Genomic DNA, 130,950 nt, shown 5'->3' with positions numbered 1-130,950 from the left:
GATATTTTATTTTGGATTTCTTTGCCAGAAAGGCTGACTGTTTCCCCATAAACATGTTGGCCATTTGCCTTTCTTCCTTTGTGAACCGTGTTTCTAGGCTGGGTGCAGGCCTTCCTGTAGGATATAGGGCAATGCTGGCTCAAGGACACAGTCAGCTTGGCTGAGACATTCCAGCTGCACCGCAGAGAGGGCTCCTTGGCACTGGGGCTCCTTCCCCCTGTTTTCCCGCAGGTGCCAGCCTGGTCTGAAGGCATCCCTGCCCACTTTGGCTTTCTCCCTCCCTCCCTCTGCAGGCACTTCTTCCAGTAGATATGCTGTACCTGTCATCTTGGCACGGAACTGTTACTCTTATACTGCCTTCAGGTATAGGTTGATCCAGGAGCTCAATCACTGCCTCAGGGTCTTAGCTCTTCCCAACCCAAGGTTCCAGTTTCCCTGGGGCTTGGCTGCCTTGTCCTTTAGGTTATTTCCCTGCAATGGCACAGTTTGCTCCAGGGTCACAGCTCACAGTCCCCCAAATCTGTTTTTCCTGGCCACTAAAGCAGAAGTCTCAGGTCAACTCTGACCAGATCTGATAGCTCAGCCAGTGTCCATCTGTGAGTTGACCATAGTCACCAGCACAATGCACCATCTAATTCACCTACCTGATGCCTGCCTGGTGCCAGGGTTGACCCAAGACTTCTTGCATGACCCAGTCATGCAAGTCCCTGGATGAGGCTGAATGAGGGGACGTCCTCCCAAACAGATACCATTTCCAGAAGAAGGGGTGATAGGTGAGTAGTGAAATCAGTGAGTCTCCAGTCAATCTCCAGTTGCCCCTGCTAAAGCTGCCTTGCTGAGCAGCCAGCGGGCCTTTTAAGATAGTTCCTGTTTTCACATGTAGTTTAAAAAGAAGACTGTGTTAAGAAAATGTGTGGTGTGGGTGTGTGTGCATGCAAGTACAAAGGAATATGATTCAGCCTTAAAAAAGGAAATCCTGCCATTTACAATAACATCAGTTCAGTTCAGTTCAGTTCAGTCGTGTCTGACACTTTGCAACCCCATGGACTGCAGCACGCCAGGATTCCCTGTCCATCCCCAACTCCCGGATCTTGCTCAAACTCATGTCCATCGAGTCGGTGATGCCATTCAACCATCTCATCCTCTGTCAACAACATGGACAGACTCAAGTAGCTAAGCCAGACCCAAAAAGACAAACACTGTAAGATCTCACTTACAGGTGGAATCTGTAAAAAGCTGAAAACATACAAGCCAAGAGCTGGACGGTTGCTGTCAGGGGCTTAGGTGGGGGAAACGGGGAGATGCCGGTCACAGGGTACACAGTTTCAGCTGCAAGATGGGATCTGATGTACAGCATGGAGACTACAGTTAACAATACTGCATTGTGTACTTGAGAGAGTTTGAGAGAGTAAATATTAATTATTCTCTTGGCATGTGTAGAATGGTACTGACGTGGGGTGATAGATGTGCTAATTAGCTTAATTGCGGGGACTGGTTCACATTGCTTACACACATCAAATCATCATACTGCATACCTTAAGTATCTACAATTCTTATTTGTCAATCATACCCCAATAAGCTGGGAAAGGAGCTTCCCCAGTGGCTCAGTGGGGAAGAATCCGCCTACCAATGCAGGAGGTACAAGAGACATTGGTTCAGTCCCTGGGTTGGGAAGAGCCCCTGGAGGAGGGCATGGCAACCCTCCTCCACTCCAGTATTCTTGCTTGGGAAATCCCATGGACAGAGGAGCCTGGCGGGCTACAGTCCACGGGGGTTGCAAAGAGTCAAACGTGACTGAAGCGACTGAGCATGCGCAGCACACAAGCTGGGAAAACGCCTTAGCTTACTGTGTGAGTATTCTGTGTCCATGTCCTTCAACTCTGCCCTGAGGTTGGAGCCGCAGGGCACGCCCCCAGGAGAGGGGCCCTTTTCCACAGGCCTGTTCCTCACTCCCGTGCCACTGTGAGTTCTCGAGCTTTCAGGCCACGAATGTCCAGGCTGAACAATCCCAGCCTCTCAGGGCTGTGGGTGGTGTGAGGCCACTGTCACTCACTCACCTGAGCCCCGTGCTGCCCTGAGAGCCTCGGCCCATGACAGCCGGCCTTGGCAACTGCATGGGTAACACACTGAGGCTGTCAGTGACCCACTGGTTTGCACTGGGGTGGCCCCCCGCAAAGGCTTCACACCTCCCTCTGCTTGGACAAGACCTCATGAAGTCTGGGTAGTGAATCCACTGGGAGCCGTGGGTCCCTGCAAACTGAGAACAGTGTATTTTCAAGTCAGCCTGGGTTATTAGAACCTTTAGAAGAACCCAGTAAGGGTGGGCTGGCCAGCTTACAGGTCTACTCTCCAGGCCTGAAAGTCGATGAGAATGAAAACTGTTTGATGAATATTTCTTCCTCTGACAGAAAGAACAGCATCCAGTAACAGCCTTTTCCAGCTGAAATGTTCTCTGTAAGCTTTGAGCTAATTCTACCTATAGCAGGAGGGAAATCAAAGATCTCCCTCTGGGAACGACGGTAATTTCATGTTCCTAATGCAAAGATGTCTGGTTCTCTTTGATGATGCGCAGACCCAGGTCACAGCACTTTCCAGCATGACAGCAGCAGGAACACAGGACAAAGGCCCTTTGTCGTGGTCTTCCCTGGGCCTCAGGGACTGGCTGGAGCCCCCACCTCCTTTATCCTGTCCTGGCAGCAGAGCAGCACCTTGAAATGTGCCCTCCAGGTAAGGGAGAGGTGGCAACCCTGGCCCTGCATAACCAAGACCCCTCACTCAGGATGTCTTGAGATTCAAGCTTGCCTCTAATGAGGCAGAGCCTGCTGGTGGGGGTGCAGACGTGGGTATGCATATAACGGGGTATAACTGCCCTCATGCCAATCTGGGCTGTGTGGCTCCCCCATCATGTGGCCTGGCTGATCACTTCATGTCTCTGAGCTTCAGTTTCCTTGTTTGAAAATTGAAAGTGAAAACACCCTTGCCAGCCTCGTTCCCAGGAGTTCCTGGGAAAGGACAGTCGAGCTGGAGCATGGGGGCACAGGGCAGGGTGTTGAGGAAACTGTGCCAGTTTCCATTTTACTGAAGGCGGTGATGGGGTAACGGCGAGAAGCAAGAGGATGGTAGGAATGTAGAGGAGGGCAAGTGTGCAGAAGGCGTGGGGCTGGGGGCAGACTGTATCCTGGAGGCACTAGGGAGCCATGGAGGCGTGTGAGGAAGAGAGGCGCCCTGGATGGAGCAGTGCTTTAGAGGGAATTCTCGTGCCACTACTGGTGATGGATGGCAGGAGGGACTGGGGTCAAGGGAACCGACTTAAAAGGTGATGAAGACCTGTGCCGTGTGGTCTGGTTGGGAAGGAAAGCAGGGTGTGGTAGGAATAAGGAATGACAAAGTGGGGACCCCCAAACCACAGGAAGGACAGAGACTAGGATGGACCACTTGCTTGGATGGACACAGGAAGCCAGGCATCTCCATATCATGAAGGTCTCTTCTATTCTGGTCTTGTATCTGCAGGCCTCTCTCCTAAGCTCCACAATATGGGAAGAAGATGCCAGCTTGGAACATTTGGACAGAAACGGAAGCGAGTGTGGATACAGTTTGTGGACTGTGTTGCAGAAAGATCTGAAAACAAGGCCAGAGGGGTGCCACACTGCAGAGCCGAGCAGGCAGACCAGTCCCCAGAGGAGACGGGGAAGGTGGGGCCATGGGGAACAGGAGGGAATGCAAGGAAGGTTGGTTCTCCAGCCAGAGAAGAGAGCTTCGGAGAAAGGCGAGTGCCCTGGTGTTGGTGCTGCCGAGAGGGGCTGGGCCAGAGTGGCTCCGACTGGACAAAGCCAGACTGGACATTTCCCCAGCTGTATGTTCAGTGGTGTCACATTGCCAGCTTGAAAGCAGCCACGACGGGAGAATTGACAGCATGGAAATTGGCAAACCTTGCACTTGGTCCTCCCCGCTGTGCTGCAGAGCCAATTGCTAAGCACTTACCAGCACAGTTCAAGAGAGCCATGAAGGAGGAGCTGAGAGGAGATCCCTGAGTCTGGCGAGTGTCTTCACGAAAAGCCTTCTGGTGGAAACATGGGGGCACTACCAAAGGGAGAACCAAGGATGTGCATCCAAGCAGGAGGTGAAGGCAGCTGCGCCAAGAAGCTCAGCTTCAGAGGGCAGAAGGGAGGCACAGGGATGCAGGAGGCCCTGGGGTCTCTCTACTTCACAGGGGCCAGACTCCAGGTCAGCATGGACCACAGGAGGGGCCCTGGCAGACAGAAGCAGGTGTGGGCAGAGCCAGGCCCATGCAAGGTGGGCATAGGTAGGAGGGGGTGGTGTCTTGTGGGCCCTGGCAGAGCCTGAAGCAGTGTTCCCACCTAAGTGAAGTTTCCCCTCCTCGACCAGCAGGACACTCAACTGGCTCTGAAGGCAAGGCCAACCAAGTTCATGCAGAGCTCCCCTCCTGCCTCTCTCACAACAAGGGCACCAAGCTGCCTGCAGCTTCTGGCCTTGGAATTCTCTGGGTATCCTGAGCAAAGTGAAGATGCTGGCTGCACGCAGCTCTGAGCAGAGGCCACGAGTGCTCAGGGCAGATCCAGGTTAGAAGTGCTGGGTTTGCAGGTGACAGTCACTAAAAGCTCCTTGCTCACAACCCAAGAATGGGAAGATGCATCACCCTTGTTCTCCAGTGAGGACGATAGATGCTCATGGGGGTTAATGAGTCAGGCAACCACAGAAGCTGTGCTTGTGGTAGATGATTGAGTGGTTCAGCCAGCCCCACACTGTGGAGCAGCTTGTTAGGTGTGTCAACTAGGAATGCAGGGCGGAAAGCCTGGCTAATAGTGGCTCAAGTCACAGCAGTTCATTTGTCTCACATAATAAGATTCCACAGGCAAGCAGCCCAGGCCTGGGGAGCTGCTTGGTGATGCTGTCAGGGACCGTCCTCCTTGATTTTTTCTGTTCTGCCTTCTTTAGTGGGTGTTGACCTTCATCCATATGCTTGTAGCTTCATGGTCACCAAATGGCTGCTGTTCCTCCAGGTATCACATTTGAGCTCCAGAAAGGACAACGGAAGGGGCAAGGGGAATATTGGTCAGATCAGTAGAATCAGTGCCTTTTAACTGAGAAGGAAATCCTTTCTACAAGCCACAGCCTGCAGACTTCTGCCTACACTCTAGGCCACAATTGGCTAATATGATCACCTGTCTTACTGCGTTCTTGCTTATAACAAGATAGCATAGACTGAGTAGCTTATAAACAGCAGACCCTTATTTCTCATAGTTCTGGGGACTGGAGGTCTAAGGTCAAGGCACTAGCATGGCTGGGTGAGGCCCCTCTCATGGGCCACAGACTGCTGATTTCTGGCTGTGCCCTCACCTGGTGGAAGGGGCAAGAGAACTCTCTGGGGTCTCTTTAATAAGGGCACTAACCTCAACCATGAGGGCTCCATCCTCATGATCTAAGCACCTCCCAAAGGCCAAATCTTCTAATAATACCATCACCTTTAGGGGTTAGGATTTCAACACATGAACTTTTGGGGAGACACAAGCATTCAGACCACAGACCATCATAGACTTATCAAGGGTTGCTTTCAACTAATCACGATTTACTTCTTGGTCTGAAATAGGTGCTTGTGGCCAAGAGGCATTTGCTGTTGCTCTTACATCAGGGGAGGAAAGGAGGTTGGGTAGCACTGACAGCATCTGCCTGGCTGAGACACCAGCCCAGGGTTTATGATGTTCGTCTCACCTACTCAGGTGGTACAGTTGCTAAAACCTAAACGCAATCAAGAGTCGTTCCCATTCAGATGAGACTCCTGGACCCACCAGAGGTCAGTCCTCCAAGCAGCTGACCTTGAGCCACATCCTTCCAACAGCTGGGAGATATGCAGCAAGAGACATTTCATCAGACTGGTTATGGAGAAGCCCCCTCCAGGTGTCCACAAAGAAATATTGTCTGTGTCCTTCCCTTGAACCTGCGTGGCAGAAGCAAAACTGTGTGACTTCTGAGGCTAGTTCACGAAAGACGGTGTGGCTGGCCCTCTCAGAAGTCTTGGTCTCAGGACCAGCCTCCATGTTGTGAGGAAGCCCAGGCCACACAGAGGGGCCAGTGTGAGAGGAGGGGCCAGCATGGGTGCTCAGGCAGTCCAGCCCAGATCCAGCCACCTACTGGCCACAACTACAGACATCTGAGCAAACGAACCTTCAGATGACCCCATTCCACTGCTTAATGCCAACAGGGGCCTCAGAGATGAGCCTATCCTGTGAGTCCTGCCTTGGTTGTAGACACACATGCTGAGAGACTGAATGCTGTGGATTTAAGCTGATGTTTGGTGGTGGTTTGAATACCCTGATGGAGTAACGATTCAACAGCCCAGGCCTCTGTGATGAAGGGACATCGTGAAGTTAGCATCATGGATCAGTAGGAAACAGGAGAGATTAGCCTTCAATATGGCAAAAGAAAGAATATATTTTAGGATACTTTACGGGCAGAAGAGGCAGCTGAGTGTAGAGTTTAAAAGTTGAAGCCAGATGGCCTGGGTTGAATCCCACCTCCATCTCTAATATCCGTGTGACTTTAGGCAGTTATGAAACCTCTCTGTGCCTCTATTTCCACATCTACAAAATGGGCATTATGGCACCTCCTTTTGTGGGTTGCATGAGAGTTAAGTGAGTGCCTTTTGTACAGTACTTGGACCAGCATCCGGCATGTGGTCAAACACTCTTTACGTGTTTGGTAAATAAATTAAGAGTCAGATACTGATAGTCTCCCAGATGATGTTTTTTTCTGTGTGATACCAGTGAGAAATAGACATTTGAACCTGCTGACAATTACTGTTGGGAAACAGATGATGCTATTCTGCTGGAGCAGTTGTGAAGCTGGGTCAGCTTCGGGACCCAAGAGACAGAGGAGATTCAGCTGTGAGGACACTCACAAATTCTATCACCCTTTTAGAATGCCTTGGGGAGAAAAGATAGCAGAAAAGAGTACCCAACATCTTTCATTCGGATTAACACTTCCTTGTTCCCCACCTCCCAGCAAAATCTTTCTCCACCTCCTTCCCCCTCTTTCTCTCCCTCTCCATCTCTCTCACACATCCCTCTGACCTCCCTCCCTTCCCCTTACATGCACCTTCCTGTCGTCCTGTGCTTCTTTCCTCTCTTGACCCAGTGAATCGTGGCCATTCTGCCCGGAGAAGGCAGGTGGTGGCCTGGCTTGCAGATCTCAAATCTCCCTGCCTCTCTTGCCCACTGGGAGCCTGTATCACCTGCCCGAGGACTGATGTGTCCATCTGTGTAGCTAATGGGCTGTGGGCCTACCAGCTGTCATGGGGAGGGCATCCAAGAGGGGATCTGTGCTAATGAATAGACTGCCAACATCTCTGTTGATTTTTTTTAAAGATTTTTTGATGCAGACCATTAAAAAAATAATTTTATTTATTTATAGCTGTGCTGGGTCTTTGCTGCTGCACAGGTGGCAGTGCACTGGCTTCTCACTGTGGTGGCTTCTCTTTTTGCAAAGCGTGGGCTCTGGGGCACACAGGCTTCAGTAGTTGCGGCACATGGGCTCAGTAGTGGCTCCCAGGCTCTAGAGCATGGGCTCAGCAGTTGTGGCATACGGACTTAGTTGCCCACGGCACATGGGATATTCTTGGATCAGGGATCGAGTCCGTGTCTCTTGCCTTAGCAGGTGGATTCTTTACCACTGAGCCACCTGGGAAGCCCTCTGCTGACTCTTTTAAGCTTCCTAGAGTCAAATCTAGTCAAGTCTCAGTCCGGAAGGCAGGACTGAAGTTGGAATCCCGGGGTATCATTAACTCCCCACTTCATCTCGGCATGAACTGGAGCTGTCGGGTGTTTCTGCAGCTCAGTGTTTGGAGGTCAATCACTCAGGGAGAACTTGGCCCGCACAACCTCTGCCCTCACCTCAGGCCACTGCCAGCTGAGAATCTCCACCGGGAGGAGCCACGATGATTCAGAAGCTCAAATTTCAATTCTCAGAGGATCTTGGCTCAGGAGCAGATGCCTGAGATCCAACCTCATCAATGAATCTGGTCTTAAGCAAAATTCACCACATATTTCTTTCCCACCTTCATCTTCTCTTCTATAAAATGGTTGCTTTAAATTTTAATTTGACAACAATCATGCATTGCTACCTTGGGGAGCTTGGTGATTGGGAGTGTGGCTGGAGGGGAGGTTGGAATAAAATCCGATTTTCTGGAAGGTTGCTGTGTGGATTGTGAGCGCCCTTTACCCAAATATCTCCAGATTGTCCTCTTCCAAGAGCACAGTAGAATTTCACTTCTATCCCAGCTGTTGGTGCTGGGTGGTCCACATGATGCTTTCTGGATGATACATTTTGAATGGAAATAGCTGGCGTCACTTTTAGACTGGGTGTTTAATGACCTCGTGAGGCCCTCCTGGGCCATCTTCTCCCCTCTGTACAGCTGTGGGCAATGCTCAAGGTGGCTACTCTCTGAAGACTGGGTCCTGAAGTGAGTAGTTAGCAGAACACCCCTGTTGATCCCCATAGATGTAAAGCATGTTTGAGAAATAGCCCTCCATTGTTTGAGCTGTTGAGATTTGGGCATTTGTTTCTACATCACCCAGCCTCTCCTGACTGATAACTTTAAGATAATAAAACACAGCATGCCATATTCTCAGGCTGAATCCTGAATAGGACCTGTCCTCTCCATGAGCCAGGAAAGAATCATCAATGAGTCCTGACTTTCAGTTTGTGGTCCACGAAAGGGCAAGACCCAACTCAGAGTGAATTCTGTTCAGACCCTAGTGTTATCTCAAGGTAGACCTCACAAGGGAGGCTGACTTCAAGGACATTAGAGGACCCAGCACACCCCTTCTGGGGGAGCCATTTCATGTTTCCATGTTTCCACCCTCTCGTGGTCTGCACCAGCATGATGTTCATGCTCCTCAAGGTTGCGACCACAAGACTCCCTTAGTCCCATGCATACCTTCCAATGTGGTATCTGAATACCAGTGAGGGTTTTCCCAGGCCAGCAAACCAGCACTCTGGTCTTGCAGCTTCTGAAGGGCTGGCATCTGAGGGAAACCTGGGAGGCCAGAGCTTTGTCAGAGGGAAAACAGTGGTGGTGGAAAGAAGGTGGAGTGCTTCTCCTTCCATGGTCCTGCCTCAGATCCACATTATTGGTAGCACAGCTCATAGTTAAAATATATTCAGTATATTTTACAAAATCAAGTGAATACCAGGTTGCTAGCCTACTAGATGCATTCTCCTCCCTGCATAGCAGCACCCCCCCAAATTTCCCAAGTCAGTGTGGTTATATTTCAAATGAAATGTCACCCAATATTAATGCATATTGGATGCATCATATCCTACTAAACCTTAGAATGCAGAAGAACGTATTTACATGGACAAAATTATGTTTCCTCCAGCAAAACCACTTTAACATTGCATTCAATAGACATACAATGAAAAGTGCTTCATTTTTTTTTTCTTGAGTGACAGTGGCTAATAAATTTGACTCTGGAGTCAAAATGTCAGGCCTTGAAGCCCGGATCCATGTTTTGCCCTTGATGTGACCTTGAGCAAGGCGTTTGCCTTCTCGATGCCTCAGTTTCCTCACAGTTTAATTAGATCATGCCAGCTTGTACTGTAATGCTATTGGTCTTAATCAGTTAATGGCCATAAAGGACCTAGAACAAGGCCTGGCAAAATCTTACCACTGCATAAATGTTTGTATTATTATTCCAAAAGCCATCCTTGTAAAATGGGGAGACATCCTAGAACTTGGCATTTTATAAACAGGAAAAATGCAATATTTCTTAAGGAGAGACAGGGGAATGGCTATTCATCAAAAACAGACCAGTGTTTATCTAACTTGCTGCATTGTGAGACTCTCCTGGAATGATGATGAAAACAGAATCCAGGTTCCTCGAAAAGGAAGTGATTTATTTGGTGAGCACCTTGTGGACAGCTGGCCTCAAGTCCCAGTGGCTATGTCCTTCCTGGTGATGGTCCTCTGAATTTCTTGGACTAATGTCCTGAGAAAGAAAGGAGAGTTTTGATGAGGGAGAGGAGCAAGGAATCTTTCAGCTCTCAAGAGAATCTACCCAGGGGCACAAAACCTCCAAGCTGGATAGACTGGTATGGCTGAAGTCTAGAAATGCATGTTTGCAAAAAGAACATTGAACTAAGAGCTGGGAGACCCCCAAAGTCCCCCTATACACTCATACATGGATACACACACACACGGACACATACATAGACACATGCCCATGGACATACACACAAATGCATACATGGACACACACATAAATGCACACACAGACAAATACACACATGTACACATGTGGATGCACACAAATGCACTAATGAACACATAAATGCACATACATGGACACACACAGGAGCACACACTCAAGTGCACACACAGAGACACACATGCATACATGTATACACACATGTGCATATGCACACACACACCAAGAGCTCCCTCAAGCCCAAAGGTCCTTATTCATCTCTTTGTAGTGAGCGACCAACAGAAACCAGCTCTTAATGAATGTTCCTGCCTTTATTCACTGAACAAATATTTACTGAGCACCAAGCATCAAGCACTGGGGAGAAAGTGTGAAGTAGATAGAGCCTCCTGCCTTCTCGGTGCTCAGGGTCCAAAGCTGGGTCTTTACTCTCTTGAACCCCGGCTGTCTCACCTATAAAACGCGGGTTTGAGGCTGTATTAGAGATTGACGTGGAGGCGGGGTCAGCCAGGTTTGCTGTTCCCTGAGGTCTGAGGACCGCGTCCTGGAGCACCGGATGCCCAAGAGCCTACGCCTCCCCCGTCCCGCAGTGGGTTTTGCGGTTCTGCCTGTGTGTCTCTGGGTACCACGGACTCTCAAGCCCTGGGCACCAGTTCTTGGACTCAGCTCTTCCCAGCCCTCTGCCCTGCAGAGAGGGAAGGGGAGGGAGGCCGGGGGTTGATTCAGTTTGAATGAGGGAAAGGTGAGACAAACCACCAAGGAGGCTTTGACCCTACTGTCCCCCTTCCTTCTCACAAAGAGCCTCCCCTCCCACCTACCCCTGCTCATCCACGCAGACTACACTGCCTTGACCAGACACTCACTCCCCAAGATCCTGCTTCCGCAGGTCAAGTTTGGGGAGGGGGCGTGTGGAGAGATTGTTCGCGCGCTCCGCCCCGCCGCACCCGCCGGGACGCCCTTGGACTGGGTCTCCTGAACGCGAGGCCCCGCCCCGCCCCACCCGGTTCTGGCGCCTAGGGCGCGAGCCAGACCTTGCGCCCCACCGGGTGGGGTGGGGTGGGGGTGGTCCCTGAGGGGGCGGTCCCGGAGGGACGGGCCTGCGGGGGCGGGCACGGGGCCCCGCGTGCATGCTGATGAGCTGGGCGGCCGCGTCACTCCGCACCGGCGCCGTGGCTGCGGGGCGGGCAGGAGCTGCACACCAGCCGAGTGCCTGCCGGCCCGCGCCTCCCTCGCTTCTCCGGGTCCCGAGGCCCTCCCCGCCGCCCCTGAGAGGGGGCCGCGCCCCTCTGAGGAGGATGCCGAGTGCCCCCTGCGCCCACGGCCCCGGGCAGCCCCTGCTGGTGGGGAACCCGGGAGGTAGAGGGGCGCGCTGAGAGGGCGCGGGTGGTGCTGAAGGGACAGCTCCCGGGCGCGGGCGGCAGAGCGCGCAGCTCTCCCGCAGCATCCGCCTGCAGCCCCTGCCTGCAGCTCCCGGCCCTCAGCCCCCCTCCTTCAGCACCCCAAGCCCGCAGCCCGCGGTGAGCTGGGCTGGCTCATGGTCCCCGAAGCAGCGGGCCAGGCGGAGGCTCCTGTGTCCACCGGGCCCACGGGGATGCCCCGTGGGTGAGGCAGCCCCCAGCTTCCAACCGCGTTCATGGCGGTGGCCAGGAAGATCAAAACTTTGCTGACGGTCAACATCCTGGTGTTCGTGGGCATCATCCTCTTCTCCGTGTACTGCCGCCTGCAGGACCGCTCAGAGGGGCTGGTGCAGATCGTTCGCAGTGCCGACCGCCGGGTGCGCAGCCGGCACGCCAAGGTGGGCGCGCTGGCTGAGCGCGAAGCCATCCTGCAGCGCCTTGACCACCTGGAGGAGGTAGTCTACAACCAGCTGAATGGTGAGCTGAGCCAGCGCCCCGCTCAGGACAAAGAGGCTGGGAGAGTGGGTGGGGGAAGAATTGTTTCCGGGCTTGGGACGCTGAACTGTGTCCCTGGCGCTACAACCTGCGAGGACCCCAGGGACCTGGTGGCCAACCAGGGCTAGGATCGATTTCCTGTTACTTGTGGAGTGAATCAGGTAGAAGGCAGATGGGAATACAGCCTCTGTGTAGCTGAGGATGCTGGTCTGAATGACTACGCATACACTTATGTGCCCAGAGGACACTTGAGTACCCCAACCCACCAGTACACATGAAGGGACTCCACCTTGTTCCCTGAGAAACTGAGAGAACTTCTAGAGGTTGTAGGACCTGTGTTAAGAGCAGGCAGTGCCCAGATCTAAGAGCAAGGGAGTCTGCCATGCTGCTTCAGGAGCTGTGGGGCATCAGGGCTAAGCCTGGACTCACTCCCCTCTCTTGAGGAAGAAGTGGAGAGAGGCAGGATGGCTATGCTGTCCTTCAGAGGTGTCCTTTAGATGTTGGTGGAGAAAAGTGGGCTTCCCTGGTGGCTCAGACAGTAAAGAATCTGCCTGCAATATAGGAGACCTGGGTTCAATCCCTGGGTCAGGAAGATCACCTGGAGAAGGGAATGGCAACCTACTCCAGTATTCTTGCCAGGAGAGTTCCATGGACAGAGGAGCCTGGTGGGCTACAATCCGTGGGGTTGCAAAGAGTTATGCCCCAACCACTGGAGCTGTTCAGTTCCCTATCCTGGGGATGCTCAGGGCTCAATCAACCAAGTGCTGTGGGTCAAGTATGAGGCTGTGAACCTGTGACTCATGGACAAATAGAGTCTAGGTCCTGGCAGGGGCTTGGCAGATATTAATTACCTAAATGGACCCTGAGCCATGGTGCTTGGGAACCTGGAGTCCTTGGAAGCTTCTACAGGAACTGGCTCCTGGAGGTGGGCTCCTTGTTTCATCCCAAGCGGATGTGAGTCACCCTGAGGGTCAGTGTGGGAGTCAAGGAGGGTCAGGGCCAATGTGGAGCTAGGTGGTGGGGGAAGAGGAGTACTTTTCCACATTGGGTTGCAGCAGAGCAGAATAAAGCAACTGCTGCTCCCTGGGCTTACTCTGTGCCAGTTGCAAGGAGGAAAGAGGAAAGTTTATGTTTACCCCATTAGTAGGTATTCCCCTTCTGTCCTGTGCTATTCTGGTTTCTGCACCAGCAGCCCCTGGCAATGCTCTTTAGGAAGAGTCAGTAACAGGATCCAGCAGGAGCTGTCTGGGAGCCAGCTTGCATAGACGGGGCCTGTTCCACACATCACTCAGTCCAATGTGGAGATCCTCTTGGGATTTCCTTCTGGATGCCCAGCTGGCCTTGGAGCAGCAGCTCTGAACCCGAGGCTTGGTTCCTGATGCCCGGGATACGAGAGCTGTCTGCAGCCATGCCCACCCTCTCTGGGAGAGTAGCGCATCCTCTGACTTCCCAAGTGCCTTCTCACCACCCCTGAGCTCCTGGGTTTTTGTCTGGAGGTAGTTCTGGTGGGTTGCTTGGCTTTTCTGATCTTCCCTATTCAGCTGAAACCACGAGGGGAGAAAAGTTTAGTTCAGCTGTCACTTGACCATTCCAGTGGTGATTCATCTCCAGGAAGGCAGTGTGCCCCGGTAATAGCACACAGCTTTATTGAAGTGTGTTTGCCAGGGTGTTATGGTCTGTTTTATGGGGAGAAGTGGAGGATTATATAAAAACATTGGCAGCACGTCGGGTTGTGTAACATCCTGATGGCCAGCTCAGTGCTGAGAGCCGTTCTCTCCCCTCCCCCACGTCAAGGTGAGAAGGAGCTGGGATTCTTGGAGGCAGGAAAAGCCAGGACCTTCAACCAACTGATGGGGGATGATGAAGTGTTTTGGGAAAGTGGAGTGTCATTCCCAGGCCCACCCCAGCCTCTCCCCCTCCCTTCTCCTGGCTTCTTCCTCCTCCCTCCTCTCTTCTCTCTTCCTACTCCTCTTCCCACCCCTTTCTCCTTTTTAAAATCCTTTCTCCCTCACCCCTTCACCAAATCTCTTCCTCCTATCAATTTTCCTCTCTTCTTTCTTTGCCCATCCCTTAGCCCAACTGTTCTGTCCCTCTCCAATCTCTGTTCTGTCTCTCCCACCAATCCCACTCTTTATCTTGCATACCCATCTCAGACCATGTGCCTAGCATAGCGCCTTACCCAGGGGTCATTCAGTATTTGTTTCTGGACATGACAAGAGAGCCCCAATCTAGCACTCAGCCTGGGTGGGTCCCTAAGGAGAGGACAGTGCAGGAATGGTTGACCTTTGTTCACAAGAAGCCCTTTGAGAACAGTGCTCACCCTTCAAACTGGCACAGATTCTTCTGTTAAAGGATTCTGAAAAACATCAAGGAGCGTGCTTCCCAGAGGAGGCAAGCCACAGCCTTTTACACTAGTGTCTATTGTGTTTTAGATCCAAGGAATAGGATATGGATTCCTAGGAGCTTCTACTTGATACGAATTCAGCTGAGTTTAGAAAGGAGAGGGAGAAACCCCAACAAAATTGATTTATTGCTTATATTTGCTTTGCCTTGACTGCTTCCTAGAAACACTTCTCCTGGCTTGAAGGAGCTGGTGGGGAGGAAAGATTGTCCCTGGGGAGCAGGGCCCAGAAGCAGAGCATCCTCCCCAATACCCCCCACAGCTTTTCTTTAGCTGGTCCAGTGCCCTTTACTTGAAATGTCTTGTTGACTCAGCAAAGACTTATTAATGGTGTGTGTAGATTCAAATTCACAGGACCTGGAGAAGGGTGGGGGTGGATTTTCTTTAAGGAAATTCAGTGTAGTCACATGCTGTATGTACATAAGAGTTTGCTTCTAAGTTTAGTGCTCAAGGCAAGAAAAAATGTTTATAGGCAAAAATTATCCTTCCAAATATCTTAAACTGCACATCAAGTACAGCATCCCTGGTTTCATGCCTGCAACTGGCACAGTGAGTCTTATGAAGGTGGAATTGGAGAACCTCTAAGCTCAGTGGGCTTCCCTGGTGGCTCAGGCAGTAAAGAGTCTGCTTGCAATTCAGATGGCCTGGATTCAATCCCTGGGTTGAGAAGATCCCTGGAAAAGGGAATGGCTACCCGCTCCAGTATTCTTGCCTGGAGAATTCTATGGACAGTGGAGCCTGGTGGGCTACAGTCCATAGGGTTGCAAAGAGTCAGACAGGACTGAGCAACCAACTTTCAATTTCACTTTAAGCTCAATGAGAAGGGAGGGGAAATCCCATTCAGTTGGTCATACGTTCAAGCCCTTCTGCCTTCTATGACCCCTTAGGAGCAGAGGCTGAATTCGAGCTGGGGATGGGAGGGGGAGGTTTCCATTTGGGTTGGTTGGCTGCTTTTTAAAATTCAGACAACATGCGTGTTAATTCCCTCTAACTTGACCCTCTAACCAGCCCAAGTCCCTCACAATCAGAGGTCAAAACCATGTATCCTCTGTACAGATGGAAAAGCTGAGGGCCGGCGAGACAGCAGGGTTTGCTCAAGGTTGTTTAGGAAGTTAGCTGTGGCGGCTGCTAGAAGCATACTTGCTTTAGAATGATCTACATTTCTTAATTTATCAAAAATTCAAGTTAAAATAACAGAAGGTCCAGTTGTGGTCTATCGGGTAATGGCCTTGTACATCTCAGGTGGGGCCCGCCTCCCACCAGCTGTGCCAACACCACTTCCCCTCCATTGGGAAGAGGTACTTGCTGGCCCTGCTCTCTCAAATTAAAGAAATTCACATAAGACTGGTACTGGGTTTTGCCATAATTGTGCATCACACCTGTTCTATTGTTCATCTGAGGGTGGGAATTTTTGTCTGTTTTATTCACAGTTCTAATGCCAAGGGTCTTGGGTGGTACCTTGCACACAGTTCATGCTCCAGAAATATTTGTTGGATGAGACAGTGAGTGGATCTTTCTCTAAACGATTGATTGTTTTTGTTTAGAATAAGTTTATGTAAAAAGACATTTGCAAATCACCACTGTACTCGTAAGCAGGAGGGGACTAGGCGAATGAATGTAATGAAAACAAAATCATGCTCTTTAATTCCAGCATGACAGGGCTGTCAGCAGAGGCTCTGAGCCAGAAACCTGCCCTCTCTTTGTTAGAAGGGAGATTCTCAAGTGTGGGGGATATATTGACATGAAACCAAGATTTTCTCCTTGAAGAAATCAGGGGATTGAGACAGGCTTTAAGAGGGGATAAGTCTCACGGTGTGAGTCAATGTTATTTAACGCTGTGTTCGTTTTCAGCCAACAACCCTGTCCCACGTGCTGGTCCTCCCGGGATTCTGACTGCACACTTTGGGAAGCCCGGGTCTGTAGCAGAGTATTGCTTAAGGGGATGTGATGGGGGGTGAAGTGGGTGGAAAGAGTGGGGAAGTGGCTGTCAGGTTGCCAAGGGGCACTTGTCTCCGAGGCTCCATCCACTGGAGGGGGCCCAGATCAGGAAGCTGAAATCCTAACAATAGTCTGAGCACCATGAGTGATGTTTTTGTTTTTTTAAGTCTTTATTGAATTTGTTACAATATTGCTTCTGTTTTTACCTTCTGCTTTTTTGGCCATGAGGTGTGGAGGGGGTTGTTTGACTTGAATCGCTTTTTCTGTTCTCCTCCATTGGATCTCAGCTCCCCCACCAGGGATTGAGCCCACAGCCCCTGCATTCAAAGTCTTCACTACTGAACTGACAGGGAAGTCCCCACCCTGAGTTTTAGTAATCGAAGAATTTTGGAGTTGAGACCAGGAGGTGCCTGGAGAGAGGCGAGAAGGAGGCAGATGGAGAGAATGCCAGGAGGTCACCCTGTGTTTGCCTTGGCCCCTCGGGCTGCAGGGGGAGCAAACCCCTCCGTGTGGAACTTTCCTGCACTGTGGTGGTTGCTTTGGTGGTAGGCAGGTGTCACAGCTGAGAAGCTGAATTTGGAGAGGTATCCAAACAGTCCCCACCTGGCGTGGGAATTCAAATATCACATGGGAGCACAAGCCATGTGAGGACAGCAAGTGCCTCAAACCTGGCATGGGGTGGATGCCCGATCAGTGCCCTTCCAGTGACCAAAGGATGAATGCCCCAGGTGGGTGGAGCCTGCAGAAGAGCCTGGTGGAGGGGGGCGGGGTGGGTGTCTGAGAGGGGCCTGGAAGGTTCCTGGGGACGGCGAGGGGCTGGCTGCCCCTCTGGACCACTCCTCACCTCTGTGGTATGCCTGTCCCAGTCTGCCCACTCCTGAGAGCCCGTGTGCATAGAAGGTGCTGACTTCTCAAGAAGGGTTTTCAAGCCCTTTGCTATGCACGAGCAGCTCCGTTTTGAAGATGCCTAAGATATTCCACTTGCAGGGCATGTGTGTTTCATCGGAAAGATTTCCCTAGTCATTGTGAATTTTAATTCTAGAAGTAGCTCCCCGCTGGTTCCTGGGCCCTTCCAGCTAGAGTTCATCAATCTCCTCCATCTTCCTTGAATCTGCTTTATGAGTTAAAACGTCCTGCATTGCTGATCCCAGCAGTCAAAGCCACCGTGGCCGGAGAAATAGTTGCCATTCGTTCAGGATTTAATCACGGGTCCTGGCAGGTCTTGCTTCAGAATGGCAGCAATTAATTGGTTGGCCACTTCCTCCCCCAACCCCCACCCCCACCCCAAGTCATTAATTGGCTGGCCTCTCCCCCTGCATCTGTCTCACATCCCCCACAGTTGTTGATTTACTACAGAAAGTGAAAAAATAGTTGGTGCTCCCAACCAGAGCCCAGGCTTTTGCACAACCACAGCCAGCGAGGGGGCTTTTGACACGAATGGCTTTTTCCATTCTCCTACATGGGAGCCGCCTGCAATTACATTTCACTCACCCTGAGAAGATTAACAGCATGTTGGTTTTGTTTTTTTTCCCCTTCTTTGCCTGTGCTCCTCTGCCTGCTGGTCTGCCTGTGACCCCATCCAACCACCCATATCAGAACAGCCGAAGCCACTTATGGTCACAGAGGTTAGCGCTGTGCAGTCCTGGGCCTTGGCATCTGGGGCGATGAGAGGTAGGGGTGCTTCACCCTGAGATAAACACCCCTCACGCAATTCCCCTGGGAGGAGCAGACCTCACTCTGGAGGGGCTGGCTCTATCCAGAGACTCTGCAGATCCAGCCGGGGCCCCACTTCTAGGAATAACTCAGGCCAACCGTGACCCTCACCTTGGGAGCCTGCCAGGGCTGAGTGATTGCATTTACAATTCAGCTCAGCAATTTGCATATTTCAGAGGTTCGGCACTATTTTCTGAAAGGACAGTTTATCCTTCGTTGGCTGATAACTTGACAAAAATAAGTCTCTATTCACTTCCATATCCCATGTCCTACTGGGGACATTACTGCCTGGGATCCAGCTCTTGGAACAGCTTTTCTGCTCTTTGGTCAGCTTTTCTGTTCTGCTCTCAAAAAGCACAGGTACCCTTGAAGGGAGGATAGCCAGGTGTCAAAAGAGGGATGGGGAGAGGCTGATTCATGGTGAGATGGGTCCTTGGAAACTGCTCTGCAGGCTGAAGCTTCTCATTTTCTGGAATGAAGGCAGTATCTTCTTTATCCTTATCATTCACCCCTCCTATGTTCCTGATGCTGAGTCAGGGTGTAGGAGCGAAGGAGATGCAGGTCCCTGCCTCTCAGGGCTGACGTCCTAGGAGGGAGGCAGGTGAGCAACGAGTGCTGTGAACAGGGCAACTCCAGACAGAAAGGAAGCCACCAAGAGGAAGAGTGATGGAGAGTGGGTGGGTGGGACGGGGTCTCACTTTAGATGGGGTGTGGCTTGAATAGCATTTCCCCAGATTCGTGTCCTCAGAATGTAACCCTGTTTGCAGACGTACGCAGATGAGGTTGTACTGGAGTAAGGTGGGCCCTGATCCAGTGATTTATAAGGACAATATTGTCCTTATGAGACCAAGAGGGACGCAGACATAGAAGATAGAAGGCAGAGACGGAGACTGGGGTGATGCGTCTACAAGCCAAGGACTCCGAGGATGCCAGCAACTCCAGAGGCTGGAATAGGCAGGAAGGACCCTTTCCTGGAGCCTCCAAAGGGAGTGTAACCATGATGCCCTGAGTTCTGACCACCAGAGGACCACAGTGGCTGTGTGTGCTGGGAGACTGACACCAAGGGTGGGTGGGGAGCTCCTCTATGATGATCGAACTCAGATGTGAGTGAGCTGTGAGGGGATCGGGGAAGGGCATCGGGGCAGGGGCCAGCCCCACGTGAGTGGTGCTGTGCTTCATCACTCAGTCCAACTCTTTGCGACCTCATGGATTATAGCCCGCCAGGCTCCTCTGTCCATGGGGATTCTCCAGGCAAGGACACTGGAGTGGGTTGCCATGCCCTCCTCCAGGGGATCTTCCCAACCTACGTGAGTGCTATGAAGGAGGAGAGTGGTGTGTGGCTATCAGGAGAACGCTTGGACTTCATCTGCGACCATGGAAGTCTGTGCCTCTGTCTAGCTGGTTGGATTTATAAAGCACATTTGAGATCTCACTCAGATCTGAGGGACCGAAATGACAGCAGTGACAACACACAGTCTCTCCAGCCACCTGAGGGACAGGACAGTCTTGATTCTGGCCTGCTCAGCCTGTGGCCTGCCTTGGGGTCCCTAGTCAGGGCTTCTCAACATGTTGCTGTTGACATCTGGGCCAGGTAATCTTTGCACACGGTGGTACGGTGCTGGTAAGCTGTTGAGCAGCATCTCTGGCCTCCACCCACTGGACACCAGCAGTTCTCTCTGCTCCCACCTCCAGCTGCGGCATGAGACATTGTCAAGTGTCCCCTGGGGGCCAGAAAACTCCCGTGGAGATCCCTGCCTTCTGTCTAGAACATAGGGGTTGACTGGCTGGGTTCATACCTGGCTCCACATCTCAGCAAGTCAGTCACCCCCCTCTAGTCTCAGTTTTCTCATCTGTAAAGTGGGGATGATGGAAACACCAACCTCAGCAGAACCTTGTAGAGGCAAAAAGAATTGGCTTGAGTGAAGGGGGTCATCCTTGTGTCCAGTGAGATGGCTAACCCATACTGATCAAAGTTCGGGATCCTGCTGGGCACAGGAAGAGTGCCATCCTGAAGGCTGTCCCCCATGCATCCTCTTTGACCTTGCTGACTATACCAAGACAGTCTCAATTCAATGGCAACGTGCCTCTTGCATGCTCTGAACTTGCCTATCTACCTTTAGAGCCACCCCCAGGCTCAGCATCCTTGGCTGGCTGTGTATCCAGCTAGACTTTAATAGCCAAATGCTGTTTCATTTTTTACTGATTAACATTTTGGGCAAAGGATAGAGGTCTCCTATCTTGCGTATCAATACCTCACTTATTTAAGAAGCAAATTCACTTAATTCAAAAGTGCATCAGTTTAAAGCAGGCTATTAAGTAACATGAATCGAGTGGTTTACAGAGACATGGATACTGCAGGAAGGCTGGAGGAAAGACCAGTGTGAGGTTGCTGTCATGGATGGCCCTCGAGGCTCCTTGCTGTAGCACCTGGTCTTAGAAAGTGGTCTCCCCTAGGGTTGTGGATTGATGGCCTCAGAATTGATGAAGGGAGATGCTGGACTCTGGATCTGTGCTCTTTCCAAGGCTTTCTGAAGCTCTGAGTCTGATAAAACATAAATAAAAATAAAATAACCCACTTGTGCAGATGTAGCCCTGACTCCTGGGTCTTGAGAAGGAGGCAGCAGCATTGAACACACCCCAGGCCACTCCCCAGCACCCCTCGCCCTGCCTCGCTTCGCGGGGGTGGTCCACCTTGGCAGGCAATCCTGCCATACACGTCTGGCCTGGCTCAGGCAGCGACCTTCGACCTTCCGGTCCTCCAGAGAGGGGCTTTGCTCAGAAGCCTCAGCTGTTGGGTTTTATTTTTAAGTAAATGAGCCCAAGTGCAATGGCTCTTAATATGCTGCCCCAGGCCTAGCAGTGTGCCAGAGAAATAAGATCTACAGGTGCCTGGCCTATGATGGGTCCTGGCCCCGGTAGCTGCTCCAGTAGCCTCCTGGATGGCTCCTCCCTGGGTTTTCCACCCTGGTTAGAAGTGAGGCTTGGCTTCAAGGCTAGAGGGGCAGTGTGTGCCCAGAGCCAGACACAGGGCTGGTACAGGGGGACAGTGGCTGGGACGAGGGGAAGTCCTAATTGTCCCAATTGTGTGTGGACTGACTTGCCAGACAGGACCTCCTGGAGGTTGAGAGGCTCAGGTCGCAGCTGGTTCATGAGCCTCTAAGTATATTTCTTTAAAAATGGAAGAAATCTCAACAGGAAGTTACCAAAATAGTCATATATTGTAGACATTTTTATGTAACGAGTTAATGCTTTTGACACTGGAGTGCAATGTAGTTGTGCTGTTCACAGAAAGATCATGGAATTTGTAGAAATACTGGTTCTTGCAGATGTCCTGGTCCGAGAACACAGCGTGTTTAGAGGTGTGTGATGAAAGCCTTCTTCTCAGGCTCCTGCAGGTCAAAGGCTGACACGGGTCTCCTGGGGAGGGTGCCCTGTGGAGGCTTTTCCTGCCTGTTTCCTTGCCTTTCCTGGGGTTCAGCACCCATATCCTGCATCCATATCTGGCCTCCATCTCCGAATCCAGCAGTGTTTCGCCTTTTTGTGCCATTCCCCCAAAGTCACATCCCAACCCCCACTCTCCTCTTCGCCTCCCTCTTCTACCTTTAAGCGTCCTTATGATCACAGGGGCCCACTGGATAATCCAGCTCAAATTCAGCTGATGAACACCTTTAATTTTCTCTGCCATGTTAACCTAACATATTCCCAGGTTCTGGGGGCTGGGATGTGAACAGCTTTGGGGTCCATGATTCTGCTGATCGCAGTGAGCAAACTGAACAGACTACTGAACATGAATACATGGTAGGGGGCAAAATAAGGCAGAAGGATGAAGTGTCAGGGGAGAGGCACTGGCATCTCCATCCAGTGTCCGGAGAAGGCCCCAAGAAGGGAGTGACTTTTAAGTGAAGTCTGAAAGTAAGGATGGGGATGTGACCTGCAGAGATCTGAAGGAGGGAGCTCCAGGCCCAGCAAGTGCAAGAGTCCTGAGGCACAGTGCATGCTGGAGGGTTGGCTAGAATATTGGTCAGGGAGTCCGTGCTGGAGACTCACACTGGGAGCTGTATGAGTGCTCCAGCTGCTTTAACCAGGTATCACACTTGGAGGGCTTAAACCACGGAAATTCATTGTCTCACAATTCTGAAGGCTTGAAAACCAAGATCAAGGTGCTGGCATGGCTGGTTTCTGATGAGGCCTCCCTCCTGGCTTGCGGACAGCTTCTTCTGTGTGCCTGAGCATTCCTGGTGTCTCTCCCTCTGTAAGGCCACAGTCCTATTAGTTTAGGGTCCCCCGGTGACCTCATTTAATCTTAATCACCCCCCTAAGGCCCCTCTCCAGATACAGTCACATTGAAGTTAGGTCTTCAACATACAACCTTTTTTTTAAAAAAGTATTTATTTATTTGACTGCATGGGGTCTTAGTTGTGACACGCAGGATCTTTTGTTGCAGTACACGGACTCTCCAGTTGGGGCACATGCGTTCCAGAGTGTGCAAGCTCAGTAGTTGTGCCATGCAGCCTTAGTTGCTCCTTGGTATGTGGGACCTTAGTTTCCTGATCAGGGATCAAACTTATGTCCCCTGCATTGCAAGGTGGATTCTTAACCACTGGACCACCAGGGAAGTCCCCTCAATGCACAGCTTTTAGAGGACATAGTTGAGCCCATAGCAGGAGTTACCCACATGCAGATGCTATCGAAACCCACATAGCTTTATGGTCTCACCCAGACCAGGGAGTGAGTGCAGGGGAAGAGACAGGTTGGCCGAGCTGGGACAGTCTACCAGGAGATGAGGAGTAGCCAGAAGAGAGGTGAGGCAGGCCAGTGTCTGATCCTGGGCATCAAGGGGACCAGCACCGCTGAGTACTTTGATGGGTCACACTCCATGAGCACTGAGGGCTGACTGCTGCTCCAAGGGTGGGGGTGACCTGGACAAAGGCAGCTTAGATGAGGGTTGGGGGTGAAGTTGGAAGCGGCAGACATGGGGCCTTTCTGCAAAGCACTGTGGATTTGGGGGCTGGATGACTATTGGTGGTTGGACCCCCATGCAACATGGGACATGGAGAAGTACTGTCAAATTTCCCCTGGGGGCATCTCCTCCCCCAATTGAGAACCAGTCCTGTGAAGGAGGATGAGATGAAGGTCTGTCCTGGAGAGGGAGATGGGGCAGACAGAGGGTGTTATTTCCAAGATAAGAATTAGCTGAGAGGGGAGGATTGGGTGCCAGAACCCATCCTGGAGCCCATGAGAGGGTGGCACCCCAGCTCAGGAGCTGGGGCCTGTCCAGCACCTCGGACAGCTCCTCCTGCTCCTGCTTCTGAGGTAGAGGGACAGTAAGTGAGCTAGCCAGGTGGGGTGGAAGCTGGGGTACTCTCTTTTTTTCCATTTTCTCAGAGAGGCAGCAAATAAAGTTATCAGTTGAGGTTTCGATCCTGAGCTGGAAAGATCCCCTGGAGAAGGGCATGGCAACCCACTCCAGTATTCTTGCTTGGAGAATCCCATGGACAAAAGAGCCTGGCGGACTCTGGTCCATAGGGTCGCAAAGAGTCGGACACGACTGAAGTGGCTTAGCACACATGTACTATTAAATGGGTTTTTAAAAAGAAAGCATATGTCTGGTTTTGTATTACCTACATCCTATTTCAGAATAGGGGCCACTACAGATGTGTGTTGTGAATAGGAACACTGAGTTGGTGGGGCTGAGAACCCCTGGTCTGTAAGGTGGGACCCCCTCACAGGGCAGGTAGGAGCCTGGGAGAGGCTGCTAAAGGCCTAAGGGGCTGCAAGGGCCTGGGCAGAGAGGGGCCTTGTCACCTCCCAGCCGCGAGGGGAGCTGATCTCCTCCCCCCATTCCCCTCAAGAGTGGTGCATACCCAGGCCTTTTCTGGAGAGCAGGGGGAAAGTTTAGGAAAGATCCGTCTGGCTCCAAAGGCAGTGGGCACTGGCGGGGGGCTGCCTGGCCCGCTGTGCCTCCTCCGGGATTCTCATCTTGGACGCCCCTTCCTCTCTGGCACTGCCACCCCCACCGTCCTTCGCCTCCACCCTGTAGATGTTGCCACCTCTTGGAGAGCATTCTCAGGTGAAGGGCTGCTCTCCTTCCCACACCCTGAGCCCTGCTTCCCAGCCTTCACGTTTCTGGGGGAGACCCCAGGACAAAGGTTGCTCACAGCTCCAGAGTTGAGTCCCAGCCATTGGTTGGCATCATTCTGAGATGTTTCGCACTCACCTGATGGTAACAATAACCAAGGTGGATGCACCATGCTATGCGCTCGAGGTCTGTGACCATGTTTGGTGCTCACAACAGCCTGTGCAGGAGATAATCTATCTTCAATTCGCTGATGCGACCATGGCCAAGCAAGGTCAGCCCCCACTGGCAGCAGTGGGACTGGGACCCAGGCACACTGGTGCCAGGGTCCCTGCCCTGCCCTGCCTCCCCGACGATGAGCTGGAAGACATCAACTTAGTGAGCTCGGTGGTGAGGACTGATACCTCCTGCTCGAGCAAAAAGGACTACTTTTACTTTTAACAGAATAGTTAAGTCAAATCGGTTCTATGTGCAGCCCCCATCTGAAACCCAGCAAGCTTCAATTTTATTCCAGAGAAAGACAATAACGGAAAGTGCCTGGGACTATTTTCACACTATTTGAGCATATTGTGGAAAATGTGTTAATATTCTGTGTGCTTGAGCACTTTGCAGTGGACACAGGGAAGCAAACAAGCTTATATCTTCCTTGATGGGGGCAGAGCCTTGCAGCTGCAATGTGACTGCGGAGTCAAAACACCCAGGTGAGCAGCCCTGCTCCCTGCAGCCTTGTGCAGGTTCCTTCACAGCCTTGCTCAGTTTCCTCACCTGTACAATGGGATGAAATAGTAATTATCTCTTGGTTTTATTCTAAGAAGTAAGTGGAGGAAGCATGTAAGCTCGTGGGGGTAATGCCTGGCATGTGGTTCTGGCTCAGATGACCTGGTTCAGCACCAGCTCTGGTTTCTGCTTGTCCACAGTTTCTCTGACCTCCCCTCATCCAACTCCACCAGGCCTGTGATTCTGTTTCTTATGCAGCCCCACCCCTGCAGAAAAACATAATGCTCCAAGATGTCCACGGGAGGTTGAAGAAGGGGAATCAGGGAGATAGCTTAATCCAATTAATACTTTACTCACAGAACACGATCTGCTGTGCAGAGCACAGGAGGGTGTGCCCAAAGCTCGGAGGTTGGGTGGGTGCTTTCCTCTGAGAATTTACAGTGAGGTGGGAAAGAGGCAGCCAACTGGCATTCTCTGTCCTCTAAGGCACTGAGTATCAGCAACAAAAGGGAGCACTGTGTTGATGGGTTGTGTTGAAGGTTAGGAGGCTTTCATGGATGAGGAGGAGTTTGGAGCTGCACACTGGAGTTGGATGGACCTGGGTCCAAACCCCAACTGGATGACCATGTCAGGCCAGTTCTCCTTGCTGAGCTGTGCTTTTCCCATCTGTGAAATGGGAAACATGATCACCCTTCCATGATAGGATTTTGAGGAGATTAGACAAGGTGATGCATGTGAAAGTGCCTGACACATAGTGACTCCTCAGAAATGTAAGCAAAGACAATGGAAGGAAAAGAATTGAAATGGGGCAGAGTTTGAACAGATAGGGTAGCATGATGCCTGATACATAACATTTTCTCAATAAATATTTGTTCCCCGGATGGGTGGGTGAATTGATGGATGGGTGGAGGGAGGGAGGAAGGAAGGATGCTTGAATGGATGAGTGGATGCGTGGGGAGGTGGATGGATGATGGATGACAGACAGGCGGATCTTCACAAACCCACTGGACAGTGGGCCTATGACTCTCGCATCTTGTTGGCTGTTGGGATGGAGTGAGTGTATTTTCCATGAGAGAAGGATGTGAATTTGGGGAGCTGGGGTGAAATGCAATGGACTGAATGTCTGTGTTCCCCGCATTCCTATGTTGGAGCCCTAACCCTGGTGGGGCCTCTGGGATGTGATTAGGGTTAGGTGAGGTCATGAGGGCAGCCCCTGTGATGGGATCACTGGCCTCCTAAGAAGAGGAGGATGGGAATCTCATGGTCTGTGCACGCACACACCAAGGAAGGGCCCTGAGGACGCAGCAGGAAGGCTGCCCTCTGCAAGCTAAGGAGAGGGTTCTCATCAGGAACCAAACTGCTGCTTTGATCTGGACTTCTTGCCTCCAAAGCCATAAGAAATGTCTGCTGTTTGGCCCCCTGTTGGTGGTACTTGTTATGCAGCTTAAGCTGACTGAGCTGGGGGGCCACACTGGGATGGGGGCACCCTGCCTTTTCGAGGTCAACATAAACTCTCATGCTTATCCACCATTCTTTGTCTGGAAGGTCACTGTCTCCAGGACAGAGCTCAGGGGCAGTACTCCTGGTCCCCATTCTGTTTCCTTCCCTTGGGGGCCTGCGGTGGCCCCTTCATTCATGCATTCATTCCTTCCTTCATTCATAAGCACCTACTATGCACAAAGTCCTGGGGCTCTGGCCTGAGCATGGCAGGCAGCAACTGCCCTGGAGGGCAGCAAGCAGGCCAGGGTGAGGCTGAGCCCTGTCCCCAGTGGGGCTGGGGGCACTGAGTCAGCCTCACTCTCTGTGGCACCCAAGCTCTCGGCTCCCTAAGGACCTGAGTGTAGCCTCCGAGGTCTCCTTCTGCCTGTGACCCCCCAGAGCTGGGCTGGTCCGGGGGACAAGCATTTCCTGGGAGACTCTGCCATCAGGACTGGAGTCTGATGCCATGGGCATGGGGGTGTCAGGCCCTGGCCACCCTGACAGTCTCGGGAGGCTTTAATCAGAACCAGGTGACCTTGAAGTGACAGGACACCCAAACATTCCCCCATTACTGCTCCCCAGTAGCAACCAGACCCAAATCCGGGGACATATTCCTGCACAGAGCTGACAGAGGGACGTTCCACGGCCCCACGTACTTAACAAAGTGAAGGAGCCAGGAAATCCATTTTGCCAGATATTTCCAGTCATTCCTTATCTCCCTTGCTTTGGACCCATAAATATTCATATTAGTTGAACACAAGTACTATGTGTGAAGATTTATCAAATATTATATTAGTCTCAGTGAGAATATATTTTACAGGTACTGCCGTGTCCTGCGAAATCTTCATGACTTCATAGTTGCAGAAGGGCAGTCAGTCTTCCCGCTATTGACAATATGTTATTGGTTTGGGTCCCCAGGGAATCTTAAAAGACCTGTCTGTAATGAAATTACCCGTTGTGTTTGGAGAGAGTGGATAAAACGGAAGCTGGGAGGGACGTTATCTTCAAAGGCAAACCAGGGGCTCTTGCTTTTATCTCTGCTTTGTAATCATTAAAATTAATAGCCAAGCACATAAAATTAGCCTAAATTCTCACTGGGGAAGAGAGAGGGAAGCTGGGGTGGTGGGATGTTTGGCTTGCCATCATTGCCACCCCTCAACCCCCAAACCCATGCTCCGTGAAGTCTCTGGTCAAGGTCATGGGCACATGGAGGACTGTCAGGAGTCTGGTGGGTGATTAGTGGGTCATGGCGGGTAGGATGTGTTTCTCCACTGCAAACTGTGGAGTCCCACTTTCTGGGTGATGCTAGGAGAGGAGACTGATGGTGTCTTTTTTTTTGTTCTGGCTGCACTGGGTCTTTGCAACGCCTGGGCTTCTCTAGCTGTTGTGTGTGGGTTTAATCACCCCACGGCATGGGGGAATCTTAGTTCCCCACCTAGGGATTTAATCTGTGTCCCCTGCAGAGGAAGGTTGATTCTTAACCACTGGACCACCAGCGAAATCCCCTGATACCTCTTTGATCCCAGGGGAGTGTAAGGACCCACCACCTGGCACCACCCATCTGGAGTCTGTCTGTTCTTCTCGAGCATCCCAGTGTGTTTGCTGTGTGCTGATCATCTTCAGAAAGCATGGATTCATGGTCTCATTGGAGGCCTGGAAGGGTAAATTTTGCATCTCCTCCTCCAGGTTCATGGGGGTGAGGGGCTGGGAGGAGGAAGGTCTTTAGTAGAGCCCCTCCTTACCATACCTGTTCAAGGCCTGTGGGTCCCCAGGCCACCCAGAGGCTATGTGCCCCTCACAGGGGCCCATCTGGCCCTCTGACTTCCTCCCCTCTGTGTCCCTAAGTTCCCCATGTTCAGAGCATCCTCAGGGAAAAAAGCAAGTCCTGGACTCAGTCATCTTTCAGATCCCTTCTGTTCTTCCCTTTTGTCCTAGTAATTTCTTCCCATCTTGTCAGATATTTACTGCTTTTTCGCAATTGATCTTGCTACTTGGTTTTAAATCTAACATTCTTAGGTGGTTTTAGGGCGCAAGTTGGCCTGACTGGCCTGGCCTGGCCCTGTGGGTCCCCTACTGATGGAGTCCCCTTATCTGGGCTGCCAGCTGCCGTGTGTCTCCAGAGGTGTCCTGCCCGACTTTCTGGTGAGGACAGCCTCTGACTTCCTGAAGGTGTCTCCATCCGACCTCTTCCTCTCAGATTATCTTGTGACCGGCAGCCTCTTCATTTGGGCGGCTTCCTCTCCTGGAATATTGGCTTAAGTCGCCGTGACAGATGGAAATCAGTGACTCAAAGACAAGCTGGAAGCTTGAAAGCCACGCTTCCTTCCAAGTTGAAAAATCACAGCCGCCCACATAGCCCAGGTTTCTGTGCTGGAAGGAGTGGGTTGGCCAAGTGTGAAATGACTTTGCTGGGGGAGAGGAAGGTTGGAGGAGCTCCTCTGGAGCTGGTGGCTTCGTCTGCGTACCTGTAAGGCTCTTGGCCCGGGATGGGCAGCCAAGTCCTTCTTGGGTGGGAGTCCACTGGGGAAGGTGGCCTGGTCTTTCTCGTTGTGGTGTCCTCTTATTCCTAACATGGACCCCCTTACTTCTCTGGGTGGAGAATTCAGAGTTCTGACAAAACCCTGATTGATATGACGTAACTGCACTATGCTTTGTTTTTCTTATGGAACACGAAATCCAGAGGATGATAGACATCCTCAAGAGCCCAATCCCATTTAAGTTCCAGCCCCCACCTTTCTCTTGTGTGAGTCTACTTCATGGTCATACAATGGCTGCTTGGACCCCAGGCATTGAGTCCTCATTCCAGGTAGGAGAAAGGGGGGAAAGAATGTAGATAAAAGGCAAAAAACAAAAACAGATCCCACATATACTAGCTGAGTCTGTGCCTTTTAGACACATTTCCCAGAAATTCCACCCAGAAAATTCCATTTAAATCTTAATGACCAGATCTTGGGCATGTGCCACTTCTAGCTGCAAGGTCAGCCCAAGGAGGTGAGCGCTTTAGCATTTTTTTTTTACTATCCAAAACAAATTGTGGTTCTACTAATAAAAAGGATGGAGAGAGTAGATGCTGGCCGAGCAACCATGGGGTCTGCCGCTGGCCTTTTTCTTACAATTCCCCCCCTCCTCCCCCTCCCCCTTCACCATTGTATGAGTTTCCTGGGGCTGCTACATAACAAATGACCACAAACAGGGTAGCTGTAAACATCCAGAATTTATCCTTTCCCTGTCCTAGAGGCCAGAAGTCTGAAATCAAAGTGTTGGCAGGTTGAATCCTCCTGGAGGCGCTGAGGCAGAATCTGTTCCAGGCCTCTCTTCAGCTTCTCTTGGCTCCTGGCAGTCCTGGCTCCCTGGCGATCCTTGGCTTGTAGGCACTTCACTCAGATCTCTGTCTCCCTCCTCATGTGGCTTCTCCTTCTGTGTCTCTCTGAACTGTAAGGACGCTCATCGTTGGATTTAGGACCCACCTCATCCAGATGACTTCACCTAGAGTCCTTAGCTTAGTTAACATCTGCAAAGACCCTGTTTCTGAATAAGGCCATGGTCACAGGTCACATGTGCAGGGCTTTGGGGCCACCATTCAACCCACCACCCTTGTCCATTCACCTAAACCAAGGGCACAAGCTCTTGACTCCTCAAGGCGCTGTGCAGAACCCGCAGTGAGGCGGGGGCTGCAGCCCTGCCTATGGAGGGGTGGGGCCCTAGGCTGCAGCCTGTGAAGAAGCAGACCTAGGAAGCCATCCTGCTGGATCCTTCCAGAGGAAGGCTTCTCACAAGACCTGCTTGCACTGATTTCTACGAACACCACGTGGGGACTTGGCGTGCCTCTGGGACTTGATCCCCATGCTGGGCCCTTCTTCCTGTTGGCTGCTCGCTCCCCTGCAGGGTCTGGGCCGTCTGCTGAAGGTCAGTGCCCAAGTTTCCTGAGGTGTACCCAGCCTCTGGGCACCCCAGAACCCAGGCTCCTGCATTCTAGCTGGCTACCCTGGGGTTCTGAGGTACCCAGTGGCTGGAGCATCCCTCTGGACTCCAGGGTCAGGGTACCGGGACAGCTGGCCTCCAGGCCTGGCCCTGCCTCCACCTGGCTCCTGTGGCTTCTCAGCAGATGCCTTTACCCCTCTCTCCCCGAACTTCTACATCTGATGGTCTGTGCCCCCACCATCCCTAGGGCACTGTGGTTCACATGCGCCGACTGTAGACAAAAGTTGTTGGACTGTCCAGCCCAGGGCTCCTGGGAAGGACTGGTGAGAGCAGACCATTCCAAGATCCCAGTTCTGGGGGCCTCCCCACCCCCATGAGACTGCACTTCAGCAGGCAGGTCTCCACCCAGCTCTCTGCTGGGTCCCTTGCCCCATCCTGAGGATGTCAGGATGTGAGGCCTGGGGCAGAGGAGCGAGGAAGGGACCACCCAGGATATGAACATCTGAAGCTGTTACAGTGGCTTCTTCTGTCCTGTGCATCTCTCCACTGCTGCTGTGACAACTCATGGGCTGGGAGTTGCTTAAAACCACACAGATATTTTTCTCTCACGGTTACAGAGGTCAGGAGCCTAAGATGGGTTTCCCTGGGCTAAGATCGGGGTGTGGGCAGGGCCACACTCTCTGAAGGCTCCAGGGGGCTCCTTCCCAGACTCTCCCAGAGGCCCAGGTGTCCCTTCCTTTGTGCCTTCACTGCCGGCCCAGGCTCCATGCCACAGGCCTCCTCTCTGTGTCAGATTTCCCTGCCCTCTCCTTTCAAGGACACTGGTGATGGCATTTGGGGCCCTCCTGGGTAACCCATCTATCTCTCATCTCAAGGGTAATACCTTAATCCCACCTGCAGGGTCCCATATAAGGCAATGCGTTCACACATCTGGGGATTAAAACCTGATACGTTTGGGAGACATTACTCAGCCCACCACACCCGTCCCAGCTAACTAACAGATATAAACTCTATTTGTTAACTTAATGTGATTTTTTTCCAAAATATGAATGAGATGCTAATATTTAGAGATACGAATATGTACTGCTGCCTTCTCTCCGAAGTCTAGAAGATCTAGTGTTTTTGGACCCATTAGATCTGGAGCAGTGGCCACTGTGCGTGGGGCATGTGCACCCATTCACCCCATCCCCACCACTCCCTTTGGCCCCCTGACACATGCCAAGTGACAGTCCTATTTATCATTGACAGCCATTGTCACTTTTCTCAGGGCACAAGAGAAAGCGTCTGGGAAACGGGATCCAAACTCCTCCTAGCCGCTCCCCCCTCCCCAACCCCCCACCCCCACTATCCTGCCTCCAGCCCCAAGTCAGTCCCCCCTCCCCCGACATGGCATGAATAGCATCTCACACCCATGCTCTGATAGAGCTGTCTCCTCCTCCCCATGGTGTCTTCCAAATTATCTCTTCTAATTAGAAAACTGCGTTCCCTCAGGTCACGGGAAAGGAACTTCCAATGATTATTCCATAAAAGTAGAATTGCTGTGGGCCTTCAGCAGCCTTTCACATCCGTGTGCGATCTCTGCCAATTACAGCCATGATGATGAATTTAAGAGGGGAGGGCCCTCTGGGTCACCCAATCCTCAAACGGAAGCCACTTTTCCTCTCGAAAGTCCAATCTCTACCTCAGAAACCAAATGCGTTTCACTGAAAGTGTCACCTCGGGCTCTGGACAAGAGCACCGGAGCAGAGAGAGTTCTGGACACACACTCCATCTGCAGGAGCGTGGTGGGACTTTGGATTTGAAAAGGGCCCATGAGTTGTGCCTGCCCTCTTGGAGCCCAACCTTGACCACTTGCTTCCTTTAGCCCGGGACCCAACTCCGTTCCCTGCACCTGAGCTCCCAGTGATCTGGGCTCCTAGGAGAGCCACCCACCCACCAGGCCTCTGTGTTGGGGCCTCAGGCACCTGTTCTGCCTTGGTGAGTCCAGCTCCTGTCTACCTGGACGGAGCTGGAGCATACCTGAGCAGGTTACCCACCTGGGCTAGAGCACAACTGAGTGGGCCACCTCCCTTTGTGTAGACAAAGATGGCCAGCACCCTGCACGGCTCTTGACATTTGAGATACATCATATATTTTTGATGGACAGATGAAGAAATAAATGGTACAATCACAAGATGAGATTTTATGTTTGCAGCCATATAAAGTTACACTTATGTAGAATTTTTAGTGACATAAGAAAATGCTTAAGATGTAGCGATAAGAACAGAACATGGACTTATATATACATCACATGTATTTATTAAACATGTTTGAAACTATTATATGTAAACTTATAAAAATAATATAGGGCACTAAAATATTGATATTGGTTTTCCTGGTGGAGTGACATCCTGGGTGATTCTGTGTGTATATGTTTTCAGAATTTTCCACAATAAGTATTTATGACTTTTTCAATCAGAAGAAATGCACTTTCTAATTAGAAACATAAAAACAGATACTGCTGACCACAGTATAAAGCACATCTAACCCTTTTGGAAAGTAATTTGGCACCAAGATCCACAAAAATATTTTACCCTTGACCCAGTGGTTCAATTTCTGAAATAAGAACATGATCCTAAATATGTAAAATAAGTAAATGTATAAGCATAGAGGAACTGTTAAGTAAATGTTTAAATATCATGGTGGTTTAAAAGATGGCTGTTAATTATAATTATTATCGACTCACATAAAACAGTGTGGGAGACACTGACAGTAACTTTATTCTTTTTCATCTTTATTTATTCATGGGGTCTTAGTTGCATTAACACGAGAACTTTCATGGTGGTACACAGACTCTTCAGTTGTAACACAAGTGCTCCAGAGCTCTCAGGCTTCAGTAATTGCAGCATGTGGGCTTTGTTGCTCCAAGGCAACTAAGTTGCCTTGCGGAATCTTAGTTCCTGGGCCAGGGATCGAACCTACATCCCCTGCAGCAGCAGACCGATTCTTAACCAGTGGACCAACAGGCAAGTCCTGACAGTAACTTGAAGTGGCAGCAAAAGCAGGATGCAGCTTTGCGCCTTGTGCTCCCCTGACTTTTGTGCTCCCCGGGCCCCTCTGCAAGGGCGGTGCAGAAGCCAGGAGCCAGCGGGTGTCTGGGAAGCCTTGTTCATCCTGGCCTTCCCGCTGAGCTGGAGAAGCTTCCTGAACTCCAGCTGGCAGCTCATTTTCTGAGTAAGATGTGATGCCCCACTGGGCATGCAGAGAGCTTCTGCGGATCCCCTGACCAGGCTTGTGTTCAATCTAGATGCTGTGACACGGCCGCACTGGTTATCCACCGTCACTTAGTTGGTCCTCAAGCTATGCTAACTGTGAGTGTTCCCACCACCATCCTTACCTCTAACCCCAGCTGAGAGGGGAAAGAGCTGGTATCCGCCCCATGGAGGGAGCCCTTTACCTTCCTGGAGGGGAATTATGCAGCCAGGAGCACCATGGAGCAGCAGGTGCCCTTGAAGCCTTCTGTCACTCATCTGCAGTGAGGGCCTGGTGTTCACCTACACACTGGTCACCAGCCTGGGCCAAGGCACAGCCAGAGGCCTTCCACTAGTACCCTGTCATGAGGGTGAATCCTTCCTGCCCAGGATGTAGTGTAGCCCCTTCTTTCTTGAGACTGTAGTAATAGTTGTTCAGCCACTCAGTTGGGTCCGACTCTTTGAGACCCCATGGCCTGCAGCACACCAGGCTTCCCTGTCCTTCACCATCTCCCTGAGTGTGCTCAATTTCATGTCTATTGAGTCGGTGATGCTACCCACCCCTCTTGTCCTCTGTTGCTCCCTTCTCCTCCTGCTTTCAATCTTCCCCAGGATCAGAGTCTTTTCTAATGAGTCGGCTCTTTGCATCAGATGGCCAAAGTATTGGAGCCTCAGCTTCAACATCAGTCCTTCCGATGAACATTCAGGGTTGATTTCCTTTAGGATTGACCGGTTTGATCTCCTTGCAGTCCAAGGGACTCTCAAGAGTTTTCTCTAACAGTACAGTTCAAAAGCATCAATTCTTTGGCACTCAGCCTCCTTTATGGTCCAACTCTCACATCTATACATGACTACTGGAAAAAACCATAGCTTTGACTATATGGACCTTTGTCGGCAAAGTAATGTCTCTACTTTTTAATACGCTGTCTAGGTTTATCATAGCTTTTCGTCCAAGGAGCAAGTGTCTTTTATTCTCATGGCTTCAGTCACCATCCGCAGTGATTTTGGAATAGTAATAATTGTAATTAAAATGTCCCTGGTGTCAAAATGAAAAACCGATGATCTTTATGAGTCCTCTCTAAGATGCTTCTTTGAGATTCTCAGAAGTTTAGAGCATGTGGCTAAGAGGCTGGGTGGCCAGGGAGAGCCTCGGGGCTCTCTGTGAAGTGGGCAGAATGAAAGCACTTGGCACAGAAAGGCCCTTGGGGGTAAAGAGACAGATGTAGGCTGCACCTGTCATGGCTTGGCCACTGCAGCGACCTCCAGTCCCAAAAATGCAGAGAGGATGCTGGCTTTTGTTTGTCTCCTTTGTCGGATTGTCTGAAAAGTTGTCCAACAGAAGTTTCAAAGGCTGAGCTAATGAATGCAAATTTCCCATTGTTCTCAAAATCACATCTATTCAAGGATAAAATGAGAAGCTTGGGTCACCCTTCCCTGGAGGAGGAAATGGAGGATTTCAAAACAGGAAAAACCACCCTTCCGCTCTTGTTGAGGAAGCCCAGCGCCTCTGAATCTGCACCTGCATGGGCACGCATCAGCCGGACGACAGGCTGAGCGCCTGTGGGATGTGACTGTTGCTCCACCCTGGCACGCCCAGTTCTTGGGATCCGTGTCCCCGCGGGTGGGGTGAGGTTGCATCTGTGTGTAGGTTTTCTGGTGCCACTCTGACAAGACGCCACAGACCTGATGGCCAAAGCAGCAGACGTTGCCCTCTCACGGTCCAGGAGGTCAGATACCTGAAACCAAGGTGTCAGCAGGGCTGAGATCCTTCTGAGCCTCCAGGGACAGATCTGTTGCAGAAAGGGGGACCCCTCCCATGGCCTGAGAGTGGGCTCTTGACTAACACTCGGATATGAATTGTCCAAGGAGACACATGTGCTGGCAAAGCAAGAGACTTTATTGGGAAGGGGTGCCTGGGCAGAGAGCAGGAGGGTCAGGGAACCCAAGAGGACTGTTCTGCCCCGTGGCTCCCAATCTCAGGTTTTGTGATGATGGGATTAGTTTCCAGGTTGTCTTTGGCCAATTATTCTGACTTAGGGTCTTTCCTGGTGATGCACGCGTCACTCAGCCAAGGTAGATGCCAGTGAGAAGGATCCTGGGAGGTGGTAGGACATGCGCTGTCACCTTTTGACCCTTCCTGAACTCTTCTGGTTCAGTACAGTTCAGTTCAGTTCAGTTCATTCGCTCAGTCGTATCCGACTATTTGCAACCCCATGGACTGCAGCATGCCAGGCTTCCCTGTCCTTCACCATCTCCCAGAGCTTGCTCGAACTCATGTCCGTCGAGTTGGTGATGCTATCCAACCATCTCATCCTCTGTCATCCCCTTCTCCTCCTGCCTTCAATCTTTCCCTGCATCAGGGTCTTTTCCAATGAGTCATTCCTGGTTGGTGGTGGCTTATTAGTTCCATGTTCCTTACCAGGACCTCCTGTCGTAAAATAACTCACGCAAATGGTTACTGTGATGCCTGGCCAGCATGGGCGGTTTTGGTCAGTGTTTCCCCTAAAAGATCCTTCCTCCCTCTTTCAACTCCTGGCGGCGCCAGCTGTCCGGGGCTCATGGCCACATCACTGCTGTCACCACTTCTGCTCGCCATTGTCTGTGTGTGTGTCCCAAATTCCATCTTATATAAGGTCCTAGTCACTGGGGCCCCATTCAGGATGACCTCATCGTAACTACATCTGCAAAGACCCTCTATCCAAATAAGTTCGCACCTACGGGTCAGCAGGGTCAGGACCTTGGCATGTCTTTGGCGGGAGGGGGAGGGGGGCATGTTTCAACCCACAACCGTCTGCAGAATCTGGTCTTTTGCTTTTTCAGGGGCCCTCAAACCAAGGACAATTAATTGGAACAGGAGCCCCCCAGAAGCAGGGTGGGAAGGAGGGGACCTGGCTGTCCCCCAACACCCACCCTTACCCCCTGTGCCGGTTATTTGGTGGACCTTGGAGTTGGCAGATCTGAGGAGGAAAACCCACTGCAGGTGTGACTCAAGAAGGCCTTGGCAGGCCCTCCCTGACCATAGGTTCAGGGAAATGTGGGCCTCAGATCCCACAGTAACGGCTGAGCCATCTTTAATCTTTACAATTTCCCTCTCTCTCCATTTGCCCTCATTTCCTGGGGGATCAATCAATCCTGCCTCTGTAGAAGGAATTCTTTGTGAGAAAAGATGTGAGTCAATGCTGGGATGTGAGAAAAGAGGGGAGATGAGAGCTTCGGGAACCCTGCAGGGAAGCACCGATGTGCGTGACTTTCCTTCAAAGTGAAATCAGATCCATGGGTTTTCAATCAGGGGAGCTGTGACAGATGTCTCCTGCTCCAGAGAACTGTGATGAGGACTATCAGAGATCCAAGGTTGGCGGGGCTTGCCTCCCTGAGCGGGTACAGGGGTGCTCTGGAGGGCCAGCCTCTCAGAGCCCCTGCTGCCTCTCCTGGGTCAGCCATCAGCAGAGCAAGAGGGGCCAGGACGAGGCCCAGAAGTTACCCACCCAGGACGCTGGCCTGGCTCTCAGCACCTCTAGAGCCCAGAAGCAGTGTCTGTACATTATTCCTGTCTGCAGTGTATCATGTACCCTTGAAAAGGTGAAAGGCCATGAGCCCCTGTTCCACACACGGCAGAGGTCCTCCACGTGGGATCCCCAGCCAGCATCAGCATCCCTTGGGGCCTTCTCAGAGATGCCAGCTCTCTGGCCCACCTGGACCTGCAGAATCAGATATTTTGAGTGGGTCCCTGCAGCCTGTGTCCTCCAGGGGGCGCTGCTCTAGATTGATAACTGCTATTCTAAGGGCTGCTGTTCCTCCCTCCTCCAGGGCTCAGTCTCAAGGGTGTGCACCCATGGAGCTGGCTTGCTGGTTTGCTGCCCACCCTAGCTGCCAGGCTCAGTCACTCCTTCTCCTTTCACTCTACCAGCTCATGTTCCCTCCAGGCTCCATGGCTGTTGGGGGATGAGCAAAGAAGAATGCAAGCAAGGCTCCCGGGGCTCTGGTTCCAACCTTGACCATGTCCAGCTGGTCCCATCAGCATGTCCACAGTAAAGGCTAAATTATTGTCAACTAGAAAAAAATGCACAACATGAGAGTTTCGAATTAAGTTTTATTTGGGGACAAAATGGGGACTGCAGCCTGGGAGACAGCGCCTCTGATAGCTGTGAGAAAACTGTTCCAAAGGTAGGGGAGAAGAAAAGGCAGAGGAACCAGAGATCAAATTGTCAACATCCTCTGGATCATCAAAAAAGCAAAGCTCCTAAAATGTCTCCCTCCACAGGTGTGCCTTGTTCTTCTCGTGAAATCCTTCAGGATTTAGTGTCTTTAGTATTGTTCCTATTCTCCGTAAAAAAAAAAAAAAAAAAAGAGTTCCAGAAAAACATCTATTTCTGCTTTATTGACTATGCCAAAGCCTTTGACTGTGTGGATCACAATAAACTGTGGAAAATTCTGAAAGAGATGGGAATACTAGACCACCTGACCTGCCTCTTGAGAAACCTATATGCAGATCAGGAAGCAACAGTTAGAACTGGACATGGAACAACAGACTGGTTCCAAATAGGAAAAGGAGTACGTCAAGGCTGTATATTGTCATCCTGCTTATTTAACTTATATGCAGAGTACATCATGAGAAACACTGGGCTGGATGAAGCACAAGCTGGAATCAAGATAGCCGGGAGAAATATCAATAACCTCTGATATGCAGATGACACCACCCTTATGGCAGAAAGTGAAGAACTAAAGAGCCTCTTGATGAAAGTGAAAGAGGAGAGTGAAAAAGTTGGCTTAAAGCTCAACATTCAGAAAACTAAGATTATGGCATCTGGTCCCATCACTTCATGTCAAATAGATGGGGAAACAGTGGAAACACTGGCTGACTTTATTTTTTTGGGCTCCAAAACCACTGCAGATGGTGATTGCAGCCATGAAATTAAAAGACGCTTACTCCTTGGAAGGAAAGTTATGACCAACCTAGACAGCATATTAAAAAGCAGAGACATTACTTTGTCAACAAAGGTTTGTCTAGTCAAGGCTATGGTTTTTCCAGTAGTCATGTATAGATGTGTAAGTTGGACTATAAAGAAAGCTGAGTGCTGAAGAATTGATGCTTCTGAACTGTGGTGTTGGAGAAGACTCTTGAGAGTCCCTTGGTCTGCAAGGAGATCCAACCAGTCCATCCTAAGGGAGATCAGTCCTGGGTATTCATTGGAGGGACTGATGTTGAAGCTGAAACTCCAATACTCTGGCCACCTGATGCAAAGAACTGACTCATTTGAAAAGACCCTGATGCTGGGAGGGATTGGGGGCAGGAGGAGAAGGGGATGGCAGAGGATGAGATGGTTGGATGGCATCACTGACTCAATGGACAAAAGTTTGGGTAAACTCTGGGGGTTGGTTATGGACAGGGAAGCCTGCATGTTGTGGTTCATGGGGTCGCAAAGAGTTGGACACAACTGAGCGACTGAACTGAAACTGAAACATATATATGATTTTGGTGAAGGGGGAATACATGCTACCAAACACATATTTTTCCAGAAAGTTTCTACTGGTCTCATGACGCTTCTTTCTGGTCATGAGAAACAGTCGTCACCATGAAGGAGCTTAATGCTTTTCTAGATATGAGGAGATACAAGAATTTGGCTCATAAAATCAGCTCCTGAGAATGTCTAAGTATCTGAAGACCTGTCCTCCCAGTTCTCCCCTCACTCAAGCACAGAGTGCCTCATCTCTGCTCTGCACCCTGAACTCCTTTCAGGGGTGTTGAAGGTCAGCAGCTGCAGCAGCACATGGCTCAATCCTTGTAGAGGTAGCTGGCAAGTGCCCATGGCAAGTGCCAACTTGTAGCTGACAATATTGAAGGGCAGCCCTGCCCTGATATTCACAGATCCTGCATTTGTGAACCCACTTGCTCAGTAAACTTTATTTATAACCCTCAAATCAATACGCATGGTGCTTTTGTGGTTATTTGTGGATGTGGGCACCTGGCAGATGGCTGATTCAGGGAGTAAAGACATGGAGAGTTTTCTGAGAGAGGGGACCCTCACAGCAGGGATTTCCTTGAATCCTGCACCCCAGGCACCTTGGTCTAGTCCCAGCCCTGCTGTGAGGAGAATCTGTGGGAGGAACCTGGACCCCATTCTGTAGGCAGGGGTTCGGAAGCTCTGGAGAGGCAGCAGCACATAGCAGCGAAGCACCTTCCTATGGTGCCATGTTGCCTGCCTGCAGATGCAGGTTCTGGTGCTTGCAAACTGTGTGACCTTGAGCAGGTCACTTGACCTCTCTGTGCCTCAGTTAACTCATCTGCAAAATGGGGTGAATTATAGCCCTACCTCACAGGGGTGTTGTGGGAAATGAATGTGCTCATATCTAAAAGACACATGCTACCTGACTGTTACTGTTATCGTCTTTATGTTTGTTGTTGTTTAGTCACTAAACCATGTCTGACTCTTTTGCAGCCCCATGAACTGTAGCCCACCAGCCTCTTCTGTCTATGGGATTTACCAAACAAGAATATTGGACAAGTGTGTGTTAGTTGCTCAATCGTGTCCAACTCTTTGCAACCCCATGGACTGTAGCTCACTAGGCTCCTCTGTCCATGGGATTCTCCAGGCAAGTTACTGGAGTGGTTGCCATTCCCTCCTCCAGGGGATCCTCCCAACCCAGAGATCAAACTTGGGTGTTTTGCATTGCAGGCAGATACTTTACCAGGGAAGCCCAAGAATATTGGAACAGGTTGCCATTTCCTTCTACTTTCACCCTATAATGCTGTACAGAAAGCCAAGATGCAGGGACTTCCCTGGAGGTCCAGTGGTTAAGAATCCACCTTCCACTGCCAGGGACGTGGGTTCAATCTCTGATCGAGGAACTAACATCCCACGTGCCTTGTGGCAACTAAGCCCCCGCACCATGACTAGAGAGAAGCCCTCGAGATGAAATGAAAGATCCCATGTGCCACAACAAAGACCTGACACAGCCAAATAAACAAATATTTTTTTAAAAAATAAAGTCAAGATGCAAACCAAAAAAAAAGATGCAAACCAAAATATGCATACTTGGGGGAAATTAACAGAATGTCAGAAAAAGCCATCAATACTGTCTTGACATTTGAAAAATCTTCACTAGGTGCATGGGTGCAGTTACTGATAGAATTCCACTTTGGTCCTCATGGACCCACATTGCCTGGCTCCACAGAGAATAGTATTTACATCATCACCATGTGGCAAATGTGGCCTCCTCTCTCATTTTAGAATCAATGCATGGACCAATCTGCGGAAATCTCGATTGTAATTACAGAGCAAAATGTAGATGTTACAAACGGTCATTTAAAAAAAAAAAAAAAACTTATTTATTTGGCTGCACTGGGCCTTGGTTGCTGCATGGGGGATCTAGTTCCCTGACCAGGGACCAAACCCAGGCCCCCTGCATTGGAAGTGCAGAGTCTTAGCCACTGGACCACCAGGGAAGCCCTCAAATGATCTTTGACACCATCAAAGTGATGGCAAAGCTAAATGGAAGATGCAGAGAGAAGTATGTTAAGGTCTTTTCTGTTTTTTGCAGTTCAACATTTTATGTTTTTCTTTTTATTGTGGTCAGAACATTGAACATGAGATCTGCCTTCTTAACACATTAAAAAAAATGTTTCTAAGTGGAGTGTGGTTGAATACAAAGCTTTGTTGATTTCAGGTGTACAGCCAAGTGAATCGTTAACACATTTTTAAGTGCGCAAGGCAGTATTGCTAACTAGGCACAGTGTTCCGCAGTAGACCTCCAAGTTGGTTCAGATATATATGTATCCCTGAAACAAATACATATACACCGAAACTTCATATAATTGAACAGCAACCCTGGGAGTATGCTAATTTCTCATCTAACCTGGTAGGGAGTCCATAGACAGCAGCTAAAGTGGATATTTCCTGAAATAGATCCTTAAGTGTTCCTTTTAAGGTCACAAAAGTAACCATGAGAATAACTAAAAATAATAACATAGCTAGGAAAAATCAAGGGAGGGAGGAAGAGGGACAAGGATGTAGGCGGTAGGACTAAATCCTCATCTTTCATGCCAGGAATGCAAGGGAAATTGTCTCAGGCTGACAGAGCAAGAACTAGCCCCATAAAATTATTATGTGTGCCGGCAGTGGACAAAAGGAGAAAGCCTAAAACCGCAAGAAAATTATTTCCCTTGAAGAGAGGGAGACAGCGCAGGAAACGTTAAGTCTGTGTTTTATAACTTTCTGGATGGTTTGAATTTTCCAGTGCATGCTTTCTGCTTTTGCAAACGGAAACTGGTGTGAAGGAGTCTGGTTGCCGCTGTCAGGGCCTGACTACAGCGGGTCAGGGTCAGTGGGCCCAGGCCCCCCGGCCCCCCTACACACAGTCTCTGGCCCCAATGAGCCGTGAGACTTTCTCTTTAGGTCTGGAAGTACATGTGCCCATGGGAGACATCTATTTACAGACCTTTCAAAGAAAATTGCAAGTACAGTACAGACGTTTAAAAACAGCATGATTATATATATTTTGCAGTATTAAAATAACTGGAAGTGATTTGCGTCATGTGATTTTTCAATTTTACATCCAACAAGTATCCTTCAGTTCAACATAGATACCAATGCTACATTTGTCATTTAAAATGGAATATTCTGGATCATGGGAGGTCCCTGGAGCCTGTGGCCATGGCTTTGGTGAGCACAGGAGCCCCTTGTGTGTATGGAGGAGGGAGGTCAGCCCCCCACATTCCTGCCCTCACTGGGAAGTGTTAAAAGATAAACTGAGGCAGATTACAAATCTTAAGATTAACCCACGGCAGATGCATGGTGATGTATGGCAAATCCAATACAATATTATAAAGTAAAAATAATAATAATAATATTTAAAAAATGCAAAGCAATAAAAAAAAAAAAACAAATCTTAAGATTATATTTGGGCTGGGGAATTCCCTGTTGGTCCAGTGGTTAGGGCTCCATGCTTCCACTGCAAAGGGTGCCAGTTTGGTCCCTGGTTGGGGAACTAAGATCCTGAATGCCACTGGACGAAAAAAAGAAAAAAAGATCATGTTTGGACAAAAATTGACTGGAATGGGACAACCTCCAACAGGAAGTGGTAGAGCGCCCCACCCCCAGGAGCTGGAGAAAGTATAGAGAAAAAGTGTAAAAACAAAGGAGGTTGTTGATTGGTAGGGCTTAAAGCCCAGCTTTGTGTAGTTAGCTGTGATTGGCTGTGTGTGATTGGGCTCTCCATTTCCCAACCTTGAGGTATTCACAGGCTTAGGTTTGGGTTTACTTGCATAGCTATCATGCATTAGACCCCCCCAGCCAAGTGGACTTCTTGCTTAATTAATTTAAAACCTTAAGGAGGGAGTGGGTATCACAAGGGAAGAGCCTGATATCCAGTGTGGAGCAGCATGTGACATTAGTGTTAGATATTTCTCAGGTTGGCACTTCTAGTGGCCTGAACTAAGACCAGAAACTTCTCTGTGAAAGCTAATAAATGCATTTCCAGGATGGGAGTTCACTTCAACCCTTTCTGTCTTAAGCTTCTGCTCCCTGGACCTCACTCTCAAAGCCAAGATGCCCCACAGTCGTCCATCCCAGAGAGAGCAAGGTGTGTGGTCCTTGCCTGGTGGGCACTGCTCTGGTCCCTGATTCCCCCTGGGATGATGTCTCCTCTCCTGGCACAAGTGACCAAATAGAACATTCCAGAAGACCGCTCCCCTGACTTGTCCTTCTCAGGCACTCACAGGTCCTTGGCTCCTGTAAGCAGAGGAGACCCTTGGGCATGTGGAAGACGGAGGTCAGCCCTCTCCCAATCCCTGCCCTGGTCACCCCGGGAGGGTTCCTTTTCAGCAAGTGCCACCCTCGTCCTGGAGGTCCCCTGGTGTCACCAGAGAGTAGCTTCATCTGTTCTTGAACTTTTGTAATTTCAACTTTTAAAAAATGCACAGCAAGAGAGTTGCAAGTTAGGTTTTTATTTGAAGCAGAATGAGGACTGCGACCCAGATAGAGCACCTCAGATACTTCTGAGAAACTGCTCCAAGGAAGTAGTGGGGAAGACAGGATATAGTGATTTTGGTGAAGGGGGAGTACAGGCAATCAAGCACTTATTTTTTTTTTTGTAGGAAGTTTCTGCTTATCTCATGAAGTTTCTGCTAGTCCCAAGAAACAGTCGCCACCATGAAGGATTTTAGTGCTTTTCTAGATATGAGGAGATATAAGAGTTGGGCTCATAAGATCAGCTCCTGAGAATATCTATCTGAAGACCTGTCCTGCTGGTTTCCCAGAGCCTAGAGTGTTGAGGTGGTCTAAACACAGATTGGAAAAGAAATTCCAGACACAGAGCATTTCAGAAGGGAGTGAGTTTATTAAGAATAAAGAGCAGTGGGCACTGTGAGTGTAGTGGGCCAACCTCCTGACAGACCTGGGAGAGTTGACAGCTTTCATGAGTTAATAGCCAAATTTTATAGCCTCAAGACAAAGAAAATGCCTGATGGAAGGTTGGCATCAGGTGATTGGCTAGGGTGCTGTAGGATGGGTAACAGGATGGGCACTTTTGCCTAACTTGGAGTCAGGAAGCCTGCTGGTGGTGATCAGAGGGGCTTTTGGCAAATTACAAAGGGGGTTCAGGCAGTTCCAGAGAGGACCTTGTTTCTGGGCTTTGCTTATATGGTCTTGGGACAGGACTCAACAGAATGCCTTGTTTCTGCTCTCCACCCTGAGCTCCTTCAGAGGGTGTGGAAGGTTGGCAGCCACAGCAGCACATGACTTAATCCTTGTAGAGGTAGATGGCAAGTGCCTGTGGCAAGTGCCAATCTGTTCAGTTCAGTTCAGTTGCTCAGTCGTGTCTGACTCTTTGCGACCCCATGAATTGCAGCACACCAGGCCTCCCTGTCCATCACCAACTCCCAGAGTTCACCCAAACCCACGTCCATCAAGTCAGTGATGCCATCCAGCCATCTCATCCTCTGTCGTCCCCTTCTCCTCCTGCCCCCAATCCCTCCCAGCATCAGAGTCTTTTCCAATGAGTCAGCTCTTCGCATGAGGTGGCCAAAGTACTGGAGTTTCGGCTTTAGCATCATTCCTTCCAAAGAAATCCCAGGGCTGATCTCCTTCAGAATGGACTGGTTGGATCTCCTTGCAGTCCAAGGGTCTCTCAAGAGTCTTCTCCAACACCACAGTTCAAAAGCATCAATTCTTCGGCGCTCAGCTTTCTTCACAGTCCAACTCTCACATCCACACATGACTACTGGAAAACCATAGCCAATCTGTAGTTGACGGTAAATAGAATTGTACTTATGTTTTCCTCTGTGCCTTGGGAGGCTTCTTGCTCAACAATACTTTTGAGACTCATCCAGGTTGTTGCATATTTGGTAGTTCCTTCCTTTCCATCCCAAAGTAGCGTTGCATTGTGTGGATGTGCGATTAGTTGGAATTACGACGATCAACAATATTAAGGACTGGGAGCAGCTGCTTTACATTTTTAAAGTTCACTTATTTTTATTTGACATTAAAAAAACCCAGTAGCGTTTGCTTCTTCGAACAGTTTTGGGTTTGCAGAAACACTGAGTAGAAAGTACAGAGAGTTGCCATGTAGCCCCTCCCCTGACTCAGTTTACCCTGTTATTCACACCTTGCATTAATGTGGTACATTTGTTAAGATTAATGAACCCACATTGACTCATCCTAATTACTCAAAGTCCATAATTTACATGAGGGTTCACTCTTGGTGTCCTACTTGCTCTGGGTTTGAACAAATGTATGTTAACATGTATCCATCATCATAGAAAGTTTCACTGCCCTAAAAATTCTCTGGGTTCTGTCTGTTCATTCCTACCCTGAAACCTTGGCACTGGTCCTTATACTGTTCCCATAGCTTTGCTTTCCTGCAATGTCCTATAGTTGGAATTCTGCAACATGTGAGAAATTGGCTGCGCTTGCATCCGAAAGAAAGGGGCTGTCAGGGCGAGGCCGGGAGGAGGGTGGGGGAGGGACACGGTAGGACCTGCAACCTGCCTGACCCCTTCTTTTCTCCCACCAGGTCTTGCCAAGCCCATTGGTCTGGTGGAGGGGCCAGGAGGCCTGGGCCAGGGCGGCATGGCGGCCACGCTGCGGGATGACAGCCAGGAGACGGAAGGCAAGTTCGAGGAATACGGGTACAACGCACAGCTCAGCGACCGCATCTCCCTGGACCGTACCATCCCGGACTACAGGCCCAAAAAGTGAGTACGTGGCCTCTCCCACAGGCACCTCCAAGCAGCACCCCTGCAGGCCCGGGGTCCTGGCACCCAGACATTTACAGAGCAGAGCGGAGGCAAGGGCGCCCTGGCTGGTTGGGCCCTCCCCATCTGCCTTCTCCGGGTTCTCTGCCCTCGGCGTCCTGCCCCCTGTGCCCTGGGTGTCCCCTGCGGGTGCCTACCACAGGACTGAGTCTGGACCCGCCCAGGAGGCTGGGCCTCACCAGCTGATGCTCCAGCTGATGCTTTAGATGACACAAGTGACAAGTGACACAAGCTTGAAGCATCAGGCTCTGCCAAGTACATTTGTCCAGGAACTGCGACGGTGGGTGGAGAGTCTGCCTGAAATGAGCCTTGCCTATGTCTAAAAGATATTCCCATGTCTGTCAGTTGCCTCTAAATCCCAGGCTCACTGATCCCCAAAGCCACAGCAGTTGAGTCAGAAAAGTCAGACCCACGGATGGCTGTGGCCTTGCCTTCCGGTCCCTTGACTGATTCCTGGTCTCAGACCACTGCATTCTATACTAAAGCTCACCAGGTCCTTTGGCAGAGGTGAGATTGGAACAAAATGCCATACTGAATGGACCTCATTGCTTTAATAAATCACCCAAGCAGGGTGCCTAGGCACTGGGCATGAATTAAGAGTTTGGCCAGACTCCTTGCTATGGCTCCAGCCACAGCTGGGAACCTAGAACAAGCAAAACACTTTCAGCCACACCTTTCCAGCAGAGATCGGAGTTTAGGCCTAGGCTGGGCTGAGCAGCCGTGTAGTCAGAGTTGATACCGTGGGTCCTGAGTTGGTGACAGGTCGTGCCTTGGCCTCTGAAGCAGTCTTTCAGGAAAGGCAGATGGGGGTGGGAGTGTGTCTACTCTTAGCTCCTGTCTTGGCTTACCCCTCTTCCTGCCGTGGCCTCTGAGACAGGACTCTGGTTTATAAAGTGGTCCCAGAAGCTCTTCCCCGATGGCTCAGTGGTAAAGAATCTGCCTGCCAATGCAGGAAATGCAGGAGACATGAGTTTTATCTCTGGGTCAGGAAGATCCCCTGGAGAAGGAAATAACAATCCACTCCAGTATTCTTGCCTGGGAAATCCCCTGGACAGAAGAGCCTAGCAGGCAACATTCCATCGGTTTGCAGAGTCTGATGACAGCAACTGAGCACAAACACACACCCAGAAGCCCTGGGAGGGAATGGGAAGGCTGACGGGAAGGGCTGGACCCTGAGAGGGTGCATCATTGTTGTGGGTTCAGGTGGACGGTGGCAGATCAGTTCCACTGGGGATGGGGGCAGCTATGGAGTTGGCCGCGGGGTTACCCCAGCCTAGGGAGGACCGGGGAGCGGTTCTCCCAGACTCCTCATTCATCCAAACTTGAGGGCTTGCAGCAGGGGCAGTGAGGTAAGATGCCCAGAGACCAATTTCCTGGTGTGGGGCAGGGCTGGTGTGACCACGGGGCCACAGCAGAAAGTGCTGGGGCCTGGGACCTGGTAACCAGCCTGTCTGCCCCATTCTGATTCCATGTCCTCACCCCACCCTGTCCCTCAGATGTGCTGGTGTGTTCCCTGGACAGCTTGGAGCCACACGGTGGGAGGTTAGGCTCCCTTGTGACTCCATCCCAAGAAATTACCCTTCTGTCCCCGTTACAGTCAGAGAGCCTAGAGCGGGCGGCTCCCACCTGCTCCACCATGCGCTGCAGGTGACCGTGCTACTCTATTTTCATCACATTTATTTTCATGGTAACCACTGAAATAGCACAAGTAGTGCCTCTTTCCATTTGCAGGGATGACATAAAGGTCCCCTTTTGAATAAAAAGTGCATTTAGGTGTAAAAAGCCCAATTTGGAGAAATATCCTAGGTAAGTAAGAAGGCAGGGGGTGCCGAGATTGACAGCAGACAAGCATGGACCTGAACGAGTCAGGTTTGGGAAACGCCAGTCTGTGCTCTGAGGGTGCGTGAGCACGCGCATGTGCTCGCGTGAGAACTTATGTGAGTGCGCCTGTGTTCCAGTGTGCGTTGATTTCTGAAAGCCACCCCCACCCCCGCCACCCTTCAACTGTGTCCTGACTTTTGGAGAATGACCCCAGTTATCCAGTCAGCAGAGTCAGCACAGCTGCTGGAATTTAGCACCATTCTTGGCTCTGAGCCCCTGGGCAGCCGTGGTGTCATTCAGAGGACCCCAAAGGGCAGCTTCAATAACTCACTAAAGGGCTCGCAGGGCTCAGCAGAGCTGTTACACATGTGGTACAGCTTGTTGTCACTGAAGGACAACAGGAAGGAGTCCCAGATGCCCCTCGGAGCCGTGGGGCTCACGGGGACAGTGCCAGATTCTCTCTGCAGTGAGGTGTTAGCACACGGGGACGTACTGCCATCAGGGGCACCCTTGAGCCTTGGTGTCTGGGTTTTTACTGGCTGACCTCAGTCTCCAAGCTCCTGCAGAGGTCCAGCGGAGGCCCCACATGAACTCGCTTGCAGCAAAGATTATCCTGCGAGGCTCCAGGCTTCTCATCAAGCAGGATGTTCCAAGGGCTCAGAGGTCACCTCCCAGGAGGTACAGAGCGTGGACAAGCCAGACTCCCTCCTGTGACCTCTCCCCATGCACATGGTCTTAAGTGGGGACACCTCAGCTGACTTGGCTCAGAGGTGGTGCCATGCTCCACCTCCCTGTGTCACATGGCATATCGGGTCACAGGACCCCGTCCCTGTGACTCCAGGAGACTTGCAGCCACTGGACGTGGGTCAGAGACAGTAGGAGAGTGTTCCTTCCCCTGCTGCATCTCTTCCTTTACCTCATAGCATTCGTTGTCATGACTGAAGAAAGCCCTTTCTTACCCTGTTTCCCAGTTACCACATCCTTTCTGTGGTTCTGTGGAACCTTCTAGAACCCTTCCACGCTGCCTCTGTATGGCTGTACCCCTTGCCCAATAGGCATCGGGCTTGTGTCCAGTCACAAAGAAGTTATGGCGGTGCTGAAGCCTCTGTGATCCTCTGATTCCCCCAGGCCTGCTTTCCAAGTGGTCCCAGCCCTCAGGGCTCAGAGTGACTGGACCTCTGGCATTCCAGACGCCCCAGCCCTGGGCCAAGGGCAGAGGTCTCCCAATGGTCTTGCTACCTCTCCAAACATCAGAGCAGTGGCAGTTACAGAACAGATGAGAATCTGCCTGTAACACACTTGCCCTTTGCCTCCTCCAGATCCACTTCTCTTTCTTTGGGTAGTAGCTCCTGGTTCAATGTGGGGACCAATGGAAACCTCCCACTTCTGCTGGAGTTGGTCACATGACCCAGGGCTAAGCCAATCAGAGCTTATGGTCAACTAGCCACAGTGATTGGATCAGGAAGATCACATGGTCTACAGCAGTTGAGAATGTGTCTTGGAATTACTTGAGGCCATGAGGAAAAGCCAAGCTTTTACCCCCCAAAGTAAAACTGCAAGTTTAGGAGCCTGGGGAGCTACACCATCTTATCAACAGGAAGAGCTTGAGCTCCCAGGGCTCACCTGCGAAACCCAAGAAAAATATCCAGTGCAGGGTAAGGCAGAGCTGGGAGGTGGAGAGGAACTGGGTTCTAGTGTCATGCTATGAGCACCTAGATTTAGCTGTCCCTGAATCCACTTGCAATAAATTACCAATAAATGAAAAAATAAATCCTCTAGACTCTGCAGTAAATTAGAATATGCACACATTCGTTGTTGTTTTAGTTACCAAGTCACGTCCAAGTCTTTGCAACCCCAGGCTCCTCTGTCCTTCTCTGGGGACAGGAGCTTCTGTCCCCAGGCTCCTCCTGGGATTTCCCAGGCAAGAATACTGGAGTGGGTTGCCATTTCCCTCTCTAGGGTGGTCTTCCTGGTGCAGAGATGGAATCCATGTCTCCTGCTTGGCAGGTGGATTCTTTACACCTACATGTGTATATTTAAATGTTTTGCTCAAGCAAATTTGCATTGGCCTTTCTGATTTCTAAGTGGAAAGTGCTCCACCTGATGTGTGTGGTGTGTCACTGCACACCCTCCTGTCCTTGGAAGCACCTCCCGGGTCTTGCTGGGCCTGGGATCTGCTCAAGCAGCTAGAGCAATTCTGACTTTCCCTTTGAGGATTCAGACCCGCCCTCCCCTCACAGAGCAGGCGGGCCACCTGTGAGGGACCTCAGTCTGCCAGAATAAAAACTGACAGAGCGATCAATCCCAGTTGTCATTCTCACATTACAAAAGAAGACATCAGGGCGAACTTTGAAAGAGCTGACATTTACAATCCACCTTAATTGATAGAAACCTGATTTACAGAAACTGTGATCTGCAGGGGCAGAGCTCTCTGCCTCCCTGAATTAGAGAATGTGGATTATATTTAGTTACTTGTTTGTTTATATACAAATTCTTCCCCCCAAAAAGAAATGAGAAGTCTTTGGCACCAGGCGCCCCTATCCCCAGGGGCAATGTGGCTGGGGAACTAGAAATAAAAGGAGGCCTTCCCATTCTCCTCCCCATGCCTCTCCTTCATGTCCCTCCCCCATACCCTTCCACCTCTCCCCTCCTGCCCCATATGCTCTACCCTGGGCCTCTCTCGAGCTTATTGCCTCCAGTCACTCAGCCCAGAGCTTTCCTCTATGCTCAGCAGACTGCATCCAGGGGATTATTCAAGGCATTTTGAGAGCATTGCATAAAACATGGGCCCCAGTTTGCTAAGTTGGTAAGACTTAAAACCCAGTTGAAAATGACTTAAGGAAAAAAAAAAGGAATTTATTGGCTCAGGCACCAAATTGTAGGCTTTCAGGTGTGGCTTGATCTAGGGGATGCTGCTGTTAGCCATCAGCTCTGCTTGCCTTCAAGTCGGCCCCAGGATCAGTCGGGATCCTGGAAGGAAACTGATGGCATCCTCAGGTGGAATGTAGGCAGAATCTAGGAAACCCACGAGGGATGTTGAGGCATCAGAGAGTACAGCAATAAGTGCTCAATAAAATGCAGTATTCTTGTGCCTTATGTTCTGCAGTGGGGTGGGGGAGTGTCAGAAAATCTTTTCTGAAAAAGGCCATGTGTTAAAAATAAAACAAACCCCTCACTGTTTACTCTCACAATGATACCACACTCACAAGAATTATGGTATGGGATGTGTAAGTTTTCCCACACTGACCAATTCTCTGACATCAGCTACATGTCCTACAGTTCGATTCTGTTCTGACACCATCTGCTTGCAGTCAGTGTTAGACCCCACAGGTGAAACTCAGATGTGAATCTCAAATCTAGGCTGCCCCTGGCACTTCTGACCCCTCCTTGGCTTCAGACACTTGCTCACGGAACTCAGGCAAACACCTCTGTTTACTGGCCTCTTCTGTAATAAAGATATGATAAAGGTCACAGAGGGACAGCCAGATGGGGAGTGCCCAGGGACATCTGGGAGGGTCCCAAGCACAGGAGATTCCCCTGGAGGAGTACCCACCCTCCCGGCTTCCCAGGCACTCGTCGTAAAGAGCCTGCCTCCAGTGCGGGCAGATGTAGGAGACGCAGGTTTGATCCTTGGGTCTGGAAGATTCTCTGGAGGAGGGCATGGCAACCCACTGCAGTATTCTTGCCTGGAGAATCCCGTGGACAGAGAAGTCTGGCAGGCTACAGTCCATGGGGTCACAAAGAGTCAGACATGACTGAAGTGACTTAGCATGCAACCTCTTGGCACGGGTTATTTGGGAACCCAGAAACTCTGAATCACCTACTTTAGAGACTTTTATAAATGCTTCATCACATAGGCATGGTCCATTTTTAGCTTCACTTTCAGCCCCTTCCTCCCTGGAGGGTGGAGATGGGGGTGAGTGTTCTAACTTCTAATCATGGTTTGGTCCTTCTGGTGACCGGTCCCCAAGCAGGACCCACCCAGAATCACCTCATTAGAACAAAACTTCTTCCCTAAACCCAGGAGCTTTCAAGGCACTCAGGAGCTCAGTGTAGGCACTCTGACTTCGCCCATCACCCTGGAGGTTCCAAGGGTGTCACCCTGTGTCAGGAGATGGGGGCAGAGACCAGTATGTATTTCTCATAATTTCATGAGGCAGAGAGTAAATGTTTCAGGCTTTTGGGAAGGGTTGAGAGCAGCCACATTTGATACGTAAGTGAATGGGCTTGACTATGGCCCCACAAAACTATTTACACCATCAGGAAGCAGCCTGTGTCTGGCGAATTTTCCCGGTCTTACCTTCTCACATCACCCGGTTCACATATCACATTTTTCAAAGGTGGATTCAAAACCCTTCTCTGGAGCCCTGCCCCGCCTTCATCAAGAGGTGGAGACAGTGTCCCTCTGCTTGCAATCGGGTGGGCTTGTATGGCTGGTCATCCCACTGAGGAGGACGGAGGGGAGGCAGTAGGGCTTCAGGGGTCCCCAGCCAGCCAGCCACGGCCCCTGGCACACGAGCTGTCATGTTGTGAGGAAACCTCAGCGTGTTCTGTCAGAGTGTCCACCTGGCCAGGCTCTGAGAGCCAGGATCAGAGACACGCCAGCCAGCGCGCCTGCCCCCGGCCCCACCCAACAGCCCAGCCTGCAGTACCTGACCTGATATCGCCAGCTGAGGCTTCTAGGGGCCACGACAGGGACTCAGAGGACGATGTGATGGGCTAAGGATGCCTGGCACCCAAGGGAGGAGGTCCCAGCCTGGCCCTGCAGCGAGGCTGATACAGGGCTTGCGAGGCTGACAGTGGCAGCTGATATGTCATTGTCATGGCCATGCCTGCTGCTTTTGAGGCCCTCAGCAAACGTCCATGGAGGATTAAATGAGCAAATGCACAAATGCAAGCTCGGTCTATGCCCATTGGAAACTTTCAGAGTTTGGTTTCCTGAGCAGCCTTTAGCTCCCGGAGCCCATCCATCCAATCAGAAACTTCCCTACTGACTGGTTCTGGCAGGTGTGGTCCTCAGAATCACACGTGAAGGTAGGAGCCTGTGCATGTCTGCACTGGGCCTGCACACACGTGTGGATGTGTGCTAATCCCAGCTGGCAACCCCTTCCAGTCTCAAACCAAAGTCTCTACCTTTCTCCGTTAGGTACACTATCGATTTCCCTTTGTCTGGAGGTAGATAGGTTTTCTAATTAAGCAGCAGCTTTAATTATGCCACAAAGCACATAGCATAGATCTTGATTATTAAGACTGGGTCTCGGATAATGGAAGGAAGACTGGCAAACCCAAATTAAACAGCATCATAAAAATGAATGGCCTCATCTGAGACCCCATCCTGCCCCCCGTTAGGTGTTGGCGAAGACTTAGGGCCTGTTAATCGTCTCCGCTGCGCACGGCTTGGCTGTCAAGTGTAATAAGTGCAGACTTAGTGGATGGCGACTGTGAGGCACTGCAGGCAGGCCCCGCATGCCGATCCGACTCCACGCCGTGGCTCCAACACCGCTGCTGGCGGGCTGAGGGTCTGCGAGTGGAGGCGTGTCCCAGACGGATGGGATGGGATGGACAGTGTGGGGTTGTCATGGAAACATGCCGGTTTCTTTCCTCCTCGGGTGGAACTGCTGTAGCCAGTTGACCCTCTTCCCCTCCCACCAGCTCCCAGAGCCCCCGGAGCCGCGTCTGTGCTCAGGGAAAGAGGGGTCTACAGAGGGTGGGGACCCAGCAGGTGAGCCTGCTTCTCAGCGTGGGATGGTCACTGCTGGGAACAGACCCCCAACCTCTTGCTGTCCTGCTGACTGGGCTCTTCCTTGGAGCCAGCTGGTCCCCTGGTAGCAGGTCCAAGGCTTTATTAGTTTCAAGAGACAGGAGAAGCAGGGGCCGCCTGCCCCGTGGCTCCATCTCAGCTGCGGATGTGCTGGATGGCAGACAAGGGCCCAGTCAATGTGGGGCTGGATGAACAAACACCTGGGGTCCCATGTTTCCCTTCCCTTCCACCGTCCTCCCCATGGGCTCACCAAGCATCCTCAGAGGCCATGCTGGGGCTTCTGGAGCAACAGAATGAAGACATCGGTGCTGGGCTGGCCTCCTGCATGTGAAAGGTCATTGGCCTCTGGCCCAGCGACCTCAGGGGCTGTCTGAGGGAGGGCCTGGAGGGACCGGAGGTCATAGGCCCTGAAGATCGTGCACTTGGGCCCTGATGGACCTTGCTGTCCAGGCAGAGGCACTCCAGGAGGCCCAGGGCTCCTCTGTAGCATTGCACCCAGGGATTTGCGGCCTGGCCACTGGTGTAGTCCACTCGTTTTCCTGGGTGTGGGCAGGCCTCAGGGCACCTGGATAGCGACCATGCCCTTCAGCCCACAATTCCAAGTGTGACTATCCCACCGGGCCTCTTATGAGGGGGATGTGGGAGGGGTCTTTCTGTGCATGGCCCAACATTCTATTTCTGACTGGCTTTTGCTCTGAGCTCTGAAGGTGTGCGTGCTCAGATCTCCTCAAATATGTGGTGTCGAGATCGTGCTTCGCAGTCCACACGTCTCTCTGAGGGTTCATGCAAGTCACCCTGCAGCTGCTTACTGCATGCAAGTGGGGGCCTGGGTGTCGGAGAGTGAGTGCTCCATCTGTGCTTGCCTTCAGCTCCACGCGCAGGTGCCTCCAACAAATGTGAGCCATTTGGCTTCCCTCAAATCTGCCTGCTAATGTGGGGGACACGGTTTTGATCCCTAGTCCGGGAAGACCCCACATGCCTCAGGGCAACTAAGTCCTTGTGCCACAGCTGCTGAGCTGGTGCTTTAAAGCCGGAGAGCCAAAACAAGAGAAGCCACCGCCATGAGAAGCCTGGCACCGCAACCAGAGATTAACCCCCACTTGCCACAACTAGAGAAAGCCCTCCATCAACAACAAAGACCCAGTAGAGCCGCAAATCATTAAAAATAAATAAATGAATAAAATGTGAGCCGTTAACATCTCCACGGCGTGTGGTCGTGTGCAAGGTGCCCTATGTGTGCACGCATGAGAACGCACACATGGGCATGTGTAATACATGCGTGTACATCTATGTTGTATGTATGTGTATTTGCATAGTGTTTTACTTGTGTGAAAGTGAAAGTTGCTCAGTCGTGTCTGACTCTGTGTGTGGGCTTCCTTGGTAGCTCAGCTCGTAAAGAATCCACCTGCCATGCAGGATACCCCGGTTCAATCCTGGGTCAGGAAGATCCGCTGGAGAAGGGATAGGCTACCCACTCGAGTATTCTTGGGCTTCCCTGGTGGCTCAGCTGATAAAGAATCTGCCTGTGATGTCGGAGACCTGGGTTCAGTCCCTGGGTTGGGAAGATTCCCTGGAGAATGGAACAGCTACCCATTCCAGTATTCTGGACTGGAGAATGCCATGGACATGGGGTCACAAAGAGGCGGACACGAATGAGCAACTTTCACTTCACTATTACTTGTGTGCATGTGTGCTTATACATCTGTGCAGTGTATGCACACAAGTGCATGTGTGTGCATATACAGATTGTTTCTGAGAGGTCTTGTAGCCAACTCCCTGGACAGAAGGATGGACTCAGTCTTGGGAAGACAGAACCCCTAAGCAGGAGGCTCTGGTGTTTCTCATCCTGCTGGTCTTCAGTTCCTACCTTCCCTAGCAGCCTCGTCTGTGCTGGTTTTCTGTGGGGGCTGCTCTGCCTCTGTGCCCATCAGAATCCTGCCTTGGGCATTGTGGTGGCCTGAGCTAGTTGGGGATTCCAGGCTCACCTTGATGTCCCCGAGAGGGCAGGAGCATATTGACCCCGCAGGCAGATGCCGCTGCCTTGGTGACAGGCTTCCTACAACCCTCCTGGCAGCTGTTCCCTGAAACATCAGTCTCAGCTTCCCTGGCCTGTGCTCAGCCCAGACCTGTATCCTCCGCCTGGAGATGGATGTGTGCCCTGTTGTCACCAGGCGAAGCTTACTGTCCCCCTGGGAGGCCACCGCCACTTCATCCCCTCTCCATCCCGAGTTTATCTCTCCTGCGGCACAAAGGGCGTCCCCATAAATTTCCATTAGTGTCGCTGCCATGGCCCCGCTTCCCGTGAGGCCAGCCGGGACACCGCCTGCTGCGCATTCCAGCCACGACCTCGGAAGTGGCTTCGAGAGCTCATAACCGCCTGCTGCTCTCCGGGTCTATAAATCCTCTCCAAATGGCTTGGTGGTTGAGGATGTCTGACTTCTCTGGCTCCAGGTGGGGCACGCAAAGGCCGAGTCAGAGCCTCTTGGTGTGGGGGGAGCACACAGCCCAGCCCCTCCTGCAACTGTGATCTGGTGGGCGTGGGGGCGAGTGTGAAGCCCGCCAGCCTGCGGAAGCCTCCACTGTGTGCCCAGCACCGCGCAGGACACCGTGTGTCCACGAGAAGGATGGAGCTGCCAGGCTTTGGGGAACATACCTGTCGCAGTTATAGCTGCTGCTCAGTCAGCTGTGTTAAACCACATTTTAATGGACTCAGAGGCAAGGGGTCAGACCGGGTGCAGAGGAAATTGACTCTGAGCGATGCCTTCTGGGGCTGCTCTGAGAAGGAGTGATGTTGGTGGGGGCGCTCAGTGATGGGGGCTGGAGTCACCTGAGGGTGCCATCATATACGTGCCTGCCAGCAGATGTGCAGTCCACCGAGCACCCACACAGGGCCCCTTTGCATGGCCTGCACCTCCTCTCAGCCTGGCAGCCAGGGCAGAGTCCGGTTCCCTCTGTGGTACCACTTGGCCCCAGAACAGAGACCCAGCACACGGAACCTTGTTGCTCTTCATGGCGCAGCTCAGAAGCCAAGTGACATCCTTCCCTGTGTTCTGTTGGCGAGAGGCTGCTGAGCCCCTGAGGTTCGAGGGGAGGGAGGCAAAGTGCCAGGAGGGTTGGGAGCTGATGTTGCAGCATCTTTGGAAAGCATAATCTGCCAGAACACCCATCTCAGACTGTCGTGGGGTGACATTTGGGGGTACAGGGGCTGATGACATTTCAAGGTAGAAGTGGGATTCCCCCTAAAAAGAATGAATGTTCCATATCAGAAAGAATGCTTTCATATGAATAACCCAGCAACTCAGGAGTGGCTGCAACTACAATGGAATTCCTAATCTCAGATAACAAGAAGTCCACAGGCTTGAGAGGGGACAAAGCTGTGCATTGGTGGCTCAGTGACATCACCGGGGACCTGTACTCTTTCCAACTTTCTGCTCTGCCACACTCAGTGCGTTGGGCTTATGCTCCTCATGGTCACAATATGGCTGCTGCAGCTCTCAGCATCACATCTTCATAAGTCAAATTTCCAAAGGGCTAGAATAAATACGTTCCTACATCTTGTTGCTCTTTAAGAACAGAGGAAGCTTCCCAGGGCCCCCAGCAGGCTTTCCCTCACGTGTCCTGGGTTGTTGTGTGTCTCACCTGTGAACCATGAAAGGCAAGGGTGCTTTCCTGCTCCTTCTCAGAGCCCCTGCAGAGTTTGGTTTGTTCAGTCTCTGCCTCACAGGATGATGGGGACACCCGAGTCTTGGAGATGGGAGTTTGCTGAGAATTTAACTCAGGGGTTTGGCAGTTGGTTCTCCCCTCCTCTAGAGGCAATCAAGGTTCCAAGCTGGGACTGTGTGTGTCCCAGACAAGGACAGGGTTAGGATGAAGCAGCTCGTGTCATCTCCACCAACAATATGATAAAAGCCCCTAGCTCACCCGGACAGGGACATCTTGAGATGGAATGTGCTATGGCCAAGGCAGTGGCCAGGCTAACCCCTGTGAGTGTTGAACCCACCAGCTCCCCTGTCTTCCCCTCTCTGCATGCTCAGGGACTCCAGGATGCTGCAGCCAGGCAGACCCCTCCTGAGGGGCATCCTTGATTTCAGACAAGTGCATCCCTGCATCACGCACATTTTAGGACCTGTGCTGGATCAGGACTCCTTCTATCACAAGTGACAGAAAATCCATCTCAAATTGTCTTAGTCTGGAAAAAGAGAGAAAGGGGAAGAGGCAGGGAGGGGATATATGATTCCTGCAACTACAAAGTCTGGAGGAAGCGCTGGCTTCATGTCGAGTTGGATTTGAGGATCAGCTGATGTCATCTGGACCTGGCATCTCACCGTCTCTCTGGTCTGCTCTTGCCTCATGGCTTCATCCTGACCACTGGGAGCAAAATGAATGCAGCTGCTGCAGCCTCACATCTTATCTCCCCAAGGCCTCAGACAACATTTCTGTGGCTCTGTGTGTCTATTCCGGAGCTATTGGTGAACTGCCTGGCTCAGACCTAGTCACATCCCTCACTGCATCCAGGGGCTGGGACTTAGAATGTGATGATGGGAAGTGGACTTCATGTGTTACTGGGGAAGGGGAAGGGGAAGGGGCTGAGCTGGACCACAGCAAATGTCCTCAGCCTGAGACAGGATGGACAGGACTCTGGCTGGCGTTACATTTTCAGGGGGAGGAAGGGACCTTGAGAGGGTTGCACTGCAACAGGTGTCAGTCACCAGGTACACTGGGATGGGTGCCGAGAGCCTGATAATGCTAGAATGGTTGCCGAATTCAAGGCCTCCAGGGTCAGACCTCAGATCCTGGACCAGGGCTCCTTACTGGGTAATGTCACCTCAGGGCACATTTAGAGGTGTTTGGAGGCACTCTGGATTGTCTCGACCTAGGTGGGGGCCAGGGATGCTGCTAAATGCTATCGTTTACAAGACAACCCCCACAACAGAGAATTAACTGAATTATCCCGCCCCAAAATCCAGAGGGCTGAGACTGGGAAAACCTGGTCTGGTTGGATTACACGTGGCTCAGCAGGGACTGAAGAGTCCTCTGAATAAGGCAAATGCCCCCAAGGTGGGTACACAACTCCTCTGTCAAGGGCTCATGGGTGTGTGTGGCATGTGTGAGCGTGGACATGCGTGTGCCCATGTGGGGTATACATGCACACGTACCCTCAAATTCAGCTTGAACCTCACTCACGTTTAGACTTCTGGTGTTTCCCCCATACAGAATTATCCAGAGGTTTGTCCACATGTGTCATAGCTTTAAACGTGCATCTCACAGCCCGCCTTTGAGTTCACAAGGAGCTATGATGATATGTGTTGAAGCCTTTGGAGCGTCTGCAGTCCTGGGTGCTGGTGAGGCAGTGACCAGACAAATTGGAAGCCCTGCCTGGGGCTCCCAGCCCGGGAGGCAGAGCAGAGTAGTAGTCAGTGATGTGGCCATATAGGGGAGATGTGTGCCAGGCAGGGCGGGCACGCAAGGCCCTGAGGCAGGAGCAGACTCTCGTGCTCTTGGAAGCACTGGGGCCCTGAGGGGCCATCAGGTGAGCAAGAGGAAAAATACAGAGGTCAGGTCAGAGGGGACCCAGCTCACATCCTAGAGATCGTGCCTTTCTTAGTGGGTGGTGAGCACATGCAGGAAGAGGGTCAAGGGACAGGTAGGGGAGACCAAAGTCAATGCCAAGGCTTTGCCAGAGCAGCTGGGGCTGGAAAGGGATGAATTTGTCGTGAAGGGGAGCAGGGAGGGTAATAGTAGGAGGGAGGGGGTCTGGGAGACAGGGTCTCGTTCTCTCCTGACCTGTGACTGTCTAGGGAAGGGTGGGGACACCCCGCTACGGGTTTGAACATAAAAATGTTATGTTGATGTAACATTCAATGTCGAGTTGAAATAATTATAGTGTATCACCCGGTCTTCTCTCAGTTTTACAGTAAGCCAAGAGCGCGTGGGTGTGCCCTGGGTCTCCCTCCCCCTCCGGAGGCCCCGGGTGGGGATGATGGAGGTCCTTCTCCCTCTTTTCCCATGTCCCCCACTCTGTCCCCTGCATCTGCCCCACTCCCAGACCCATTCTGGATCACTGTGATTACAAGCTCTCAGAGCCGCCCTCTTGCTGAACTCTGATTCTTTCCAAACTCCGTCAACTTGGTTTATTTTCTGTCTGACAGAAATAGGCCTTTAATTACAAAGAGCCCTCTGGTTCTACTTAGACGGACTTATTCCAGGACTGCTGCGTGATGGTCAGTTTTGTTTCCACCATCACATCCAGCCCCTCCCTGGCTCCAGTGCAGGGCAGGGAGGCCACTGAGCCTTGAAACTGAAAGCTGATTCAGGCACAGAAAGAGATGTGGAAACACAGTGCCACGGCTGGGAGGAGAAGCAGGCACATCGTGGGACGGGCTGGCCCGGCGGCCAGTGGAGCTTGTCCTGGTACAAAGGCAGGACCAGAGCAGCTCGGCCTAAGGTAAAGTTCACGTGCGCTACGGGCTGGGTACCTGGGATCAGAGACTGTAAAGAAAAGCAGAGAGGAGGAGGCTGCTCTTTGGACGGTAACATTCCTATCTCCAGTGGGGTATTAGCACAGGTTTCTTACTGCCTCACTGACATCTTACCTACTTATGTGTGAAAAACAAACCCTTCTATCGGCTCAATATTTATTTTTTTAATTTTTATTTTTTGTGGCCCCTGCAAAGCTTGTGGAATCTTGGCTCCCCGATCAGGCATTGAATTTGGGCCCTCAGCAGTGAAAGCAAAGAGTCCTAACCACTGAACCACCAGGGAACACCCTCTGCTCAATATTTAACACAAACAATTTTATTTTCCAACTGAGAAGGGGATTATATGCTAAGGAAAACAGATTATTTTTATGCAAATTTGCGCTGGAGAAAAATGAGCCACCTCTATTGCACGATTTCTAACTTAAATAACAATTTGTAAGCTGCAAATGTTTGCAACGGGTGTGATTTGTTAAGTGTAGACAAACAATAAAGTGAGACAGCTCATCGCCCAGTGGGAAACATGCCCTACACACCCCCAGCCCATGGGACGGCCCGGTCCTTGCCTGGCTGGGTCCTACTTATCTTTTGGATTTTTCTGTGGGCTGAGTTGTGTGTCCCCCCAAATCCATATGTTAAAGTCCTAATGCCAGGACCTCAGGATGTAACTGTATGTGGAGGTGGGGCCTATAAACGGGTGACTGAGGTAAAGTGAGGCTGCAAAGTGGGGCTAATCCCACAGGACTGGTGTCCTTATGAGAGGAGATCCGGACACAGACACACAGGTACAACTGTGTGGGGATGCAGGGAGGAGACGGCTGTATGCATGTCAAGGAGCGAGGTCTCAGAGACCAGCCCTGGGACACCCCGGCCTTGGACTTCCAGCCTCTGGACCTGGGACTATAAATATCTGGGTGTATGTTTCCAGGGCCTAAACGGACTGACTGTTCTGGGACCCCCATACCTCCTCCACTGCCTTGTCCAAAGACACCTCCCTGTGGCCACTCTTCACCCCGTCACCCTGCTCTATTCTCTGCAGTCAAAACCTTTGTTTCCGTGCTCGCCCCCCAACCCCCGTGCCCTCACAAGTGGAAGCCGTGGGGGCGGGCACCTTGTCCCTTCTGGCCAGTATGGCCTCCAGCCCCTGAAAGGAGTCTCATGTGAAATGTGTCCCCGGGAGACGGCTGCAGATGCTGGTGGCTTCTCCACAGGCAGCGCCAGGTGGCTATTGCCAGTTGAAACCTCTTTTAGAACAGAAGTTTGTGGCCCAGTGGCAAAGCCGGAGAGGTCCCTGGCCTCCTAACCTGGTCATGGAGGGAGAGGAAGGGGGACGAGAGCTCCCACGCCCTCCAGACTCCGCCAGCTTCCTCCACACCCTGAACACAGTGGAGGTTCCTGCTGCGCTGAGGTCGCTGTGCACCGAGACGGGGGCGGGGGAGCCCATGAGTGTCAGGACTCGGCCATGCATGACCTATTTACTTGTTCTTTCTTCCCCTTGTCAACAAGTGCTTGTAAGCCCTACTGCGTGACCAACTTTGGGGTCTTGGGGTACAGCAGTGAAGGAGCCTGCTCTTGGGTGGCCTGCAGTGGGGGGCGAGAGACCCTAAAGAAGCCACGTGAGGACGCCTGAGGACAGTGGGCTGGGAAGAAGGTGCAGGAATGCCAGCACCCAGGCCTTTGGGATGGGGAGGCAGTGGGGGGCACTGCAGCCCCTCCCCTGCAGGCCCCCAAGAACCCCTCCTCCAAACCCATCCTTCCTGTCTGCAACTGCAGCTGCGGCCACTCTCAAGATAGATTTCCTTCCTCAAGGTGTGTTTTTTTTTTTTCCTGTTTTACACATTTTGCAGGTTCATGAAAATCATACATTCCAACTTTCTTCCTCTACAGAAACATGGAGTGAAGTCTTCTTGTCAGAAAGCATTTTCCTGAGTGATGAACTCTCCCTGCAGCACCGCAGCCCATACCAATGTGACAGTGACGCAGGGCTCTCCTTAGTCATAGAGCCAGGCTGGCACTCTAACCCCAGCTGGGAGCAGGCAGGGAGGGAGGGCCCCCTCAAGGCTCGCTCCCCGCTGGCTGGGGGCAGCCAGCACCAGCTCTGAGGGCAGCACTCACTACAGGAGGGGGGAGTTAACCGCCAGGATCCTCACATTTCTGTTAGGGCTGCTGAGGGAGCTGGAGGGCTGAGATACAGAGAGCAGGTGCTGTGCGCTGGGGACCCTCAGCTGTTGCTATCATCCTGATTGGTTGTCATCATGATTAATTATCCATTAGTATTAGTTATTATCACAATTCGTTATCATCAGTATCAGTTATCCTCGTTATTATTTATCATCATGATCAGTTATTCTCATAATTGATTATTATAGTTATTGCTTATCATCATGGTTGGTTATGCCCAGTATTGGTCATCTTTCTCAAACAGCTCTACCCCGTTCTCACCCTTGCTGCTGCTGCTGCTGCTAAGTCGCTTCAGTTGTGTCCGACTCTGTGCAACCCCATAGATGGCAGCCCACCAGGCTCCCCCGTCCCTGGGATTCTCCAGGCAAGAACACTGGAGTGGGTTGCTATTTCCTCCAATGCATGAAAGTGAAAAGTGAAAGTGAAGTCGCTCAGTTGTGTCCGACTCCTATCGACCCCATGGACTGAAGCCTACCAGGCTCCTCCGTCCACGGGATTTTCCAGGCAAGAGTACTGGAGTGGGGTGCTATTGCCTTCTCCGTTCTCACCCTTAGCCCCCAACAACTACAATGACTTCCCATTTTTATTTTTTTTTAATATTTATTTTTGTTTATTTGTTGACTGCACAGGGTCTTATTTGCAGCAGGTAGGATCTAGTTCCTTGACCAGCGATCAAACCCAGGAGCCCTGTATTGGGAGTGTAGAGTCCTAGTCACTGGACCACCAGGGAAGTCCCCCCGCCACCACCATCTTTAAGTAAAGCTCTTTCTCCCGTTGTGGGATAGGCATGACTGATCTTGGTCTAAGTGTGTCCCCCAAAAGATGTCCAAATCTATCCGCCAGGACCTCAGAATGTTTCTGATTAGGAAATGGGGTTGTTGAAGGTGTAATTAGTTAAGATGAGGCCATACTGGAGCAGTATGACCCCTAACCTAATGACTGGTTAGCTGATGAGAGTAGGAAGCACATGGATGGATAGGAAGGAGGCTGTGATGAGAGTGGGTCACTCCCAGTGTGGGCCCTGTGGGACTGCCCAGGTCACAGGCCCACAGACCCAGCCCAGCCTGTGAAATTCCTGCTTCATAAAAATCTAAATTTCTCTGTTTTGCAAATACATGACCACTTTCTGTAAATGTCCTATGAGCCTAAGGAAAAAAAAAATTCCCTGAAGGAATTAGGGGTTTCCTTATGTAAATTCCTTCATGGTCTCAATTTTTCAGTCTGCCCAGTCTGAAGGTGACGCACAGTTATGGTTTCATCAAACTCTCCTTACTTTTCTAGTCATTTTCCCTTTTATACCCAGCTGCAAGTTCACTTTGGGATAACAGTTTATAATTATTATGTCTCCTTCATAAAGAGCTTTCTCCATCCTGTGTGATATCTGTGCTGAATGTCTGGCTTAGGGAGGCAGTATTTGTCTGGCATCTCTTTCTCACTTGTTTATATTTCCAATCTTTTTTTTAAAAAATCACTCTATTTTAATTGTGTTTATTATAAACCATAAACAGCAGAGCTGTGTGTGTATGAATATGTGAGTGAATGTGTGCATGTGTGTATGTGCATTAGTGTGTAAGTATCTAACTTCATTGAACAGCCTCTGCTATTTTAAAGAGAATTAGTTTACTTACATTTATTGTAGCAGCCAACATACTTGAGTTCCTTCTGTCTTACTTTATTACCTACTTCAATTTTTGTTCCTTTTCCCCCCACTTCTCTATTTTTGATAATTTCCCCATGTTCCCTTGTGAATTTATTCCACTGTATTATTACATTAACAGGCACTCACCAGCCTTATCCCACGCTCAATTATGGAATATTTTGCTTTCCCTGCTCCCTTCATTTCCCTTCCTACATCCCTACTTCCAAGATAAGACCTTTGGAGAAGATACTTCATCATTCTATTTTATCTTGACGCTGAGGTTAGGCGGAGGCCACGACTAGGCTGTCCCATACTGACATCTCTCCTAGTTCCACAGCCCTCATCTGACCCTTGTGTACTTGTCATCACTGTTTACTCAGATCCCACTTCAGAGGACAGCGTCTGTTGAGCGTAGGACCTTCCCAGTAGACGCCCTCTGTCTAGCAGCCACCAACACCATGACCTCCTGGGGCACAGATAGAGCTGGGCATGGGGAGTGGCTGATGTGGGCTCCAGGCTGGAGCTCTCCCGGACCCTCCACTGGACTGCACTAAGAGATGGTCATCTCTCCTTCACTTCTCTTTCATGCCTCCCAAGGGTGTCAAAACAAATACAGGTGCAATTTCCCTGTCTTTCCTCAAGGAGAGAGCAGGGTCCAGGGTCAGAGTATGGAAGTCGGGGTTTCTGAGATGAACATCATCCCTCTGTTTCTCTCCCTGTGCTCATTCCTTTTCTAACCGTGGTATCCCTATTGCTCTTCCATCGGTAGCGGGATTTAGAAGTGGTCCCGATGGGCCTCCTACGGGGGCTCCAGGCTCCCACCTCCCCGTCCTGTCCCGACACTGACCTCTGCCCCCCATGCCGTCTCTCCTGCAGGTGCAGACAGATGACCTACTCGGATGACCTGCCCCAGATCTCTGTGGTGTTCATCTTTGTCAATGAAGCCCTCTCAGTCATCCTGCGCTCCGTCCACAGCGTGGTCAACCACACGCCCTCCCAGCTCCTCAAGGAGGTGATCCTGGTGGACGACAACAGTGATAATGGTGAGTGGGGCCAGCTCAGCACCCCAGCGAGGGAAGCATGTTGCAGCCCTGGAGCCCAGAATTCTGAATTCAGGGTATGGCCAGGGCCACGTTTCCTCCAGAGGCTGCAGGAGAGGATCCCTCCTGCCTCTCCCAGCTTCTGCCGGCTGTTGGCATCCTTGGTATCCTGGGCTTATGGCCACACCTCTCCCGTCTCTGCCTCCATCTTCACAAGGTGTCTTCTGGTGTGCTTGTGTCTCTCCTTTTCTTATAAAGACCTTCGTCCTTGAATTTAAGGCCCATCCTAATCCAGAAGGTTTTCATCTCAAGACCCTTAACCATTTATATCCACAAAACCCCTATTTCCAATTGAGGTTCTGGGTGGACCTGAGTTTAGGGGTGGTGGCTATTCAACCCCTACAGCCATCATCCAGAAAGGCCCCCCATGTGTTAAGTCTCTCTATGCTAATCACACCTTCACTTCTTGTTTGTGGACAAAACTCCAGTGGGAGGCTTGCTGATGGGGAAGGGGCCAGTGCTCACAGCTGGAGTGTGGGCCCCAGGGATCTCTTGTCATGGCCCCGCATCAGCCTCCACCCAGCCCAGGCATTTATCCACACCCACCAGGCACATGGGGCTCCAAGCCCCCAACAAGGGTCTGGAGGTTCCTGGCCTGTCCTCATCTGTTCCTCTGCAGAAGCAGAGAGGAGCATGGACCCCACTACCGGCAGCTCCCACACCAAGGTCCTGGTGCGCTGAGCTGTGACTGTTGGGTCTCTCCGTCATTGCAGTCTCTCCTTCTCACGTCAGGAGTCAGGGGGAGCATGGAGGAAAGCGGGGAGAGGCGTCCCAGAGCTCTCCTAGCCTGAAGGAGCTCCAGACTCGCCTGTGCTCTGTGTCTGTGCCAGGAGAGCCCCGCCCGACACTGTCAAGGGAGGGAGAATGAGGCCTGGAGAGGGCAGGACAGAGCACGGGGACACTGCTCCGGGACCCACTGGCTATGCAGCTGGAGCCCTCTGTGGGGCCAGGCTGCCCTCCTGGGAGTATCCACTAGAGCCTGGTGGTGGGCATGTAGGGGAAGGCCTCTGGGTGGTGGAGGTCTTCTGCGAGAAGTCCCTATAGCCAAGGCGTGAGAGTATTGACAAAGACCCAGGAGCAAGGATCCGGTTCAAACCCTCTCAGCTCCTCCTGCTCAGCCCCGAGCCCACACCCCAGCCCTCTGCTCCTCCCTGCACCTCCTCCCCACCCACTCCCCTACCCCTGAGAGCAGCCAAGGGTGTCTCCACACTGCTCATTTCCCATACCTGTAACGTCCTCCTCTCTTCCCCGCCGGCTCCCTGTCCTGTCACAGCCCACGTGACCTTCACAGGCCGCCCCTGTCCCTGCCCCGCCGACCTGGAGAAGCCCCTGCCACACTCAGACGCCCACTCCCTTTCCCCTTTTTCTTTTTTCATTTTGGCTAATGTTTGCTATTATTGTGACCTATTTTGTTGCTTGTAGTTTTAGCCCTCGGGAGCTTCCTCACAAAGACTCCTGGGCCCTCATCCGTTTTTTCAATGACTTATTGAGTTGAAATTCTCATAATGTAAAATTAACCATTTACAAAATAATTATAGGGCTCAGGGGTATCAAGGACATTCATATCATTGTATAGCCATCACCACCATCACCAGCAGAACCTTTTCATCTTCCCCAAATGAAACTCTGTCCCCATTAACTCCCCACCCCCCTCCCATTCTGCTTTCTGTCCCTGTGGATATGTCTGCTCCAGGGACCTCATGTAAGTGGAATCACACAGCACTTGTCCTTTGGGGACTGGATTATTTCACTGAGCATCATGTTCTCGAGTTTATCTACCTTGTAACATGTGTCAGAGTTTCCTTCTAAGGCCGGACCGTATTCCATTGTGTGGATGCGCCACACTTTGTTTATCCATCCATCTGCCCGTGGACTGCATTCCTACAGTTGAGTAATTCAGCCCCGTTTTCTCTTATTCTCAAAACACGTTCTCTGCCTGGATCAATCTGGCTTGATAGCTCGTGGTCTCTCCCGCTGGAACACAGCTCCACAAGGTGGGGGTCTTATCTCTCCGAAATGCCCCCAGCACCTTGAGCCATGTCCAGCTGTGGTGTGTCCTCTTACAGTTTATGAAGTATGGATCCGGAGCCCACAATGACCGTGCATCTCAGTGGCCTCGGGCTCTCCCACAGTGCCATACCTGAAACTTCTCTGTGTCCCCACAGTGGAACTCAAGCTCAACCTGGACCAATACGTCAGCAAGAGATACCCGGGCCTGGTGAAGATCGTCCGCAACAGCAGGCGGGAAGGCCTGATCCGGGCGCGGTTACAGGGTTGGAAGGTCGCCACGGCCCCCGTCGTTGGCTTCTTTGATGCCCATGTGGAGTTCAGCACAGGCTGGTAAGGCTGGGGCCCGGGGCCAAGTGGAGCTGTGCCCTGGGTGGGGTCTGCTAGGGCCTGCAGGAGCCGGGCAAAGAGGATGAGTCTGGTGGGCCACGAGGCCACTCCGTGTGCAGTTCCTAGAACCCAGAACCCTGTTTGTGATGCCTGTGTATGAGGACTGATCTGTGTCCCCACCTTGTTCCCAAAGGAATTTGAATTGTCCAGTCATTCCAGCAGCGACAGTTCAAATGAGGATGTTCATGTGACCTTAGGTCAGGGAGGTACACACAAGATTGGGTCTCGTGTATATGAAATGTGGTCTATCGGGTCTCGGTTAATAGAAACCCAAATCTAGTTGGAAGCAATTTCTCATCCTTGTGAGAAAGTCCTAGGACACAGCATCTGCCCATTTTCTCCCACCCATCTATTCAGGGGTAAGATGGGCTTCTAATGAGAAACCTGGAGAGGGATCTGGCCAGGGGAGTGATCAGGACACCAAGGAGTGGCTGGGATACAGGGTAGTGGCCGGGACACCACAGAGACACCCAAGCACGTGTGCAGGACGACCTAGAGGTGCCCCGGGGGGCAGGGACCCTGCAGGGCCTCGGTGCTCAGTGTGAACCCCAGACCAGCAGCATCTGATGCCCCTGAGAGCTACCAGGAAGTACAGGTCTGTGGGATACAGGGTCTCAGGGTGGGGGCCCAGATCTGTGCTCTCTCCTGGGGATATTCATGAGGCTCTGCCCAAAGGTGGCCAGTGATGCCTTAAGAACAGAGTCATTTGTCCAGCAAATTATCCACACAGGGCTTCAGAGCTGAGGGTGGCCCTGCTGCCTCTATCCAGACCCTGCTGTCCCTAGGCAGGCGGTGAGCTGATGCTCTCACAGCAGGTGCCTGAGGATGTGTTGCTAGAACAGAAGGATGTGCTTCAAAGTTTTCTGGAAAGCGCCCGCTGGGCTCTTGGTATATTTCCTAATTTCCTCTCTGGTGGCTGCATCTGGGAGTCGCCCCCTGAGCCCTCACTCCCACCAGGCCCTGCAGAGGACCTGAGAGGAATAAACAGCAGCTGGGTGGGGAGGGCAGAGCTTGGCGATCCCGCGGGAAGGATCGGGACAGGACAGTTGGGCCACCAACATGATGCGAGTGTTTGAGCCCTGGGCAAGCCTTGGTTTCTTCATGCACTGACTGGTGATGTTAGAGAGCTGGATTGTTGCCAAGGTTACATGTGGGATGCTTGTGAACAGTGCCGGCTTCGGCACACAGGTGTCAGACAAGTGCCCAGCTGGGACTGAAGACTGAGACCCCAGGGGACCACTTGTGTTGGAGGGGCTGGGACATGAGAAAGTGGAGGGAGGGTCATCCAGTGCATGTCCTGGGGCTGCCATAACAATGACCAAAGGCTAGTGGCTCAAAACGAGAGAAATTCATTCTCTCACAGCTCTGAGGCCAGAAGTCAAAATCAAGGTGCAGGCAAGGCTGGGCTCCCCAGGAAGCCCTTGGGGAGGAGCCTCCCACCTCTTCCAGCTCTGATGGCTCCGGGCGTCCAGGCCTGTGGCAGCATCCATCCATCTCTGCCTCCACCATCACATGGCTTCTCCTTTGTGTCCTCCCTCTCCTTTCTCTTAGAAGGACACACCTTGGATTCAAGGCTCACCCCAATCCAGGGTGATCTCATCTTGGGTTTTTTAACTGAATTACCTCTGCAAAGACTCTGTTTCCCAGTAAGGTCACATCCCAGGTTCCAAGTGGACCAGTCTTTGTGGGAGGACACCATTCACCCCTCTTCCAGCTCTGGGGCCCCAGGAGTCCCTGCGCTTGTGACCGCATCCCTCCAATCTTTGTGTCCGTCTTCACATGGCTTCTCCCCTCTGTGTGACTGTGCCTCTCCCCTTCTCTCTTCTAAAGACCCTTGTCTGTGGATTTAGGGCCTGCCTAGGCTTGCCTGGTGGCTCAGATGGTAAAGAATCTGCCTGCAATGCAAGAGACCTGGGTTCGATCCCTGGGTCAGGAAGATCTCCTGGAGAAGGAAATGGCAACCCACTCCAGTATTCTTGCCCGGAGAATTCCATGGACAGAGGAGCCTGGTGGGCTAAAGTCCATGGGGTTGCAAAGAGTCGGACACACCTGAGCCATAATGCACACACACACACAGGTCACTCAGTGTGATCTCACCTGAAGATCATTATGTTAAACCCACAGTGGTAGGGTATGCAAGGGGTCCACAGTGGGCGGGGAGCATGAACCCCTCACCCAGGGGCAGCCTGCAGCCCCTACCAGCCGAGCAGCAGGGAAAAGTCAGCCCTGTGTACCCAGTTTGCCCCATTTCAAGAGAAACTAAAACTCACTCTTCTTTATATCAAATCTCCCAAGTCACATCTTTAAACTCTCTGAAGCCTAAACTAAGAGGTTCACTGAGATATTCCCTCAAGGGAGATGAGAGGGTCATAGGGAGGGGGTGGGCATGCTGATCAAGCCCCACAGTGCCTGGCCAGGTGTCCCCAGCTGGGGCCCCTGAGGGTCTGGCCTTCGGGACCTCTCAAAGTTCCCGGTTTTCCTAACTGCTGCTTTGGTTGGACCAGGGCTTTGGTGCCTGGTAAGCAGGTGAATGGAGCCCTTTCCTTCCACACTCCTGCACTCCCGCTGGTACATCTCAGCCAGCCCAGGACCACCAGTGTGTTCTCAGGGCTGGTTCTGACCCAGCGCATGCCTAACCGAGATGTGAGTTCTGAATTCCCCTGCTGGCCCCCATTTCCCTCTCCTGCCACCCTCATGAAGCGACTTCTTTTCCCATGACATCTGTCACCTTCGGTCAGTAATGACATGCTATGGTCCGCCCTCCACCAGGGTCATGCATACTGTTGTGTAGGTTGTGCCCTGCTCAGCTGTACTCGAAGGGCTTTCTGTCCCTCTCATGTATGTTAAACTCCCTGGAGCATTTGGAGGATGTTGGGAGAGTCACAAGTCTATCACATCAAAATGCCATTTGAAACTACTGTAACTTTAATTTTACCACTGAAAACCCAGTTATCCATCTGCAAATAGCCCTCCCCTCCCAGAACTGCCTCTATAAAGATTCTGCCTTATTAGCGCATGTGGCATTTGCAGAGAGCTTTTCATCTCTGAAGCACTTTGCTAACAGTAATTAATTAATCCTCCTCATGAAGCTGAAAGGCAGGTAAATACCAGGCTCTTGCTTGGAAGGATGGGAAGAAAGGCTGGCTATAAGGTGAATCTGGGCAGGCAGGGTCAGAAACCTCTCACCCTGACCCCAGCCCCCGCTGTCCCTCCCTGAGCTCGGCCCCTGTCCCCCTGTTCATCTCTCTGGTCCCCCAGTCAGCAGGCTGCTCATGACCCTGTTGAACTCCAGCCCCTTGGGCAGCATCTCATCCTTGCAGGAGACAAGGTCATCTCCAGAGTGAAATGCTACCTGTTTGCCCCTGGGGACTCCTGCATTGGAAATTCACAACCCACAGCCTTTGTCCTCTGGTCTCTCTCCTCTCCGCCTTCCTTGCCTGCACGGCCACCATCTCTCCACTCCCGCTGCCTGGCCTGCTTCCCAAGCACACCAGCACATCCCAGGGGCTCAGTGCTGGCTGCTCTTTCTGTGTGCAGCACCCCACTTGCCTCCCCTAACAACCAGCTGCTACATCCTACACCACCTCTGCTCATCACCCAGTGCAACCTACCCTGAACACCCTATTTAAAACAGCAATTCCAAATCACCCTTATTTTGCCCTCTTTTTCTGTCACAATGCATATCACCTCCTAATATATCATTTACTTATACATTTTTGTCTGTCCCCCCATACCCACTCAGTCAGGCCCACCACATACTGTTGTGTAGGTTGTGCACTGCACAACAGCACTTGTTAGCCTTTCTGTCCCTTCAGTATATCCTAAGCTCCCCGAGGCATGGATTTTTTTTTTTTTTTTTCTTTTCTAGTTCACGGGTATGCGCCAATGCATTACAAGAGGGTGTGGCACATTCAAGCCTCCATTCCTGCTTGTAAATGAATGTACCTTCCAGCCCTGGAGGGAAGGCCTGCCAGGAAGTAGGATTCACTTGCCAGAAAAGCCAGGCTGTGAGGCAGGCCGGCTGTCAGACTAAGCTGACTCACAGAGCTCTCTGGAGCCAGGACAGCTCATCAGATGTCAGAGATCGGGCCTGGATAGTGTTTAGATCCCTAGTGTCAATCGCTGGTTAGCCACGGGCTGCCTCAGGCAGAGCGAGACCTCGGGCAGCCGGGTGTGCGGCCCAGACGACTCCGGGGCTTCCAGAGGTGCAGCGCTTGGATCTACCCTCCGCAGGGTTGGTCTAGCCCAACATTAGATGCGGGTGTGGCCGCCTGGGTCCTGGCTCCCTATCTAGGGGGACGGGACGGGGGTCCCTGGCATCCGTGCCCTTCCTCAGGGACCTGCGTCTCCTTGCAGGGCCGAGCCCGCCCTTACGCGGATCCGGGAGGACCGCCGGCGGATCGTCCTGCCAGCCATCGACAACATCAAGTACGACACGTTCGAGGTGCAGCAATACGCCAGCGCAGCCCACGGCTACAACTGGGGCCTTTGGTGCATGTACATCGTCCCGCCCCAGGACTGGCTGGATCGCGGCGACGAGGCGGCGCCCATCAGGTGAGCTGGCCACTAGGGCCACTGGGGCGGGGCCTGCAATGGAGGAGTCAGGTGGATGGGGTCACTGGGGCGGGGCCTGGCCTGGAAAGAGCCAGGACAGTGAGGTGGGGCAGGGCTGCAGCAGGGGCCTTGGGAACTGGAGGGACAGGTGGCATTCCTCTGCAGAAAGCCAAGGCCTGGCACCAGGTGGGAGAGTAGAAACAGCAGGATGCGGTCAGTACATGGTTTCCCTGGGTGTGAAGAGGGACATGGCGGTGTGATGGGGAAATGGGAAGTGGCTCCAGATTGTGACCTGAGTGATAACCAGGAGATCAAGATGGCAGAGTAGAAGGACATATGCTCATCTTCCCCTGCGAGAACTCCAAAATTACAACTTGCTGCTGAACAACCATCGACAGGAGAATGTTAGATCCCAACAAAAAAAAAGATATCCCACATCCAAGGGCAAAGGAGAAGTCCCAGCAGGATGGTAGGAGGGGTGAAATCACGCTCAGAATGAAACCCCATACACACCAGAGATGCTCGAAGAGCTCAAACAAAACCTTGTGTGTACCAGGAGACCCCACAGAGACTGAGCAAGACCTGACTTTGAGTGTTTGAGTGTCTTCTGCAGAGGTACGGGTCAGCAGTGGTCTGCTGCAGGGTAGGGGCTCTGGGTGCAGCAGATCTGGGTGTGGCATAAGCCCTCTTGGAGGAGGTCTCCATTAACCCCACCATAGAGCTGTCAGAACTTACACAGGACTAGGGAAACAGATTCCTGGAGGAAGAAAGGAAAAAGGAGTAATGTCCCCCCACAAGAGACTGACCCAGACTTGCTTGTGAGCGTCCAAGAGTCTCTGGCAGAGGCGTGGGTCGGTGGTGGCCTGCTGCAGGGTCAGGGGCACTGAATGCGGCAGGGCATGCATGGGACCTTTAGAAGGAGGTCGCTATTACCTCCACCATAGTTTGGTCTCAGGTCAAACAACAGGAAGGAAACACAACCCCACCCATAAACAGAAAATTGGATTAAAGATTTACTGAGCATGGCCCCACCCATCAGAACAAGACCCAGTTTCCCCCACAGCCAGTCTCTCCCATCAGGAAGCTTCCATAAGTCTCTTATCCTTATCCCTCAGAGGACAGACAGAATGAAAACCATAATCACAGAAAACTAATCAAACTGATCACACGGACCACAGCCTTGTCTAACTCAATGAAACTGAGCCATGCCATGTAGGGCCACCCAAGACCGACAGATCATGGTGGAGAGTTCTGACAAAATGAGGTTCATTGGAGAAGGGAGTGGCAAACCACTTCAGCATCCTTGCCTTGAGAACCCCATGAACAGTATGAAAAGGCAAAAAGATAGGACACTGAAAGATGAACTCCCCAGATTGGTAGGTGCCCAGTATGCTACTGGAGAAGAGTGGAGAAATGACTCCAGAAAGAATGAAGAGACAGAGCCAAAGCAACAACAGTGCCCAGTTGTGGATGTGACTGGTGATGGCAGTAAAGTCTAATGCTGTAAAGAGCAATGTTGCATAGGAACCCGGAATGTTAGGTCCATGAATTGGAAGTGGTAAATTGGAAGTGATCAAACAGGAGATGGAAAGAGTGAACATCGACATTTTAGGAATCAGTGAACTGGAATGGGTGAATTTAACTCAGATGACCATTATATCTACTACTGTGGGCAAGAATCCCTTAGAAGAAATGGAGTAGCCCTCATAGTCAACAAAAGAGTCCAAAATGCAGTACTTGGGTGCAGTCTCAAAAATGACAGAATGACCTCTGTTCATTTCCAAGGCAAACCATTCAATATCACAGTAATCCAAGTCTATGCCCCAACCAGTAATGCTGAAGAAGCTGAAGTTGAATGGCTCTATGAAGACCTACAGGACCTTCTAGAACTAACATCCAAAAAAGATGTCCTTTTCATTATAGGGGGCAGGAATGCAAAAGTAGGAAGTCAAGAGACATCTGGAGTAACAGGCAAATTTGACCTTGGAGTACAAAATGAAGTAGGGCAAAGGCTAATAGAGTTTTGTCAAGAGAATGCACTGGTCATAAAAAACACCCTCTTCCAGCAACATAAGAGACGACCCTACACATGGACATCACCAGAGGGTCAATACTGAAATCAGATTGATTATATTCTTTGCAGCCAAAGATGGAGAAGCTCTATACAGTCAGCAAAAAACAAGACCGGGAGCTGACTGTGGCTTAGATCATGAACTCCTTATTGCCAAATTCAGACTTACATTGAAGAAAGTAGGGATAACCACTAGACCATTCAGGTATAACCTAAATCAAATCCCTTATGATTATACAGTGGAAGTGACAAATAGATTCAAGGGATTAGATCTGATAGATAGAGTGCCTGAAGAACTATGGTCAAAGGTTCATGTCATTGTACAGGAGGCAGTGATCAAGACCATCCCCAAGAAAAAGAAATGAAAAAGGGCAAAATGGCTGTCTGATGAGGCCTTACAAATAGCTTAGAAACGAAGGGAAGCAAAAGGCAAAGGAGAAAAGGAAAGATATAGGCATCTGAATGCAGAGTTCCAAAGAATAGCAAGGAGAGATAAGAAAGCCTTCCTCAGTGATCAGTGCAAAGAATTAGAGGAAAACAATAGAATGGGAAAGACTAGAGATCTCTTCAAGAAGATTAGAGGTACCAAGGGAACATTTCATGCAAAGATTGGCCCAATAAAGGACAGAAATGGTATGGACCTAACAGAAGCAGAAGATATTAAGAAGAGGTGGCAAGAATACACAGAAGAACTGTACAAAAAAAGATCTTCATGACCCAGATAACCACAATGGTGTGATCACTCAACTAGAGCCAGACATCCTGGAATGCAAAGTCAAGTGGGCCTTAGGAAGCATCACTATGAACAAAGCTAGTGGAGGTGATGGAATTCCAGTTGAGTTATTTCAAATCCTAAAAGATGATGCTGTGAAAGTGCTGCACTCAATATGCCAGCAAATTTGGAAAACTCAGCAGTAGCCACAGGACTGGAAAAGGTCAGTTTTCATTCCAATCCCAAAGAAAGGCAATGCCAAAGAATGTTCAAACTACCACACAATTGCACTCATCTCACATGCTAGCAAAGTAATGCTCAAAATTCTCCAAGCCAGGCTTCAACAGTACATGAATTGTGAACTTCCAGATGTTCCAGCTGAATTTAGAAAGGGCAGAGGAACCAGAGATCAAATTGCCAACATCCATTGGATCATTGAGAAAGCAAGAGAATTCCAGAAAAACTACCTCTGCTTTATTGCCTAGGCCAAACCCTTTGTGTGGATCACAACAAACTGTGGAAAATTCTTCAAGAGATGCGAATACCAGACCACCTGACCTGCCTCCTGAGAAATCTGTATGCAGGTCAAGAAGCAACAGTTAGAACTGGACACGGAACAACAGAACTGGTTCAAAATTGGGAAAGGAGTACATCAAGGCTGTATATTGTCACCCTACTTATTTCATTTATATGCAGAGTAAATCATGCAAAATTCTGGGTTGGAATCAAGATGAAATCAAGACTGCCAGGAGAAATATCAATAACCTCAGATATAAAGATGACACTACCCTTATGGCAGAAAGTGAAGAAGAACTAAAGAGCCTCTTGATGAAAGTGAAAGAGGAGAGTGAAAAAGTTGGCTTAAAGCTCAACATTCAGAAAACTAAGATTATGGCATTTGGTCCCATCACTTCATGGCAAATAGATGGGGAAACAATGGAAACAGTGAGAGACTTTATTTTGGGGGGGCTCCAAAATCACTGCAGATGGTGACTGCAACCATGAAATTAAAACATGCTTTCTCCTTGGAAGAAAAGCCATGACAAACCTAGACAGCATGTTGAATAGCAGAGACATTACTTTGCCAGCAAAGGTCCATCTGGTCAAAGCTATGGTTTTTCCAGTAGTCATGTGTGAATGTGACAGTTGGACTATAAAGAAAGCTGAGTGCAGAAGAATTGATGCTTTTGAACTGTGGTGTTGGAGAAGACTCTTGAGAGTCCCTTGGACTGCAAGGAGATCAAAGCAGTCAATCCTAAAGGAAATCAGTTCTGAATATTCATTGGAAGGACTGATGCTGAAGCTGAAGCTCCAATACTTTGGTCACCTGATCCAAAGAACTGACTCATTGGAAAAGACCCTGATGGTGGGAAAGACTGAAGGCAGGAGGAGAAGGGGGTGACAGGATGAGACGGTTGGATGGCATCACTGACTTGATGGACACGAGTTTGAGTAAGCTCCAGGAGTTAGTAATGGACAGGGAAGTCTGGTGTGCTACAGTCCATGGAGTCACAAAGAGTCAGACACGACTGAACGACTGAACTGACTGATAACCAGGTCAGGTGGAGGAGAGAGAAGGAGGGAGACAGACAGATAGAATGAAGAGAAAGAGAAAGAGCCAGTAAAAGAGACAGAGAAAAAGAACACAGACTTGGAGACAGCAGAAAAAGGGAGACACCAAGGAAAGAGAGAGGGGAACAAGACAGATGAATCTCAGGGAAGCAGCAGTGAGCAGTGGTGTGAAGCAAGATCTTCATTCCCTGCCCAGGAATTGAACCTGAGAAGCCTGGATGAGAACCAAGAATTCTAGCCACCAGACCAGCAAGGGCTAGAGGCTAGAAGCTATTTTTCTCTGGATCTTTGCACCCAGTGAAAAGTGCATTTATCACAGAGGCAGGAACTGTAAATGCAGGTACAAAGTTTATTATTACAGACATAGCACGACAAGTGGGAGAGCACATAGAGAAAATGTTTGCTTAGTTAAGACAGAAGCAAGGCAGAGACAAACACCCGGAGAGAAAGGGTGGGCCCCTCCTAGTGGTGAGCGGCACGGTAAAGAGGTGGTTAAGTCATTTATATAGGTCAGTTCTTCTGGGTCTTTGTCTTTCTTCAGGCTAATTATCTGGTTCCTTTTTCTACATCTGACCTACCCTGGGACCCTCCCCTGGGTGCGCACGCACCTCTCAGCCAAGATGGATCTCAAAGTAAAGGCTTCTGGGAAGAGCAAGACTCATTATGGCCTGATGTTATCCCTTGACTTTCACTCCCATAAAGGAGCCTTTTGGGGGCATAGGTAGTGTCTCCTTTGTCCCAAAAAGGGGGAAGCAGAGATCCCTTAATCCTTTACTCAAACAAGGTTTGCCCCTCTTTGTCCGTGCCATGACTATTACTTTAGGTGTTTACAAGAGACATGCAATGGCTATTTACCCTGTTTCTGCTGTTACTTCCATCTCAGAGGGCACACAGGAGGCTGATTGTAAATGCCTGATCTGGAGCCCACCTATTTCTTGGTCTCAGGAATCCAGCCTGAAGCCCCTGTTCTTCCTGCTCCCTGAAATGCAAATAGGAAACCCATTGTAAATGTCTAACCTGGGGCCCATTTGTTGCCTACTTCAGGATGAGCAGAGGAAGACAGAGATTCAGGGGAGGGTGCACACTAAGAAACAAAACGAGGAAGGTGCCAGGGAGCAGAAAGGAATAGGGGTGCAGAGAGGGAGTGAGAAGGAGACAGAGGCCCAGACAGAACGAGGGAGAGACAGACAGACAGAGGCAACACCACGAGAGTCATAAAGCAGCAGAGGACAAAGAAACCGGCAGACCCAGGATGGTGGGTGTGCTATAGAGAACGTCCTCCAAAGCACTTATTTTATTTTGAATTGGTTCCCATACCTGAAAACGTAGAGTTTTTCCCATGTTAAAAATGCATCTTTATTAAGATGAGAAGGTGCACGTTCTCACAGGGCAGCCAGTCACTGGAGCTGAGAAGTGACCCCCTGTCTAAACAGGGCTGAGGTCTCCAATTTGCTGCCGTCCCCACCACTCCCTAATGTCTCTGTGTTGCTCTGCCTTCAGATTTGCACGGTCACTCTTCTTGCACCTGGCTTGCTTCGTTCATTTCCATCACTCACTGACCTTCTGCAGTTTTCAGCCCCTCCCTTCTTTTCCCTGGTCTGTTGAAGCCCTGGGAAATCTATGCTTCAAAATCAACTGGGGCTGCCACTTTCTCCCGGGGGCCCAACAGGCTGGAGGTATTTTTCTTGGAGTGAATGTTCATCTCCAGGGTCTGTTGATCCCCTGGAGCCTTGGCCAGTTCTCCCCACAGAGGTTTGGGATTTCAAGGCCTCAGGCAGGGACCTCTCCTGCCTCATCTCTCCAATCTGGTGTGTCCCTGCTGAAACAGGCCATTCTGCCCATGAGTGACCAGAACTGTCCATCATGGCACATTTACAAGTTGTTTCTTCCCCTAGGAGGGTCTTAGAGGGGCTTTTGGGCACCTACCCTCCATTAGCAAAGAGCTGTCCAGCAAGAAATTAAGTCTCAGAGCAGCCTGGATGCTCAAGCTGAAGAAAGAATGCTCTGGCCAGACTGCAAGTTGTCTTAAACTTTGCTCCTTATTAATACCACCTGGAAAGAATTAGAAAGCCCTAATCCCAAAACCCGAAATAAAAAAACAGGCAAAGACCTTGAACAAATGCTATACGCAAGGAGGCAGACAAAGCACTAACACACGCATGGGAAGCCGCCCACTGCAGTCACAAGGGAAATAAGACACAATGTCGGTCAGATAAACCAATGGCAACACGGACCAGTCACAACTCTCAGCGTGGCCGGTGGGAGCAGACATTAGCAAGACCGCTTTGGAAACCTGGCAGTTTCTCCTAGAGGTAAAAACACTTCCTACGTGACCAGCCGTTCCACCCCAGGTATTTGCCCAAAAGAAATGAAAACATATGTCTACACAAAGATGCGAATGTTCATAGCAGCAGCTTTTTTCACAACAGTCCTGAATCGAACCCAAATGTCTATCAACATGTGAACAGGTAAACGAAGTGTGATGCTTCTCAGAACTACAAAGGGTCGTATGGTGATGCCCTTAACAATGAGGACGAAACTCAAAGTGTGGCAAAAACATCAGACACAGAATAGCACACACCGTCAGCCCCCAGGACAGTCTCCAGAGTCACAAACCCCTGCCCCTATCTTTCCTGGAAGTGGATGGGAGAAGGGCCCTCCAAGGACCCGTTGACCTTCACTGAAGGGAAGTTCTGGAGACTCACCATCCCACAGGGAGTACATTCAAGGAGAGAGATGGTCTCCCGAGAAGATACTACAGGGTTTATAAGAAGGCCGAGATGGAAGGCTGGGCACAGCAGACAGCCATGTCTATGTCCTGACCACCCAGAACCCATGAATTCAACCTCACTGGGAAAAGGGTCTTTGCAGATGTAATTAGAATGTTGTGACGGGGAGATTACTGTGGATGACCCAGCTGGGTCCTGAATGCTGCTGAAAGTGTCCTTGTAAGAAACACACAGAAGAGGAAAGACCATGCCACTCCGGAGTCAGAGATGGGAGGGATGCAGCCACAAGCCAAGGACATTGGAAGAGGCAGGGAGGGTCCTCCTCAGGAGCTTCAGAGGGAGTATGGCCCTGCCCACACCTTGACTTTAGACTTCTGGCCTTCAGAGCTAGCAGAGGAAAAATATCTCTTGTCTGAAGCCCCAGTTCACGTGGTATTTGTTTCACAGCTGCAAGAAATGAACATGCCGGTGTCCAGAAGAGGGCCCTCTGCAGAGCCCTGCTCCAAGGTTGGGAGATCCCAAGCCTCACTGGGCATCTCCCAGCAGGGTGACCCCACGGGGACAGAGCCGACACACAGCCATGTTGAGATGAGACCCTGAGGGCCGTTCACATCCAATAATGCGTGTGACAATCACAAACATTCCTCAGGTCCACATGGTGCCATTGTCACAGCTAGTCCCCAAGTTGTATCCTCCATGTGCATGAGTGCAGCCCACTGGGGAAGTAGAGCCCTGACAGGGGCCTCTCAAGGCCACCTTCAGGGCTGGTGGCCAGCTGGCCCATGCAGTCGCTTTAACCACACCCAGCCAAGGCTTCCTGAAAATTGGAGAGGAAGCCAACCAGCCTCTCCCCAGACCCTGCTGGCCCTCAGCAGGCTCCATGCTGGGACTCACTGCCCTCCTAGTGATGCTGCAGACAGCTCCCAGACGCCCAGCCATTCTTCTTGTGGGGAGAACAAGGCGTTCTGAATCTCCCACTCTTAGTATGCACAGTGCCCAGGGAGCCTAGAGTGGTGTGACCTTGTCCTTCAAGTTCTAGGGAAGCCACTTGAATCTCAGTATGTCACCTGATTTGTCATATATGTCTCAAACTTGGAACCAATGTTTATACTTAAGAGATTTCACACGAAATTGGTATCTACTCTTTGAAAAGTAGAAGATTCTGGAAAAACCCAGGTCCCCATTCCTAGCTGGTGATGATCCACTGGAGCTGAGTTGTTACTGAGCTCTCGGGGTGGGGGAGGGGGACAGTGTCACAGTCCCCACTGCTCCCAACAGCCTGCTTCACACGCCCTTTGGGCTGGAGAGTCTGGAGTGACAAGACTCCAAGGGCAGCCTTGAGGTCTTTGCTTTCAAGGTCATTATCCAGAGGATGGCCCTCCTCTCCAGCTTCTCAGGGAAGGGGTCTTCCCACAACCTCCCCTCAGCGGCAGACCCATGAGAAGAAGCCCTGGTACCCTAACTCCTGCAGCAAAGGCTCCTGGCAAACCTTGTGATGTTGCCCCTTACCGCGTCATGAAACCTGACCCCAGGCTGGGAACCTGCATCCCTGGGGCCAGTCTGTGGGCCTGAAAGGGTCTTTCCTGAGAACTGCTCTGGGGTTTCTGGTCTCCCTCGGACCTGGGGCGGGGAACCGATGCCCTTCTCCCGAAGGACACAGCTCCCACACCTGCTCTGAGGAAGTTGGCCTGGGAGAGGCTGGTGTGTGAAAATTTACCTAAGGAAATTTCTCTGCCAGTCATTATCCTGGAAGCTCAAGGAAGAAAGGGGTCAAAAGAAGGCTTGGATTTCTGCAGAGAAGTATCTCAGCCTTGACAGATGGAGAAAGAGAGGGCAGTGAGGGGCTGGGAGGCCCTCGTGGCCCCAGGGGTCCTGTGTGCTGGAGGTGGCTGCCCGCATGAACTGTATCATTGAAATGGAGCTATTTCCTGAATTCTGAATGAGGTCAAAACGGGACCCATGACCAGTGGCGTGTTTGTCTCCGTGTGGCTCTGAGCTGCTAGCAGAGCACAGATGTGGGGCATTGGCTGCGTTGTGTGGGCCCCTCCCCGCCCGCCTCCAGGAGGGCAGCTGCAGCCCGTAGGCTCATCTGGCTTGCATCTTCCTGGGGCCACAGAGCCCACATATGGGTTTGCACCCCTGTCCCTGGGGCAGTCCAGATTCATGCCAGTGTGTCTTGTGGATGCAGAGAGACCATGGGTGTAAGCCGGCTTCCAGTGGGGCCAGATGAACCCAGAGGAAAAGAGGGGATGTTGTGGGGTCGGCGGAGGGGCCCACACCCAGCACCTGCTCCCCTCCACAAGCAGGGGAACATGGAATGAGGGTCCAAGTCACACCTGTACTCACACACAGATGCACACTCATGCATAGAGATGCACGAAGACACAAATGCAAGCACACAGACACGTGTACATGCTCACACACAAAAAACCACACATAGATTCGCACACACAGACACACACACACAAGACCACACATAGATTCGCACACACAGACACACACCCACACAAGACCACACATAGATCCACACACACAGACGCACCCACACAAGACCACATATAGATCTGTGCATGCGTTATAGACGTGCATGCATGCATGCTCAGTTGCTTCAGGCATGTCTGACTCTTTGTGACCCCACAGACTGTAGCCCACCAGGCTCCTCTGTCCATGGGAGTCTCCAGGCAAGAATACTGGAGTGGGTTGCCATTTCCTCCTCCAGGGGATCACCCCAACCCAGGGATCGAAACTTCATCTCCTGTGTCTCCTTCATGGCAGACGGATTCTTTACCACTGAGCCACAGGGGAAGCCTGTGCATACAGGCACACTCACACATAATTGCTTCTCTGGTCACAGTGGTAGGTTGGTGACATTTTCCTTGCTGACTTGTCGCTTACCTTCTCCCAAGCATCACTTCTTATGGCACTGGGTGGTCTTGATAAGCACCTCGCCTGCTGGGTAGGTAACAATCCGTCAAAAGAACGGCTCGAAACTCATTCGACCATCTACACTGATGAACTCTAAGTTGATTTCCCTTTTGCCACTATAACTCACGCTGCAGTGCACAGCTTTGTGCAAATAGCTTTCGGATCAGTCTCCTAGGATAAATGCCAGCCACGGAATTAGGGGGTAAAATAGTAACAGTAAATGGTTCCCAGGCTCCAGACCCTCCTCCATATAGTTTTCATCTGCACAGCTGCCTTTGGAGGAGGCACCATTCTGCCTCTCGTGTTACTGGCAGGGAAGCTGAGCACAGAGAAGCTGACCAGCTTGCCCAAGGGCACACAGCTGGTGTGCAATGAGCTGGGTCAGCACTGCATCACTGCACAAGCACTGCTGGCTCTCTGTTCATAGCTTCAGACTTTTCCAGGAGGGTTGAGCCAATGCACACCAGTTTCTCCACCACCTTGTCACCAGCGCATGCGGCCCCTACACCCGGTCGGCTGTCCTGCCCTGTGTTATGCTGATCACCTGGCAGTGCCCTGCCTGTGAGCCCGTGTTCTTCTTCAAGGCATCGAGAGCAGGTGCCTCTCTTGTCCCTTGTCACTCTCCCAAAAGCTGAAGAGCCCATTTGTGATCTTCATTTTATCAGCTCCTATTCATATAGAACTCCAAGGCTTCATGGACCTGGGGATGTGTGCCTGTGTGTGATGCCTAGATGTGTGTCTGTGTGTATCTCTGTGTATGCATGTGCTGCATGTATCTCTGTGTGTTTGCTGCAGGTGTGTATCTGTGTTTATGTGTGTGCACACGTGTGTTTCTCTGTGTATTGTCTGTGTGCATGTTATGTGTGTCTATATGTATCTGTGTGCATTTGGGTGTGTATGTTTGTGAGTACATTCGTGGGACTATGTGTGTGTATTGTGTGTGTCTGTATATCTGTACATCTGTTTATTGTGTGTGTCTGTCCTTATGGGGTATGTGTGTTGCGTGTGTGTCTCCATGTGTCCATGTATCCGTGTGTCTGTTGCATGTGTGTGCTTGTCCATGCATGTGTGTGTTGCGTGTGTCTCCATGTGTCCATGTATCCATGTGTCTGTTGCGTGTGTCTGCTTGTCCATGCATGTGTGTGGCATGTGTGTCTGTGCACCTGTGTGTGTCTGCATGTCTGTGGCCTCTGCAAGGCAGGAGTCCAGGAGAGCATCCTCATGGAGAGGCTGTATCCAGGCGGGCAGCACATCAGCCCAGATGTAAGGATGCTCCCCAGGGTGACCAAGTTCCTCCTCCACCAAACCCGAGAACCCTCGGCCTTCACCGTTTTCTGTAATCACAGCAAGAATTTCTCATGCAAATAAATTCAGAGCCAGCTGACTCTGCTACCGTCGCCTTGTGAGGTGAAGTTTATTTTGGAACTTGGAGCAATAATAAAAAAATCATTACAGCTGTAATAGACTTGGCAGGGACTTGGCAGTTCAATTCATGAGAGATCACCCTGAGATTTTTGTGTTGTCGTTAAGAAAATGAAAGAAATAGCTGTCGTCGTCGGTGAACTATAAATTAACTAGTTAAACGCTTGCTACGCGTCACAGATGACATTAAAATTTTGTTACTATTAGATTTGTGGCCCAAATGTCATGACAAAACAAATTGGATCTTTACACAAATAAAAGGATAATTGCCTTTTAATGCCTCTGTTATTCTTGGACAACTCATGGGCACTTGCTTCTGGTGTCCCAGTCACTGGGACCAGAAATGCTTCTTTTAAACTGTGATTAAGAACAACTTTTGTGTTGTTTTCAGTGAAGAGAGATTTCATACCTGTAAGAGCAGTGGGTGGGCACAAGTGGAAGCAGAGGAGAGGGCAGCCACAACCCTGTCTTTCGGGGGTCTTGGGGGGCCTTCGGGGACAATGGGGGAGCCTTTGCTAGTCCTCTAAGAGCTTGGAAGAAACTGAGCCCTTAGGCTACAAGGTGGTTGTCTTTGTTTTGAAGCAAATTCTTCCATCCAAAGCTTGGAAGGGGACTTCCCTGGTGACTCGGTGGTAACTAATCTGCCTGCAAATGCAGGAGACATGGGTTCAATCCCTGATTCGGGAAGATCCCACATTCCTCGGAGCAACTAAGCCTGCACAGCTACTGAGCCTGGGCCGGGAGCCACAACCACTGAAGTGTGCACACCCTACTGCCTGTGCTCTGCAACAAGAGAAGCCATCCCAGTGAGAAGCCCACGCACCGCAACTAGAGAGTGGCCCCTGCTCTCTGCCACTAGAGAAAAAGCCTGTGCAGCAACGAAGACCCAGTACAGGCATTAATAAAAGTAAATAAATTTTTTAAAAAAGCTTGGAAGGTCCTGCTTTCTCACAAAACAGAGATTGTGCCTATTGCTAGAAAGATATTTTTCCTTTATTTTTTTTTCTCCTCCAACTAATAGGTTCTCAGTATACACTGAGTTTATGATGTGAGTGTATCAGAAATGAATGAATGAGTCAGCGAGTGTGCAGGTCCATTCACAGTGATACCGCCCACTTTTCTCTGCCACTCCGTCCGTTCATGACCTGCTTTGATCACCACTGCTCCATGAGTCCAGTGGAGGTCTCAACACTGATAAATTGCTAATACATCTTAGAAGAAAATATAACTAGCACATTGACACGTGATTTTACAGATACAATTGCTTGGGGCAAGGCAAGATTTACTCACATTTTAAAAATGTGTAGATGTAAATAGAATTATTACAGGAATATAGTACAGCTGGTCGGAGAAGGCAATGGCACCCCACTCCAGTACTCTTGCCTGGAAAATCCCATGGACGGAGGAGCCTGGTAGGCTGCAGTCCGTGGGGTCGCTAAGAGTCGGACATGACTGAGCGACTTCACTTTCACTTTTCACTTTCATTCATTGGAGAAGGAAATGGCAACCCACTCCAGTGTTCTTGCCTGGAGAATCCCAGGGACGGGGGAGCCTGGTGGGCTGCCATCTATGGGACTGCACAGAGTTGGACACGACTGAAGCGACTTAGCAGCAGCAGCAGCAGCAGCAGCATAGAGTTGAGCAGTGCACAAGCTGTGTGACTGCCAGTTGTGGCCCTGATTCCTGATACACAGATAAAATAATGAAGGAGGTAGGTAAGTGACTGAAGCTTGGGAGATTATGATCAGGGCAACTAAATAACTCACTGGGTAATCAGATTTTTAAATTTTTAAAATCTACACTAAGTTGTCTGAATGGAATGTTGGTTTTTTTGTCATCTCTGATGGGTGCAAAGACAAGCCTGAGGCAAGCCCTGGGCACAGTGACCAGGTGAAGACAAGGAGCTCAGGGATGACGTGTGAGGACTTGGAAAGAGGGTGGCGGCCCCCCCCAGGCTGCTGGGGTCTGCGCCGCACACTGATGGCCTGCTCGGTCCCTGTCTGCTTCTCCCCAGGACCCCGGCCATGATCGGCTGCTCCTTCGTTGTGGACCGGGAGTACTTCGGGGACATTGGTCTGCTGGACCCAGGCATGGAGGTGTACGGTGGGGAGAACATAGAGCTGGGCATGAGGGTAAGTGTCACTCAGCCGCTGGGGCCACTCACGGGGATGGTGTGCCCAGCAGACCTGTCAAAAGTTGTGCCTGGCTGGTCTGTGAGCTGCTTGTTACAGGTCAGGAGGAGGTAAAAGCCCCCAAACTTAGGTCAATGTAAGAAACCTCTGTGGCAAAGGGACTGGGAAGCGTTATGAATGTGGTAATGATAGACTGTATTTCAGATCTTACTTTATTTCTCAAGCCACTCATTCTGTTGCTTTGCACTGAAGTCAGGGCTGGTGGGGAGCTTGGAAACTAAGAGCTGGTCCTGTGCACTGGGAGTTTGTCCATCAGTGGCGAAGAGACAAGGTCGTGGGCTTGTCTTGGTGGAGGTGAAAGGCAGAGTGCGCATGGGCACTGTGGGCATCGGAAGCCCCCATGGCTTCTGCAGGGGGCCAGTGTGTAGAGAAGACTCCAGGCAGGATGTTTTCTTCTAGTTATTTTCTTTCCGAGTTCACTTTATTTTTGTTTATTAATTGGAGGATAATTGCTTTAGAATGTTGTGTTGGTTTCTGCCATACAACAGTGCGAATCAGCCATATAACTCCACCCTCTTGGACCTCCCTCCCTGCCAATTCACCCCCAAGGTCGTCATAGAGCACTGAGCTGAACTCCCTGTACTACACAGTAACTTCTCACTGGCTCTCTATTTCACACACGGTAGTATGGGTTGGAGAAGGAAATGGCAACCCACTCCAGTGTTCTTGCCTGGAGAATCCCAGGGATGGGGGAGCCTGGTGGGCTGCCATTTCTGGGATCGCACAGAGTCGGACACCACTGAAGCGACTTAGCAGCAGCAGCAGTATGCATCAAGGCTACTCTCTCCATTCGTCCCACTCCTTCCTTCCCCTGCTGTGTACACAAGACAGGCCTCTACGTCTGTGTCTTCTAGGAATGTTATGGTTCCAGGTCTTATGCTCAAATCTTTAGTTCATTTTGAGTTAACTTTTGTGCATGATAGTGTAAGATAGTGGTTCAGCTTACTGTTTTGTGTATAGCTGTTCAGTTTTCCCTGGACTGTCCAGCACAATTTATTGAGGCTATCTTTTCCCTGTTAGATATTCTTGGCTCCTTGGTCATAAATTCACTGGCAATGTGTGCCTGGGTTTATTTCTGGGCTCTCTATTCTGTCCCATTGATCCCTGCATGTGTCTGTTTTTATGCCAATGCCATATGTTTTGATTATCGTAGCTTTGTAATATAGTTTGAAATCAAGGCATGTGATGCCTCCGGCTTTGTTCTTCTTTCTCAAGATTGCTTTGGAGTCTTTTGTGATTCCACAGAAATTAGAGGAATTATCTGTTCTGTTTCTGAGGGAAAATATCATTGGCATTTTGATAGGGATGCACAGAATCTATGGATAGCTGTGGGTAGTATGGTCATTTTAGCAACATTTTTCCAATCCATGAGCAAGGATACTTTTCCATTTATTAGTGTCTTCTTCAGTTTCTTTCATTGCTGTCTTGTAGTTTTCAGTGTGTTGGTCTTTCACCTCCTTGGTTCAGTGTACTCCTAGGTAAAATGGGATTGTGTTCTGAGCCAATGCCCTGTTGAAGGCTGGTACTCTGGGCTCCATTCTCAGCTCAGTGGGACCATCACAGCATGGTTGACATGATGTGACACAGCCCATCCAGAGAGGGATGGGCAGGGCTTTCAAGGTCTGTGGACCTGGGGTGCCACAGGACCCTGCTTCCAGGAGAGTGTGGGTTTGAACCCTCAGCCCCTGATCATGGGCCACCAAGTCCTTGCCTCACTCCTGCATTAGCAGGATACTAATACTCCTTCCTTTCCTGTTGCAACTGCAGTCCAGTGTCCCTGCTCTACCAGGGTGCACAGAGGCCCAGGATGGGGAAGCAGCTTAGCCAGGTGTACCCAGGGCTGGAAAGCAGACTCACACTAGCTCAAGGCTAACTAACCAGTGGTTAGCTGTCTCTACCCAGTGGCAACACTGGAGCTCCCTAATCAAAACATTTGACACAGGATCTATTAGCCTTGACAGAGCACCATCACTGGGAGACTTAAACCCACAGACCAGTCCGAAGACCCAGCATGGCTGGGGGTTGCTGGGGAGGATCCCTCCTGCCTCTCCCAGCTTCTGGTATCTGTTGTCAACCCTAATCTGATGCAGTGACTGGTCAACGTGGACAGAACAGCAGGCAAGATGCCAACAACTTCTTTTTAAATGTATTTTCGGCTGTGCTGGGTCTTTGTTGCTGTGAGCGGGCTATCTCTAGCTGCAGTGAGTGGGGCCACTCTCTAGTTGCAGTACGCAGGCTTCTCATTGTAGTGGCTTCTCTTGGTGCGGAGCACTGGCTCTAGGGCTCATGGGTTTCAGTAGATGTAGCACGTGGGCTCAGTCGTTGGAGGCATACGGGCTCTCTAGTTGTGGTACACAGGCTTAGGTGCTCCAAGGTATGTGGGATCTTAGTTCCCTGATCAGGGATCAAACCCATGCCCCTTCAGTGGAAGCATGGAGTCTTAACCACTGGACCACCAGGGAAGTCCCCTCTGGTCACACTTGCCCAAGAATCCTCCAACTAGTCTTAATTATCAGGGTTGCCCCATCCAAGGGCAGAGTAACTTGGAGAGCTACGGATGACCCCGGTTGGTGATGCCCCCTCTTAAGGGAAGCTGAATGAGCTTGGTCATGGATCCAAACTGTGAAGCAGGGCAGCTCCCATGGTCTGTAAGTGACAGTCGGCCCACGGGCTCTGGCTGTGTGGGAGCAAGGCTGCCAGGGCCAGGATAGCCAGAGCCTGACAGGCATGTGAACCCACACTGCCACCTCTGACCTCACTCCCGTGCCCTCCTGCCCCTCTTCAAAGAGGCCAAGACTCAGGGTTTGGGGACAGCCAGTGAACTGACCAAGTCCTGCAGCAGTGGGTAGGCCGGCCATGAGTCGCTCACCCACCAGCAACCAAGCCTGAGGTTCAGAGCTGTTTCTGATTTAAATAAGAGGAAGCCAGCATGGGCACTGAGTTCCAATTTTTAGGACATTATTTGTGATAAGATTCATCATTAGCTGTGATGCTGCGTCCTGATGATCCAACCAGGGTTCTCTGCCTCCCTAATCAATAAAAATTAATCAGAGGCCAAACAAAAAATTTAGGCAAAACTTTATTGGGGCTTCAGTGGCTACAGAAGGCAGTGAAAACAAGCAACAGTTTCCCTAGCCTGCTCCCCGAGGTGGGGGCGAGCTGAGCTGGTTCCCTATATGCGGTGAGGGTAGGGGTGTGTCCAAGGGTTCAGGCTGGAGGAGTGGCTTAGGTGGTCTGTCCACCCCATAGATGGTGCTGTGTGCAGGGGTGCATGCACAGTACCCTGCTTTTGCTCCCGGCTCTTCAGAAGTGGCCGTTGGGTTTTAGGCTTTTTGTATCTTTTGTCCAGAATTTGCCCCAACTGCGCATGCTCACAGTTATTTTTAGTCCCTTAGAGTTTCTTTGTGTTTTGTTGCCCAAGGAGACCTTTGTCCAGGTACAAGCACTGCAGCAAAGGGTCCCAGGTTCCAGCTGGTCTCACCGAGGCCCCAGGATGCTGTGACAGTCGCTCCACCACTCAGAGTGCAGAGCAGAGCAGGTTCGCAGGCAGACTGGGAGGGACTGGGAGACCCATTACGAGGAAGCGGCAGGTCCCTCAGCCTGGATCTCAGACTCCAGCAGCATCAGAATCACCTAGAGGCGCCATACAAATAGATCACTGCACTCCATCCCAGAGATGTGGATTCAGTATGGCAGGGTGGAGCCCAGGAATCTCCATTTCCAACAAATTCCCAGGGTCCACTCACTCCACTGGAACCCACTTTGAGAACCAGCTGCCCACTCCGCACCCCCGGCTGCCACTCTGGGGGCCGTGAGCCAGCCAGGCTCACATGCTGCTTGCTCTGCACAGGGCCTGGCACATTACTGAGCCCACTCCATAAACACGGACAGAGGGGAAGGGGCCAGGGGCCAGGCCTCGGGGTCTCCTGCGGCCAGGCTGTGCTGAGGTGGGGATAAGCTTTGATTGATTTGGGGTCCTTGGGTTTTTATGTTTTGTTTCTGGGGTTTCACTTGGGTTTTTATTTGTCTGCGGAGACTTTATTCACAGGAAAGATTATATAAGATTTATTTTTAAAATTTTATATACAGTTTATTGAAGTTACACTTTTCCAAACCTGTTTTAAGGTTTTAAAGTGAAACCTAGAGATCATATTTTTATGGTTATAAATATAATAAAAGAACACTCAACTTCCCCTTTTCTTTGATTAATGCTTGACTAACTCAGATTGAATATATTAAACACTATTAAACAATAATCAGTTCCATTTCTGCCTAGTGAAATTCCCTTGAACCTTTTAAAATGACACTTATAAATGTGGCATATTTTCTTTTCTCTTTAAGAACTTCGAAGACCTGATATCCCTGCAGAAGCTCCCCTCAGTGCTTACAAAATTCTCCTGTGCCTAGTATATCAAACTTATACCACATCTCAAATTCTCTGAAGCATTTCAGGATTGTGTGCAAATGTTTTAAATTCTCTGACAAGGTCCAATTTTAAACCACGAATTTAGAATCAACCCTCAATTATACATGTTAAAATGGAATCAGAGGATTAATCTGGTAGTCTTCAATATGCTGACTTTTCCCAACTGGTTTCATCATTAAAGACCAAACCTTTGCAAATGATTCTTGAACCTGGCAGGAAGTGCCAGTTCTCCGTATTTGGTCTATTCCTCCTTCTCTGCATTGGATTCCAATCCTTCCGGAGTTAGATGATGTCAGCTCAGGGAGCAGAGTCAGAGTCCCGAGGAAGCTGCAGTGGTCCTGCAGGATGGGGGAGCCCAGCTGCTGCCCCCTGACACTCGAACTGGGTGCGGGGAACACAATGCTCAGCGGACAGGCACCTGGGCAGAGGGACCCCACCCTGGGAAGGATGAGCCACCATTGGAGACGAAAGGCATGCATGCAGGGCTGGGCAGAGGAGAAGCACCCCCACGACCTTTCACTTCCTGTCTCCTTCCAAACCAAACTCAGCTGGCAGCTAAGGGCAGCCGGGGTCGACTTGCCAAGCAAGTCAGGTGGGCCCAACCAGGGGTTGTGGGCCATGAGAGGCAGGAGGAGGAATACGAGGGCAGGGACCCCAGGGGCGCTTTGCAGTGTCTCAAGTCAGGGGCAGTGCAGGGTCAGGCAGAAGCCAGCCTGGGGGAGCTGACAAGGGAGGGAGAAACAGGGGGGACCTGGTCCAGGCGAGCAGGCACCAGGTGTCTGGGAGCCGGATGAGGGCAACAACTGCATCCTGCAACCCCAGAGGAGAGAGAAGCCAGGCTAGACGCCACCACCTGAATCTAGGAAGCAGGCCATGTAAGGTAGGGTTGGGGTCTATCTGAGGCCCCTGAACTGTCCAAATGAGAACTGGATATGGGGGGTGGGGGAGATACTGCCCTGGGTGTTGCCACGTGGGCACCTGGGAGAGGGCGATGGAGAGATGGGCACGTCTCCATGTCCAGTGGTGCCTGGAGCACCAGGAAGACTGGTGGGAATATCCTCCTAGAGAACGGGAAAGGAGGTGAGCCTCCACAGGGGGTTGGGGGGCATCTTCTGAGGAGAGGCAGGAGCTGGAGGCCAGGGTGCCTAACCATGGACACCAGACACCCTGCTGGGAAGAGAGGGCACCCCGCACAGGGCTGGGGAGACAGAGGGCACAGGCAGGGAATGACCCGTACATAACACGAGCAGTGCCCAGGCATACCACATACAGTGTGCCTCCCACAGTAAGTAACGGGGCTCCCAGAAGTGGGGTAACTGCCCAGGACTCCTGGGGGACAGCTGAGCCTGTATGGGGGACCCGGGGTGCTGACAGGCTCAGGGGGAGGGCAGAGCTGGGGAGTCCCCTGGCCCTGGCTGGTGAGACAGGAGGGGGTCCAGATGTGGACCCTCCCCTGCACCCACCATGCTTCTTGAACACACAGTGGCCACCACAGGTTTGGCCATTAGACGGCAGGGGGAGGGCCAGGACGATGCTCACATGGGCGGCTTCGAGCAGGTGGTTACAGTGGCAAGGGATGCGGAGGCCAGGGGTTATGTTTGCAGGAAGGTAGGAACCTTCGGAGATATTGAAGGGGCATCCAGCAAAAGGGGACCAGCACCAGGCTCTGTCTGTCCCTGGTGCTTTGACCACAGGTAGGCCCCCAATGCCCCTGACCTGGGTCTCCACTGTGTAAATGGGGCTCTGGGCTCTGCACTGGGCAGGTCCTCCTCGCTGTGGGGGAGGTGCTGGGGTTGGCGCTGCCGGTGGGACACCAGGAGCCAGTTCACTAGCTGAGGTGAGGCAAGTGTAGGTGTAGGCATGGATTCAGTGTGGAGGTGAGTGTGGACTCACATGTAAATAAGGATGTACCTATAGATATGGGTGTAGGTATTCCATCCCATTCAGATATAGATCTGAATATAGACACAGATAGACCAGCACGCAGATACAATTATAGATGACAGAGCTAGACATACATACACAATATTTATTTTTGTTGTTGTTTAGTTGCTAAGTTGTGACCAACTCTTTTGCGACCGCATGGACTGTAGCCCTCCAGGCTTCTCTGTCCATGGGATTTCCCAGGCAAGAATACTGGAGTGGATTGCCATTTCCTTTTTCAGGGGATCTTCCCCACCCAGGGATCGAACCTGCATCTCCTGCCTCAGCAGGCAGATTCTTTTACCACTGGCAGATGGATTCTTTTACCATTTATGTAAAGTAATATGGTATGCTGTGCTTAATCACTCAGTCATGTCCAACTCTTTGTGATCCCATGGACTGTAGCCCACCAAGCTCCTCTATCCATGGGGATTCTCCAGGCAAGAATACTGTAGTGGGTTGCCAAGCCCTCCTCCAGGGGATTTTCCCAACCCAGGGATCAAACCCAGGTCTCCTGCATTGCAGGTGGATTTCTTTACCATCTGAACCACCAGGAAAGCCCACAAGAAATTTAAGACCCTCTGATTAAAATCTGTCTGTACCCTCCATCTGGGCTTCCTTGGTGACTCGTGAGTGCGTGCTAAGTCACTTCAGTTGTCTGACTCTTCGCAACCCCATGGACTGCCAAGCTCCTGTGTCCATGGGATTCTCCAGGCAAGAATATTGGAGTGGGTTGCCATTCCCTTCTCCAGGGGATCTTCCCTGGGATAGAACCCAGGTCTCCCGCATTGCGGGCAGATTGTTTACCATCTGAGCCACTAGGGAAACCCATGAATACTGGAGTGGGTAGCCTATCCCTTCTTCAGGGGATCTTCCTGACCCAGGAATCAAACCAGGGTCTCCTGCATTGCAGGTGGATTCTTTTCCAGCTGAGCTACCATATAATATTACTTTTATAAATCACACATACTTTGGTATGTTGAGTGTCCAGATGTGTGCATATATGCATATATATATATTTAACATTTTTAGTTACAGATATATATATTCTTTTTTATATTTTTTCTATTATGCTTTATCCCAGGACGTTGAATATAGTTCTTTGTGCTCTACAGTAGGTCATTGTTATTTATCCAGTCTTTAGTTAATAGTTTGCCTCTGCTAATCCCAAACTCCCAACCCATCCTTCTCCCCTCCCCCCCTCTTGGCAACCCTAAGTCTTTTCTCTATGTCTATGAGTCTGTTTCTGTTTTGTCGATATGTTTATTTGTATTGTATTTTAGATTCCACATATGTGTGTTTGTGCTCAGTCCTGTCTGACTCTTGCCACCCCATGGACTGTAGCCCACCATGCTTCTCTGTACACGGGATTCTCCAGGCAAGAATACAGGAGTGGGTTGCCATTTCCTTCTCCAGGGGATCTTCCCGACCCAGGGATCGAACTAGAGTCTCTTGACTCTCCTGCCTCGGCAGGCAAATTCTTTACCACTGAGCCACCTGGGAAGCCAGATTCCACATATAAGTGATATTATATGGTATTCATCTTTTTCTGATTTACTTCACTTAGTATAATAATCTCCAGTTCCATCCATGTTGTTGCAAATGGCATTACTTCATTCTTTTTATGACTGAGTAATATTCCACTGTATATATATGCAACATCTTCTTTATCCATTCATCTCTCGATGGATATTTAGGTTCTTCCCATGTCTTGGCTATCATGAATAGTGCTGCTATGAACACAGGTGTGAATGTATCTTTTTAATTATAGTTTTGTTCAGATATATGCCCAGGAGTGGGATTGCCGGATCATATGGTAGTTCTATTTTTATAAAGTTTTATTATTGACCAGATTTAAGGTAGCTTGCCAGGAAACAGAAAAATCCCAGCAAGATAAAGTAAATTATAAATAGCAAGAAGAAGAAAGAAAAAATCAGGCAGAGACATGAAAGGGAGGCTGGACCTCCAGGGGCGAGCCCGGCGGCCGGGATCAAGGACCCCAGGACAGTGACTCCTCCCGGCCCAGGAGGAGCAGACTGTCCTCACAGCAGACGGGGCCTGGGGGTGGGGAGGGCCAGCAAGCGGCCTGAGGGATGCCCGCCCTGCGGCCTGCAGGCTGCCCTGTGCTGTGAACAGCCAGCGGCGGGATACCCGTGGGCCCGAGGGCAGCAGCTCCACTGTCACCCGCCCTGGGGGCTCCTGCCCAGTCCTGAGTTTTAGGGCAGGGTCTCCCTACAAGCCCAGCAGCCCACGGACCACAGCAGACTGCAGAGGAGCAAAGGGCAAGCCCAGACCTTGGGGGGATCAGAATGAACAGGCGTGCCTCCCTGACCCCCTGTTTAGGGCAGAGATCAGAGTCATTTCAAGTGACCTTCCCTAGGTGCCATTCTCAGTGGAGCCACTGTTGAACATTACACAGCAATGTGTCCCCATGGCCATCGCTGACCAGAAGCACTGGAGCAGTTCCACACACTGCCACTAGAGGGCAGGGTGGGCCCCTCGGTCCTCTTAGTCCCCAGTCTGGGGGCGGTGCCCACTGGGTCCCCTGCAGGCTGCTCGCCCAGCTCCTGGAGATGCTCTGGCAGGGCCGGGCTGCGCATGCCTCCCCCTTCCTTGGGGCTCCAGTTCCTGCCCTCACAGACCCTCGGTGCTTCCAGCGGCTTCTGGGGAGAGGCCTGTGCTCTGTGCTCCCCAGCCTCCACACAGCTCGGTTCTTTTACTGGTGGCTGGCTGCCTCCTGAGCATTGTCTTCCTCACAGCCCAGTCCACCGGTGACCCCTCCGGTGTCGCACCCCTGTTTGAAATGACTAGAGCAGTTTCTGTTCTGGTGGGAGCGCCTCACAGCTCTGGGCATCAACCTCCAAGAAAAGCTGTGTCCCTGGAAGACGGGGGCCTGGGTAGAAGACTCCCACCTCACAAGACACAAAGAAGGGCAGGAAGTGAACGGAACACTGCCCAAAGCTCAGGAAGGAGGCTGGACTGATAATCCACCCTGAGGGATGCCAGCATGGGAGTCAGGTCAGGGAAAGCGGCTGATTCCTGTGTTTCAAGTAAGCCCTGGTGCACCCTCTCCCACATCGATACCTAAATTATCTGCCACCCCAAACTGCCCCCTCTCTCTTAACTTGATTATTTCAAGTGGAAAATCTCAGATTGAATTCTAGGCTCCATCTCCCTTTTGAGTAGATCCAGGGCCCCTCCCTGGAGAAGGAAATGGCAACCCACTCCAGTACTCTTGCCTGGAAAATCCCATGGACAGAGGAGCCTGGTAGGCTGCAGTCCATGGGGTTGTGAAGAGTCGGACACGACTGAGTGACTTAGCAGCAGCAGCAGCGGGGCCCCTCCCACTGGACACCAGCTCCTCGCCTCCCCCAGGGCCCACCTTGATGCCTCCACCTTGGTCTTGGCTAATTCATCTGAGATCCCGCTGAGTCAGGAAAGCTGAGGTCAATGCATCAGAGCCCAGTGAGGCTGACCTTGACCTCCAAATGAGGGGACCCAGTTGGCCCTGATATATAATATGCATAGGAAGCCCCATATAATATACATTGAGCCGATATTTAGAGACCGTGGGTCAAAGAGGCATTTGCTTGCAGTCTCCTGGGCTGTGATGTGTCCCATCCAGCACCGTGAGTGCTCAGCTGTGTGGCAAGGCCCTGGGGTGAAGGGTATGGGCAGTGGGATGAGTTAGCAGGGCTCCCCCAGGAGAACACAGAGATGGGCGGGCACATGCTAATAAAGCTCCTTCTATGCCTGTCAACCTGGGGAAATGAACACAGGACACACAGACATGGGTCCCCAGCTACAGCTAGCCTGTGTACCAGTTACTCTTGCCGTGTAACAAATATTCCTCAATTTAGCTGCTTAAAATTACCCTCTTATTTTGCTCACAATTTGGTGGGTCAGGAGTTTGGGAAGGGCTCAGCTTTATGGTTTCTCACCTGGGTGCTGTCAGAAGGTAGCTGGGGTGCACTCATCCAAAAGCCCAGCAGGACATGACATCCGAGGTGGACACCGCCTGTCTTGGAGTTCAGCTGGGGCCGTAAGTGACAGTGCCTCCCCGTGGCCTTGCCGTGGCCGGGCCTCCTCACACGTGGTGGCCCCAGGCCCCAGCATCCACGTACCAGCACACAAGGCAGACACTGTGATTCTCTTTCACATCCCAGTCTCGGGAGTGGTGGAAGCACACACAAGCCAGACCAGATCCAAGGCTCAGGAGAGGGACTCAGGACAGCGGGAGAGTCCAAGGATTTACACTCTTCCTTAACTCCCAATGTCATGGTCTCCTATTTGCTTGTTCAACACCGTGTGGCTCTTCACACACCCCACCACCACCACCTCCACTAGCTGTGACCCTGGGCACTTTTCTCCTTCCGCTCCAATTCACTCATCTAAAAGTGTGCTTTTGAGACAGGATGGGGCCTGGGACGCTGCACCTGGACAAGAATACAAAGGAACTATAAGGAACTAAAAGTAACTGCACCCATGTTCAGTTGGGTCAAATTATGAACAATAAGATACAAAAAGGCCACAGCCCAACTGCCATTTCTGAGGCGGGGGCAGCAAAATCAGGGTCCTGCCCATGATCCCTGCACATAGCATCACCAAGGGGCTGGGCAGACCACCTAAGCCATCCCTCCAGCCCCACCCACCAATCAATCCACCCCCACCGTCACCCTATCTACCGGAACAGCAAGGGCACCTGTCGCTGGTTTTCACTCCCTGGTGCCACAGCGCGAGTCCTAACAAAGCCTTGCCTGAATTTCTCATCTGGCCTCTTACAATGTCTGATGATTTAGAGTCCGAGGACCCATGTCGGTATCAAGCCCACCTGGAGTTGCTCCTCCGCAGTCTGCACCGTTCTTGTTCACGTTACACAGAAGCCAAGAGAGGGGGCTCTTTCATCATCACCCTGAGAATCCCAAACTTCCCCCACGGTGTGTAACGCTCCCCATCCCGCTCCCTGTGTGTCCCAGTGCCCACCCTCTTACCACCCGCACCACCCTCGGGCCTCCACCCTCCCTGGTTCAAGCCCAGCCTTCTCTTACTCAGCCCCGCCCCGCCTCGCCCCGCCCCACCCCGCTTCGCCCCGCCCACCAAAGCTAAGCCTCGTCTTCTCACACTCCGGCTCTATGTGGCTCTATCCGTCGTCTAGCTTATTAGCTTACGGTTTACTGCGGGTCTCCTCCCGTTCTTCACTGTAAGTCATGTGCTCTGGGCTGGGTCCCATTCACTGCTGCATGCGACCGGCCTTCAGTGTTTGGTTTACTTATAGAATAAAAGATGAATCATCTGTTCTAAGTGCTGGGTTCCGGGGCATCAAAGGGAAGCGAGGTGTTCATTGGCTGAACAATCGCCTGTTGAGGAATAGAGTATCGACCGCCGTCCTAGGTGCTGGGGATTCAGCAGGACACACGCGTCCCATCCCTTCATTCCCAGTGTAGTGATCATGGAGGCTGTCATTTTAAATGGGATGATCAGGGAAAGGGGTACTGAGATGGTGACATCTTAGCAGTTGTGAAGGAGGAGGGGAAGAAGTTATGCAACGCTAGGGAAGTGTTCCCAGAGGAAGAGAAAACCGCAAGTGCAAAGGCCCTTCGGCAGGAGTGTGGCGCCCCACCCCCCCCGCCCCGCCCCACTACGCGCCGGCTGACACCCTGAGTGGCTCCAGGCTGTGTACTCCTCCGGCCTTCTCAGGACCCCTGCTCCCACTCAGACAGGCCTGGCAGCCACCACACTTTCTGATCCGCCATTAACACAGGTGGCCACACAGCCCTTCTGATCGATTCAGTCCAATTAGAGGAGTAATTCTGTGGTCTCGGGGCCAATTTACATTTCTGTGATTGTAAAACTGCCAACTGCTCAGCCCCTAATGAGGAAAGTCCTAGAGCCAATTAGGTGGAAATGAATCCGTTGCGTCCATTAGGTTTAATAAAGGTCAGGACAGAATCAAACGGGAGTGCCTGCTCAGGAAAGCTCTGCTGTGCAGAAACTGGAAGTCGTTTGTTCCCAGTCACTGCCTCCCCCACAGTGTTTCAGGCAAGCCTGGAGGCACTGAGGGTAACTGCAGCGCCTTCAGCTCCAACCCTTTGAGGGGCTGCATTAGCGCTACACCATCTGGGCCCGGGGGGTGGTTTACCTGTTCTCCAGGAGTGGACCCAGAGCAGGGAAGTGGCCTGGTTACTGGTGGAGGGAGACACCGAGGCGGGGGAGGTGCGGGGCATGGGCAGCCCTCAGGCTGGTCCCTGATCTTTCTCAGTGAGGGCGGTGAACAGACTGTGAAGGCCCATTGCAGTTCTGCTTCAGGGAGGGCCTGTTCTAGTCATGAGTGGCTCTGTCTGCCTGCTAGGTGAGGATGAATGCAGGCAGGGGAGGGAAAGTCTCCACCCACTGAATGTCCTGGGAGAAAACCCTGGACGACATGGGGTCTTCAAAAGGGCCCTTGAGACTTGCATTTGGAGGCTATCTCTGCCTGTTAGGCACCTGGGCCACCTCTGAACCTCGGTTCCCACTTTCATCCCCCAGGGGCACACAGGACGTGACTCCTGGGGCCGTCTGGGGATTAAATGAAATGTAACCGGCGTGGGATAGTGCTCATTGTTTGCACAAGGATTTCTGCAATACTATTTTCTCCCCTTTATAAGAGCGACTTTCATTAGAAAAATACAAGGTCAGCTAATGGGAACAAAATTGAGTCACCCAGGATCCTGTCTCTGCCTTTGCTGGAGTGGACATCTTCCCAGAGGTCCCTTGTGTGTATCTAACCGGTCTCCCCATGTGCACAGTATACATATGCACGATGGGCACTGCATGCTTGCTTAGGTTCTCTATGTGTACATTTCTTGAAAGCCCAACGCCATGCGTGTCCTTTGTCCACCTGCTATAGCAGTTACTTGATAGTGGGGCTCTGTGACCGGCAGCCCCTACACCCCACACAGCCCTGAGATCGTGTTCTCTTGTCTGGATCTTTCTTCAGGTTTCAGTATCTCCTCAGGATAAAATTTCTAGAAGTAGACTTGCTAGGTCACCTGAAACACATGTTTTTATGGGTTTTGATACAATTTGCCAAATCCTCCTCTATATGTGTATACGTGTCTGTGTGTGGTGTGTGTATACATGTCTGTGTGTGGTGTATGGGGGTCTGTGTCTGTGTATGTGGTGTGTGTGTGATGTGTGGTGTGTGGCATGTGTCTGTATATCTACATGTCTGTGATGTGTAGGTCTGAGTGGTGTGTGTCTATGTATGTGGGTTGTGTGTGTGGTATGTATGTGTGTGATTTGTGGCGTGTAGGTGGTGTGAGCATGTGTGTGAGCACTCAGTCCTGTCTGACTCTTTGCCACCCCATGGACTGCAGCACACCAGGCTCCTCGTTCCATGGAATTTTCCAGGCAAGAACACTGGAGTGGGTTACCATCTCCTCCTCCAGAGGTGGTGTGTGTGTGTGTTCTCAAATGGTACATGATGAGATAGTTTCCTGGGCATGTAACACACACGTGTATGTGTGCTAAGTCGCTTCAGTTGTGGCCGACTCTTTGTGACTCTAGGGACCATAGAATCCATAAGGACCATAAGTCCATAAGTTCCTGAGGCTCCTCTGTCCGCCTGATTCTCCAGCAAGGATACTGGAGCCTTGATTAAATATTTGTTGTTGTTCAGTTACTAAGTCATGTCCGACTCTGTGACCCAATAGACTGCAGCACACCAGGCTTCCCTGTCCTTCACTATCTCCCAGAGTTTGCTTAAATTCACGTCCACTGAGGTGGTGATACTGTCTAACTGTCTCATCCTCTGCTGTCCTCTTCTCTGATTAAATATAATCGTCCTTTTTTCACATATGGAAGACACACAGGGAATGTTTTGTTGGTCAACTTGCATTTCTTCAATTACTAATGAGCTAGAACATTTTTGGACATTTGTTAAGCATGTTTTTCTTTCTTTGCTAATATTTTCTTGGGGCATCTCATGGTAGATTTTAAGAGCACTTTATACAGTAGGGATATTGATGCTTTATTGTGTGAGACAAATGCTTTCCTTGTTCTTAATTTTATGATGTTGACTTTTTATATAGATAATTTTTTAATGTAAATATGTACTTTTTTAAATGACATGCATTTGCTCTCGTTCTTAGAAAGGCCTATTTGAAAGACTATTTGACCACATCTCCTTCTGACACTTTATAGTTCCTTTTTTACATTAAAAGCTTTAATCCATTTGGAATATGTTCATTATATAAGTAAGGTTGTGATCTGCTTTTATATCATTTTTAAATGGTAGACTAACTCTTTTCATATTATCCATTAAATAGTCCACCCCTTCCCACTGATGGGAAAGGTGCTCTTTATCATATTCTAAGTGCTTCTAGAAGTGTTTGTATCTATTTTAAACTTTCTACTCTTAGCCTGCTGCTTTATAAAATATGCTGCTTCTGCTGCTGCTAAGTCGCTTCAGTTGTGTCCGGCTCTGTGCGACCCCATAGACAGCAGCCCACCAGGCTCCCCCGTCCCTGGGATTCTCCAGGCAAGAACACTGGAGTGGGTTGCCATTTCCTTCTCCAATGCAGGAAAGTGAAAAGTGAAAGTGAAGTCGTTCAGTCGTGTCTGACTCTTCACGACCCCATGGACTGCAGCCCACCAGGCTCCTCTGCCCATGGGATTTTCCAGGCAAGAGTACTGGAGTGGGGTGCTATTGTCTACTAATTGAATGTGTCTTCATTTTTATTTATTTATTATTATTTTTGGTTGTGCTGGGTCTTCGTAGCTGCACGTGGGCTTTCTCTAGTTGCAGAGAGCAGGGGCTACTCTCTGTTGCAGAGCACAGGCTTTAGGGCGTGTGGACTTCAGTAGTTGCAGCACGTGGGCTCAACAGTGTGGCTTGCAGGCTGTAGAGCACAGGCACAGTAGTTGTGGCACGTGAGCTAAGTTGTTCTGAGGCATGTGGGATCTTTCCAGACCAGGGATCGAACCCATGTTCCCTGCATTGTCAGGCGGATTCTTATCCACTGTGTGCGCGTTCAGTCGCCAAGTCATGTCTGACTCTGAGACCACCATGGACTGCAGCACACCAGGCCTACCTATCCTTCACCATCTCCCAGAGTTTGTCCAAGTTCATGTCCATCGAATCCACTGATACCATCCAACCATCTCATCCTCTGTCACCCTCTTCTCCTTCTGTCTTCTATCTTTCCCAACATCAGGGTCTTTTCCAGTGGATCAGCTTATCCACTGTACCACCAGGGAAGTCCATATATCTTCGTTTTTATTTTAGAGTCTTTCTGGCTTCTCTCTTGTTTTTCCTCTTTTGTATGAACTTTAGAAACATTTTATCAAACTCTGGTCCACCTGTACATCAGTTGAGTTTAGTATCACACAGGAATGGATGGGAAGATAGTTCTGGGCCCTGAATCCCTTGTGTTCTGAGACCCTTTGCCTTGTATTCTTCTTGAGTCCTGGTTTAGGTCATCATCCTGAGGCTTAGCTTACAGATCTAGAAAGTGCTCGGGTTCTTGTATGTGGCCTCACCTCATCTGGAAATCCTGTTGGATACCTGGTGGGGCTGCTCATCAACCCTCCAGATCTCCTCAGATCTCAACCACTTTACTATATCTTCCTCATCCTGCCTTGTGTTCTGGGTAATTTCCTCAGCTCCATATTCCAATGAATAAATTCTACCTTTAGCCATGTCCAGGCGACTATTTAAGCCACCTCTTTAGCTCTGGATTTTGATTTCAATTAATACACTTTATGACATCTTCCATTAGTGCCTTTCATATCTGGTTGTTCTTTTTTATAGCTGCCTATTTTGATCCCTAAGCTCTTTATTGATGAATGCTTTCCCCTCACTCCTTCATCTCTGAAAATCTTAATAGTCTACTTAAGACCTTTTTAGTCATTCTTTTCTCTCTCTTTCCTTCAGTTTAAATTTACCCATCTTTGGGTTTGTTGATGACTCTCCTAGTTGGATTTCGTTGTGTGCCTTGCAATTTTTTGACAGCTCATCTTTCATGGGAGTTGTATTTTCACACCACACTCGCTTGTTATTGGAAGTTTCAGGTTATCTTGTCCGAGCACTCCCCAGATCAGAATTTAGTGGCTTAGGTTTTCTTTTTTCTTTTTATTGAACTCTAGTTTTCACCCTGAGATCTACTGTTTCATTTCTTATTCAGAGAACCAACCTGATTCCAAGGTGTTGTGTACACCTCTGCTTCCTCTCTCAGTTGATTGTTTATGGCTGAAAACCAGGGAGCAATCAGAGCTGATTTGAGCTTCTACTCATAATCAGGGAGCCTAGTCTCAGCCCTGGTTTCCTGCAAGGATCCTGGCTACTCATTCAGCACCTGTCTCCTCATAAAGCTTAGATGACTGTGCCTTAGAGCTTCAGCCTCACTACACTATCACGTTTTTGCTTTTTCTGAGCTAAGGGGAATTCCATCTTGTTTTCTAATATGTACTTTTAACTTTTAAAATCATTTTGTCTATCATTCCTATATGTTTGCGGGGGCAGGTAATAAAGATTTCCATATCCATGATACTAACTTGCTGCTGTTTAGTCGCTAAGTCATGTTTGACTCTTTTGCAACCCCATGGACTAGGACCCCTGCCAGGCTCCTCTGTCCATGGGATTTCCCAGGGAAGAATATTGGAGTGGGTTGCCATATCTTTCTCCACGGGATCTTCCCAATCCAGGTTTCAAACCTGTGTCTCCTGCATTGCAGGCAGATTCTTTACTACCGAGCCACCTGGGAAGCCCCATATTAACTAAATATCTCCTTTTTCATTTCTTCCAACTACAGTGGGCTTGGGAATCATGACTTAAAAAGTACAGCCTCACTTATGTTTGAGGAGAGAAAACTCAAGAAGATGTGGTCCCACCTTCAATTAGTGTTCAAGAGACAGAGCTACTAAAATAGACGATTATGCCAAGCGCTCAAAGTACTAATGAGAGGGGGTAGGGGAGGGGTGAGAAGACTCAGCATTTAGCACATCTGTTCTCAAACTCCAGCAAACCTCTGAACTCCCCAAAAGGCTTGTTAAAACACTTGCAGAGTTTCTTTTTTTTTTAAATAATTTTATTTATTTATCGACTGTGTTGATCTTCGTTGCTGCACTGGCTTTTCTCTAGTTTCGGCAAGTGGGGACTACTCTCTAGTCATGGTATGTCGGTTTCTCATTGTGGTGGCTTCTCTTGTTGCAGAGCACAGGCTTTAGGGCTTGTGGGTTTTCAGTAGCACATGGGCTCAGTAGTTGCGGCTCCCAGGCTCTAGAGCACAGGCTCAATAGTTGTAGTGCATGGGCTTAGTTGCTCCAAGGCTTATGGGATCTTCCCAGATCAGGGATCAAACCCGTGTCCCTGCATTGGTAGGTGGATTCTTTACCACTGTGCCACCAGGGAAGCCCCACTTGCAGAGCTTCTGATTCAACGGGTCTGAAGTCCAACCTGAGAATCTGCATTTCTAAGGAGTGCTGGGTGATGCTGATGCTTGTGGTTCAAAGACCACACTTTTTTTTTTTTTTTTTGGCTGCTTTCCCCAACCAGGGATTGAACCCGGGCCCTGGCAGTGAGAACACTAAGTCCTAACCACTGGACCACCAGGGAATTCCTCCAGGATCACACTTTGAAAACCATTTGTTTAGAAGGAAGGAAACTAGTTTTTTCTTTTCTTTTGGTTGAGATGTTCAAAGTGTTCAGTGAAACAAGTGGGAGGAATTTGGAATGAAAACTCAGCTCAAAAGTTTCTGTGCATCTGGCATAAGAACAGAACACAGAAGCAGCTGTTTTTTTATAGCATATTTGTGTGTATATATATATGGCCTGAGATGGTCCAGGAAGAGATGTTTTCTTGCCAAAAATTTATGAATTGAGCCCAACTGAGTCCAGGGAGCTGCGACTTGCTTTTCCAAAGCTAAATCCAGTCAAATTCTGCCCCTGGAGATGAATCGGTCCTGCAGAGTGAGGAGTTTGTGCGACAAGAGAGAGGCATTGCCTTGGCTGCGCTCTAGGAATTATTTCCTGAAATAATTGGGCCCGGGCAGAGAGTGCGTGGGGGGCGGGGTGGCAGGCAGTTGAACAGATTGTAAATAATTTCAAAAAATTAGGTTCACATGTGAAATCTCTAAAGAAATCATGCACATGGCTTTCTCCAGAGTGGATATGAAGCCCAGTTTTTTGGTTAAAGGGAGGAATTCTGTACTGCCAAAAGAAAGATGGTGGCTCGTACCTTTTGGGTGTGTGCCAGGTGAGACAGTGTGAGGCAGGATATCTAGGTTCCTTTCAGCCTCAGCCTATGTTATAGCCAATTTTTCCCCTAGAGGTCTGGGCTAGGAACACCAAGCTTGCTTCGCCTCTCAATTTGTTCTTAATACAGCTTTGCACAGTGCCTAGAGTCATGTTGATTTAAGGACTAATATAGATGAATGGGTGGGTGGGTAGCTGGATGAATGTATGAATGAATATATGAATGAATGGACGAGTGGGTGAGTGGATGGGTAGACGGATGGATGGATGGATGGTTGGATGGCTAGGTGGATGCATAGATGAGTGGATGGTGGATAGGTGTTCAATAAGTGTGGATGGGTGGATGAATGGGTTTATTAATGAGTAAGTGGGTGGATGGATGGACAGTTTGATTGGTTTAGGATCCATGGATTATTACAAAGGCAAAAAAAAAAAGAGAGAAAGAAGCCAATGTGAGTAGACATTGGCCATAGCTTGACAGGCAAAGTCCCATCCTCAGTATTTTCAAGGTGAAACTCAACTCTTATCATGCTTAGTGGATTCCAACACCCAGAAGGAAACATACACAGTTCATCACACGTAAACCTAGGAGTCAAGAATAAACTAAATTAGGCCCAAGTTTTTCTCACCATGTAACAGTCAGTTCAGTTCAGTCGCTCAGTCGTGTCCGACTCTTTGCGACCCCATGAATCGCAGCACGCCAGGCCTCCCGGTCCATCACCATCTCCCGGAGTTCACTCAGACTCAGGAATATGGTCCTTATAGCTGGCCTGGACAAAGCCGGCTTTAACATCAGAATAATACTCAGTAAAGCATCAGCTTCCGCCCCTCGGGCTCTCTCCGGCCCCGCAGTGAGTTCCCTGCTCTTAGGTCCAAAGAGAAAGCGTTTTCCCCTCACAGACTGTGGAACCGGTTCCCAGAGTGGTGATGAGGGCTCATGGATCGCAGGAGGAAGATGGCCAGTTGAAGGCCCGGGACACGTCGGAGGGAAGCCAGGAACCCGTGCTACAGGCCTGGGGACCCACCGACATCTGCCAGGAGCCTCCCTCTGCCAGAGAAAATGCCGTTCTGGGCCGCAGGGTGGGACAGTGATAAGATGCCAGGCCGGGCTCCCACACCCCACCTCTGGCTGCTCCACCCTGCCTGTTACCCTGCTGCGGTGCCTCTTGTGTGGATCCAAGTAATAAACAAGCCCACGGGGACAAGCCCTCCTCGGAGAAGCCTGGGAATGCCAGCCCCTCGCCCCGCTCCGGCACAGCTGCCACCTTCAAAGAGACGTGGGCCGCCAGGGGCTTCTCATTTGCTCCTCCAGCCTTCACTCAGCGGCCGCCCCTTCTTTTCCACCTGGCCGAGCACTTAGGCCGGATGGTCCCGCTCCCTTTTGTTTCTCACGCGTCTCTTCCCTCCTCCCCCCCTAACCTCCCCCTTTTCCTCTATCCCGTCCCTTCTTCTCCTCCCTTCTTCTCCTCCCTTCCCCTCCTCTCCCCCTCCCCTCCCGCTCTCCTCTATCCCCTCACCCCTCCTCTATTCCCTCCCCTTCCTCTCCTCCCTCCCCCTCTCCTCCGCCTGCAGGGTCGCTTAGCCCCGCCTCCCTTCCCCGGAGCCTGGCACCGCCCAGCCTTGTTGGGTGTGGTCTCCTCCACCACCATCCATTAACTCCCCGACGGGGCAATGCGGAGAGGCGGCGGCGTGCTCCCCGGCTTCAGTCTGAGCCGTGAGTCCTCCAAGGCCACCCTCCACACCCGCGCTCCTTCTCCATCCACAGCCACTGGGAGGGCGCGGAGCCGCAGGGAGATGCCGGTGGGTCCGAGTGGCTGCTTGCAGCAGCACGCCTTACCCCGGGTCCCCTAAACCCCCAACTTTCTGTGCACACAGACAGCAGCCAGACGTGCACTCTTGCCCGGATCCAGTGAAATCTGGTTGCTCATTAAAGTTATCAGTCAGTCCTGATACCGAAAAAGGGTCGTTCTCGTCATCCTCAGGTCTCGGGCCTCAGAGACTTAAATGGCCAGCTGGGGCCGTCGGGGAGGACTGGGCCGCGCCACCCTCTGCGTGTCCCCTCCGAGAACCCAGAGGACCTGAGCTCCCTGGGAAACGAGGGAGGATGGCTCTGGTGGATGAACTTGTGAAACAACATCACCAGGAGCGGAGGGCCTCACTCAGAAAACCCTTCCCACCTGGGCTCACAGCAGAGTCCTGGGGATGGGCGGGGGCTCAGATGCCAGCCAGGAGTCATCTCCAGGCACATAATTTCATAATTGATGCGGCCTGCAAGAGGGTGATACAGCTGCAGCTCCATCACCAAAAGCCTCCCAGTGTCACTTGCAGATCATTTGAGCAAGACAAGGGTCCTGAGCAGGTCACTGGTGAAACTGATGACTTCTGTCAAAGTGGCTCGGGAGGCGCCACTGTGTCTCGGGTCTGCATCTCCAAGAGCCAGCGTTTCTGTATGGTTTCTTCCCAAGTGGGCTTCAAACAGGCTGGACCAGAGGGAGGTCATGAGGATGCTGGGACCAAAAGAAAGCTCTCCAAGGCCCTCATGTGAAAGTCGGCAGCTTCTGAACTCTCAAATCAGGACACTCCGAGTTTGCCCAGCAGCTAAAATCCTCCTCCCAGGCAGTCATAGGATAATAATAGTAACCGGGCCTGCATGGAGGGAGGTGTACCCTGCTCTGCAAGATGAAATCTGAGAGGGAATTGGGATCTAAGACCCCTTGTCACCTGTGTCCCAGCCCCCAGGTGGCTGCCAGCCCTGGCCAGCTGTTTCATTATTCACTTATGGGGAAGCCAGCTGGTCTGGAGATGATGGCCACTGACAGGAGGGGGTTACTGCCAGTTTCCAGGAGGAGGGGCCACAGGGAGGTCAAGAGACAGAGAGTGGGGTACACCAGGGTCAGAACCTTTACAAGGTTCCCAGGGAAGGATCGGGGAGGCAGGGGAGCCCAGCGGTGGCTGGTTGAGTAACTCCAAGGCTCTGGGACATGGGACTGGCCCTGCCCTCAGTGTGAGAGCTCTTAGAGGGGCGTTGGGGTGGGCTCAGGCTGGTTGGTTTGCACATAAAGAGGCACTCAAGTGAGTGGTTTACAGCCTCCAGGAATTAGGAACCTGGGAGAGACAGTCCCTCCGGGTCAGCGAGGCCCCAGATGTCAAAGCAGCAGAGTAAAGAGAAAAGACAAAGAATGGATACGTGTATATGTATAAATGGATCACTGTGCTGTACACTGGAAACTAACACAGCACTGTAGATAAACTACACTCCAATAAAAATAAAAATTTAAAGTAAAAAGACAGTTAATACACAGGCCAGCCCTCCTCTCCCCTCTTCAGCCCTGACCTTCTGCAGAGCTCCCCTCTGGCCTCTCTGAGTCCATGCAGCTACGCCAGCCATCTCCTAGTGAGCCAGCTGTTACAGGTCATGAACGTGCATTTGGGCACAGGAGTCAACGCCTTCTTTTCCAATGCCCTTTGGGGTAATCTTTTTGAATAATCCTGAAGGAGATGATGTCCCCAGGTCCTCTGAAAGTGCAAGAAGGATGGACAGACATTTGGGGAGGCGCTCACGGCTCAGACTTTGCCTGTGTTTCCAGGCTGGTGTTTTACGGCGGGCATCTGTTTGGACAGTCATTAACTGCCTGTGGGGAGATCGGATGCATAAAAAGGAGCTCAGCCATTGCAGTGGCACCTCCCTCCAGGTCTCCCAAAGACACTTCAGTTCTGATCAAGGAGGGCCAGCTGGGCCTGACTGTCCACACTGCTGACTGGCTCCCAGACCACTCCTAGGAGTAAGGAGTTGGAGTACCCTTGGCCTCTCTCCAGCTTCCACCCTGGGACCCCAGAGGGCTTCAGGATCAACCCTGAGTCAGCGGGGAGCAGGCGTCCGACCTTGCTTCCTCCTCCATCCTGGTAGGCGACCGGGGCTGCGTCTGTGAAAATCAGCCCAGCCTGTTGGCTGGGCCGCCAGCTCTGAAGGACCTGAGACTCGCTGGGTCTCTGCTCTGGGCCTGATGTGTCAGCACAGACCTGCCTTCTGTCCCAGTGGCCGGGACGCTGGACCCTCGGACTCCACTGCTGCCGGGAGAGAGCAGAGGCCCTGGTGGGCTCCCAGGCAAGCCTCCTGAGCGTCCCTACCATGGGGCGGGGGTAGTTCCACAGGGCACTGCATGTCCACAGAGCGAGCTATCCGGTGGTAACTGTGAGTTGGGCGTGTGAACAGGTCTCACTGCAGGGCTGAACCTGTAGGCCTCGTCACTTCATTGCCTCTCTGGAGGGTCCCAGTTGGAAACCCTGGTTGCAACAGCAGGGACCCCTGAGTTCAGCTTTATCCAAACAGAACCGTGGGGCTCGCCTCCCTCCGCCTCCCAGGAGGCCCCAGGGACAGCACGGCCTTGTGCCTGAGTGCAGACTCCAGTCCGCAGGGAGCCCACCATCTGATCATCAGTTCTGATGTGGTTGATGGGGGTGAGGCCCAGACCACAGGATTTTTAGCCACACCAGGAGGTCCTACTATGGAGCAGATTGGGGTGCCCCTGTTTTGGCGGTGCTTGCAGGCCCCCCACCCCATCTGTGTTCCCCAGCCCCGGCTCAGCGCCCTGAAAACAGACCGGCTCACAGAGAAGCGGGGCCAGCAAGGGGCCGCGTGCCACTCTCTTGGCTGCGGGGAGGCTGTGCGGTTAAGGAAATGAACTCAGAGTCGAGAAGCATCTCCATAAAAATGATATATAGACCCATCGCCTCCCACCACCACATGGATGAATGCCAAGGCCAAGCGGCCAGCTCTGTTTTCCTTTTCTGCTCAGGCCACAGGAAGCACTGGCTTTTTGATAGCAGGGCTCTCCAGGAATGTTGTTTTGATCATTGTGGTGCAGGAAGAAGATGGAGAAGAAACCACAAGAAATGGCGACTTGATTCACGATGAGCATCCGTAGAGGGATGGCACCAGGCGCTGTCGCCTTCCCTGCCGTCCCCAGGCCACACTCAGCCCAGTCACTAGGTCACCGTCCCAGCGCCTTGGCTTCTACTGGGGCACAGATCAGGATGACGCTGGGGCTGGAGGATGAATGAGCTTTCATTGGCATCCCTGCTGGCAGACCATTATTTCCAGACTTTTTATGTGTGAAAGCTGCTGCTCTGGAATTCCAGCCCTGAGGCTCCAGGAGCTGAGGAGACCTGCTGGCTGAGGGACAGGGGTCCCTGCAGGCAGGGGGGTCCCTCAGGTGGGGTGGGCAGGTGCCCTGAGCCTCCTTCCAAGCAGCTGCTTGCAGGCCTGACTCCTGGCCCTCTGCCTCACGTCTGCTATTCTGTTTGGGTGGCAGTTAACCACCTTGGTTGAGATATTAATAATCAGTGGTTGTGACACAGAGTGGGTGTGACCAGAACACTTAGATCATGTGGATCAGCCCCGTGACACCTTCCACAGCCCTGGGTGAAGAGCAACTTCAGGGGCTTTGTGCAACAGTTCTGAGTCCCTGCCCACCACAAACTAGCTGTGCGATGCTGGATGTGCTTCTTAACATCTCAGTTCTCATTTTCATCTGCGCTGAAGACAGGTTAATCCCCCGCCCATCCCACGTGGCAGTGTTGGGGTTTATCTTCACCTCACTGCTATCTCCTGGTCCAGCTTTATCAGTTGGGAATGTAGCAGTAGAAAACCCCACTGACAAGGCTTACGTTTTAGTGGGACAGACAGACAAAATGAAATCAGCAGTCCAATGGTGTCCCATGTGAGAAGGAGACAGAAGTCACAGAGGTAAATAAGGCTGGTCAGGGGAATGAGGCAGGAGAGGCTGCAGCTTTAAATGGGGTGTTCAGGAGGGAATCACGGAGGAGGTGACATCTGAGGAGTTGAACCTGGAGAGGCAGCCAGTCAGGAGGGTGTTCCTGATGGAGGCAGCAGCTGTGGCAGATTGTGGGGCAAGATCTGAGACCAGCAGAGAGAGAGCAGGGGTGAGGGGTGGCGAGTCCTGGGAGGATCAGAGGACTGGATGGCTGGACATGGGTTTTGAAGAACCTCTAGCCTGAGGTGGAGACTGGGCAGGGATGATGAACAGCAGGGAGGCCCCTCGGAAATGTCTGGTGACGATGGCCACAGAAGATGGACAGATGCTTGCCCTGCAGGTCTACAGAGCTTCTTTTGTTTGTTTCCATGTTTGGCCTCCTGGAAGGTTCCTGGATCACCAAGTGTCCACCTGCATTCCCAGGCTCGCGGGCAGCTAGGCCTTGTGCTGGAATTTGATAGAAATGTGTGAGCCAAAGTCATGGCCAGGCTTCCTGGGTAGCTCAGCTGGTAAAGAATCCAGCTGCAATGCAGGAGACCCCAGTTCAATTCCTAGGTCCCGAAGTTTTCCTGGAGAAGGGATAAGCTACCCATTCCAATATTCTTGAGCTTCCCTGATGGCTCAGACAATAAAGAATCTGCCTCCAATGCAGGAGACCTGGGTTCAATCCCTGGGTTGGGAAGATCCCCTGGAGGAGGGCATGGCAACCCACTCCAGTATTCTTGCCTGGAGAATCCCCATGGACAGAGGAGCCTGGCAGGCTACAGTCCATGGGTTCACAAGAGTCGGACATGACTGATTGACTAAGCATAGCACAGTGAGCCAAAGGGGTGGGAGTTGTACACGGGCCTGGCCTTTCAAAGCTTCCGCAGTGCCCTCCACCCTCCTCCTGTAACTCCCTAGGGTCAGGCCAGGATGGGCAGCAGTCCCTCCTCCAGTGATGTGGAAGCAAGACGATGCAGGCATAAACCTCAGCCAGCATCTCTGACACAGAGCAGGCAGGGTTCTCACCATCCAGCAAGGGAGGCAGATGCTGCTCTCTGCCCTCTGCAGGGTGCAGAGCGGTGGTCCCAAGTGGTGGTGAGCTGGGCCAGGGGAACTGGTGCTGGGTGCATGCTCAGTGAGCCACGAGGAGCAGGCAGCCTCCCCAACCCAGGATGTCTGACTTGCTCAGACATGATTTGTTATCCTGGCTATGCGTGATGTGAGGAAGGGCCATCGACATTCCACTGAGAGATTTTCCTGCCTTCTTCCTCTGTCTGGAGGCAGAGTGGGGACACAGGAGCAATAGGGCTAGGCTGTCCTCTTCCCTGAAATGAGAGCTTGGTGGCTATGGTGGGTGAATGGCAACCTGAGAGATACATCCTCCTAAAATCTGTAAGGGGTCTCAAGATGGGATTCTCCTGGATTTAGGGTGTAGAGGGCTTCCTGGAGCCTGTTGGGCTACAGTCCATAGGATCGCAGAGTTGGACATGACTGAAGCAACTTAACACAGCACAGCACAACAGGGCTTTCCTGGTGGCTCAGTTGGTAAAGAATCTGTCTGCAATGAAGGTGACCCAGGTTTGATCCCTGGGTTGGGAAGATGCCCTGGAAAAGGAAATGACAACCCACTCCAGTATTCTTGCCTGGGAAATCCCATGGACAGAGCAGCCTGGTGAGCTATAGTCCATGGGGTCGCAAGAGTTGGACACGACTTAGCGACTAAACCAAACTACTGTAAATTTGACAGCTGGTGTCCTTACCAGAGAGAGGAGAAGGGAAGGCAAGACACAGACCCACAGAGAAGGAGGCCGTGTGGTGGGAGGGACGGGGCCACCAGAAGCTGGGAGAGGCAGGTGGGGTCCTCTGCTGTAGCCCCCGAGGGAGCAGGGCCTCTGGAGCTGTGGGAGAGTAAGTGTCTGTTGTTTGAACCTGGCCTGTGGTCCTTATTTATGGCAGTCCCAGGAAATGTGGGTGGCCTTAAACTGGTGTCAGGCTCAACGTTCCATGCCTCTCCACAGGGGCCCCTGAGATGGGCTCTGGATGCTCAAGCTGGAGCCCGGAGGCATCACGGCCACTCTTCACAGTCACTGTGGGTGAGAAATGGGCTTTGAGGAAGCTGGTGCCACTTAAACTGGGCATAAGGGAGAACTTCTCGGCTGAAGAAGGCCAAACAAGAGGCCAGAGGGACCCGCAGAATGAAACCCATGCTCAAGGCTGAGAGACTCCCTATTGTACTTGTCATCAAGACTTTAGCTTAAAGCACCCATGCCTGCCAAGTTACGGTGAAGGTTTGTCCCAAGAAAGCATTTTTAATGTAGATTGCAGCATTGTTTTGAATAGTGAAGGAACTATTGAAGGAGGAAGGAGGAAGATTTAAATGTCTAATAACTGGGCAACAGGAAATGAATTAAAACTCATCTTCACTGAGATCGGAAACTACAGCTCTTAGGTGTTTGGCTGAGTGGACAAATGTTTGTGAACTGATGTTACATTTCAACTATAAAAGATGACAGTTTCCAGGAGACAGTGTCTGTGTGTGGGAGGCGTGGGCAGCACCGCATTAACATTAAGAGGCTGTGGATCAATCAGGCCTGGTCATATCCCATGATCTCGTGTGACTGGCTTAACCTCTCTGACCCTCAGTATCTTCTTCTGTACAGTGGGGAGAATGTTGCCTGTGGTACCCGTCCTTCCTGGGTAATGGTGGGGGTGAGTGAGATGAACTGAGTAAGGTGCTGAGCATGTGCCTGGCACCTCCAAAATGTCTAAATTAGAAGAGGCTTAAGGGTAACAGTCTGATTGAAGAGAGCTTGGGCCAAGTTGATCAGACTGATTTGTTCATGGTGACGTCAACCTGGTGGATGGTACTAGCATTTTTCAGTGGGATGGGGTGGGATGTGATATGGTAGGATATTAGTCTGGGTTCTCCAGAGATGATAAGGACTTGGCCCACACAGTGATGGAGGCTGAGAAGCACAAGACCCACAGCTGGCAAGCTGGAAGCCCAGGAAAGCCGAGGGTATGTTTCCAACCCAAGGCTGAGGGCAGGAGAAGACCAGCATCCCAGCTCGATGACCGCCAGGCAGAGAAAAAGAACTGTGCCTCTCTCAGCCCTTTTGTACACTCAGGCCTTCAGCTGATTGGTTGGGACCCACCCACACTGAGGAGGGCAATCTGCTTTACTCAGCCCACCTACGTAAGTGTTCATCTCCCCTGGAGACATGCTCCTGGACACACTCAGAGTAAGGTTGAACCAAATATCCGGGCACCACACAGCACATAAAGTTAACCATTACATGGGAGCGGGGTCTGGGGGAGAATGGATCCATTTCTATATCGGAAATGGATCCCTGGGCTGGGGTCGAACCCACGTCCCTTACCTCTCCTACATTGGCAGGCGGGTTCTTTACCACTGGGGCCACCTGGGAAGCCCCAATACGGTATACGTATGGCTGCGTCCCTTTGCTGTTCACCTGAAACTATCACATTGTTAATCAGCTGTACCCCAATACAAAATAAAAAATCCCCCCTGCCAAAAATTTAACCATCACAGGCAGGATGGGATAGAATAGAATAGAAGACTAACACAGCCCATGCCTAGTAAGGCTGAGTTTTGTTGAGGTGAAGCAGTGCAGGAAGTAAGCAGGCATAAAAGGAGATCATGATGCAGGTTGCATCAGTGAGGGATTTTGGGGAGCCCTGTTTGTAGAGGAGCAGTTGTTTCTTTAGACTTTTCTCTAGACTGAGATTGTGTCAGGGGTGCTTGAAGCCATTGTTTGCGTAGCAAGTGCACCCTTGGATTGAAGTTATCTGGAGTGTTTTGGGTGGCGTTTGCACAGGAAGCTGCTCTTTTAAAATTAGACTGTAGGTTGGTTTTTCCAGCTCAGAGGTGGTAGAGGCAGCTGCTGGTGGTAAGTAAGCTCTCTCGGGCCAGACTCCGGGCCCGGAGCAAATGCTGAGTGGGGGCGAGGGCCACAGGAAAGGGATAATAATGAAGTGTCAGGGTGTCAGGAAAAATCCCTCCATTGTTTAGATCGTGGAATGTGCAAAAGAAATGAGATTTGGTAGGAAATTCAGAAGGGGAAGGAGAAGGCAATGGCACCCCACTCCAGTACTCTTGCCTGGAAAATCCCATGGATGGAGGAGCCTGGTGAGCTGCAGTCCATGGGGTCGCTAAGAGTCGGACTTGACTGAGCGACTTTACTTTCACTTTTTCACTTTCATGCATTGGAGAGGGAAATGGCAACCCACTCTAATTTTCTTGCCTGGAGAATCCCAGGGGCAGGAGAGCCTGGTGGGCTAACGTCTGTGGGGTCATGCAGAGTCAGACACGACTGAAGTGACTTAGCAGCAGCAGCAGGCAGAAGGGGAGGCAAGCCTGCGCCCAGGCTTTGGTGAACCTAGCCCAAGGCCTTAGTTCTCATTGGCCTCTTCCCCTGGAACAGCCCAGGCGGCCAGGCCTCCTCATGCTGTGCCCTCGGGAGGGAAGACCTGTCCTGGGGACCGTGGGCAGGGGATGCAGGGAGGGAGGGATGGTGCCCTCGGCCCCTGGCCCCGCTCCCTCCCTCCCGGCAGTTGGGAAGGAGCGGGGCCACTACCCAGGGCCCTCGGGTGCCCCGCAGGTGTGGCAGTGTGGTGGCAGCATGGAGGTGCTGCCCTGCTCCCGCGTGGCCCACATCGAGCGCACCAAGAAGCCCTACAACAACGACATCGACTACTATGCCAAGCGCAACGCCCTGCGAGCGGCTGAGGTGTGGATGGACGGCTTCAAGTCCCATGTGTACATGGCCTGGAACATCCCCATGACTGTAAGCTGGCCAAGCTGGGCGGGGAGGGGCTGGGGGCGGGGGCAACACCTGGGGGCCTCAGGGTCATCCAAGGGCACAGCCCATCCACGCAGTGCGGGGCCTCCTGGACAGCTCCATCTCAGAAACATCATTTCCTTCACCAAGGAGAGCCTGTTTCCAACAGCTGTGACACTCGTTGGCAGCCCCCTCCACCACCACAAGAGCTCCTTCACTAGATATTATGAGCCCCTGAGAGGCTGCAGCGGTGGCACTGAGGAGAGAGCTCCCCCAGGGCGACCACAGCCCCTCCTGGGACGCACAAGCATCCCTCTTGCCCTGCGGAAGCCTCTCATGTCAGTTCTGCAGGAGTCCACAGTGATATGATGACCCCATGCCTTGCACACACGAGTGTGCACAGCTGATGAGTGGCAGAGTAGGCATGTAACTCGGTCCTCCACAGGACCCTGTCACGAGGGTCTCAGGCCTGGGGATGGCGGCTTCTCTCATGTGTGGTGTCTGCAGCCGATCCACCCATCCTGCGGGGAGTGGAGGCAGGAGGCCCACGCCAGGGGTCTGCCTGCTGCTGCTGGCCAGAAGCAGGAGCTGGGTGTGAGCCAGAGGGTCCTAACCAGTGCCTGGGGGGCAGGGCAGCCTGAGAAGGGGGCTTGGGCATACGTGTGTGTGTGCACCTGTGCATGCATGTACATACATGGGCATGTATGTGCTGAGGACAGGCTCTCCTTGTCCCCCAACCCCGACCAGCTGCAGAACCAGGCTTCACACACAGGCTGCTTCCTTGGACACAGGAGGATTTGAGTCTCTGGGGATAGACTTGTCCTGGGAACAGTTTTTTTTTTAACATCCACCCACAGAAAAAGCTTGATCTTCTATTAGGATCCACACACACATATAAGCTCACATGCGTGTGTGGATTTTTAGCTGTCAAAAGATAGAGCTTCATGTGTATAACAAAAAAGTTAAGAAGCAACAATTATCTTCATTATATGCAAAATGTCCTAGTATTTTAAACTTCACTGGAACCTTCTGAATTGAGTCAGATCACAGCCCAGCATCTGGTGACATCTCTCAGGGCCACTCGCACCTGCATCCAGCAAGAGTCTGCCCTTCTCTCCAGGCCCTCAGGCAGTCCTTAGCTGGCATCAACGCCTCAGGAAACTGGGCTTAGGGAGCGGGCTTCCTCTAACCCACCCATATCCCCCACCTGTCACTGAGTGCCAGGGGCTCTGGGACCACCCTGAGCTTCAGTGTTTGGCTACAAGGACTCAGAACTCAGGAGAGCTGTCATATGGGGGTTGGGGTTTGTTATGAAGAAAGAACAGACAGTGCTGAATTCTCCCAGCAGCAGCGCATGTAGGGTGTCACCAACCAGGGAAGGTCAGCGTCTGGAGTTTATGAGGCTCACGTGCACGTGGCTGATGTCTGTGTGCCTGGACTTGGTCTCAGGTCCCTGCAGAGGTCAAGCTAATGCCCACAGCAACCCCCATAAATCATCCTGTAGCACAGATGCCCTGGCCCAGCCGAGGTAAACAGCAGTACTCAGGATGTTCTAAGTTACCTCCCCAGGTGAGTGTGCAGGGCATGACAAGCAAACCAGGCCTACACACGCCACCAGTGGCCGATGGAAGACCAGGCCGGTCTCCAGCGGGACCTGCTGCAAACAGGCCAGAGACGCCAGGCCTTTGCCATCAGCCCCACTGCCCTGGACCTTGCAGGATCCTGGGAGGGCAGGAGGCTCCCAGACAAGGAAGCCTGAGGGCGGGGACGCTCCTGGAGGGGTGCCTGTAGGTCCCGCAGCTCCCCCACCCTGGGTCGTGGCCTGGGTTGTTGGGGCTCCGCACACCCCAGCGCCTGCCCTGCCTCACTTCCGGCCTCACAGAACCCAGGCGTGGACTTCGGGGACGTGTCCGAGCGGCTGGCCCTGCGCCAGAGGCTGAAGTGCCGCAGCTTCAAGTGGTACCTGGACAACGTGTACCCGGAGATGAGGACGTACAACGACACCCTCACGTACGGAGAGGTACCGCCTCCGCGGATGGCTGGCACCCCGCACCCCGCCTCCCAGCTCCCTGGCCTGTCCCTGTGCGAACGTCCATGGACAGCAGCCGGCAGAGCACACAGGCACAGTCACACGCCAGTGTAAGAGCTGCATGGACACACATGCGTGCCTGCCACCGCGGATCACAAAGTAGATTCAGAGACACGTGTGTATGTGTGTTCATGTGCTGCATACATGTGTTTACACACGCCCACATGCACATGCGTGGATCCATGCAAATGCATATACATGTGTAAGTCTGCGGGCTTCCCTGGTAGCTCAGCTGGTAAAGAATTCACCTGCAATGCAGGAGACCTCAGTTTGATTCCCGGGTTGGGAAGATTCCCTGGAAAAGAAATAGGCCACCCATACCAATATTCTTGGGCTTCCCTGGTGACTCAGACGGTAAAGAATCTGCCCACAGTGTGGAAGATCTGGGTTCGATCCCTGGGTTGGGAAGATCCCCTGGAGGAGGGCGTGGCAACCCACTCCAGTATTCTTGCCTGGAGAATCCCCATGGACAGAGGAGCCTGGCGGGCTACAGTCCATGTGGTCGCAAAGAGTCGGACATGACTGAGCGACTAAGCAAGCATGCACGTGTAAGTGTACACAGACACAAAAGTACACATTTGCACACAGTTTTGCTCACATACACACATACAAAGAGCTACCCCACACATCTTCCCCTCTGTACACAGACCCCATCCATCGAGCATGCTCTGCATGTTACATATACTTGTTGCCAAGACAAAATGACATGTGAACATGAGCAGACACGTGCAAAGGCCTGCACATGGAGGTGGTCACACGCACCACCTTGTTTGTGTGCCGCCAATACCTGCATGTTGAGAGCACAACGGAAGGACCCAGAGACGCACCAGGAGGGGCACCAGCTGTGGGAAGACCCTCCTGTCTGCCCCAGCCCCCACATGCATGGCCATACCCGCCTCTCCTTAAAGCCAGGAAGAGTGATGTGTTCCTGCCCTGGTCTGTGCTGGGGGACAGACCTCTCCCATGTCTGTCACCCCCAGCAGGGCAGCCCGGCTTGCTCTCAGGGTGGAGTCAGGGTTGGGCAGAGTGGAAGCTGCAGGAGTCCTGAGGCTCAGAGCTGCACACAGGCATCTCTTGCATCTCTCAGCCACGCAAGCCTCTAAGCAGGCCCAGATGGGAACTGTTGGAATAGCAACACCCCCCTACCAACCCTACCACTGTTAATGGGAGGAGCTGCAGTCATATAGCCAAAGACCTGAACTCGGGGAGGCCATTCACAGGAGCCAGCCAGTCCTCAGCCAGCCCACTGGCCAGAGTGCCATCCTCCCCTCCCCCTCCCCTTCTTCCCTTCCCCTCTCATCCTGGGAGGACTACCCCTTCCTGAGACTGCTGGCCCTGGGCAGGGGACGGGTGAGTAAAGCCCTTCTAGCCTGCTTTGGCCTTTGGGTCCTTGTGATGGGGCTTCTCCTTTGGCTTCTGGTCGTAGGTGAGAAACAGCAAAGCCAGCGGCTACTGCTTAGACCAAGGAGCGGAGGACGATGACCGCGCCATCCTGTACCCCTGCCACGGGATGTCCTCCCAGGTAGGGAGGATGGTGATGTCTCTCAGGGACCACAGCCCAGACCATAGCCAGAAGTAGTGCCCAGGGAATGGGGTCAGGCTGGCTGGGGTGTCCTGATGCCACAGTGGCTGAGTTCAGGCCCTGGATAAATTAAGAGCAAGAGCTTTGGTGCCAAACAGGCCTTGAGCAAATCACCCAACATCCGTGCCTCAGTTTCCCCATCCATTGGATGGGATGATCATGGTACCTACTTCTCAGGCTGCTGTGTGGACTGAAGTGGAAGATGAAGGTGAACAGTGGCCACAGGGTAGACAAGCCCAGGCAGTATCACATTAACCACCAGTTCTTAGAGCTGAACACCTGCCAAACCATGCTGCAGCTCAAAGTCACCTGGAGGGCTTTAAAAACATCCATGCCACTGTCCAGAACCCAGGCCAGTGGAGTGTGCAGGCTCCAGGCTGCAGGTGGAATCAGTGGGTTCAGGGGTATGGGACAGCTTGTAGGAGAAATGCTTTTTCTCAATGAGTGTTGAGTGTTCTTTAAAATTAACCCCCAAAATGACAATTGGCCCCCTCGAAGCTCTCTGAATCTGTACTCTAGGACATCCATAGATGCTGACGTGTCCACGCAGCTGCCCAGGGGTGCTTTGCGGATGGGAGGGACCCCTGAGCCTATAATGACAACAGAGCACACCTCTCTCCCTCCCACCCTGCCACCTCCTCACAGGACCCCTGATGACATTGGCCCATCGAGATGCTAATGTAGCCTCCAGGAAGAAATCCACTTGGCTGGGCCCATCAGACACAGGAGGGGAGTCCTCTGGCTGGCACAGACCCTAAGTGGGGGGCCGTGTCTTGTGGGGTATCTTTGGACAGCTCTGTTTGTCTGCTCCCTCGAGGGGAAGCAACACAAGGTAACAGGAGGACGTGGTCATTTCCCACTGAGCCCTGCTGTGGAGAGAAGCAGTGCAGGGCCGGCCTTGAGGTTTTTGGTGCAGGGACTCGCGTGGCTGGGTGAGGGGTGGGTGTTCCAGCGACCCTGCTCAGTTCCCCAGGGAAGCCCTCTCCACACGAGAACCCTGGGGCAGCCAGCAGAAGGGGCCTCACTGCTGCTCGAAACGGAGTGGAGGTGGAGGCAGGTGGATGGGGGAGGCCATCCCACGTGGCCGAGCCCCACGGAGAGATCTGATGGACCCGTGTCCACAGCCAGGCCAGACACACTCGCAGTGATTTCTTCTTTGCAAACATCTTCAGTCTGTTTGGTCTCCATGGAGGCTGTTAAAATATTAAGGGGGACAAGCTATATCCCCAAACCCCAATCCCCAGCTTTGTTAGTGTCCTGGGGCCACCATGATGAAGTACAGCCAACTGGGCACTGGCTTAAATGACAAACGTTCATTATTCTCTCAGCTCTGAAGACCAGAAATCTGAAATTCAGGTATGAGCAGTGTTGTGCTCCCTCCTGAGGTTCTAGGGACATTCCCTTCTGCTTCTAGTGGCCCTTGGAGTTCTTTTCTTGTGGCCACTTCCCTCCAGTCTCTGCCTTCATTGGCACACGGGTTGTATGGCCTGTATCTTCATCTTCCCCCTCCTTTCTCCCGTGTCTCTGTCTTCTCTCCTTATCAGGACATCAGTCATGTTGGATTAGGGCCACCCTAACCCAGTATGGGGCTTCCCAGGTGGCTCAGTGGTAAAGAATCCACCTGCCAATGCAGCAGACCCAGGTTCGATCCCTGGGTCAGGAAGATCCCCTGGAGAAGGAAATGGCAACCCAGTCCAGTATTCTTGCCTGGGAAATCCCATGGACAGAGGAGCCTGATGGGCTATAGTGCATGGGGATGAAAAGAGTAGGACACCACATAGCAACTAACCCACAACAAGAAGCCCAGTGTTACCTCATTTTCCCTAGAGCACTTTGGCAATGACCATGTTTCCAAATGAGGTCATATCCACAGGTACTGGGAGGTTAGGACTTCAACATGACTTTGGGGGGGCTACAGTTCAGCCTATGACAATTGTTCAGTCACCCAGTCATGTCCAACTCTTTTCGACCCCATGGATTGCAGCATGCCAGCCATCCCTGTCCTTCACCATCTCCCACAGCTTGCTCAACCTCATGTCCAGCGAGTTGGTGATACTATCCAACCATCTTGCCCTTTGTTGTCCCCTTCTCCTCCTGCCTTCAATCTTTCCCAGCATCAGGGTCTTTTCTAATGAGCCAGCTCTTTGCATCAGGTGGCCAAAGTATTGGAGCTTCAGCTTCAGCATCAGTCCTTCTAATGAATATTCAGGATTGATTTCCTTTAGGGTTGACTGGTTTGATCTCTTTGCAGTCCAAGGGACTCTCAAGAGTCTTCTCCAACACCACACTTCAAAAGCATCAATCCTTCAGCACTCAGCCTTCCTTATGGTCCAACTCTCACATCCATACATGTCTACTGGAAAAACCATAGCTTTGAATAGATGGACCTTTGTTGGCAAAGTAGTGTCTCTGTTTTTTCTTCTTTTTAAAAAATATTTATTTATTTGGCTGCATCAGGTCTTAGATGAGACATGTGGGATCTAGTTCCCTGACCAGGGATCAAACCCAGGCCCCCTGCATTGGGAGCTCGGAGTCTTAGCCACTGGACCATCAGGGAAGTCCCTGTCTCTGCTTTTCAATGTGCTATCTGGGTTTGTCATAGCTTTTCTTTCACGGAGCAAGTGTCTTTCATGACTGCAGTCACCATCTGCAGTGATTTTGGAACCCAAGAAAACAGTCTGTCACTGTTTCCATTCTTTCCCCATCTATTTGCTGTGAAGTGATGGGACTGAAGCCATGATCTTTGTTTTTTGAATGTTGAATTTAAGCCAGCTTTTTCATTCTCCTCTTTCACTTTCATCAAGAGGCTCTTTAGTTCCTCTTTGCTTTCTGCCATAAAGGTGATGTCATCTGCATATCTGAGGTTATTGGCATTTCTCCTGGAAACCTTGATTCCAGCTTGTGCTTCATCCAGCCTGGCATTTTGCATGATGTACTCTGCATATAAGTTAAATAAGCAGGATGACAATATACCTGTATAGCCTGTAACAGTGACCATAAAGAAATCCAGTTTTGGACCAAAATCTTCACACCCGCAGATGGTTAGTCAACAGTCTTCAGCTAGTGGACACAGATGAATGCATGGACCCTTCATGGTAGGGCCCAGCCCTCTGTCCTCTGTCCACCGTACTGGTTTGACCAGTGTGCCTGAGAAGGACACAGGGCAGGTGTGTCCACCTCCACATAGGCACGGGACCCCTCCTAGGCTGGACTGGATAGCCTGGGGGTCATTTAGAGGCCCTTCCTTTAACTTGTAAGGTTTTATTCTGATAATTTTCAAACATCCAGAAAAGTCTTAAGATGACCAACCACACACTCATGGGATCAGCAAACAGCAGCCTGCCAGTCAAAGAATGGTTTTTAGCTTTTTAAAGGTTTATGGATGGAAAAGAAGAAAAAGAACATGCGACAGTGTCCACAGAGCACGCTTGCTTGCTCCCTGACCTTCACAGACACGGTTTTCCACCCCTGATCCAGATGCGATGGTGTTCAGACTGGGCTGTGTTTGCATCATGTACTTTTTTCTGAGTCACTTTAAAGCACACTGCAGACGTTGAATCCTTTCACCTCTGCATACGTCAGGTGCATGCTCAGTCACTCAGGTGTGTCCATTCTTTGCAGTCCTATGGACTGTCACCCACCAGGCTCCTCTGTCCGTAGGATTTTCCAGGCAAGAATACTGGAGTGGGTTGCTATTTCCTCCTCCAGGGGAATCTTCCTGACCCAGGGATCGAACCCACGTCTCCTGTGTCTCATGCACTGAGCCACCTGGGAAGCCCCTCTTCTCTTCTGAATCTCCTCGTTTAGCAGCTAATCATCCTGCCCATTTTCATACAGTTTATTTACTACTCTCCTTCCTGGAATAACATCTCTCCACTCCCTATTTTCCCTTTGACTTTATTTCTTCAGTACTTTGTTTTATTATATTGCAGGGTTTGTTTTTTGTTGTTGTTTGTTTTTGTAAGTTGCCTTCAGCCCTCTGTGGACCCAGACAAGTGCCTGTGAACCTTTTGTTGTCCTGGGCTGGACTTTGAGCTTTTGGACTCCTATCTGGCAACTTCAGTCACATTAGACCCAGCACCATATTGAGCACACAGTAGGTGTCTAATTCTTGCCTGACTGGCAGTTTGATAAACATCACTTAACCCACTCCCAGCCAGTGCTCAATGACGGCCCATTCACTCACAAGTCTGGATTATTGAAATCCTCCCCTCAATCCCTTCTACTGGGGCATGTGACCCACCAGCTCTCAGGAGAGCCCAAGTAATCTGAGGGTGAGATCCCAGAGTCGATGCTTCCTGAGGATGCATTTCTGAAAAGTATGTGGCTTCCCCACAACCCAGCAGCAACGCTCTACAGTCACCCATGCCCCTCTCAGCCCAGTTCGCTCCCCCAGCTGGGTGTCTGAGGCAGGGCCAGGGGAGCCGCTGGCCAGAGGCACAGGAGTGGAGACTCCTCCTTAGTGCAGAGCAGCCTCCTGACCAGACCCTCCGGCTGTCCAGTCCTCCATGGGCACAGGGATGGGCCATCAGCTTCACCCACCCTGCTGGCCCTCCTGAGCACTGACCATGCTCGGCTCCACTGAGTCCTTACCTGCAAGGCTGAAGCTACAGGTAGCCCACTTGGAGCTCGTGCTGGACATTTCATGGGCTGCAGGTCCTAGATTCAAACCTCCTCAACATCAGAAAGTTATCAGAGAAGGGGCATGAGCATATCTGTGATCACCTGTCCCCAGACAAAATGACCTGAAAGGGCCACTTTGGTCATAAATCTGCAGCAGGGCCTGTCATCTGCACAGCATCACCCAGGCCACCTGGCAGGCTGGCGGAGCCTCCTCTGAGCTGCTGTCAGCTGGCTGTTCTGGGGTCTTGGGCCCTCCCCACGTAGCCTCCACCCCCACCCCATCGGGCTGCCCCAGCCTCCTCACTGCAGAGCAGCTATCCCATTAGCAAGCTACAAGGAGATGCCGGAGGTGTCCTGAGTGTTGACACCTTGCCTCAGAGTCGATGGCACCATTTCTGCGATGTGCACACCACCCCCCCACACACACACCCTCCGCAGGAGGACTTGGGAGAAAATGTGCGCCCCACGCTTGACGGGGGTGTCAGAGTCGCAGGGCCATGTGAAGGTGCAGGGGAGGTGGTGTTCTATCAGATTGTACTGGAAAATACAGCGGTGTGTTTGTGTTTGTGTGTGTGCGCGCGCCCGCGCTCTTATGTGAAAGCAAACAAGAGAAAGGCAAGGAGAGAAGCACAGTGACTTCTGTGCGCTCAGCGCGCTCTGCGTGCGGTGCCCTAGGGTCCTCACGGTAGCCCTGCCAGACAGGCACTGTCATTATCTGCTCACAAATGAGGAAATCGAGGCACAGAGAGGTGACGTGACTTGCTCAAAGCCACACAGCCCAGGCGCGGAGGAATCTGGAGCACTGGTTTCTTCATTAGCGCACAGATGTTGCTTACCTGGTGTTTGGCAAATAACGTGACCTGGGATCGTAAACTTGGGGCTGCTTGTGGTTCAAGGGGAGACGGGTGGCCTGCGCAACCGTGGAACCCTCTTCCTCCGAGGTTGAAGGGCCGGCCCCACGGAGGGTGGGGTCCACGTGGAGCTCAGGGGAAGGGGTCCGAGGCGGTCCTCCTTGGGGGATTTGCAGTAAGAACGGGGCTGGGGGCGTGGGGCCACCAGACACGATCTCCCCTGCATCCCGGGGCTCAGCGCTCTTCTTGGAGGGCCAGCCCTTCCCCCGAAGGTTGGCTCTGGTGACTGGGCTGGCCCCGCCCACCAAGCCCCACCCTTCCCCGCCCACGATGCCCCGCCTACCCCCTTCAGGGCCTAGGGCCCAGCCCTGCGCAGGGCCACCTTGTGCCCATGCACTTCGCTCTCATGGCCTCTCCCCAGCTGGTGCGGTACAGCGCCGAGGGCCTGCTGCAGCTGGGCCCCCTGGGCTCCACCGCCTTCCTGCCTGACTCCAAGTGCCTGGTGGATGACGGCAGGGGCCGCACGCCCGCCCTGAAGAAGTGCGAGGATGTGGCCCGGCCCGCGCAGCGGCTGTGGGACTTCACCCAGGTCAGCAGGCTGCTGGGACCCCTGGGTCTCTGGCCAGCTCGTGGAGGGAGCTGAGGGCAGCGGGGGCCGAACTTCAAGGCCCAGGGGGGCTGGATCAGCTGGTCCCACATGAACCCCCTCCATAGACGTTAGGGGATATGCTGGCAGTCAGGGTCAGGGAAGGGCTGGCTGGTCCCAGCGCCCTGGCTGCCTCTTCAGGGCCTCGCTGCCCCACACTGCTGACTCCTCCAGCCTCCTGGAGGTTGGGGGAGGGTTTTGGCAGAAAGGGTGGGTTCTGAGTGCCCCAGCTGCTGATTGAGTGGGACCGAACTGGACTTGCCCGGAGATTTGTTGAGGGCAAGTGTGCTAAGTTGCTTCAGTCCTATCGACTCTTTGCGACCCCATGGATTGTAGCCTGGCAGGCTCCCCTATCCATGGGACTCTCCAGGCAAGAATACTGGAGTGAGTTGCCTTGCCCTCCTCCAGGAGATCTTCCCAACCCAGAGATCGAACCTGTTCCTGCTTCTCTTAAATCTCCTGCATTGGCAGGCGGGTTCGTTACCACTACTGCTACCTGGGAAGCCCCAGAGATTTGTTGAGATTGACCCAACTCCTCCCAAGCAGGAGACCCTGGGACAGACATGTGCACAGTGCTCTCTGGGGGCTCCCGGTTACAGCAGGAATGAGCTGTCACTGTGTCACGTAGAGTCAGTGAAATCAGGGTCCCCAGGAGGCTGGCTTTGGGGCTAGGACAGTGAGGTTCAGAGTGCATGGAAAGGACCTGTCTGGAGGACAGCGAACAGAATATGAGCCTGGGATCTTCAGGTTTAGGCTAGAGCCCTTGATGTTGGGAGGACCAGAGGGCCTGCAGAGGTGGCCAGTGGGTAAATCAGACCTGCCAGGGGTCAGGGGAGGATATTGGGGGCAACGCCCATCTCAAGGGCCCTAGAGTCCATTGTTTTGATCATTCCTGGGGCCCCAGGAGAAGAGAGGTGGCTGTTGGGAGGCAGTGTTGGAGGGCAGACAGTCAGTGGGGCCAGAGGGATGGAGACAAGAGGGCTGGGAAGAGGCAGGACCCTGACACTCAGGTGGCTTTGGCATCACCCCCACTTCCGGGAAGCTCTTGGGATGGGACCCGTGGGCTCACTGGGTCTCCCTCCCTCGCAGGGCGGCCCCATTGTGAGCAGAGACACAGGCCGGTGCCTGGAGGTGGAGATGTCCAAGGATGCCAACTTTGGGCTCCGCCTGGTGGTGCAGAGGTGCTCAGGACAGAAATGGACCATCAGAAACTGGATCAAGCCAGGGCGGCACTGACCCCCAGCCTCACTCTGCGCCCCCACCCCAATGAAGAGTCCGAGGACCTGGGGCAGGTGTGGAGCCCTCCCACTCAATCCACCACTTGAACCCAGAAGGCCTTGGTCGTCCCTGCACCACCTTGGGTACTGACTTCTCCATGGCTGCTGGCGGGCCCTGTCACCTGGGACCCAGGGACCTCCCTGTGCTCTGGAGGCCGATGCCGGGACCAGCCTCCCTCCAGGAGCGCGGACCCCCCTCAGCTGGCGGCTCTGCCTGAGCACGTCAGCTGACAGCCAACTCCAGCTCCAAATCACGTGCCTTTTCTACGGTATTCCTGTCCAGCCGCCCGCGGCCACTTCTTCTGCATGTGCTGAGCCCCTGTCCATCCCTCAGGCAGAAATAGCCCCCTGTGAACTCTGAGTTCCCAATGTCTCCAGCCCTGGGTGGGGCTGCCCCTGTGACTATCTCTACCTAAACCCTGGCTGGTGAGGGGAGCGGGGCAGCAGCAGCTGTGGTGACATCAAAGACAACCCCAAGGGCAGTGCTGGGTGAGGAGGCGGCTGTGACTGCTTTGGTCCAGGAAAGAGCAATTAAACAAACATACAGACCTGATGTCTCGTCCACAGGAACTAGTCAGCAGTCCAGGGAGGGACCCCTGTTCTAGCGGCTAACCCAGGGTCAGGCGCCTTTTCGTGTTACTCTAAGGCAAGGGTCAGCAAATGATAACCCATGGCCCTTTGCCTATTTTTATAAATAAAGTTTTATTGGCACATGGCCACACCCCTCTGTTCATGTATTGTCCACGGCGGCTTTCATGCTCCAGGACCAGAGCTGAGAAGCAGCACACCCCCCACCAGGGCTGTCCTAAGGCCTCCAAGATGCCCTCTTGGGCAAGAGGATGCTTCATGATTGCACTTAGAATTGCAGGACACTGGGAGGGAAACTGGACAAAAAGTCCTGGCTGTCTCTTTCCCCCATCAGGCCCAGTGCCAAGTAACAGTCCAATTCTAGCTGCTAACCTCCTTCCCGATGATGGGAGTCTTCAGCTGTGCATCACTGAGGGGCCGCAGGGCAGGCTTGGCTCACCTAGCCGTGGAAATGAACAGCAGATGAGATGCCAAGCTGCTGAAAGCCAACCAACTGTCTCCTCCCACACAGAGGGTCTTCTGGGGATGGAAGTTGGGGGCACCATCAGTGTCTTCCTAGTTTCTCCCCATTCTTTTCTTTTGTTTTTATTCATTCATTTATTTTTGGCCATGCTGGGTCTTCACTGCTACATGGGCTTGTCTCTAGTTGCAGCGAGCAGGGGTTACTCTCTAGCTGTGGTGTGCCGGCTTCTTATTGCAGTGGCTTCTCTTGTTGCAGAGCATGGGCTCTAGAGGGCTTAGTTGCTCTGTGATGCACGGGGCTCAGTTGCTCCACGGCGTGTGGGATCTTCCTGGACCAGGGATCGAACCCGTGTCTCCTATATTAGCCTGCAGATTCTTTACCACTGAGCCACCATGGAAGCCCTCCTCCCCATTCTTATAGAGTAACCTGGAAGGCAGGATGGCAGGGGTTCCAAACAACAGGGCTTTAAGCTGGGGGGAACTTGAAGATGTCTGTTCTCACTTTGCTGTAGCCAGGTAGTCTGTCCTCCCAGAAGTTGGAAAGTGGCCCTTCCCCCTTGCCTCCTGGGTTCCCCCATCTTGCTTCCTGCCTCCCAGCACTGCCTCTTCCTAGGAGAGGAAAAATCACTTCCACTAGTGCCAGGGATCTCATATCCTGTTGGTGAGGGGGGCAGTTTTTCCCAAAGATGAGCTTCCTAAAGAGATGAAAGAAGCCGAAGTGTTACTGGAACAAACTTGGGTCCACTCGCCCGCACACACAGTGAAGCCAATGTACTAACCCGGGTTTGTGGTGAAGGAAAGTGCAGGCGCCAAGCAAGGAGTCTGGGAAGTTCGTGCTCAAAAGATGCAAACTCCCAATGGCTTTCAGGGAAAGATTCTTAAAGATGGGGCGAGGGAGGGGGGTTGTGGCGTACGTAATCATCTGGTGGACATTCTTCTGGTTGGTTGGTGGTGAGGTAATGCAGTTAACTTCTCCCACCTAGTGGGGGTTTCAGTATCTGCAAAATAGCTCAAAGGGAACTTCCCTGGTAGTCCAGTGATTGAATCCACCGTCAAATGCAGAGAAAGAGGGTCTGATGCCTGTCTGGGGAACTAAGCCTGTGCACCGCAACTACTGAGCCCCTGTGCCACAACTAGAGAAAAGATCCCACATGGTTGGGAAAACAAAACATTAAAAAAAAAAAAGCACAGAAACAATATTGTAACAAACTGAATAAAGACTTCAGAACAGTCACTAGCCAAGGACTGGTCTTCAAGAATTTAGAAGATTGGCAAGTAAAGTTACAACAGTGTAGCAGTGTAGCAGCCATTAGCATGCCAAATGTATTGCCTATGCTTTAAAATAGAAAACATCACAGGCTGGAACTTATAAACCTCTCTCATGTTACAATTCATTAGGCAAATTGACAGTCCAGTCAAAGCCGGGTGGTTTGCAGCCCACAAGAAGCCTGACACCTGGAAAATTGCCTCTCAGCATCTTGACAAACCTCTCATCCTCTTGGGAGGCGGGGAGTTCCGGTGTTTTGAAAGCCTGCTCTTTCTGTCAGAGTCCTGCCTGCCACCAGGACACGTGAGGACAAAGGCACTGACTGGGCGGGGCAGTAGCTGGGTCCACAGGCAGCGGGACTAAGTCAGGTCAGCCCACAACTGCCCAGGACCATCCATGCTCTCATGCCAAGAGGCTGCTGTCTATCAGAACCTAGATGGAATCCAGCATCCTTCTTCCTAATACATGGCCAGGCAGCACTCTTGTTTCTGTTGTCTCCAGTCCTTACCTGCCCCCTGAGCACATGAATCCCTCATGAGGTTGGCCCTTTTCCAGAAAAACTGCCATAGAATCCAGGGGGTAACTCCGTGCTAAAAGCCCCTGCCCAAAGTCAGTTGGGAAGAGAGTTGAAGATGGACCATGATTCCCATGCTGCCATGTGAGGCCAGCCACGTGGTGGGGCCAGCCATGTGGTGGAGCCGCTGGGAATGATCTCTGCAGTTTTGTGGTTGATACACGGTCACGGCTGGTGGGACGTCCCTGCCAGTTGAGACTGCCTGCACTCCAGGCATACGCTTGTCTGGGGCCAAGTTCACAGAGCTTTCTAATTCATGGTGACATGCACTTTCATCATCCCCCTCTGTAACCTGGGTTCAGAATAGCCACTAATGTCATCCATGGACTGTACTGAAGCCAACCCAGCCCCCCTAAACCCTCTACCCCTTTTAACCACTGGTCCATAGTTGAGATCACCTCAGTGGTTACCAGCATGCATCGCATCTGTCAAACAAAGGGAATTCAACACAAGGAGTTGATCACACAAGTTAGAAAAGGGCTGAGGCATCTCAGGGACTTATCTTCCATGGGCTGAAGGGACCCAAGAGAGGGCAGTGTTACTGAAGCCAGGAGTTGGGACCCCTTGTGAGGACTGGGACTCTAGAAAGAGGGATGGAAGAGACACAGCACTTCCAGAAATGTTCCTAAAGCCAGAGATGGGGACGGAAGCATCCTGGTTTCTCTCTACCCTCCAATTTTCCAACGTTTCCTTTTGGTTGAAACTATCTGGAGCTGAAGGACAAGAAATCATGGGATACAGAACTCTCTGTGCAGCAGAGCAGGGACGTAGGGGCAGGAGCGGGGTCCGAGCACAGACCCGAAGGTGGTGGCCACAGGTCATCTCAACAGGACAGGATTCCTGACTCTGACAAGTGCAAGCTGGGCCAGAGGGTCGCCCTTCTTTCCAGAGGGCCCAGGACACCCCCCTCCCCATCACAGGGCCAGGACTGGGCACCAGAAGATCACAGAACAGCACCCTTGATGACATCAGGCGTGCTTTATCCCCTCCAGCTTCACCTGAAACTGGACCACTGTAGCTGGCAAGAGTCAATTTTGAAATTCTCAGAACTTTTGTGCACCAATTGAGAAACATTGTTGTTGAGTCGCTGTCATGTCCGACTCTTCGAGACCATGGACTGCAGCACATCAGGTTTCTGCATCCTTCACTATCTCCTAGAGTTTGCTCAAATTCATTCCATTAAGTCGGTGATGCTATCCAACCATCTCATCCTTTGCCAACCCCTTCTCCTCCTGCCTGCAATATTTCCCAGCATCAGGGTCTTTTCCAATGAGTGGGCTCTTCGCATCAGGTAGCCATAGTATTGGAGCTTTAGCATCAGTCCTTCCAATGAATATTCAGGGCTGATTTCCTTTAGGATTGACTGGTTTGATCTCCTTGGAGTCCAAACATGGCTGTTACTAAAAATAAACTATTTACAACTCAATCAATTATAATAAAAGCAAAGGCAATAAAAACTCAAAACTCAGCACTTCCTAGTGATTTACTCTATTTTATTATACTCTGTGCTTCTCAGATGATTGTGTCTACAAATCTGTGTGGTGGCAACGGTGGGGAACTACCTCTTTTCAACTCCACACTCCCAGAGGGCAGGTTGGAAGCTGGAAATAGCCCCTGGTGGGGGATATTTGTAAATGGAAATTGGCCAGGCTGCAAACCGCGTCAGGTGTCACAGGGCCGGCAGGTAGGCTCTGCCCAACACACCCTTGCTGTGCTCTCCCTGGCCCCTGATGAGTCTTCTCGGTCTCATGCCCAGGACAGGACAGACACATGGAACAAGGAGGACCTATTGCTGTGTGATTTCCCACCCTGTCCGCTGGGGGAAAGTGCTGGTGACTATTCTCAGAAGACGGAAGAGGGGGAGGGAGGAAGAAGGGAGGGAGCAAGGGAGGGAGAAATATGTCTAAAATGCCCAAGTTTAATCACACTTAATTCTTTTTTTTTTTAACAACCAATGGGTTATTTGCTTGTTTATTTACGGTTGCTGTGGGTCTTTGTTGCGGCACAGGGGCCCTTTGTTGGTGCGAGTGGACTTTCTCTAGTTGCGGCCGGAGGGGGCTACTCTTCACCGTGGTGCTCAGGCTTCTCACTGTGGTGGCCTCCCTTGTAGCAGAGCGCCAGCTCTAGGCACATGGGCTTCAGTAGTTGAGGCACGAGGGCTTAGCTGCCCTGTGGCCTGTGGAATCTTCCCAGCCCAGGGATTGAACCCGTGTTCCCTGCATTGGCAGGCAGATTCTTAACCACTGGACCTCCAGGGAAGTCTCAACCCACTTAATTCTTGAAATGACCCCAAGTAGCCCTGAGAACGTCTGTGCCCGTTTCTCAGATGGGACAACAGAGGCCCAAGGAGTGACGTGGCCTGGCACAAGTACACACTTTACTGAAGCAGCTGGGGGTCACACTGAGACCTGCTGACTCCAAGCCTCTGCTTCTTCCATTCTGCCCAGCTGCCTAGTGGAT

General features: G+C 51.5%; 1 protein-coding gene across 1 annotated transcript; it reads left to right on the top strand.

Moving 5' to 3' along the window:
- The first annotated feature begins 11,375 nt into the window (after positions 1-11,375).
- Positions 11,376-126,320, top strand: GALNT9 (polypeptide N-acetylgalactosaminyltransferase 9). Its single transcript, XM_027567110.1, has 11 exons — positions 11,376-12,094; positions 45,597-45,777; positions 64,592-64,758; positions 66,981-67,155; positions 71,569-71,766; positions 85,212-85,329; positions 114,352-114,537; positions 116,414-116,551; positions 118,047-118,142; positions 124,098-124,265; positions 125,412-126,320. Exons 1-11 carry the CDS (start codon positions 11,854-11,856, stop codon positions 125,556-125,558), a joined length of 1,815 nt encoding a protein of 604 aa, XP_027422911.1. The 5' UTR covers positions 11,376-11,853; the 3' UTR covers positions 125,559-126,320.
- Positions 126,321-130,950: the final 4,630 nt, after the last annotated feature.

The sequence above is a fragment of the Bos indicus x Bos taurus genome, chromosome 17 (assembly GCF_003369695.1).
Source record: "Bos indicus x Bos taurus breed Angus x Brahman F1 hybrid chromosome 17, Bos_hybrid_MaternalHap_v2.0, whole genome shotgun sequence".
Classification (NCBI taxonomy): Eukaryota; Metazoa; Chordata; class Mammalia; order Artiodactyla; family Bovidae; genus Bos; species Bos indicus x Bos taurus.
This window is presented reverse-complemented; position numbering and strand designations above follow the sequence as displayed.

Bases quoted from the DNA above. Each gene is read 5' to 3' on its own strand.
- GALNT9 (XM_027567110.1), top strand. From the start codon at position 11,854: ATGGCGGTGGCCAGGAAGATCAAAACTTTGCTGACGGTCAACATCCTG. The intron at 85,330-114,351 runs GTAAGTGTCACT...GGTGCCCCGCAG, and splicing joins ACATAGAGCTGGGCATGAGG to GTGTGGCAGTGTGGTGGCAG. The intron at 124,266-125,411 runs GTCAGCAGGCTG...CCTCCCTCGCAG, and splicing joins GGCTGTGGGACTTCACCCAG to GGCGGCCCCATTGTGAGCAG.